Source organism: Malus sylvestris, chromosome 10 (genome assembly GCF_916048215.2).
Source record: "Malus sylvestris chromosome 10, drMalSylv7.2, whole genome shotgun sequence".
Classification (NCBI taxonomy): domain Eukaryota; kingdom Viridiplantae; phylum Streptophyta; class Magnoliopsida; order Rosales; family Rosaceae; genus Malus; species Malus sylvestris.
The window spans coordinates 40,767,494-40,907,367 of record NC_062269.1 but is presented as its reverse complement, the minus strand read 5'-3'; the positions used below and the strand labels follow the sequence as shown (position 1 = coordinate 40,907,367).

Here is a 139,874-nt window from a genome sequence, read left to right as displayed (position 1 = left end):
GGTTGCGTGTGGTGGTCGGCCGGAGCTGTTGAAGCTCCGGTGTTCTCCGGCGAAACCAGGCCCTCCAAGCCGTTTCTGAGTCAAGCGGGCCTTAGGCCCGTGTGGTGAGCCTAGCCCAATCCCCCTGTTTTTCTTTTGTTTTTAATTAATTAGTTTAGGACCTAAAAGGCCTTCAGGCCATTAGGATTAGGGCCCGTAGCCCTCTAGCCCAACCTAAAAACCTTTTTAAGGTTTTTATTTAGTTTCTGTTATAGAAATAAGGCCTTGGGCCATTTTCTATTTAGGGCATTAGGCCCGTGTGTGTGTGTATAGAACCAAGCAGATTAGGCCTTGGGCCAATCTGAGTTCCCAAACCCATTAACCCTTAGTTTAAAACCTAAAACCCCTAAGGCCCTTTCAGCCCAACCCAATCTAAGCCCAAATTTGACTTTGACCTTTGACCAGTTGACCTTGACTGTTGACTCGGTCAACTGTCAGAGTTGACTTTGACATTGACCGGTCAACGATCAACGTTGACTTTTCGGGGTTTCGTCCAGGACCTTTCATAGGCTAATTTCGACGTCCTGGACCCGTTTTTGAAGTCCGTTTTCTGAAATTCAATCGTTTGAATATAGTTTGACTAAAGGTACTCCTTTATGTAAATAGGTGCAATTATTAACGATGATTCCGCTATACCTTTTTGGTACAGCTTTGTACCATTGGTGTACGGTGAGTGAACCCCTTCTAAAAATGCATGTTTTAATAGTAGAAATGCATACATGAAAGGCATGATTTAATGATTACGTTTTATGAAACGCTTTGAGATAACCTGCTTACTAAGGCTAGTTTGAATTATTACTATTTTTCCTATAACCTATGTTCTTATAGAATATCCGATGGATGACGATATAATATTTAGAACATGTTTCGAACACCTCTTTATAGTATAGATGATGGATGACTTTATACTATGGAGTTGCTTTTCAATATATATATATGTTCAATAGTTTTGTATTTACCTAGTGGTCCTTTCTGCTAATGGACGTAGGGATAGATTTCGGTCCGTCCCGGGCAACAGTTTGGTGTTGGCATAGTGCCTGAAGTGTGTTTCCTCTAGCTATTTAGCACAGGGACGAGGAGCCGGCATGGGGCCTGAAATGTATTTTCCTCTGACTGCCTGCTTAGAGACGGGGAGTCAGCATGGGGTCTGGGGGTTATCGGACAACACGTGCCTATTCTGGTATTCGGGAAATATCGGGGTCGGGGTGTGTCAGATTGTTATCAGAGCGTGGTTTGTTCAGAGCATACTTAGGATCTTCTCTTACTCTAGTAATGTGTTGGTTTTGACATCATTTGGATGTCATGACTTCCGGATTTGGTGCCATTTGGTGTAGTTGTGCAAATCTTCTCTGTTTGAATTGTCACATTCTGGTTGAATTACAAGAATTCCTATCGGGATTATGCCTCATCGGTGACGTGTTTGAATTGTTGGACGACTTTCAACATCGGATCGATACTCTACGACGTGCATTCCCTGGGAATGACGGGTATAGTCGGTGTTACTTAGAAGCGACATGTTTTAGAAATCTCAATTTGAGGAAGTCTGGTCAAGATCAGCTGTAGATCCGAAATGGCGATGCCACTCTGCAACATGCGTTCCCTAGGAAATGGCGAGCAGAGTCATATCTCTTGGAAATTGTTCGAAACATTTGAAGTGCGTGTTAGAGAAAGCGAGTAAGTGCTAGTTGTAATGACGACTAGTAAGTGGTAGTTAGTGGGAGCAAATCAATATTCTCAGACTTATTACCACTGAAGAAATTCGTGTGAATCTTTATAACAATTCTCGACGATTGTTCTATCGATAACCTTTTTTATTACTCCAATGACGAAGTCAAGTTCCTTAACTTTTGACCGTCAGCTTTACATCAAATTCTTCGAGTGTTGACTTCGTTTACATTAATTGCTTTTCTTGGGAAACTCCCCGGTAGCAGACGATATTCTTATTCATTCCCCAAAATGGAGTTGCGATTCTTGTTGTTGTAGTTAGACTTGGATGATGAAGATCCAATCTTGTTTGGATAATTAGACTCCTTGAACTTCACCTGGGTTTGGTACTCGGTGGTAAAACCCTAGCGCCTTGTCCACGAACTTTTCGGTAGAGGTGAACTTAGCCTCTTGTTTGTAGCTCAACTGACTAATGTTCTTGTCCATTAACTGTTCAACCTTGTAATTTTTAGTGTAATGGCTTAAGACTCTACCATATTCCTCATTGTACGAAGATCGAACTTTACTCTGAACTTCTCTGGACTCATTGAGCCTTGGTTTGCTCAGAGGCATCATTTTAAGGTAGCCAATCGTGTCACTGCATGCGTACTCAGGCTGTTTTGTATCTTTCTTCTTCGTCATTCTGTTGATTTAGAGGTTATATGTTTAATTTTCGAACTTTGAAGCAGCTCTCACAAAGTATCGTGAATTGCGAAATGTTTTTGGCCTTGTTAAATCTTATTAACAGTTCTTAACTATTCTTGATCTTAGACCTGTTTCCCTTTTTGGCTAAGAAACCCATCAACCTTATTGTGATGATTAGCCAAATAATCATAAACAGTGACTTCTATTTCTGCATCTTCATTTCCTTCGCTTGTTTGTTTCTCAATGTGAACTGGATCATGCCGGGACATTACACGAAGGGTGTAAAAAAAAAAAAAAAACGTTTGTTCTCGGCGTGGTTTCTCGTTCAAATTGCAATATCTTGTACTCTAGACTTAATGGACTTGTTTTGATCCTTAAATTCTTGAAGGTTCTTTCGGCCTTCTCGACATGGTTTCTCGCTCAATCAGTGAGAAATTCACAATCGATCGATTCGGTGGAAGTGTGCGATTAATTCTTATCGAGTTGGACATGAATGTTAGGGGCATAATCTTTTCACAAACTTACCAAACTTACCAAACTTACCAGAAAGAGTTCCACGTGGGTGTGAAGTTTGAGCCGTCTTTTGGTAAGGGACTAGTGAAGATTGTAGTGCATATGATCAGCAGATTGCATCACTATCTTCACGCTGAATTGAATGGTCACCATTCATTATCTTGCTGCAATTTATCGCCATCATATCTTACTCTGGTAGACCTTTTCGATGATGTGATGTGTTCGCCTCAATGCAGCTTTCCACTACCTCTCACCAGGATCTATTAGTTCGAGAGCACGTAGGCGTGAGGTTCGAGCGATCTTTTAGTAAGAGTTGGTTGAAGGTTTTAGTACTAAAGGTCAGCATATTGTATCACCATCTTACTAGAATTCATAGGCATCACATCGGTTATTTTCCAATGATATGTGTTCGTCTCAACGCATCTTTCCACTGATTCACTTCCGAACCTTATTTTGTGAGTACGTGGTTGTCGAAACACTTCTAGTAGATCTGTTTGGTGCATTCTGAGATGGCACTACAGCACGGTCGAGGCGAGAATTGGATAATCTTTACACTTTTCTCAAAAGTTGTGTGCTCTCTTTGGTTGTTAGGATGATCAATTGCGAGTTCTTCTTTCCACCAAATTTGGCCTTGTTTGACTAGAAATCTGCAACTAAGCAAAAATGGAGAGCTGGATTAAGCACTACAACAGCTCCCTAGAGATACCACTTGTTGGGAAAGATGACTTTTTGTTTTCTGCTTACTTGGCTCGAGCTTTTGGGTCTACTACTAACATGGTAGCCACTTCTCTTAAATCCTAAGGTACGGTTTTCGAAGGGGTTATTTACTGGTGAAACATTGGAGTAGTTGGCCACATTTGGAAGAATTGAGGATGATATGATGCTTGGTGCTGGATAAAGTTTTACGACAACAGTTTTTGGTTTTGTTTGATTTGGGTATGGCACTGTTGCGACATGGTACTAGAGTTTCTACATGTAACATTGGTTAGCAGATGAGTATTGTGAACTGGTATTCGGATGATTGAATTTACGACATGTGAAATTGTGCACCCTCAAGAAATTACTGCTTGCTTACCGAGACAACAAATGTGTGATCGATATCGCGGGCGGCCGACTGTGGTATTGAAAACTTATTCGTTGGGTTCATTGAGCAAGTGAGCAGAAAGATCTATCTACGACACCTGATACAGTTTTGGATTTGTTATTCTTGGGACTCGATCCAAAAACACATCTATTCTTGGAATACGTGAGGTTACGAATTCTTGGGCGAGACCTTTTCTCATTTTTCAATCTTAGTTTTCAGTATAAGTATTTTAACTTCCTTTACTTTAGTTATTGTTTTTGTCATTTCAAATGTTCTGGGAAAGTGTTTTTCATTTTCAGTTTTAAGTTCAGCACGAGTTTTCAACCTATATGTTAGTATATATCTATTTTTGACGCTATAGTATTTTGCGTATTTATTTTTGACCTTACGTCAATATATGTTTTCGACTTTATATCTTATTAAAGTATGTTTTCTACTTTTACACTGATGGGAAAGAAAGTAAGAGCTTGGAGGAATGATAGAGGATTTTGCAACCCGCTCGCGACGGTGTGGCATATTCTCTTTGATGCATCCACTCTGACTTGATTTCTCTTATTACATATATTCTTCTTACTATTTTCGAGTATTTCAGTGTAGCAAGTGATTTTAAATTTCGGGGACGAAATTTTTATAAGGGGGTAGATTGTAACACCCGCCCTTTAGTTATAAAAATATATGTTTGTAATTACCCCTAAATGCTTTAAATCTAGCAATTTGGTCCTTTTTGTCTACAAATTAGAATCTGAAAACATTGGATTCTTTCTCCCTCAAGCTGCCACGTGGCAGCACCCCTTTCACTCACCTCAATTCTCTCTCTGTCCCCCCTCCCCCCGTGAACCCCCTTCCTTCTTCTTCTTCTTCTTCGTTTATGTCTGTCCTGTCTCTCTTCCTTTCGGCTCTCTCTCATATCTCTCTTCTTTCCACCGCAAGCACACACACACACACCATCTCCCCTGTGCGAGGAAGACCATCATCACCATCAATCTCATCCTTCTTTTTTCCTCTTTCCCGTGCTGCAAACCCAGAAAACCAGAAAAGGAATTTTGGCGAGATTTCCTATTTCCCGGTTAGGTAAGCCTCAAATATTCCCTATTTCATCCTAGAATCTTGTAGGTTGGGTTTTAATTGAGTTTTATGTGTGTTTTTGGAGGTTTTAAGAACGAAATCACCTCGGGTGTAGGCACACCCATCTCCGGCGATCTCGAGGGTGTCGGGGGAGATTTCGGCCATCTCCGACCGTTTCACGACAAAAGGAAGGTATATAGTTACTCCCATCGTCTTGCTCTTCGTTTTGATACCTAGATCGAGGTCTAGGGTTGCGTGTGGTGGTCGGCCGGAACTGTTGAAGCTTCGGTGTTCTCCTGCGAAACCAGGCCCTCCAGGCCGTTTCTGAGTCAAGTGGGCCTTAGGCCCGTGTGGTGAGCCTAGCCCAATCCCCCTAACCCATTTGTTTTTCTTTTGTTTTTAATTAATTAGTTTAGGACCTAAAAGGCCTTCGGGCCATTAGGATTAGGGCCTGTAGCCCTCTAGCCTAACCTAAAAACCTTTTGAAGGTTTTTATTTAGTTTCTGTTATAGAAATAAGGCCTTGGTCCATTTTCTATTTAGGGCATTAGGCCCGTGTGTGTGTGTGTATAGAACCAAGCAAATTAGGCCTTGGGTCAATCTGAGTTCCCAAACCCATTAACCCTTAGTTTAAAACCCAAAACCCTTAACCCTCTTTCAGCCCAACCCAATCCAAGCCCAAATTTGACTTTGACCTTTGACCAGTTGACCTTGACTGTTGACTCGGTCAACGGTCAACGTTGACTCGATCAACTATCAGAGTTGACTTTTTGAGTTAACTTTTCGGGGTTTCGTTCAGGACCTTTTATAGGCTAATTTCGACGTCCTGGACCCGTTTTGGAAGTCCGTTTTCTCAAATTCAATTGTTTGAATATAGTTTGACTAAATGTACTCTTTTATGTGAATATGTGCAATTATTAACGGTGATTCCACTATACCTTTTTGGTACAGCTTTGCACCATCGGTGTACGATGAGTGGACCCCTTCTAAAAATGCATGTTTTAATAATAGAAATGTATACATGAAAGGCATGATTTAATGATTATGTTTTATGAAACGCTTTGAGATAACATGCTTACTAAGGCTAGTTTGAATTATTACTATTTTTACTATAACCCATGTTCTTATAGAATATCCGATGGATAACGATATAATATTTAGAACATGTTTCGAACACCTCTTTATAGTATAGATGATGGATGACTTTATACTATGAAGTTGCTTTTCAATATATATATATGTTCAATGATTTTGTATTTACCTAGTGGTCATTTCCGCTACGGGACATAGGAATAGATTCCGGTCCGTCCTGGGCGATGGTTTGATGTTGGCATAGGGCCTGTAGTGTGTTTCCTTTGGCTATTTAGCACAGGGACTGGGAGCCGGCATGGGCCCTGAAGTGTATTTTCCTCTGACTATCTGCTCAGAGACAGGGAGCCGACATGGGGCCTGGGGGTTATCGGACAATTCACTAGTGATTATTATATATACAAGTTATGATTTGAGACATTGCACGGCATGCTAGGTTTTGGAAAACCTATGTTTATCATTATATATGTGTTTTCATAAAACCTGGGGGTTAGTATGTTGATAACTGTTTTACTATTTATATATCAAATTGGTCCACTCATGTTTGTTTTGCGCCCCCTTCATGACTTAGAATCGAGGCATACAATCCTGACATCCAGGCACTTCCGCATCGGTATCTTCGAGTCCTCTCGGTGTAGGACCCACTTCTGTGTTCATTCAATATTTATATTAATTCTTTTAGTGTTCTAGATTAGATGTGTGCTCTGAACACGTTCCTTAAATGCATAGTCCTTTTTATTTTACATTTATAAGTTTTATCTATCCCTTGTTTTCAGCATTTGCACTCAATAAATGGCTTTCGTCACCCTCGGGTGTCGGCCAACACGTGCCTATTCTGGTATTCGGGGAATATCGGGGTCGGGGCGTGTCATAAGAAGATACACGATGTGTATTTCTGAACACCTAATTTTGTAACAAAGGGGAGAGCAATATTTTAAGCTCTGATAACAAATAATTAAGAAAGTAAGTGATCATAATCTTTATCTTAAGTATGTAATAAGTTGTGGCTAGACCATTTTATAAAAAAAAACCTCGGCAGTACGGGGAAAAATTATGGCTAGACCATCATTTGTTGGTTATGAACCAAATAGTCGTATGAAATGATCAGTGATATCAATATTAATATTAAAATATTCAGACGTTGAATTTATTGATATTTCCATGGAAACCAATTCTTTTCATCCTTAAATTTGTGACCACAAACTGGGAGAAGAAGGTTCAAACCGGACCCACCAAAGACAAACCTTTTCCAAGAGGCGTGAAGACTAAATATTAATATGAAGATGTAATTATTGAAAGTCTGATGGAAAAAACCAAGAACGAACAAAGTTTGGCTGAAATATGCACCCAGAAAAGAAAAGGGCTTCATTTCCACACGACTCTACGCTCCTGTCCATTCATGATGACGTCTCAACCATGACTTACATGAAGAAGAAGACGACAAAGATTAAACAGTCAATTTTCAATCCCCAAGGCCACATTTTTTTTTAAAGAACTTTAACGAAAAGTTGTGACATCTGTTTTTTTTTTAAGGAACTTTAATGAAAAATTTTTAATACTGTTCATTTTAATGAAAAACCACATTTTTACATTAAAAAATCAATCATGGTACTATTCACTTTGCTCTTTATTTTGTCATTATCGTTAAAATTCAAAATTTTTCAACTTTTTTTATTAGTTTTCTTTTTTTTTATGGGATTTTTCTTCTTTCAAGTGCGAACGTCAACAAAATTATCATAAACTGCATATTTAGGTGATACTAGCAAAAACGTCCACGTTCCGCTGCCGGGAATGCCACAAGAATAATCTTATACGATCTAATTGTTTTTGTTACTCCTAGTTCTTTTTGGCATCGTGTGCAAAACAAAACGTAAACTCCAAGCAACAAATTGATAGCTGAGAAGAAACAAATGACCGCATAAATTAAATTTCAAATTTCCATCACACCAATATGAATCTGAATTAAAAGACGGTTCCCAAAACTCAATACCTCCAAGATTTGTGATTCCCCAAAACCCCCAAATGCATATATTCATATCCAGGCGAAACTAAATTTGTACCTAAAAACATTCAAAAGTAAATTACATTGACAATGTCAACCGAAATCAGTAAAGAAGAGCAATATTAGCAAACATGGAGTACTACCTCAGAAGGAATCCCGTTTTCGATAGTGTTCTGCTCGCTTATGAACCCTATAATGGCTACACAGATGCCATCCAGAGTCTCCAGGGTGAAAATATCGAATCTTTTACTTATTGGTGCAGACGAAAACTCTCTCCTAGCTTCGTGCCTGAAATTCAACATAACAATTAACAATAATTCCTGCAAAAACAGAATTATAAAAAATAAGAACTCAAAATTATTAAATTACAGAAATTAACAATCACGTCGGAAAACTTGAACCCTCCCGCAATCAGTCCTTGGTTGATACCCAGGTTCTGGTTCACAACTAAATTAAAAAACATTCACATAATCATGAGACATCATTCCAACTCATTTCATAAGCCCACAAGAAAATCTAAAATGAAACTATGATTTCCACCACAAATAAGTTGGAATTCTCTACTGTCACCACCCTGTTTTCCCTGCCCAGAAATTGGAAGAATCCAATCTTGGACCCATATTCTCACACTAAATAGCAAAAAAAATTCTAAAGTTTTAAGAAATTGGGAGCCAAAATTCCATAATTAACCAAAACAAAGAAAAATATCTAAAACCCAGATTTGAAAACATAGAAATAAACATATATGCCACTCGCCATTTCAATGGCTTTTGGTTCTGTAAGGTTATCTATTTGACTTCTGCAGGGTATACGAAACCAAGTGTAAAATAAATGGAGCATGTTCAGAAAATTGTTAACTACATTGTAATATTTGGGAATTGAAAGAAAATCAACAAGAAAGATGAAGAGAAGAAAGATCAATACAGAGAGTTTGAGAGACAGAGAGTTTAGAGAGAGAAATAGGATTTGTATTAACTAACTCAAATGAAGATTACACATACTGTTTATATAGAAATCCTAACTACTTTAACCAAATACTAACTACCTAACTATATTACTAATTGTATTACATTTTCACCCTTAATAAAAATAACCTAGATGAAAACCCAAAAAATCAAAAGAAAGAAGACCAAAAAAAAAAAATACATGTTCCTAAATTTCTTGTTGAGGTTTTATCAGAAATTTGTAAATCAAATTAAATTCCAAAACAATCAGAGCATACAAATTTAATAACCCAAAAAGTTAATGAAACCAAACCTATTTCAATTCCAATATAATCCAGAACACCAAATTCGCTTACCTTAGTCAAGCGGGTTTTGGAAAACGTTGCGCAGACCGGTGGTGCAAGAAGATACACATGTTTGTTGTGGCACCCTTCGTTGGATTTGGGTGAAGTGGTGGCAGTGGTTGCGGTGGTCTGGGTGAACTGGTGGAGAAGCAAGCGGTGGTTTTGTCGTTCAGAGTGTTTGAAAGTAAGGGTGGGTTCAAAAAATCGAAAACCGAAAAAAACCGAACCGAACACTGAACCGAAACCGAAAAAACCGAACCGAACACCGAACTGAAACCGAAAAAACCTAACCAAACAAAAAAACCGAACCGAATTGAAAAAATCGAACCGAACCGAATTCTTTTGGTTCGGTTTCGGTTTCAATGGTCTAGAAACCGAACCGAACCGAATTAATTAAATTAATATTTTTTTATATTTTATTTATTTAATTATCTGTTTTGGATATGATTTTCACTGTGCTCTTGGAAGATCAATCAATGAATCAAATGCTGATGGCTGTCATGCCTCTTTTATGTTTTCAGGGGGAACCTGGTTTCCTTGCTTCCCAAGTACTTATTTCTTGACGTGGTCATTTATATCATCTAATCAATCATCTTACATTATTATCATTATGTTTGGCAGGACCGACTTCATTTGCACCTGTAATTGGACAGGCCATGACCATTGTTGAGGAGAGTGGTGGCCAATACCATGTCTTGTTCATAATTGCAGATGGCCAGGTAACTTGCTTATTCTTGTTATACTTAGTGAAGTATGCAATTAAAGTGTCAGACATGCGCCTTTTGGTTTTAGAGTCTAGCACAGTTCAGGAGTGGGCTTCATATTTTTAGTTTCAAAACACACTAATGGTCACTGCTCTAAATGAATCATGAAAAACTTTATCAGTTAAGAAGTCGGTCAGACATGCGGGTTATGCTATAATAATAGCATCTTCTTTAGATCTGTTAATGGTGGCTGCACTAGCTGCTACTTAGATAATAAGTCGTGTAACGAGCTTTGCTTATCCTTGCTCTCATGTTTTACGATGGCTTGCAGGCTGAGCCCTCAGGAACAGAACACGGGGAATGAAATGGTTGAATTGTTGTGAAAAATTTACTGTAAAATTGGATGAGTAAAAAGGGAATGAAATGGTTGAATTTTACTGTGAAAAACCGAACCGGACCGAAACCAAACTGAAAAAAACTGAAACAAAAAAAAACCAAAGAAAAATCGAACTGAACCGAACCGAACATTAATTTCGGTTTGGTTTCCGGTTTCGGCCAAAAACCGAACCGAACGGAACCGAACCCACCCCTATTTGAAAGTGTTGAAAAGAGTTGAAAGATGAGGAAAGCACACGTAAGATGGCAACACCAGCGCACAATCATATAAAAGCAACACGTGACCCATGCCCTTTTTCGTCATTTCACCTGGACCGGTATTTGGCTTTGGATCCAAATTAAAATTAGAACTTAGGTTGGAATTGATTTTTCGGGTTGGGAAGAGGTCAAATAGGTTTTAGGCCATAGGGGGGTGGGGGGCAAAGTAGGTTTTAGGCCATAGGAGCGGGGTGGGGGGTGGGGGGTGGGGGCGGGGGTTAAAGTAGGTTTTAGGCGATAGGTTTGGAGTTAGCCCAAGTTTCTTACATTCAATGTACGACATTTCAAAGATTTTTTTGGCACCCGAAAATCACTTTTGCCTGCTATTACTTTTGTAAGGATTGACATATGTACAAAAGAAAACTAATGAAAAAGGTTTGAAAACTTTAAATTTTAACGATAAAGACAAAATAAAGGGTAAAGTGAATAGTACAATGTTTGACTTTTTAGTGTAAAAATATGATTTTTTGTTAAAGTGAACAGTACCACGGGTTTTTCGTTAAAACTCCCTGGCCCGCAACAGCATACTGCGCATACTTAGTGTTGAGAGTTGTCCCACATCGGTGATGAACAAAGTTTATTATGTGCTTATATGGTATTGGGTTACTCCTCATATAGCCAATTGGTTTTATGGTGGAACCTCAATTTCATCATGGTATCAAAGCGGGTTGTCCTCGTGTGAAGCCAAACGGTCACACGCACTTCACTTCACCAAGTTGTTGTCCACGTGTAGGCTTGAAAATCCGCCACAAGTACGGAGGTGGGTTGAGAGTTTTCCCACATCAATGAGGGACAAGATTTGCTATATGCTTATATGGTTTTAAGCTACTCCCTATATCATCAATTGGTTTTATGATGGAACCTCAATTTCATCATTTAGTAGCCTAATTAGTCAATTGGCATAATTTTTCAACTGATTTTTCTAAATATCGTGTATTCAAGCGGCGGCTATCAATGTCGTTACCTATTTATATTTATCTGTACTTTTGGTTTCTTCCAATTTATCTGTACTTTTGGTTTCTTCCAGTGTAGGTGGGTTGATTATATAGAAGGTGCAATCAACGCTAGCCACCATTTGAACGAGTAGATTATTTGATACGCTTCTACCAAACGTGGGATTTTTTCCATCCATCCACCCACATCCTAACATAATTATATTGAGCCACAAAACCCCAACCGTGTTACTTCGGACTTGAGCAGGAGAAATGGATTGCTCGAGATCATTGCTTTTCTTCGTTCTTCCTAGTATCTTCAACCTTCTAGCTCCCACCCTGGCTCAATTCGACAATCGCACCTGCACTAGCGCAGCTGAATACTGCTGGATATGTTCTGATACTGCAGGCAACTACACACCAGGTGATATGTACCATTCCAACCTCCAGAGGATCTTCTCCTCCTTCTCAGACACCCGAAGCAGCTCTGGGTTCTACAATTCTTCAGCGGGACAAGACTCCAACAAAGTCAATGCCATTGCATTATGCAGAGGAGACCTTGCACTTGGCGATTGTCGCACTTGCGTCAACGAGTCCAGTCACATTCTCTTGCATAATTGTTCAAATCATAAGGAAGCAATCCTATGGGGAGAGCGTTGTATGGTTCGATACTCGTACAACGTAATATTTGGTATTGAGCAAAAGGTCCCAACTAAGTTTTTGCCTGGCCCAAATTTAGCTGAAAACGCTCAACAGTTTGAGGTGGTACTCAATCCTTTGTTGGGTATTTTAAGTGAGAAAGCTGCATCAGGGGATTCTCTTAAAAAATTTGCGGCAGGACATGCAACTGTCCCGAATGCCGAAACAATATATGCATTTGCCCAGTGCACTCCAGATATAAACCAGCAAAACTGCAGCAATTGCCTCAAAGATTCCGTCTCAATTATTCCGGGATGTTGCGGTGGAAAAAAAGTAGGAAGAGTTCTTAAACCCAGCTGTGATTTAAGGTACGAGGATGGTCTTTTCTTCGATCCTTCCGCTGCTTCGTCAATAAATATTTCAGATCCATCAGCACCAGCAGGTCCAGCACCAGCACCCAAAGGAGGTATGCTAGTATTGAAATGAATTGCTATTTCAGGTCCCCTGCATATGCTTAAACGCAGTCGATGCCTTACAATTATGTGGTGTGATTCTTGATAAAACTACGCATGTGATTTACAATATTTCAGAATCAAATAAGAGTAATACAAGAGAAATTGTAATCATCATCACTGTGGTTTTGGTTGCCATCGCTATTATCACGAGCAGCACATGTATTTTATTAAGAATGAGGAAAAGAAGAGTAAAATTACTTGAAGTTGAAGGTAATAAGTTCAACATGTTTTATCGTCACACTCTGATCATTAAAATGCATTTATCTCATCCAAAGTTTGGGAACATTTGTTATTTTTCAGATCGCAAGAATTCAGATCAAGTTAATTTGGTGGAGTCGTTGCAATATGACTTCGAAACCATAAAATCTGCAACAGATGACTTCTCTGATGCAAATAAGCTTGGACGAGGTGGATTTGGAGCTGTTTACAAGGTAACAAATCAAATAAATTCCACAAGACAGATGACACTTAACAATTGTTTCCTTATCATTTTTTTTTTCCTGTCAAACATTCAGGGAAGGCTATTTAATGGGCAACTTATAGCCGTGAAAAGGCTGGCTAATAATTCTCAACAAGGCGATCGTGAATTTAAGAACGAGGTCGAGTTGCTTGCTCAGCTTCAACACCGGAATCTAGTAAGGCTCCTTGGATTTTGCTTGAAAGCAGATGAAAGACTCCTTGTTGGTCATATATTTTATAGTAATTTCTATAATAAAAAAAAAAAAAGCTACTTTTATCACATTTCTATCATCATTTGTACCAAATTTCTAATAGAAATGAGACCCACATGTGTTGGTGAGCTCTACCTCTATTAGAGATATGATACAAATATTGATGGTATAAATATGTGCTAAGTGTAGCATTACCCATTTCTTATAGATAAAAAAATCTCATATTTCATTCTACGTAAACAATTTTTATTAGACCCCAACAATCATGTGCATTTGGATTGGGAAACACGTTACAAGATCATACGAGGCATTGCTCGAGGGATCCTTTACCTTCATGAAGATTCTCGGGTCCGAATTATTCATCGTGATCTCAAAGCAAGCAACATTTTGTTAGACGAAGATATGAACCCCAAAATTGCTGATTTTGGTATGGCCAGATTGTTTGTTATTGATCAAACTCAAGGAGATACAAAGACAATTGTGGGAACCTAGTAAGTAACATTGCAAGATATCTTACACTTTAGTTTTGTGCTTTGATTACAGTGGAATTTAAAAAAAAATTCAAGTTTTCATTACAAAAGAAACGTACATTCTTATAACCTGAATATTATCTCGCAGTGGATATATGGCTCCAGAGTATGCAATTCATGGACGTTTCTCTGTCAAAACTGATGTCTTCAGTTTTGGTGTGTTAGTTCTTGAAATTATTAGTGGTAAAAGGATTAGAAGTTTTCGATATGGTGAAAATGAAGAGGACCTTTTAAGCTATGTGAGTATGAGCATGATCAAGTTGGTTATTCCCTCTTTTGCCTGCCAAAGAAAAATTAACTAGTTGTAAGAATTTTCCTTTTAACTATATTGTTGAACTTTTATAGGCCTGGAGAAATTGGATGGAGGAAACACCTCAAAATATCATAGATCCTACGTTGACGACAAGTTCAAGAACTGAAACAATGAGATGCATCCACATTGGTTTACTTTGTGTGCAACAAAATGTGGTTGACAGACCGACGGTGGCTTCAGTTGTATCCATGTTTAATAGTCATTCTCTCACACTTTCCGTGCCCTCACGACCTGCATTTTATTTGCAAGACAACGATCGATCAGACATATTGTTGACGAGATTGACTGATCAGTCTGATGAATCGAAAAGTAGCTCCGTCTACGTGACGCAAAATGAGCCTTCAAATATTACTGAACCATATCCTCGCTAGTGATGACTGATGAACCATATGGGAACACATATATTAAGGTTTTCTTTTTTTTTTTTTTTTTTTTTTTTTGGTAGCACAAGTCACTTTCTTGTATTCTTGCTTCAAAGTTGGTGAGTTTATTCTTGTAGCTTATATTTATAGAAAACTTTTACAGTAAAACTAGCGGATGTTTGTTCCCTCTCCTAATCAATTATTATGTTTTCTGAATTAGTCATAGAAAAGAGAAAATCACGTTGAATATGTCAACGAAAATTATGAGAGCCTTTCAAGGATTCCTCCTATTATTTAACGTCAATATTCATGCATGCCTTTTGCACCACTAATTCAACAATCTTCAACCATCCAGCAAGCAAAGATGTCACTTGATCTCCATCACTAAAAAACCACCTTAATTATTTCTAATTATGTTCCTTTTGCACCACCAGTTCAGGAACTGTTAGGGATTCGATCAAACAAATTAAGATGTCATTAGTTAATTTTCGTGGTCCCACCCTAATAATTGTATCCCTTTCATTCATTGGCCTATTCAAACTTGTTATCTGTTCCAATTCGATTCACTACATCCACCACTTCAGCTCCTTAGAAGTTAACAAAGCCCAAAACGGCCCCTTCCAAGACAACGTTAACAAACTCCTCTCCGAACTCTCCTCTAAATCCTCGGGCACCAGCTTCTTCAACTCCACCTCCGGACACAACGACAAAAAAGTGTACGGCCTGTACCTTTGTCGAGGTTCTGTCAAGTCCGGAGACTGCCGCGACTGCATTGACTCCGCTGCCAAGAACCTCAAACAAAATTGCACCAACAACAGGGAATCTATCGTTTGGTATGAGGAAATGCATGTTGGGATATTCGAACCGCTCCATCTCTGCCACAGAGGAGGAGCTTCCATAGCGATATCGGTGCAGTGTGAACAAAGTGTCAAACAAAGACTAGTTTAATCCGAGCTTGTTGAGTTTGATGAATGGTCTTGTGGACAGAGATGTTGGCAATACCACACCAATTTATTTTGCAACCGGGGATGACAAGAAAGGCAACGGATGGACGTCGATATATTGTTTGATGCAATGTACTCCGGACATAAATGGGACTGACTGTCAAAGGTGTTTGAGGGCAGGTATCGGTGGGTATCAGGAGACTTGTGAGGTGAGGGAAGAACATGGGGTATGATTTTTTCGCCAAGCTGTCAGGTGAGGTACGGGCCTGACCTCTTCTACGGGGAAGGAAAGCCAACCAAAAGTGGTGGTAAGTATTATGATTAAAATGATGATCAATTTAATTAACTAATTAGTATTATGTTGATTAGGTTTTGGCTTGATATTATTAATATCGAGTACGTACGTACAATTCCATATGTGCATGCAGGAACAGGGAAGAGAAAATCTTTCGTTGATGTTAGAGTCACCGTCAAGCTGTTGTGGCGGTACTCTGGCTTATTGGTTAATCTGGGGGCATGATAGGGATGCCAAAGAGAAAGCCATGCATGCATGTCAAGAAAGCGCTTCCCATTTCACCTAGAGTTGCTGTGGTCTGGGCGAGCGTTGGGCCATGCACGTCTGGGATGATCCTCTGCGGCACCCACGCAGCAATTTTTAAGGAGTATTTACCCTAAATGGAGTATGGTTAGAGCCAGACACAGTTGTATTTAAATGTGTTTAGGGCCTTGGGCCGGCCAATGTACTCTGCAAAAAGAAGTATATTTTTCGTACATTTAATTTTGTTTAGAAATTTAGGTTAAACTCCATAATCATGCTAAATTTTTATATTAGACGTGATTATCTGACTATAATATTTTTTTTATGAAGTATGACCACAATATAATGGAATCTTCACCGTAGCACATAGTTTTTTTATTTTTTATTTTTTAAAAGACCAGCTGGTGGTTTCTTTATGGTAATCTACCATTCCAGGGATCAGAAAGACTCACATAGGCATTTCAGCTTCCTTTTTACCACCATCGTGTGGTTTAGCCACACTAGGAATCAAATTCAACACGAGCCCCATAGAATATGGGCCTAGAGTTCGTCCCCACACTATTCTATAATTTTCATGATTTAAGTGAAGTTTTTTTAAGCCGCTTAAGTGAAAATGCAACATATAGATATCTATAGAAAATATGAGAGAATAGGGCCGGTGGTTTCGAATATACAGACAAATTAATACTATATTTTAGGATATCGTATTAACAAATTTTAGGGGTACTGATGATAACACAGGCTTATTTTCAATCGCTCATTCAGTCTTCTCTTTGAAACTTCGGTGCTAGACCAGGAAAAAAAAAAAAGAAATTAAAACTCTCTTGATGGAACAGGCTGTTTCTTTCTCTTTCTTTATTGACTAACTCATTCACTCTTATATACATCTATACGTTCATTTTTACTCTCACACATTTTCTTTACTCTCTCTTGCCATGTTGAACAATTTGGAAATTGAAAGAAATGGTAGAAAGAAAAATTGGAAGAATTGTATCAGAAAAGTGAGTTTTGTGTGGATGTTTGAACAAATACATAGGTATTTATAGAGTTTTTGGGTGAATTTTGAGTTAAATAATTTTTTTTATTATTTTAGCCGTTGGATTTAAATTTCGGCCGTTAGATCTTCTTTTTACCGTTAGATTTGATAATATTCGAACTCAGCCGTTAGATTCAATGTATTTTAAAAATACATTTTTAAAATAAAAAAAAAACAAAATTTGAATATGGACCGTTGGATCAACCAACAGTCCAAAAATCTCAGCCGTCAATTGATGAAAAGAGTCGTTGGGCTCATGACGGTGGTAGACAGCAGCCCTGACAGTGGACCTTGTCTGGCGTTGAAGGCCTCAACCTTCGTGGGGCGAGTTGGGCGTGTGATCAGGCTGAGAGTGGGCTGGGTTTGGGCGAGTCCACGCATTTTTGGGCTAATTCTTAAGGGGGGTATTTGGCTTTGGTTTAGCATTTGACCTTTGGGGTGGGGTGGAATAAATGGAGAAATTTGGCCATGATTGATTTTTGTCCAGGGGAGAAAAATAAACCAAGAATTAAACGCACTCGCATACAACTTTTTGGCTGTGGTCGTACTGTGTGGACCAATAAGTGTCCAAACTAAATAGTTCCTGAGAATATATTTTACATGGTAATACTCAATCACATACCTCTTTTGACCGCAGGCTCTTGGATTTGCCAAATTGGCTATTATAAAGAGATACCCTTTTAACGCAACAACAAGTATTTTGATTAATCAAACCTCATTTATTTTAGCAAGTGAAATGCTGACATATGTCATTTCGGTGAATTAATGACTCTAGTCTTGTTGCATTCTCAATATATACTCGGGTTATGGAAGACTAAACGTAATTTTGGTAATGTTTTAATCCTCTGAAAATTAATACTTTAAAAACTATTTTAGGACTAAATTTTCATCTCTAACCATGCAAAGTTCCATAAAAGTTATATTTTATTACTTTTTAAGGCCAAACTTAAATTGTCATGAAGCTATATATTGTCTGCCTTAGAATCGAACTTAAAATATTTCTTTTAATCCAATTCCCTTTAGCACTTTGGTTGAAAACTATTTTGTCAATTTGTTGCCGATAGCTCTTGGCCGAAGATGATGGCCTGATTCAAGCTTTTCACAAATGGCCGTGCTTTCCATGAGAATTAAGTGGACCTTTCAACTCACTTTCGGGAGCATTACATAGAAGTTGCATAAGCGTTACACATGCAACAATTTCCAGCTAATTTCATGTGGACTTTTAGTTAAAGTAGTAGAGCTCCACGTGTCACTCACTAATGCAGCTTAATTACTCTGCAAAACTCAACAATTGATTGCAGACAGTGAGACACTTGAAAGTAGACCATTCTACCATTCTGTAATTCTCTCTATCTCGATCTCAAATTCTCCAATCTTAACAAAATAATATCCTTCTGGCATCATGGATACAAATAGCTAGAGCAGAACATTTTTGAACTTTGTTAGACCATCTTCAAAGAGATGTCAAAAATATCACATAGACATATAACAGTAATAAATAATGTATCATTTACTCCAACGAAGATGTCAAAACTGACATGAAAAATAAGGATAATCGGACATGGACAATGATATATCAAATTTGAAGCTGCCTTATTTACAAAGGCGAATACTTGCCTTACCTTAAATGCTAGTATTTTTAAGTATTATTTTATTATTTTTAAACAAAAAATAACTCCAATTTTTATTATTTTTGTTTGAAAAACATAAATGGAGCAATAAATTTTGGCATACCAGATGGAAGGAAAATATTGACAATATATCAAATTGTCAAGTCAGCTATCAAATTAAAATTTAACGTTTTCAATTTGACATCTCATTTAAAAATACTCTTATTTGGTTGAATTTTACTCAGAATTTTATTTTCACTTTATAGTTTTTTTTATTGTTTCTTTTCGTCCTTCTAGTTCTCATCCTACTAGTTTATTTCGTCAAATGAAGTAAAATTTCATTTCAAGTAGGGGTTTCTTTTTCCAAAGGAGAAAACCTTTACGCAAATGTCTATTTTATTAAGGGTTATTATACAAAATAGTCATTGAGATTTGCATGATCAATAGAAATGGTCCCTAAGATTGTCCACCATCCATTATTTTGGTCATTCCGTTAAAAACTCTTTGGGCAATTTTCAAAGCTTTGTAACTCAATCGTTTCTTAACCAAATTCGACCCATAATATATCAAAATGAAGATAAAAGTGTAGAACAAGATTATACTTCCTGACGAGATGAAGAGAATGGTATCTTTTTCGAAGGCTAACTCACTGTGGTTTGGTCGGACAACGGCTCGAAAGTGGCTAACCATTCGAGTTAGCCAATTTCGAGCAGTTTTCCGGCCAAACCATGGCGAGTTAGCAGTCAAGAAAGATGTCATTCTATTCATCTCGTCGAGAAGTATGATTTTTGCTTTTGAATCACTCGATTTCGTTAAGTATTGAAGAAGTTATGAACGTTTAAAGTTTACCCAGTTTCTAGCGAATTTTCTAGCGAAGCAGTCACCTTTCAGGCTATGTTTTGTCCATCTCTGGCAATCATTGGGCTTCCAATTAGATATAATCTTGTTCTACACTTTTTTATCTTCATTTTGATATATTATGGGTTGAATTTGATTAAGAATCGAGTGAATTGCAATGCTTTTAAAATCGCCCAAAGAGTTTTTAACGGAATGATCAAAATTATGGATGGTGGACAATTTTAGATACTATTTCTATTGAATTTCAATCTCATGAACCATTTCTATTGATCAAACAAATCTCAAGGATAATAATCCTTTTATTAAAGCTATGTAATGATCCTAGTATTCAGTACCGATGAAACCTTCAATAACGCCAGCATCTACACACGAAACCTCAACACCCTCCTCTCGTCTCTCTTCTAACAAAACCCAATTTAGCTCCGGGTTTTACAACTCTTCTCTCGGACAAGATCCCGAAAAAGTCAATGCAATGGCACTATGCAGAGGAGACGTTCCCCTAAACGACTGCCGTACATGTTTCAACGAGTCCATCTCCATTCTCCTGCAGAACTACACCAATAAAAAACAAGCGATCATATGGGCACAACGGTGCATGGTTCGCTACTCGAACGTCTCAATTTTCGGTGTTGAGGAAGATGATCCGGTTAAGTTTGTGCCCGGTGTGAATAACACGCCAAACGCTGAGCAGTTCAAGCTGGTGCTCAAGCCCTTGTTGGAGACTTTAAGTGAGAAAGCTGCAGCAGGAGACACCACTACAAAATTTGCAGCTGGACATGCACTCTTCCCTGCAACGAATCAAATCATATATGCAATAGTCCAGTGTACCCCTGATTTGGACCGACAAAATTGCAGTGATTGCCTTGAAGAGGCCATCTCGGATATCCCAAAATGTTGTGAAGGAAAGGAAGGAGGGAGAATCCTGAGACCCAGCTGTAATTTGAGGTTTGAGGTCAATCTTTTCTACGACGCAGCAGCTTATTCCCCAGTAAATCTTCCAGGCAAACAAGGTATAGCATGTGTATATATATAAGTTGGGCTACCCACCAAATTGGTTTTACGGTGGAATCTGAACTTTTTTTAGAATTCATTCTCAACAAATATAGCGTTAATCACTTGTTTGATATTCACTCCACAATTTTATCTCATGATTTGAATTATGTTTTGAATATGAATCTCACATAAAAAATTAATGGATCTTACATGCGCTTCACTCCTTATATTATTAATTATTTTTATGATAAAATTTCAACTAACTTCTTTCGTGATATATATAATTGAAGGTCTCATTTAAAGATTATTATGCTTCAATAGATAAGACTTTCTCTTCCTTTTAATTTTTCAGATGATCAGAGTCCAACTAGGCCTGTATCGTGGGCTTCCCTCGTTGTTGAGAAAATTTTCAATGTGATCATCATATAAGGTAGTACATTACGTGTTTCTATATAAATTGTGGATTATGTGTATTAATAACTTAAAAATTAAAAAAATTTCACCACATTTATATAAAAACACGTGATATATCATCCATATTTTCGTCATAACTAAAAACTTCTTATCGTTGTTATGGCAATGGTTGTTTCTTTTAATAATGCTGACAGTCATGGGAAAAAGGTTGGGAAAACCAAGAAAAGATCTGGAAGTATTTCAGAATGGAGAAGGATTGTCTGCCCTCCTCTTTCCATACCCTCCCCTTGCTGTACTGTTTTGTGCGGTCACGGTTAAGCCACGTCAACATTTTGTATTAATTTTTTTTATAAATATAATAAGACAAAAAGCAAATGTTGACGTGGCTTAACCGTGACCGCACAAAACAGGAGGGTATGAGGAGGGTACGGAGAGAGGAGGGTAGACAATCCATCTCCTTTCAGAATGGCAATTCGACTATAGCACAGTTAGAGTTGCCGCAAATAACTTTTCCCAGGCAAAATATAAATGGATAAGGATTGTCTGCCCTCCTTGTTCTTGTGCCCTCTCATGCCCTTCTGTTTGTGTGGTCACAGTTAAGTCACGTCAATATTTTATATTACTATTTATTTTTGTCTTAGTATCTCTATAAAAAAATAATATAAAATGTTGACGTGGCTTAATCGTGACCACACAAAACAATAGGCCATGGGAGGGCACGGAAACAAGGAGGGCAGACAATCCTTGTCCACTATAAATTGGACAGGGCAGTTGTGGCGTTGTTTACAAGGTAATCAAACGTAATTATATTTTTCTTAATCAAAAGAGACAACAAGTATGTGCGATATCATTAATTATAGGGGTGGGCGCGGTGCGGTTTGGTGCGGTTTCGAGTGAAACCACAACCAAAATTGAAACTTTTTGCGGTGCGGTTTTGAAGCCAAAACCGAAACGAAACAAAACCATTTGGTTCGGTTCGGTGCGGTTTCAAACGGTTTCGGTTTGGTTTTTGAGAAAAAAAATGTACAATTTAAAATATACACATATTTATGTATAAGATGGTCTTATTTTTCTTGTATATTAATTAATGAATATGCACCAAAATTGCACCAAAAACTGCACCAAACCTGCAACAAAACAAGACCAAGAACTGTACCAAACCTGCAGCAAAAAACTGCACAAAAAACAGCAGCTAAACAACACCAAAACTGCACAAAACTGCACAAAAAACAGCAGCAAAAATTACACCACAACTGCACCAAAACTGCACCAAAAAACTGCATAAAACTGCACAAAACTGCACAAAAACGCATCACATAATTCACATCTACTAAAATTCAACTTGATCACCAATCAATCACAATAGTTTACTACAACCCAATTGAAAAGTTAAGTTTGCCATAATACAACTAAAGTTCAAACTTCAAAGTTTCAAACAAAGTTCAATGTCAAATGCCTTATGGCATTAGTACAACAAAAAAAATAAATGGTTCATGGAATTCAACAAAATCTTGGTTTTCAACTTACTTTGCATCGTTCAAGTTTCAAACCTTTACCTTTCCTTTTCCTTTTGGACACTTATTCTTTGAAGGTTTAGGAGGCCTTTGAGCTTGTGAAGACCTTGCACTTTGTAAACGCATAAGGGGAGGCTCTTGTGAATTAGAACCTTGAGATTGCTTTGGAGCTTGTTGTGGTTCTTGATCAAGAGTAAGAGAGGCAATGCTTGAAGTCGATTTGGCCAACTCTACACAATACAAAACATAAAAAATATAATTGATGTTTAGTTGAAAAAAGAAAACAAAGAAAGTTCTTTTATTTCAATTGATATACTTACCGGATTCAATACTTTCATAGAACTCAATGTGGTCAATTGAAGGTGCATCATCATCCAAAGTAATAATATTATCACCCCTCAACCAATTTTGCATGCATATCAAGGCCTCCACCGATTTAGGAGTTAAAGAACTCCTAAAATCCGAAATCACTCGACCACCGGTGCTAAAAGCACTCTCCGATACCACGGTCGAAACTTGAATTGCAAGAATATCTTTTGCAATTGTGGCCAAGATAGGATACTTATTACCATTCACCTTCCACCATAGGAGAATGTTAAAATACTTTGTGGACTCCTCTTTTGTAATTTGTACCAAGGGATCAAACAAATAAGAATCCATCTCATCTCCCACCACTTTCTCATCACTATCTTCAACAAAATGCATCCATTCATCAATTAGATCATCTTCCGTCATAGCCACATTAGATGAGGTAGAAGAAGGTTGTGATTGTAAACTTTCCGATTTCTTCATGTATTTTCCACCTTCAACATTAGGAACATATTCATCATAAAGGGCACGCAATATATTTTTTATTTCTTCAGTTTTCAATTGTGCCTCAATGTCGGAAAGTTTCTTTCTAAAGAGTTGTGTGACATGCCTCAACTTGAACCTCGGATCTAAAACAAGTCCAATCACAATAAGAGGGTTCAATTCATGGTATGAGTCAAAATATTTTTCATATTTTGATCTCATATCGGATGCCATTGCCTTCAATAATTGCTCCGACAGTAAACCCACTTGCATGTTGGCTCGGGATTCCAAGTTATTGATGGCGGTCTCCACTTTTATGACATCATGGAGGCCGGTATGAACCGTGGGATGTGTAGAAGCACTCACCCTCAAAGTCACATCATAAAACACCCGTAAAAACTTGACAAAAACCTCTGCCTTGGACCAATCTTCTTCCGTTGGTGGTCCAACCCTTTTCTTCCCCTTGGTTTGGCAAACAATAATTATACCATCTTCATCTTTTTCATCTTCAACTTCCTTAAAGTATACCATCTTCATCTTCATCTTTTTCGTCACATAATATGTTGTAAAATGATCCCAAACCCAACTACGTTTTCTTGAATCAGAGTTACTTACTTTTTCATCTTCGCCCTCAGATTCAAAGTCACCTTCAACGTCTATTTCATTTTCCGAGTCAATTTCTATTGCCTCGTCCTCCGGCTTCTCAGGGGAGTCCCCCGTAGAAGAGTAACCAATCCCACTATGCTTGCTGGATTCTTCATACCTTGACTGAAATAAAATACGAAAGAAGAACATAGATAGATATTAGGATTTTATACTAAGAAAATAGATAGATATTAGGTTTTTAAATTGACTTTGTACTTCACATTTCTATTATAATGTAGCAGGAATCAATACAATTGGATATGTAATAGCTGAATAAATAGGGAGGAAGGCAAAATGACGCGATACGCACCATAGTTTGAAGTTCATCGGTTGAGAACGGGTTACAGTAGTGGTCCATGCATAGATTAACAAACTGAAAACAACAAATGGTGCAGTGAAGACGGTGAATCAACGCAGTCACAGATTAAATAGGGAGGATAAGATAATACAGCAAACTCACATGAATTTGATTTTCCCCGCATTTAATCCTTCATGCAAGTGCGCCCCAGCGAATAGAAGACCTTGCATAAGTAGATCAACCGTCTTTTATCGAATCAGGAGGTCCTCTTGCAATCGGCATTCCACTGCCATAATTGGTTCTCGGCTTTGCATAGTCCACAAAAATAACGCGTCCATTCAGTGGCTGTGAGTGTTTTGAATATGTCATTTTGGAGTTATTTAATATGGCAAGATTCAAATGGATTAACGAAAACAGAAAACAAGGAATTACCTTGCCATTCATCTTCTCCAAGGCTTTGTGGGCTTCATCTTCTGAAGCAAAGGTCACGAATCCAAATCCTTTCGATCTTTCTGAGACTGTCCGATACAATTTGGGCTGCCAAAAATAAATAAGGTTTAAGAACAAGATGACAGAATATAATCAGTTTAGAGATAGTTGCCTCAGTATTCTTGCATTTGAATGCAATCACCTTCTATCACTTGTCCATACTGAGAGAACGCTTCAGATAACCCCTTCTCATTGGTGTAAAACGATAGTCCTACAACGCGGGGAGACAAAGAATTCTTCAAATCAAGAGGATAAACATCAACAAACAAAGAAATTTGCATGAGAAATAAACAAGAGAAAACAAATCAAACCGATGGCAGTTAAACAACTTCAGGCAATGCAAAAACTATGAACTTATATGTCATAACGTAAAAATTTGGGTGACCGATTGTTCATTTTGCTAGCTAGAGCAGAACTATAGAAACCCACACCTTGCTTTTACCACTTAAATAATTAAACCCCAAGACATATTACATAATCTCTTCTCAAAGAAGCTATTCCACATGTGAAATCATGCAAGAATACCATAAATTTTCTTATGCAGATGGCAGATATACAGAGTCAGAGAAGTGATGGAATTGTTCCCATAACTTCTCATCCCACCAAGAACCGGATTTTAGCAAGGGTAATGTGAGCAAGGATACACTAAACAGAGTTCATGATTGCTACTTAAATACATCATTCTGATGAGAAATTTCTGATAAATACAACAGCAACATACAACAACAAAGCAGAGATGAAATCAGTCAGGCAGTCGCTCGCAGAGGTAGATGCAGGCAGAAGCAGTCGCTCGCAGAGGTAGATGCAGGCAGGCAGAAGCAGATGCAGAAGCAGTCGCTCGCAGGCAGAAGCACATGCAGAAGCAGTCGCTCACAGGTGACCAGGTCGCAAAGCAGATGCGGAGATGTAAGGAGGCGCAGACGCAGTCGCAAACCCACTCGGTGTCGGTGCAAACCCAGAAGTTCTGGCGGCGCAAAACCAAATGTTTAAGTGTTCTGTATAACCTAGTTGAATAATGAACTAAATAAAAAAAAAAGTGCGGTTTCGGTTTGGTTTCGGTGCGGTTTTGAAAACCCAAAACCGAAACCAAACCGTTTTGTGTGCCGCGGTTCGGTTTTGAAACCAAAACCGTTTTAAAACCGCAAAACCAAACCGTTTGGTGCGGTTTGATTCGATTCGTGTTTCGGTTTCGGTTTTCGGTTCCAAGTGCCCACCCCTAATTAATTATGCATCAGCATTAATTAGAAACAGGATCTTGTTGATAAAGGAAAAAAATTTCAATGTGACCGGAAGAAGGAATAGTCACGCGTTATTATACAAATAGTGAAATATGTGTTTTAAAAAGTTAATAACTTAAAAAATACAAATTTTCACCACTTATATAAAAATAAGTGATGTACTACTCGTGTTCCGGTCACTATGAAAAATTTCTCCTGATATAGAACTCATATATTGTTTCATATTGTGCAGGGTGGCCTGTCCAATGGAAAAGACATAGCTGTGAAAAGGCTTTTAATAGATTCCAATGTTCTAAAAAACGCTAGGCGCTAGTCGGGTAGCGGACTAGGACTTAGCGCCTAGGTGGCCTAGGCGGATTTAAGTAAATTTTCTATATAATATGTAAATAAACATTGAATAATATGTTATTTCTTAAAAAGAAAATTATATATGTATGAAAAATATGTAAAAATTTAGACTCTTTTTGTTAGTTTTGTATCATTTTGTAAGGTTATAAATAAAAAAGAAAACTAATGAAAATGGCTTGAAAACTTTGAGTTTTAACGATAAAGACAAAATAAAAGGTAAAATGAATAGTATCATGATTGACTTTTTAGTGTAAAAATGTGGTTTTTCGTTAAGGTGAACAGTACCAGAGCTTTTCATTAAAGTTCTCTAAATAAAATGCAAGTTGGGCCATGTATTCCTTGTTTTACATTTGAATAGAATTGTCGTCCATTTATAGATGGGCTTAATGGACCCTAACAAAAAACCAAAAGTCATCCAATTCATTTATTATCCTTAGAATAAAAAAAAACCAAAGACACTAGTTTTTAGGCATCCCGGTTCCCAATCACCGAGTCACTTTCAGAAGGAAAAACCCTAAGTTGCTCGTCAAAAACCATTGCCGCCGTCTGCTTATCATCATATCTGCAATTGCAGATTCATACTCGCCATCTGCTTATCATTGTATTTGCAATTGCAGATTCATACTCTCTCTCTCTCTCTCTCTCTCTCTCTCTCTCTCTCTCTCTCTCTCTCTCTCTCTCTCTCTCTCTCTCTCTCTCTCTCTCTCTCTCTCTCTCAGAGACGGCGAGACGCACATCGCCTAGATTTCCCAGTGTCCGCCTACTTCTGGGTAGGCTATCGTATTTTCCCAGCCCGCCCAGATCTTCCAGCTTCCGTCTAGCCCGCCCAGCGACCGTTTAGCCCGCCTAGGCGTCCGACTTACGCCGCCTAATAGCTTTGCCGATTTAGTAAACGATTTCGGGATAATCGTGGCGGAGCACCACCGTCTAGCGCCTAGGCCGCGTTGAACTAGACAATTCAGAATTTAAAATTTTGATCTTAACAGTGACCAAGCTTTACCATCGGAATTTGATTGGTCTCCTAGGTTTCTGCTGGGAAGGAAGTGAAATGATTCTTGTCTATGAGTTAGCCCCTAACAGAAGTCTTGATTACGCATTTGGTATGTTTGGATTTATTATTTTTTGAAAGAAAAACTTAGGAAATTTAATGTGTGATATGCAAAGCAACAAACATTATCGGAATATAATCTTGCAAGTGGTGAATTGTCTAGGTGGATATCTCTTCGTCTTCAATCCAATGTGTTTTGAGTTTAAACCCTCATCTCACAGTAGCTTAGTATATAAAAAATTTCTCATTGAAGATGCCTTTTAGTGAGAAAAATAAATTTCCCACAAAAGATTTCCTCGCTAGAGAGGACTTCTGTTGTAGTAGTAGTAGTAATATCTCGTTTGTAATAAAAATAAAGAGTGTTGTTAGGGAGATCAAATTTTGTAACAAAACGATGTGGATATTAATGATTGGATTATTAGTTAAGTATTGATTAACGTGCTTATTTTACACATCATTTTGTTTGCAAATTTGGTTAAATTTTTTATCTCCCTAGCCTTATCCAAAATAAAATACCATTACATAATCTTTCTTTTACATAAATATGCAGATCCAGTAAATCATCTAAATTTGGATTGGGATATGCACTACAATGTTATAGTATGCGCACGAGGGCTCTTATACCTTCATGAAGATTCTCCGCTTCCGATTGTTCACGGGGATCGCAAGGCCAGTAACATTCTGATATATGCAGAAATGAATCCCAAAATTTCAGATGTTGGCATGTCAAAGTTGCATGGGATTCATAAAAGACAAGGCGGTACCGAAAGATTTCAAAGCATTGCAGCAGTAATTACGAAGACCAGATATAGGACTTTCATAAACTTGAATCTTATTAATGCTATGCTATGTCAATAAAATTTTAAAAAGTTTCATCAGGTTCGTAAAAATTTAACGTTTTCCTGTTGATATATAGCGACTATCTTGCAACAAATTGCGAAGAGGATGGAGACTTTTCTGTAAAGTCGGATATCTACAGTTCGGAGTGTTTGTTTTGGAGATAATGATTGGACGAGAAAGTACTTATTTCAATCATGGAGGGGATGGAGATGATCTTCTGCGCTATGTAAGTAATAATATATATAGTTTCGATGCGTTACCCTTAATTTGATGCATCGAGAAAATGAGAGTTAAAGAAATTGAAATATTATGTATTATATATCCTTGCAGGCTTGGCAACTCTGGACAGAAGGGAGACCTTTACATCTAATAGATGGCAAGAGTGGGAGAAGCAAACAAAGACAACGAAGAAGGAAAATTTGAGGAAAGAAAGAGATAAAAATGAAAGAAAAAGAGAGAAATCCTCTCAGCAGAAAGTTCTCCGATGATCAACACGTGGAAGACAGAAAGCAGAGCAAAACAAATAAATAAAATAACCAAAGGCAACTTAGGCAAGGCGGAAGACAACGGGGCTTCTTACAATTTTTAAGCTTTGTTTTTCATGCATTCAAAATTTTTATAATTTTTTATTGTGTTATGTGCCACAAATCTAGATTAACTCAATTTTTTTTTATATATTTGTTGTCAGTTTTGTTATCATTATTTTATCTTTCTTTGTGCCCACATTCTGCAAGAGACTTTGCATGCAAATTTTTTTATAATATTTTATTGTGTTGTGCGCCATAAACAGTATTCCATGCCACCTACTGAGATGTGCCGATTAACTCTTTTTTTTTTTAAATATTTGTTGTCAGTTTTGTCATCATCATTTTATCTTTCGTTGTGCCTACACTCCGCAAGAGACTTTGCATTCAATTTTTTTTATAATATTTTATTGTCTTGTGTGCCACAAACAATGTTCCATGCGAGCTACTGCAGGAGACTCGGCGTGGAATGGGGATAGGTGGGCTTCTCACAATTTTTAATAATTATTTTGTCCATGCATTCAATGTTTTTAGAATTTTTTATTATGTTGAGCGCCACAAACCATGTGGCTTGAGTCAAGTCATATTTTTAAAATAATTTCTTGTCAGTTTTTTAATTAATTATTTTATGTTTCATTGTGCCATAACTCGAGGATCATAGACACGTAACCTGGGAGGGCAAAGGATGATCAACACGTGGCAATCATGGGCAATACAGGTATTTTACTGTGTGAAGCAGGCAGCAAGAAGGTAATGGAATGATAAAATCAGGGGCAGTTCCACCCTTTCACTGTTGGTGAACAGTGCTCGCTCACATAATGAACAGTTGTTTTCTGCTGAGCTTTAGTATATAGATAATTTGTTTCATTTTTGCTTTTCAATGGTGCAATATTAATTCATTCTTGTTTAGGTAATTGCAATAAGTCTAGTGATTTTGAGTAAGAGAAAGACTAAGAGTTGTTTTGGGACCAGTACTCCCAGCGTGCCAATCACGGTAGAAATTTAACCAGCCAAACGACGACTTTGATTCATTTAGCATGTCGCCCACCACTCCCATCTCTATCAACCTTATATCCTCATCACATGCATAGCATAAAGTGAGATGTTCTTTGACTTCATTCTTCATATATAGAAATCTAGCAAGTTTTCTGTCATAATTCTAAATTTATAATCCCCTTTTACAAACCAATTTCAGCAAAAATATCAAACAAATGGTTTCCTCGAGATTTCTATCCTGTCTCTTTCCGATTCTGCTTCTCATGACTAATCAAGCCCTTGGTCAAGTTCCAGATTTTCTACACCACTTCTGTGTAAACGAGAATGGAAACTACACCACCAATAGTACCTATCAGACAAACCTCAACCGCCTTCTCTCCTCCCTGCCCTCCGAAGAAAACAGCAACGGGTACGGTTTTTACAATGCATCCTATAGTCAAAACTCGTCGAACGAACAAATTTATGCAATCGGACTTTGTAGGGCAGATGTCATGGCGGAAGATTGCCGCACCTGCCTAAATAACTCCCGATATACTCTGCCTCAGCGTTGCCCTAATCAGAAGGAAGCAATTGGTTGGCATGACGAATGCATGCTACGCTACTCAAACCGCTCCTTCTATGGCGTTTTGGAAACTAGTCCTTCTTTCTAAGTGCAGAATCCTAATAACATATCGTCGTCGGGCCTGGATGGATTCAACCAAGAGCTGAGGAAGGTAGTGGACAGGATAAGAAGTGAGGCTGCAGCTGGTGGTTCTCTTCGGAAGTTTGCATTCGGAAACGCAAGTGTCCCAACTTCCAAAACAGTATATGCACTAGCGCAGTGCACGCCGGACATATCCAAGCAAGCGTGCAGTGATTGCTTAGGTGGAGCTTTTGTAGATATCCACCAATGTTGTGAAGGGACAGAAGGTGGGAGAGTTTTTACTCCCAGCTGTAACCTTAGATTCGAGGTTTTCAGCTTCATTGACCCTACAACTTTTACACCGTTGACATCGCCGCCAGGCCCTCCACCAGTGCCACTATCAATGCCACCATCAGTATCTTCTCTTCCACCATCAAACAATACCACAAATACTTCACAAGGTATGTATGCACAACGTATATGTATGTACACTCCATTACATACACCTATGACTCTAGTAATTTGCTTTACACTGGTCTCCATTTAATTGATCAATGAAAAAAGATATATTTCTTCCCCTCGTACCGTCGAGGTTCTCTAAAATATATATATTTCTGATTTTACTTTGCAGGATCGAAGAGCAACAAATCTCGGACTGTCATCATTATTTTTGTGCCAATTATTGCTTCTTTGTTACTAGTTATGTTATTGTGCTTTTGTCTAAGAGTACGGAAGGCAAGGAAAAAGCTTCAAAGTAGTTTAGTTCCAGGTACGTACGTACTGTGACAAAATAAACACAACAACATTTAACTCAATTTCCTTCAAGTGGAGAAGCCTACTACTGTTACAGCATCTAGATCTAATTATTTTAGATATGAACTTATGTAAATTTTGTTAAATTTGTACCCCAGGAGAAGACGCGGACGAAATGGGAAGGGCAGAATCCTTGCAATTCAATTTTGACACCATTAGAGTTGCCACAGATGACTTTTCTGAAGCCAATAAACTAGGACAAGGGGGATTTGGTTCTGTTTATAAGGTAATATATATATATATATATAACACATCTATTGAAGAATATAAAATCTCACTTCATACCTGACGAAATAAAATACAACATAACAATTATTACACCAGTAGTAACACCGAGGCCGGCTTATTGTGATAAAACCTAACATGCCTTTGAAATCTTAACAACATCACACGGGCAACACCAATGCAAACCTTTTTGTTTTGATACTCTTCCAGGGTAGGTTATTGAATGGAGAAGAAATAGCGGTGAAAAGGCTTTCCGTAAATTCTGGACAAGGAGATTTGGAGTTTAAAAATGAGGTATTGTTAGTGGCAAAGCTTCAACACCGGAACTTAGTTAGGCTCTTGGGTTTCTGCTTGGAAGGAATTGAAAGGCTTCTTATTTATGAGTTTGTCCCTAATGCAAGTCTCGACCACATCATATTTGGTATTTGTGCATCAGTGATCTTCTTGTCCTTTTTGGCTTTAACTTCAAAATTTTATCATTATGTAACATACAACAAACATTATATTCTTCATTTTAATTGAACATGCAGACCCAATCAAGCGTGCACAATTGGATTGGAATAGGCGCTATAGAATCATTGTAGGCATTTCTCGAGGACTTATTTACCTTCATGAGGAATCTCGGCTTAGAATTATTCATCGTGATCTCAAAGCTAGTAATATATTGATAGATGAAGAAATGAACCCCAAAATATCAGATTTTGGCATGGCAAAGTTGTTCGAGCTTGATCAAACACAAGGCAACACCAGTCGAATTGTGGGGACCTAGTAAGTACTTGATGAGTCTACGTGGCTTGTATTAGAATTGTGTAAATCTATATCAATAATTCAATATGTCAGTGTTAGAAACAACATTATTCTTGTTATTGATATGCAGTGGATATATGGCTCCAGAATATGCACTACATGGGCACTTTTCTGTCAAGTCGGATGTTTATAGTTTTGGTGTCTTAGTTTTGGAGATAGTAAGCGGACAAAAAAATAATTGCTTTCGTCATGGACAAAATGTGGAGGATCTTCTAAGCTATGTAAGTACTTGAAACAATATGCATATTGCAACCAAGAAAACTAATTAAACCCCTAATTATTTCTACAAATTTTACAATCGTTGCAGGCATGGAAATGGTGGTGTGAAGGGACAGCTTCAAATCTTATAGATGCCACATTGTCTAATGGTTCAAGAAATGAAATAGTGAGATGCATCCACATTGGGTTACTGTGTGTGCAAGCAAATATAGCTGATAGGCCAACCATGAATGCTATTGTTCTAATGCTTAATAGTTACTCAGTCACACTTCCGGTACCCTCACAACCAGCATTTTTCAGGGATAGTAACATTGGATCTGACATGTCTTTGGGATGGAGGAATAGTTCAGAGGTGATGACAACCGGGTCGGATCGATCCAAGAGCAGCTCTGTCAAAGCACCAAAAAATGAGGTTTCATTGATCACCGAAGTATATCCTAGATAGTTCTTTAAGATGGAAACTCAATTTATTTATTTTTTGTTATGATGTGTAATTTAGCATTTACTAGAAAGTGATGCCCGCGCGTTGCTGCGGGTTAGAAATTGTATGGATAAATCTAGTATCATCAGCAGTCTCTAACTTTGTAGCAGTATATACAAGTGAACTAATAAACGTATCTCTAAGTTTCCAGATGTGTTTAAATTGAAACTAATAGATCCATAACTTAGGTTTCAAAATGCACTATAATATTAACAACAATCAAGAATACGAATGAAATGTTTACATTGTTTGAATTAATCCAAAAACTCCGCCTATGTCTTACATGGCCGGTCCCAAGCCCGGATAAAGGAGGAGGGGGAGGGCGTCAGGTAGTCGACAGCCGGCACTCCATGATCACGTCGAATCCTTATGAAAATGAATCCAGAACAAAATCGCGCTAAAGCTAGGGCGTCACCCGTAAGTGGCGCGCTGTGTGGCCCGAGCACAGTGATAAGTGAGCAAGGGTCGCTGTATCTCCATCGGCACCCGGATGCAGTGTTAAATGAGCAAGGGGGCCATAGAAACTTCTTTTCGAACGACTCCACTCAAAGTTGTTTGGGAGCATATGCTCCTATCAACTTTACCCGGGACACACAAAAGAAGTACTTTGATCCTATTAGACGGGGGAGGGTGAAGAAGCTAGGACAGAAGGGTAGAGTTCAAGAGAGCAAAATGCGTTTAGGAACGTGGAATATAGGAACCTTAACGGGAAAATCTATGGAAGTAGTGGAAGTTATGGTGAGGAGAAGGATAAATATTATGTGTCTACAAGAAACTAAGTGGGTTGGTAGTAAGGCAAAGGATCTAGAAAACTCAGGGTTTAAACTTTGGTATTCGGGCACAAATAGAACGAGAAACGGTGTTGGCATCATCGTGGACAAGACCTTGGTACAAGATGTTGTAGATGTCAAGAGGGTAGGAGATAGAATCATGGCAATCAAGATTGTAATAGGACAAGAACTTATCAATGTGATTAGTGCGTACGCACCTCAAGTAGGGTTGGATACGAGTTCGAAGGAGAAATTTTGGGAAGATCTTGGAGACTTGGTGCAAGGAATTGCTCAGACGGAGAAGTTATTTATAGGAGGAGATTTAAATGGACACGTGGGCAGGGAGACAGACAACTATGGAGGTTTTCATGGTGGCCATGGTTTTGGGGAGAGAAACGAGGATGGGGAAGCTATCTTGGATTTTGCAATGGCATATGATCTCTTCTTAGCCAACACCTTCTTTAAGAAGAGAGAAGAACATGTGATCACCTACAAGAGTGGGTCGTCAAAAACACAAATAGATTTTCTTCTAATGAGGAAAGGGGATTGTATAACTTGTAAGGATTGCAAAGTTATACCAGGAGAGAGCATGGCTAATCAACATCGCTTGTTGGTGATGGATGTACATATCAAAAGAGTAAGACAAAAGAACAAGACTTGGAAGTGCCCAAGGACTAGATGGTGGAATCTAAAAGAAGAAAAACAAGTCATTTTCAAAGAGAAGGTAATCACCCAATGTGTGTGGGATAGAGAGGGGGAAGCTAGCCAAATGTGGGATTCCATGGCTAGTTGTATCCGAAAAGTAGCAAAAGAGGTATTAGGAGAGTCCAAGGGCTTTGCCCCACACCAAAAGGAATCTTGGTGGTGGAATGAGGAGGTACAAACAAAGGTGAAGGCTAAGAAGGAATGTTGTAAAGCCTTATACAAGGAGAGGACCGATGAAAATGGTGAAAGGTATAGAAAAGCGAAGCAAGAGGCGAAGAAAGCTGTCAGAGAAGCTAAGTTAGCGGCTTACGACGATATGTATAAACGACTAGATACCAAAGAAGGAGAGTTGGATATCTATAAACTATCTAGAGCAAGGGAAAAGAAGACAAGGGACCTAAACCAAGTGAGGTGCATCAAGGATGAGGATGGAAAGGTTCTTGCTACAGAGAACGCGGTTAAAGACAGATGGAGAGGTTATTTTCATAATCTTTTCAATGAAGGACATGAAATGAGTGCTTCTTTAGGGGAGTTGAGTAACTCAGAAGAGTGTAGAAACTACTCTTTTTATCGTCGAATCCGGAAGGAAGAAGTGGTTGTAGCTTTGAAGAAGATGAAGCATAAAAAAGCAATAGGCCCAGACAATATACCAATCGAAGTGTGGAAACTTTTGGGAGAGACAGGTATAACATGGCTCACTGACCTTTTCAATAGGATTTTGAAAACGAAGAAGATGCCAAATGAGTGGCGAACGAGCACTTTGGTGCCTATCTACAAGAATAAGGGCGACGTACAAAATTGCATGAACTATAGGGGTATTAAGCTAATGAGTCATACAATGAAGCTCTGGGAGAGAGTCATTGAGCATAGATTGAGGCAAGAGACACGGGTTTCGGACAACCAATTCGGGTTCATGCCAGTGCGCTCAACCATGGAGGCAATCTATCTCTTACGAAGATTGATGGAAAGATATAGAGATGGGAAAAAGGATTTACACATGGTCTTTATAGATTTGGAAAAAGCGTATGATAGGGTCCCAAGAGACATTCTTTGGAGGATTTTAGAGAAGAAAGGAGTACGAGTAGCATATATCCAAGCTATAAAGGATATGTATGAAGGAGCAAAGACTGCCGTAAGAACTCATGAAGGACAAACCGAAAGCTTTCCCATAACTGTAGGATTACATCAAGGCTCATCCTTAAGTCCTTACCTTTTTGCGTTGGTAATGGATGAGTTAACAGGACATATTCAAGATGATATTCCTTGGTGTATGCTTTTCGCAGACGATATAGTGTTGATAGATGAAACTCAGGAAGGGGTAAATGCAAAGCTTAACCTTTGGAGAGAAGTGTTGGAATCTAAAGGTCTTCGCCTAAGCCGATCAAAGACAGAATATATGGAGTGCAAGTTCAGTGCAAATGGAGGCCAAAACGAGTTAGGGGTGAGGATCGGAGATCAAGAAATACCAAAGAGCGACCGTTTTCGTTACCTAGGATCTATCTTGCAAAAGAACGGAGAATTAGATAGAGATCTCAACCATAGAATACAAGCTGGATGGATGAAGTGGAAGAGTGCATCCGGCGTGTTGTGTAACCGCCGTATGCCACTGAAGCTCAAGGGAAAATTTTATAGGACGGCAATAAGGCCGGCGATGCTGTATGGCACAGAATGTTGGGCGGTGAAACATCAACACGTACACAAAATGGGTGTAGCGGAGATGAGGATGCTTCGTTGGATGTGTGGGCACACGAGAAAGGATAAGATTAGGAATGAGGATATCCGGGGTAAAGTAGGAGTAGCCGAAATTGAAGGAAAGATGAGAGAAAATCGGTTACGGTGGTTTGGACATGTGCAAAGAAGGCCTACTGACGCTCCGATTAGAAGATGCGACTATGGGACAGAGGTTCAGGGCCGAAGGGGTAGGGGAAGACCTAGGAGAACTTTGGAAGAGACTCTAAGAAAAGACTTAGAGTACTTGGATCTAACGAAGGACATGACACAGGATCGAGCACAATGGCGTTCTAAGATTCATATAGCCGATCCCACTCAGTGACTTGAATTTTCCAAGTCTCCAACCGAGAAGTTTTCCTCACTCGGGAAATTAAGGGAACACTACCCCAACCTACATGCTCCACTCAGAAAGCTTCAACATACAAGCTTCAACAAAAGAAAATTCAAAGAACTTAGCGAAGAAGGCTTTGGTGTATTTAACACAATACGTTGAAATGAAGGAAAGCTTATTTATTGATATCCCCGATAAGCTACAAATATGTACATATACATGAGTCAAAATAAACACACAAGAGGGAGCCTTCACAAAGGTTGCTTAGGAGAAGTCTCAGCAGTCGGTAGAGCCTCAGAAAGAGAAGGCACCAGAGGGGGATCATTTGGATCCTCAGTACTGGACAGAACCCTAGAAGGAGGAGGCATCAGAGGTTGATCATTCGGAGCTTCATTACGCGGTACAGCCCCAGAAGACGAAGGCAATAAATGCCTTTGGAACAAACCCACAAATCTCTGATGATCAAGTAAAACCTGACCATCAGTTTCCTTCATCTGGTCAAGCTTCCTCTTCATGTTTGTAGCATAGTCATGTGCGAGTCGGTGCAACTGTTTATTCTCATGCTTGAGCCCTCTAATCTCCTGTTTGAGACTCATCACTTCAGCCGCCAATGATTCAACTTGGCGGGTTCGAGCAAATAGGCGTTGGGCCATATTAGACACAGAACCTGCACACTGAACACTGAGAGCCAGCGAATCCTTAACAGCTAACTCATCAGACCGTTTGGAAAGTAGTCTGTTATCTTTGGGAGTGAGAAGGTTCCTGGCCACCACCGCAGCGGTCATATCATTCTTCATCACGGAATCCCCAACGGTAAGAGGACCAGTAGGGGAGACGAAGGATGGGCGCCATATGTTGTCTGGAGAAGGCGGGGCTGCCTCTTCAACAAGGTTCAAGTCAAAACGACGGTCGGAGGGGCCAGACATTTTCAAAGGTGTTGAAGAGAGAAGATGTCGGACAAATCAAGATCTTAGAAATGCAAGAATGAAGCTTCTACTGGTGGAGATTCAAGTGTGCTTTGGAACTTAATGCCAGCCCCTATAAAAATCTGCACTCGACGGAGCTTCAGAAATCGAAGAGGCGCCTGCTCAGAAATCGAAGAGGCGTTTGCTTTCTCAAAAGCTGGGCTGCTTAGAGATCACGAGGGTTGATCTCAGAAATCGAAGAGGCGTTTGCTTTCTCAAAAGTTGGGCTGCTCAAAGACCACGAAGGCCGATCTCAGAAATCGAAGAGGCTCGCTTTCTCAAAAGCTGGGCTCCCCAGAGACCACGAGGGCCGATCTCAGAAATCGAAGAGGCACCTACTTTTCCAGCCTTGTCAGCACCTGTCACACGCACACTCAGCTTTGCGGAAATTATGGGCATTCTGTCGAAGACTTCTGGGGAAGTAGAAAACACATGAATCTTACTGTTCAATCACCCACTTCCCACACGCAACAATAGCTCATGGGTACCACAGATAACTTTGCCAAAGTTCTCTGCCAAAGTTGAGCACGTGAAGCTTGCAGCTCCCATTACATCGCTCTGACCAAGAAGGGTAAAAGAATAGCAAAGAAACATCACTAATAAAGTTTAGACCCATAAATTTTGAAGGTCTAGCTACCATATTATTACCCACAAGGGTAAAGGAACAGTACCACTGCTGGATAATTGGAAAGTCCCTGTGTGTCAACCTCTGTGCTTCGTGGCAAGGTAGACTAGCAAACATGCCCAACCTTTACTCACATTCGAGAAAACACTCCCAATAAGATTGCTTGCTCCAAAATCGAAGAGGCATCGTCCTCCGAATCTCGAGAGCCAGACTCCCAACATGACTACTTTCTTAAAAATCGAAGAGAGGGTAAAGGAACAGTACCATTGCTGGATAATTGGAAAGTCCCTGTGTGTCAACCTCTGTGCTTCGTGGCAAGGTAGACTAGCAAACATGCCCAACCTTTACTCACATTCGAGAAAACACTCCCAACAGGATTGCTTGCTCCAAAATCGAAGAGGCACCGCCCTCCGAATCTCGAGAGCCAGACTCCCAACATGATTACTTTCTCAAAAATCGAAGAGACACTGCTCCCCGAATCTTCGAGAGCCAGACCCCCAGCATGATTGCTTTCTCAAAAATCGATGAGGCATCGTTCTCCGAATCAATCGAAGAGGCGCTCGCTTTCTCAAAAGCTGGGCTGCTCAGAGACCACGAGGGCCGATCTCAGAAATCGAAGAGGTACCTACTTTTCTAGCCTTGTCAGCACCTGTCACATGCACACTCAGCTTTGCAGAAATTATGGGCATTCTGTCGAAGACTTCTGGTGAAGTAGAAAGCACATGAATCTTACTGTTCAATCACCCACTTCCCACACGCAACAATAGCTCATGGGTACCACAGATAACTTTGCCAAAGTTCTCTGCCAAAGTTGAGCACGTGAAGCTTGCAGCTCCCACTACATCGCTCTGACCAAGAAAGGTAAAAGAATAGCAAAGAAACAGCACTAGCAAAGTTTAGACACATAAATTTTGAAGGTCTAGCTACCATATTATTACCCACAAGGGTAAAGGAACAGTACCACTGCTGGATAATTGGAAAGTCCCTGTGTGTCAATCTCTGTGCTTCGTGGCAAGGTAGACTAGCAAACATGCCCAACCTTTACTCACATTCGAGAAAACACTCCCAACAAGATTGCTTGCTCCAAAATCGAAGAGGCACCGTCCTCCGAATCTCGAGAGCCAGACTCCCAACATGACTACTTTCTCAAAAGCGAAGAGAGGGTAAAGGAACAGTACCATTGCTGGATAATTGGAAAGTCCCTGTGTGTCAACCTTTGTGCTTCGTGGCAAGGTAGACTAGCAAACATGCCCAACCTTTACTCACATTCGAGACAACACTCCCAACAGGATTGCTTGCTCCAAAATCGAAGAGGCACCGCCCTCCGAATCTCGAGAGCCAGACTCCCAACATGATTACTTTCTCAAAAATCGAAGAGACACTGCTCTCCGAATCTCGAGAGCCAGACCCCCAGCATGATTGCTTTCTCAAAAATCGATGAGGCATCGTTCTCCGAATCTCGAGAGCCAGATACCACAGACCACTTTTTCAAAGTGCTCTGACAGAGTTAAAACATGTGAAACTGGCAGCTCCCACTACCGTGCTATGACCAAGCAGGGTAAAGGAATAGCATTACTACTTGTTGTTAGGGAGACTCCTATATATGTCGACCTCCATCCCCAACGGACAGGCAGACCTGCAAAAATGCTCAACCCTTCATCATATCTGAGAGGGCACTCCCAACGAAGCCTTTCGAAATATTCAGCTTTCTTTCCCCCCGATAATACCTCTGCAAACAAGCTATACTAGAGCAAGAATATCTCATATCATCAGGGTTAAAAGCAAGAGTATCCCATATCATGCTTTTTCCCTGTCTTTTCCTTTGGCCTTGTTTTTACCTGCAAGACAAGGAGAAAGAGAGCAATCAGTCAGCACTTGGAATCAAGCTTCCAGCCAGGAACTGACTGCCTGGAACCCTGATTACTTACCTGGCATTGCTCTCGAGTACTCATCTTCAACATCTTATGTTTCCAGGGAAGATTCCGCATCTGCTTGAGGAACAGATAGGGCAAGTGCGAAGGATACAAGGAAGCATGTGGAGACAAGCGTAACAGCACACGTGCCGATACATCCATTACTCTGTCAAAAGCAAAAGTATCCCATATCAGCAGGGTGGAACGTACTCTAGATTTGATGGACTTGTTTTGACCCTCAAATTCTTCAGTCGGCCTTATACTCTGGAGGAAACCAGAAAACCCTCCAGCTCAGTTCAAGAATAAGCCTGTGGAAAGTTACTTCTTCAAAAGCAAAAGTATCTCATATCATCTCTTCTCATTTTTCTTCTCTTTATCCTTCATGCTGCTGCAAGATGGGGAGAAGGTGAACAATCAGTCGGAGCTCTGATTGCTTACCTTGTCTGTCACCTCTTTCAGCAGACCCCCTAGCTCGACGACTTGGGGGACTCCTACTACATGGTTTGTATCGCGCTTGACCAAGCCTGAAACTACAAGTAAGCTTCAAGTGAAATTGATACATTACCTTGTGCATCTCCACTAGTTAAAGATACCACCCCTGGATGGAGGAAGAGTACTTCCAGAGAAGATGCCACATCTACCTATGAGACAGATAAGGCAAGTCAAGACGACACCACACTCCGATATTTAGAAGTTTCGTGATTACGAGATCATTCTCCCACAATATTTCCTAATGTCATTTGTACTAAATCATTCACTTGTACTCACTAAAGGAGAGCTTGAACCTATGTACTTGTGTAAACCCTTCACAATTAATGAGAACTCTTCTATTCCGTGGACGTAGCCAATCTGGGTGAACCACGTACATCTTGTGTTTGCTTTCCTATCTCTATCCATTTATATACTTATCCACACTAATGACCGGAGCAATCTAGCGAAGATCACAAAAAGCGACCGTTTTCGCTAGCTAGGATCTATCTTGCAAGAGAACGGAGAATTAGATGGAGATCTCAACCATAGAATACGAGCTGGATGGATGAAGTGTAAGAGTGCATCCGGCGTGTTGTGTGACCGTCGTAGGCCACTGAAGCTCAAGGGAAAATTTTATAGGACGGCAATAAGGCCAGCGATGTTGTATGGCACAGAATGTTGGGCGGTGAAGCATCAACACGTACACAAAATGGGTGTAGCGGAGATGAGGATGCTTCGTGGGATGTGTGGGCACACGAGAAAGGATAAGATTGGGAATGAGGATATCCGAGGTAAAGTAGGAGTAGCCGAAATTGTAGGAAAGATGAGAGAAAATCAGCTCCGGTGATTTGGACATGTGCAAAGAAGGCCGACTGATGCTCCGGTTCGAAGATGTGACTACGGGACAGAGGTTCAGGGCCGAAGGGGTAGAGGAAGACCTAGGAAAACTTTGGAAGAGACTCTAAGAAAAGACTTAGAGTACTTGGATCTAACGGAGGACATGACACAAAACCGAGCGCAATGGCGTTCTAGGATTCATATAGCCGACCCCACTTAGTGGGAAAAGGCTTTGTTGTTGTTGTTGTTGTTGTTGTTGTTTGAATTAATCCAAAAGACACAATTTTATCATGTTAGACATGCTGATGAAAACCCGTTTAAAGCAGTCAAAATGAAATGCAATCAATAAATCCGTGATCAATGTGAATTGAAAAATGAATAAGCCTAGTTACATGCAGGACAGAGACCTAATACTGTTAAAAAGACTGGGAAAAGTTCGGAAAAAAATCTTGTTGCAACCACAAATCAGTTAAAGAGTTCAAGGATAAGCGAGCTTGCTTAGAAGAGAATTATCTTTACACCCAGAGAATAGCATATGCAGCAAGCTAGTACTGATGAAATACTCAAAAAGGCAAAACTCATTTTCATTTCTTCCCAAAATTAAACATAAAAATGCAAATATTGATCTGCTTCGAACTCAGAAATTTCGGAAGAATGGAACTATGGTAACAGAATTAAATTATCAATGATAAATTGATTTAAGCTAATTCTAGTTTGCAAGTCAAGACACTAATCACAAATACAGTATCAGCCATGACTGGAACCAAATTGGAAGTTAAGACTCTAATCACATCTGAACTAAGTTGTTTAATGTGAATTTTATTCAAGTTCATAGACCCAAAAAACTAATTCTCAATTGATCAATAATATTGACAATATATCTAGCATTTCAAAAGGGTCATTACTAAACATCTACTAATCCGTAGTTACATGTAGTTTGATAACTGGAAGCATGAGGCTTAACAAATTTGTAGATGTTTAGTAATGACCCTCCTGAAGCTCTTTATCAATATCTATGCATGTGAAGTTAAGAAAGACATGAAGCAATTGGACTCAAGACAAAATTAATTTTAATTTAAGAAATTAGAACAATGAACCTTGAATTAGTACGCTTGGTGACATGGATTACATGTTCCATGAAGACCACTCTGAACATATGTGAGATTTTGGCATGGATTCCGTGTTCGTTCCCATTCTCACTTTTGGCTTGGCATCTATTGTTCTGTTTAACATATAACATTATATTATCAATATAACATGTATATAAACAGATGGGTAACATATTGCATTGTGTGTATATAATGTAATCTTTTCTTATACCAAAAAATGGTTGACAAATGACACATTCAACCTGCAGATATAAGTTCTATTCAAGTTTATACCAAATTCATATAACAGTTCCAAGTAAATTCATACTTAATATATGGTCATCCAAGAGGGAATGTTCTAAAAGTGAATGGCCTTGGCCTCATACTCACAAATTACATGTCAAAGGAAGTGGTTTGGTGGAAAAAACACATCCCACCATCTCTTGTCTGCCAACAAAGATAAAGGTTGCAGCAGTGGCTTCAACAAGGGACTATGTTTTCCTATATAAAGGATCACAATGGCTCACAGAAAAGGCGCAAGCAGAAGGCAAAATGAGAGAGCTATAACCAAGTAAGATAACCTCCTATAAACACCGTGCTTCCTTAAAGCTTCTTAATGTTTTGTTATTTCCATTGCTATTGGAATTCCGTTTGATAAAGAGAGAAGCTATTGATGTCCTAAGGACGTAAGTATACTTGTCGAACTTTGTAAATATTGTGTCTTATTTACTCTATATTTCACTGCACACATGTCGTCTATTTTATAACAAAACAAAAGATATGTGTTATTCAAATTTTAGTACCAATAATGCGCTCAACAGAAGCAATAACAGACCTAGGAAAATGACTAAAGCTCCACGGCTCTTATCTTACCTTTAATTTCTTTTTAGTAAAGTGTATAAGTCGAGCTTTTTCCAAATTAACTTTATAAAAAGAAGGTTTTTTTATTGTTATTAGCACTCTAAAAATTTCATTCTACACTTCTCACAAATGTATTTTTCTTTTTAATTATAAAAAGTTTGGAGTACCAAATGAGATTTTTTGAATGCTAATAACAATTCCCTTTTTTAATTGTAAAATGCTTTTGCTTGTTGGACTATCGTCTAATTCATGATTATCTATTACAACCAAAAGTTTTGGTGCCCTAATCAAATTTGGGCCCTGAAAAGTGGCACTATTAGTACTAGGCCAGGGCCGAGCCTGTTCTGTGAGGCTCCAGATCTGCTATCCCGTATTTCATGTCTCATTTGTCTCTCATGTTTAATTTTAAGGAAAACTAATGAAAATGGCTTGAAAACTTTGAGTTTTAACGATAAAGACAAAATAAAGGGTAAAGTGAATAGTACCAGGTTTGACTTTTTAGTGTAAAAATGTGGTTTTTCATTAAAGTGAACAATACCGAGGACTTTTCGTTAAAACTCCCTTAATTTTATGACAAAAAAGAAACGAAAAAATCAGAGCTTCGATCATTTCTCTCCCAATCGCAGCGTGTGGGGTCTGGCCCTCTTGGCCGACCGATCTCGCCGATCTCTTTATTCAGCAACCCATCGTCGTCATCTTCTTCTTCTTTAGCTTGATTTTCTAGTTTTTCTGCAATGAGTTCAGTTTGCTCCTTGCTGGGTTTGTCTGTACTGGGTTGGCGATTGCCGGGCGGACGAGCACAGAAGCCGAATGCTCTCTGTGTGCTAGATTTCCCATTGTTAGAAGAGAATAGACGCTCTGGATTAACCCGTTTGGTTTAACTTTTGATTTTTATTTATTTTTTAATTATTTTTATTAAAACTTAACAGTGTTAGATGTGGGTTTAAAGTAAGAGACACGCGTCAAAAAATTAAACAAGAGACACAAACGACCTCAAGCCGTTCTGTGAGCATCTTTAGTTACAACAATGTGAAATCTTGCTGGTTAAAAAATACCTACAGAGATATAATATAAAATAAATTTTTCATATATCATCATAGTTATATTTCAGACCAATCACGTATTATTTAATTTAAGATTATTATGAATTTTAAATTTTAACTTCTGGCTTAGGACCGTCACAATAACATTTTAAATTCTCACCACTGCGTCTTGCAAAAAGTGAGATGTTGATTTACTTCATTTATCACTATGGAAGTCAAGCAAGTTTTCCATCATAATTATAAATGAGTTTTAACAAAACACTCCCGGTACTGTTCACTTTTAACGAAAAACCACATTTTTACCTTTAACTGACACTATTCACTATACCTTTAAAAATGATTTTTCGTTACTTTTCATTAGTTTTTCTTAATTATAATCCCCTTTCACAAACCAATTTTAGCAAAAATATCAAACGATGCCAGCAATGGTTTCCTCGGGATTTCTATTCTGCCTCTATCCTATTCTGTTTACCATGATCAATCAAGTCCTTGGTCAAGATTTAGGTTTTCTACAAAACCACTTCTGCATAAACGGAACTGGAACCTGTGCCGGTACCACCAATCGTACCTATCAGACAAACCTCAACCGCCTTCTCTCCTCCCTGCCCTCCAACTAAAAGGGTAACGGGTACGGCTTTTACAATGCATCTTATAGTCAAAACTCATCGAAGGAACAAATATATGCAATCGGACTTTGTTGAGGAGATGTCAAGGCAGAAGATTGCCGCAGCTACCTAAATAACTCCCGATATGATCTGCCTCAGCGTTGCCCTAATCAGAAGGAAGCAATTGGTTGGTACGACAAATGCATGTTAGGCCACTCAAACCGCTCCATCTATGGTGTCATGGAAACTAGTCCTTCTTTCTATTTGCACAACCGTGATAACGTATCGCGGTTGGGCCTGTATGGATTCAACCAAGAGCTGAGGAAGCTACTGGACAGCATAAGAAGTGAAGCTGCAGCTGGAGGTTCTCTTCGGAAATTTGCATTTAGAAACACAAGTTCCCCAACTTTCCAAACAATATTTGCACACGTGCAGTGCAATCCGGACATATCAGAGCAAGCGTGCAATGATTGCTTAGTTGAAGCTGTAGACATTGAAATTTCGGTAAATAAATGTTGACCGATAAATCAAAGTGTCAACGCTCATGTATTACATAAATTTTACACGTAGCGTGTGACTCAACGAAAATTGAAATGAGTTGGAAAAGTCATCAAATAGGACACGTGTCAACATCTGACAGAAACGACTTATTTCATCTGGGATATTATATTCAAAATTAGGCATTGGAAAATTCTATAAATACAAGCCCATTTCATTCATTTGAAGAGGGGGGAACCAAAATCATTAAGCAAGCTCTGAAGCTCTCAAGTATCCAAGTTCCCGAAGAATCAAGAAAGCTCTTTTCGTTCTTCGTTCTTCGTTCATCCTAAAGATCAAGCCCCAACGGCCATTTGGATCAACAATCATCCACCAATTCAAGATCAAGCCCCGACGGCCCTTGAAGAAAGTGTTCTTCGTTCATCCTAAAGATCAAGCCCCAACGGCCCTTTGGATCAACAATCATCCACCAATTCAAGATCAAGCCCCGACGGCCCTTGAAGGAAGTGTTCTTCGTTCTTCGTTCATCCTAAAGATCAAGCCCCAACGGCCCTTTGGATCAACAATCATCCACCAATTCAAGATCAAGCCCCGACAGCCCTTGAAGAAAGTGTTCTTCGTTCTTCGTTCATCCGTTCATCCTAAGATCAAGCCCCAATGGCCCTTTGGATCAACAAACATCGACAAATCCACACATCCAAACCGTTCTTCAAGATTAAGCCCAAAAGCCTTTAAAGATCCGTTCATCATTGTTCTTCAAGATCAAGCCCAAAAGCCCTTGAAGATCCGCTCATCACCGTTATTCAAGATCAAAGCCTTAACGGCCCTTGAAGAAACACTCATCCTCAAGATCAAGCCCCAACGGCTCCTTGAAGATCCGCTCAAATCCACTTTCAAAGATCAAGCCCACGGCCCTTAAAGAACGTTCATCCAAGATCAAGCCTCGACGGCCCTTGGATCAATCACATATTCACAAATCAATACCTTACAGAGATCGAATCAGAGGATCAAATTTGAGAGAGATTGTAACCCAAAACCATCAAATACATAATATTTGTTTGTGCACGTCGTTCTTGTCTCTTTCGTTTCAGGAATTTTCCGTGTTCACAAATTGGCACGCTCGGTGGGACTGTCTCTACCTCTCATCTCTTTCTCCGTTCAAGGAAACCAAACGCACTTCCAAAATTAATGGCATCAAGGAAGGCTCAAACTGTTCCCGCAACTGGCGCAAAGAACAAGAGCATCTTCGTGGCAACTGGTGTCACTTTGGGCATCACGACTCGAAGCATGGCAAGAGCTACTTCTGCCACCTCTTTCACCTCTGCATCCACTCTGCCAAGGGAACAAGAGCACCCAAAGTACAAGCCTGTAATCACCTTAGCCTCACTAAGGGCACCAGGGGAGAAGAGCCCAAGGAAGTACTCTGAATCCATGCTCTCTGATGCCGACTCAAGCGGCAGTTCAACCATGCAAGTTATGACAACTGGAGCAACTTCAATCGATGAGCAGCTGGCTCAGATGAATGAAGCAATCGCAAGGCTAACCCGAACTGTGGAAGAAAAAGACTTGCAAATTGCAGCACTCGTCAACCGACTAGAGGCGCAGGACGTTGAGAAACCCAACCCGAAGATTGATCCTCTAAAGAATGAAGACGATGAAGAAGATGAGCCTATAGTGGAGAAAGCTGAAGAAAAACTAAAGCTCGACCCAACAGCAACGCTCATGGGATCTCTCTCCATCAAGCAGTTACAAGAGATGATCGCCAGCACTGTCAAGACGCAGTACGAAGGGAGCTCACATGCCTCCACGTTGTACTCGAAGCCTTACTCCAGGAAGATCGACGCCTTAAGGATGCCGAGGGGCTATCAACCGCCGAAATTTATGCAATTTGACGGAAAGGGAAACCCGAAGCAACATATCGCACATTTCGTCGAAACCTGCAACAATACAGGGACGGAGGGAGATTACCTCGCCAAGCAGTTTGTGCGCTCGTTAAAAGGAAACGCCTTTGAGTGGTACACGGACCTAGAGCCTGAGTCCATCAACAGCTGGAAGCAATTAGAGCGGGAATTCCTCAACCGCTTTTACAGTACCTGCCGCACTGTGAGCATGCTAGAGCTGACGAGCACGAAGCAATGGAAGGAAGAACCAGTCATGGACTACATCAACCGATGGCGTAATCTAAGCCTCGACTGTAAGGACAGACTCTCCGAGATTTCTTCAATCGAAATGTGCATCAAAGGCATGTAATGGGGTTTACAATACATCCTTCAAGGTATCAAACCATGAACTTTTGAAGAATTAGCCACCCGTGCCCACGACATGGAGCTGAGCATCGCCCACCATGGAAAGAAGGAGCCAATCACCGATTTCAAAAGGGATAAGGTGTTTACTTCAAGAGCAGACAATCATGGGAAAAAGCCCGCCAAGGAAGCTTTTACCACCAATACCACCCTTATCAAGACCTCGTCCCCACCAGTCAAAATTTCCTTCAATAACAAAGCAAATGAGATAAAAAGAAGTGAGCCTTCCCGCACCCAAGATAGGTACAAAAACACCTTGAGGGAACTGGAGCAGAAGGTATACCCTTTTCCAGACTCCGACATGGACGCAATGCTGGACGACCTGCGGGAGAAGAAGGTGATTGAATTGCCTGAATGCAAACGCCCTGAAGAGATGAATCGCACCAATGATCCTAAGTACTGCAAGTATCATCGTATCGTGGGTCATCATGTGGGCAAGTGTTTCATCCTAAAAGAACTCATCATGAAGTTGGCACAGCAAGGGCGGATTGAGCTCAACCTAGAAGACACAACCGCAACGCACACCACTACGATCGTGTTCGGATCCTTTGATCCCGTGCCTCTTCAAGAAATGCCCGACCATTCCTATCAATGCACAAGCTACACGGCACCTTCTGCGCGACCATCATCGGGGGCAAACAACCAGGATGCACCTATCGATGATGAAGAAGGGTGGACATTGGTGACCTATAAGAAGACGAGAAAGCCAAGACCACAAAGGCTAAAGGGGGAGCAAGCGAGAAAGCACCGCCGCCGCAACAATAGGAAGCCTAAAAGAAGCATAAGAGCTGCTAAGCCAACATATGCTGGGGAACCTATGGAGCAAGAGCCACGTATTCCCGTCTCCTTGCACGAATACTTCCCAGATGACTTCTTCCAACAGTGCACTATCACTGCATGTCACATGGTCGAAGTAGAAATAGAAGAACCTTTAGAAGGCAAAGCTGTCACCACTGAGGGGGAAAAGACTCTTACAACTAAAGAAGGTCTGCCAACACACCTTAGCATCGAGGGAGCACTCCGGTTGCCAAAGAAGATGCGAAAAGCACTGGCAGCAATTTTGGTAAGTCCTGACGACCATGAAGAGCAAGAAAGCAAGAACAAGGGCTTAAAACTTCAGCCATATGAATGTGCCACATGCTGTGCCGCCGAGGACACAATCCACCTTCACCTTCCATAGCAAGACAGACATACAGAGCTTTTCTTCATCTCCAAAAATGTTTTCCCAATGAAGCCTCTCGAGTCATTCAATGTTCCTTATTCCTTGGGGTACCTCTGCAAGCCAATGACTCCAAAGTAAAAGTATCTCATATCACCGGGGTAGAAAGCAAGAGTATCTCATATCATGCGTTATCCCTGTCATTTCCTTTGTCCTTGTTCTTACCTACAAAGACAAGGATAAAGAAAACAATATGCCGGAACCTCCACTTAAACTCGGGTAAGGAACCGACTACTTGGAACCCTTCCCTGATTGCCTACCTAGCACTGCTCTCGAGTACTCATCTCCCACTGCTGCTGTACTTCCAAAGAAGTTGTCACATCTACCTGGAGAACAGATAAGGCAAGTGAAAATGATACCTTGCAGCATGTGGAGACAACGTGCAGAAGGAACAAGCAGAGAAGAATGCGGTATGCACAGTCAACTCAGCAGAAGGAGTCCGAGCTGAAGAACTCGGAAAGCTGCCACATCTGCCTGAAGAAACAAGCAGAGAAGAATGCAGCATGCACAGTCAACTCATCAGAAAGAGTCTGAGATGAAGAACCCGAGAAGATGCCACATCTGCCTGAGGAACAGATAAAGCAAGGGAAAATAATACATTGAAGCATGTGGAGACAAGCACAACAAAGCACGTGCCGATTCATCCGCTACTTCTTCAAAATCAAAAGTATCTCATATCATAAGGGTTGCAATCACTCTGGACGGTGAACTAGTTTTGACCCTCAAATTCTTGGGTCGACTTACTAGGCGTTGTGGGCTGCACGTGCCGATTCACCACCCTTGAATCGAATCTTTAAAGATCAAGTCACTAACTGGAAGAAAAGCCCATCAATCTTGAAGATCATACCGTTGACCAAACTGCTCAGGTGTGAATTAGAAAGATTGAACAAAGAAACAGATTGTCACATTTACCTCGTGCCTACTTGCCATGTGTTCGAGTCAACCTTCAAGAATCAAGCCTCAATGGCCCTTGAAGAAGTTTCCAGCCAAATTCAAGATCAAGCCTCGACGGCCCTTGAGGAAATCACAAGTCCGATTCAAGATTAAGTGTCTACCACCCTTGAATCAAAACCTAGTTCAAGAATAAGCTGTGGAAAATCAACAATTGGAGGAATCCAGAAAATCCTCCAACCCAGTTCAAGATCAAAGCTGTGGAAAGTCAACAAGTGCAACAAAATATGTGCCGATTCACCCACTACCAAAGCCAATGATCATCTACCACATGAAGCTCCTTGTGGTCCAATTTCAACCTTCAAGATCAAGCCTCGACGGCCCTTGAAGAAATTTCAAACAAAAGTTCAAGAACAAGCCTCAACGGCCCTTGAAGAAATTTCAAACAAAAAAATTCAAGAACAAGCATCAACGGCCCTTAAAGAAATCTCAAGCCCAATTCAAGATCAAGCCTCAAACGGCCCTTGAAGAAATCTCCAGCCCAATTCAAGATCAAGCCTCGAATGGCCCTTGGATCGACATCTACAATAAGGGACTTCAAAACGCATCTCCTACACGTGACAAGCACATGTATACGACATGCCTTGAAGTGGGGGCATTTGTAGACATCGAAATTTCGGTAAATAAATGTTGACCGATAAATCAAAGTGTCAACGCTCATGTATTACATAAATTTTACACGTAGCGTGTGACTCAACGAAAATTGAAATGAGTTGGAAAAGTCATCAAATAGGACACGTGTCAACATCTGGCAGAAACGACTTATTTCATCTGGGATATTATATTCAAAATTAGGCATTGGAAAATTCTATAAATACAAGCCCATTTCATTCATTTGAAGAGGGGGGAACCAAAATCATTAAGCAAGCTCTGAAGCTCTGAAACTCCGAAGCTCTCAAGTATCCAGGTTCCCGAAGAATCAAGAAAGCTCTCTTCGTTCTTCGTTCTTCATTCATCCTAAAGATCAAGCCCCAACGGCCATTTGGATTAACAATCATCCACCAATTCAAGATCAAGCCCCGACGGCCCTTGAAGAAAGTGTTCTTCGTTCTTTGTTCATCCTAAAAATCAAGCCCCAACGGCCCTTTGGATCAATAATCATCCACCAATTCAAGATCAAGCCCCGACGGCCCTTGAAGAAAGTGTTCTTCGTTCTTCGTTCATCCTAAAGATCAAGCCCCAACGGCCCTTTGGATCAACAATCATCCACCAATTCAAGATCAAGCCTCGACGGCCCTTGAAGAAAGTGTTCTTCGTTCTTCGTTCTTCGTTCATCCGTTCATCCTAAGATCAAGCCCCAACGGCCCTTTGGATCAACAAACGTCGACAAATCCACACATCCAAACCGTTCTTCAAGATTAAGCCCAAAAGCCCTTGAAGATCCGTTCATCATTGTTCTTCAAGATCAAGCCCAAAAGCCCTTGAAAATCCGCTCATCACCGTTATTCAAGATCAAAGCCTCAACGGCCCTTGAAGAAACACTCATCCTCAAGATCAAGCCTCAACGGCTTCTTGAAGATCCGCTCAAATCCACTTTCAAAGATCAAGCCCACGGCCCTTAAAGAACGTTCATCCAAGATCAAGCCTCGACGGCCCTTGGATCAATCACATATTCACAAATCAACACCTTACGGAGATCGAATCAGATGATCAAATTTGAGAGAGATTGTAACCCAAAACCATCAAATACATAATATTTGTTTGTGCACGTCATTCTTGTCTCTTTCGTTTCAGGAATTTTTCGTGTTCACAGAAGCTTTTGGAGATATCCCCAAATGTTGTGACGGGAAAGCAGGTGGGATAGTTATTAGACCTAGCTGTAACTTTAGATTCGAGGTTTACCGCTTCATTGACCCCACAACTGTCAAACAACTGCCATCTCCGCCACCAATACCATCACCAATATCTTCTCATCCACCATCAACCAATACCACAAATACTTCGCAAGGTACGTATCCACAACATATATAATTGCACCGACATTTGCTACTCCGTCTAGCTATCTGAAATCTTGACACTGGTCTCAAACTTTAATTGATTAATGATAAAACATCTTTTGGATAGATCAATCAATATCCAGAATGTCATGTAATTAGATTTAATCCTGATTTTACTTCGCAGGATCGAAGAGCAACAAATCTCGGACTGTCATCATTATTGTTTTGCCATTCGTTGCTTCATTGACACTAGTTATATTCATTTGCGTTTGTGTAAGAGTACGGAGGACAAAGCAAATGCTTCAAAGTAATTTACATCCAGGTACGTACTGAAACACAATAAACACACTAAACATTTAAGAACTGGTTTGAGGTTGTGGTTTTTTTTTTTTTTAACAGCTTATTAAAAAATTTGGAACATCAAATTTGTTTGGTAAAACAAAAGGAAAAAGTGCTTATTTAAAAAACAGTTTCAATGACAATAGAAAAGCAGAAGCATGCTTCTAAAAAAAATTCAAAGCATAGTGAACAATGCCTATTTAATGAAATCTTCAAATGGCAAGTATACCCACCCGCGCATATTTTACAAAATGACAATTTTTGCCCCTGCATCAATTTTTTTGGCAATTATTAATTACACATTGAATGCTATATATTTTTAAGTCATTTAACATATTCACTTCAATTTTATATAAAAGTTTACCAAACACGCAGACACTTTTTTTATTTTTTATTTTTTGTTAAAAGAACTTTTGCGAAAAAGTTTACTAAACACTCAACGACTTTATTTTACAGCTGTTTATTCTCACAGCATAGCATAAATTGTTTTTTTTTAAAGCACAACAATACCAAACTTGATTTGCTTTAAGTAGAAACATATTGTTTGGACCCAATATTACACCATCGATCCGTGTGATCGAGGCCATTGAATAAACAAAGTTCTAGGCCGTTGGATGAGAAAACTATTAGGATAATTTCCAATTATTGTTGACAAATAATATTGTGATTTTTAATCGTGATACTTATCTATTAACAATTTACTGAAATTATCTTGACATTTTCCTATGCAAGATATTTGGATAAAGAAATCTTGAAGTATCAAATGGTATAATTCTTTTGGAAGAACACAAGGAGCCGTGAGTTAGCATTTGGCATGTGCTTTTTATCCCATTTAGTTGCCTAAACAATAATATATTTTAATGTCTACATTTAGGCAACTAATTTTTTTATAATATATAGTCTGATAACAATTTTGTATGTTCTTAATTTAGGTACATTAATACATTTGAATATTTCGGTATATCCATCGATACAAGCATATAGGTATATTAATTCATCGATACAAACATATTCATGCATTTCGGTATGTACATTTTGGTACACACATTTGAGGTTTTTTTTTTTAGTACAACGATATATTTTACACTAAAGCAAGAGGGAGTTTGGCTAAGCCACACAATAGACAACTTAATTTGGTATCGAATTCACTATCCACGAGATTCGAACCTAATACCTCTCATTTGAGTATTGACTTTTAGGTATGTTGATGCACAAAACCGGAGGGGTCTTGGAACAACGTAAATCCGACCGTGAATTTGCAAGAAAGTAAAGAACACAAGATGTATTGTGGTTCACCCCAATGTTTGGGCTACGTCCACACTGATGTTGATATTGTTTCACTCTGAATGATGAATATACAAGAAGGCTAGAGGCAGTGTGCTCTCTAGCCTATTTTCTCTCTTCCCATGCCCATGGTCTGAATCTTGACCTCTCCTAATGAGGAGAGTGAGGAGTCCTTTTATAGAATAAGGGCTCCTCACTTATTACACATTTGCCCCTTCATTTATTACATAATTACATTTGAGTCCCCCGAGTATTTATACGAGATCTAAATACGGAGGCCCTAAGTATGGTACAAACAAGGTACATTAATTCAATATACTATATTTCGGTACATTACGTACATTTTGGTACATACATTTCGGTATTGACATTTATGTACATTAATTCAATATAATACTGATCGGATCATATTTATATATATTTTTACTTCGAATTCACTCGTCTTTTCTTGGTTAGTTCCTTATATTTTTGAGCTATTTACGTTATTTTTGTGTTTATAGGATCTGTTATGCAATATTACCTTTTATTGTCACATGATAATATTAATTTACATTTTATAAACAAGGTTTGTCCCTCTCTATGTCTATATGTTGAAAGACAAGCAAAAAAATAATAATAAAAAGAAGCTGCCCAAGACAGCTAAGGGGAGAATTGAAAGAGGAATCCAAGGAGGGCAGCGGGAGATTAGGCAGACAAAGAAAACCTTTGCAGCTGGCGAGAGAAAGAGGAAATGAGAAGACTGCGACAAAGGGAATCCAAAGAAGAAAAGAGGATAATTAGAGGGGAGGAAATAAAAGGAAATCGGAGGTATGTAGAAGGGGGCGTCAAGGAAAAGAGGGAGCTGCCCTTTTGGGCAGCGTGAAAGTGAAGCTGAGGGGAGGACAGAAAGGGTGACGCGGGAGAAAACGGAGAGAGACAAAAGGCTGCCTTGCGCAGCCTGAGGTCAGGAATAGAAAAGAGAATAAGGGAGAGCAGGGAGTGACGCGGGGAGCAAGGCTGCCTTTGGCAGCGAGAACCAACAGAAAGTCAGAAGGCAGGCGGAATAGAGAGATAGGCGGAAAGAATAGAAGTGAAAGGTGGGGATGACACGGGCTGCCACGGGGCAGCGTGCGAAGAAGAAATCAAGGCTGACGTGCAGGGAGCAGGGAAATAATCAGGAGGAAAGGTGTGACAGCAGTGGGCTATCTTGGTAGCCCAGAGGAAAGGACAGAGCAAAACTCCTTTATCTTCCGGTTAAATCTTTCCAAACTTATATTTTATTTTTGTTTTAATAATGTGTAATTAATTTTATTTTGGCTAGAGGTTAATTCGAAACCATGAATATATTTGTAATATGAATTGATTACCTTCGGTTGTGATTTCATAAGTTGTGATTTCAATTTACTTATCCGTTCGTATAAAAACTGATTTGTGTATGTTGGTTGAGAGTGCACGCTTAATTTACATACATGAATTTGATGCTAGAATATAAGTGAATTTCACCTAATCATTATGAACTTATTTTCACAAGTAGTAAAGGTTGCTAGTCACAATCACGTTAAGTAAATTCTTGGCAAGAGTATCATGCTTTTCATAGTTACGAATGCCTCGTCAATGCTTATAGTTTTCACAAAGTTTAATGATCTTTGATTGTATCTCTATTGTGCTTTTCACGTAGGGGACTTTTGAAGAATGTTTTGAATTGTTGTATGCGTTTTCCCGTCCAATTCAATAACTTAAGGAAAACTTGAAGATTAAAAAAGTGCTGTTCACGGTTAATCTGGAGTATTGAAATTCACAATTTATTAAAAGAACAACTGGAAATCATTTTGTATGCAAGTATAACATGTGTGGAGAAGAACCCTCTAGCTAGTCCGTCATTTATCATTTTACCTTAATTTTATGTTTTTATCAATTCTGTAATTTAATTAAGTTTATTTTACTTTTCATCAAAACCAAACACCCATCCATTATTAAATTATATTATTTAGTTAGTTTTCATTATTGTTAGTCTTTCAATTCGATTTCCGTCAATTTCAGTTCCTAGTGTTTAATTTGATTATTTTCATTATTTTGAGTCATCCTAAGTGTGTTTCGAGTTATTAGAGTTTTTAGCCTAGTTTTGTATCATTGAGTCTTGTTTAATATTTTTAAATTAATTTAGAATAGATTAGCAATCCCTCCTAATCCCCGGCCTAGAACGATACCCTACTTACATCTATACTACAATTGTCAAAAAGAGGGTTTAATTTGTGTGTCAAGTAATTTTACACATCAAATACATTTATGTTCATTATAATATATTTCGGTACAATCATGTAGGTACAAATATTTTGGTACAAAAAAGTCAATTTTATATATTTCGGCACAGTCATTTCTATACACTTATGTATTTATATATTTTTGTATCACAAATTTCTTTTAATATTTTCTCATTTATGTTCATTTATAATTAAAGAACTAAATATGTGCATATTAATAAAATTAAAATTTAATGTGGAGAGATTAAATAAAAATACACATTAAATAACAAAAATTGAATATAAATTTTGATAAAAACACTTCAAGGGATTAAATTGAATATGTAATTTAGCACCAAGTTTTTTTTTTTTTTTAATTTAATCTTTTGCAAGGACTAATGTTCAAAAACCCTTTTACAAATATAGTTGAAAATGCCGAACCCGGTTCAGAAGATTGATTTCACAATAAAGGCAGCCTAGGTTAGCACTTAGCAGAACCCTAGGCCACTGCATTTCACCACCACATTTGTATATTCGCCCGACTGAGCTCGGTAGCGAATTGGCACACTCACTTCAACATTCAACCAGAAGGACGTGGTTACATTAAAAGGAAAACTAATGAAAATGATTTGAAAACTTTGGGTTTTAACGAAAATGATAAAAATGTGTTGTAAGTGAATAATACCTTGATTGACTTTTTAGAGTAAAAATGTGGTTTTTCGTTAAAGTGAACAGTACCGGAAGCTTTTCGTTAAAGTTCCCTATATTAAATGATGCTAGGCCTATGTGCACGTAGATTTTGTAATTTTTAGGGTCAACACATATGTACTTTTTGTAAAAATTGTTCCCCAGGTGAGGACGCGGACGAAATTGGAAGTGCAGAATCCTTGCAATTCAACTTTGACACCATTAGAGTTGCCACAGATGACTTTTCTGAAGCCAATAAACTAGGACAGGGGGGATTTGGTTCCGTTTACAAGGTAATATATGACAATATATTGATTATTAAAGAATGTAGCCTCACATCAGACCTGACAAAATAAAATACAACATATAATAAGTGGTTCCATTATTAAAAGCGTTGAGGCTGGCCTTGTGATAAAATCCTTGAATGCAACATATAATAAGTGGTTCCATTATTAAAAGCGTTGAGGCTGGCCTTGTGATAAAATCCTTGAATGCAACATATAATAAGTGGTTGCGCCTCTGAATCTTAACATCATCATTATTTATATATATGAATATGGGCAACAAGACCAATTTCATATTCCACATATAATCCTTGAAGGCAACTTTTTGTTTTGATATTCTTTTAGGGTATGCTATTGAATGGACAAGAAATAGCAGTGAAAAGGCTCTCCGTCAATTCTGGAGAAGGAGACTTGGAGTTTAAAAATGAGGTCTTGTTAGTGGCAAAGCTTCAACACAGAAACTTGGTTAGGCTCTTGGGTTTCTGCATGGAAGGAGTTGAAAGGGTTCTTATTTATGAGTTTGTCCCTAATTCAAGTCTCGACCACATCATATTTGGTATTTATGCTTCAATGATCTTCTTGTACTTTTTAGCTTACTTCAAAATTTTATCATGTAACATACAACAAACATTAATTGAACATGCAGACCCAATCAAGCGCACACAATTGGATTGGAGTAGACGCTACAGAATCATAGTAGGCATTTCTCGAGGACTCATTTACCTTCATGAGGATACTTGGTTTAGAATTATTCATCGTCATCTCAAAGCTAGTAATATACTGATAAATGAAGAAATGAACCCCAAAATATCAGATTTTGGCATGGCAAAGTTGTTCATGCTTGATCAAACACAAGGCAACACCAGTCGAATTGTGGGGACCTAGTAAGTACTTGACGAGGCTACATGACTTATACTAAAATTGTGTTAATGTATATCAATAATTGAATATGCTAGTGATAAAACAATTTTATTCTTGTTATCGATATGTAGTGGATATATGGCTCCAGAATATGCTATGCATTAATATTTTTCTGTTAAATCAGATGTCTATAGTTTTGGCGTTTTAATTTTGGAGATAGTAAGTGGACAGAAAAATAATTGCTTTCGTCATGGAGACAACGTGGAGGATCTTCTAAGCTATGTAAGTACTTAAAACTTTATGCATAATGCAACCAAGAAAAATAATTTTCTCTAATTATATTTCTACAAATTTCATAACAGACATGGAAATGTTGGAGGGAAGGGACAGCTCCAAATCTTATAGATCCCACATTGACGAATGGTTCAAGAAATGAAATAATGAGATGCATCCACATTGGGTTACTATGTGTGCAAGAAATATAGCTGATAGGCCAACCATGAATTCTATAGTTCTAATGCTTAATAGTTCCTCAGTCACACTTCCGGTACCCTCACAACCAGCATTTTTCAGGCATGGTAGTAGCGTTGGATCTGACATGTTTAGTTCAGAGGTGATGACAACCGGGTCGGATCGATCTAAGAGCAGCTCTGTCAAAGCACCAGAAAAAGAGGTTTCAATGATAACCGAAGTATATCCTAGATAGCTCTTTAAGATGGAAACTGCATTTCTTTTTATTATGATGTGTAATTTGGCATTTACCTCACCTGGTTCATTGTTCTTTTCAGTGGTTCAACAATTTATTCTTGTTTGGGTGATTGCTATAAGCTTGGATCCTTGTGTGAGAGACTAAGGATTAGTTTGGTATTGCTGTAATTTTTTTGAAAAAAAAAAAAAAAACTGCTTCTACTAAGTTGTAAAAATAATCAATTGTGAAATAAAGCAATTAGGTGTTTGATAAATTAGATTGCAAAAGTGCTTTGAGTCCAAAAGAGAGTAATAAAGTGTTTAATAAATTTTTGGGTAAAAGACTGTTTACTACCCTCATGTTTCGTGGTTTTCAACATTCAGTACATCAAATTTTTTTCGTCTCAGATTCATACCTAAAGTGTAAATTTTGGGACAATCTCATACATCCGTTAGTCAAATTGTTAAGTCTCCCGTTAACTGTGACGTGGCGCCCATGTGAACACTGACTGGGCGCCACGTGTCATCCACGTTTTTTTTCTTCTTCTTCTTCTTTCTTCTTCCTTCTTCTCCTTCCTTCTTCTTCCTCCGACTGCAATTTTTTTTTTCTTCCTCCTTCTCCTTCTTCCTTCCTCCTTCTTCCTTCCCCTTCTTCCCCTTCTTCCTTCTTCTTCCTTCTCCTTCTCCTTCTCCTTCTCCTTCTGCTTCTTCTTCTTCTTCTTCTTCTTCTTCTTCTTCTTCCTCCTTCTTCCTCCGACTGCAACCTTTTTTTTTCTTCCTCCTTCTTCTCCTTCTTCCTTCTTCTTCTTCATCTTCCTCAAAAAAAAAAAAAAAAAAAAAAAAAAAACCTTCATCTTCCCCAGATTCGGAGGAAGAAGAAGAAGGAAGAAGGAGGAAGGAGGAAGGAAGGAGGAAGAAAAAAAAAAGAAGTTGCAGTCGGAGGAAGAAGAAGAAGAAAAAAGAAAAAAGACAAAAAAAAAAAAAAAAACTGAATATGGGCAGATTCGGAGGAAGAAGAAGGAGGAAGAAGAAGAAAAGAAAAAAAAAAACTTCTCCAGATTCGGAGGAAGAAGAAGGAGAAGGAAGAAGAAGGAAGAAGGGGAAGAATGAGGAAGGAAGAGGGAGAAGGAGGAAGAGAAAAAACAAAAAAAAAAGTTGCAGTCAGAGGAAGAAGAAGAAGGAAAAAGAAAGAAGAAGGAAAAAAAAACGTGGATGACACATAGCGCCCAGTCAATGTCCGCATGTCCACATTGCTCCTCCCTCGTCCGCATCTTGGTGGGTTTGGTTTCCTGTGCTCTGGTCAATGCATTCGTCTATGTGCTGCTTAAACCTAATGACGCATCTTCATTCGCCAAGCTTGAGTCGTTCGCATTGGAGGAGGTCGGCCGCCTTGGGGTGGATGGGCCTTGTTGTGTGATTCTTGAGTATTTTGTGGTAACAACGAGGCTGGTGGTGAAGATTTCACTATTTAATTAAGTATTTCGTACTTGTGCGATGACAGAGTATATATGGTGCAAGTATGGTGACGGAAGTCTAGATGAGATAGAAGTGAGGATTGAAGATTAGGAAGTACCAAAAAGTGAACGTTTTTGTTATCTTGGATCTATCTTGCAAAATAATGGAGAATTTGATGGAGATCTCAACAATAAAATACAAGGTGGATGCATGAAGATGAAGTGGAAGAGTGTAACGGATGTGTTGTGCGATCATTGTATTGTATGCCACTAAAACTCAAAGAAAATTTTTATATGACGACAAAAAGGTCATCGATGCTTTATGACATGGAATGTTGGGCAGTCAAAAAGCAACACGTGCAAAAAATGAGTGTAGTGGGGATTAGAATGCTTCGTTGGATGTGTGGGCACACGAGAAATGATAAGATTAAAAATGAGAATATCTGAGGTAAAGTAGGAGTGACTGCAATTGAGTATAAGATGAGAGAAAATCAGTGAAGATAGTTTGGACACGTGAACTGAAGACCTACAGATTCTCTAGTTAGAAGATGCGACTATGAGACCAAAAAGGGTAAAGGAAGATTTATGAAGATTTTGAAAGAGACGCTAAGGAAAGATATAGAGTACTTAGATCTAACAGAAGACCTTGTTTAATAATTATTAGCAATCAATAACAAATATATATAGAAATAAATTCTAATATTCTAATAAACAATGAATTGCAATTAAGTATATTGACAAAGTATGGATAACCGAAATTAATATTAAACAGATAAAATGAAGATAAGATCTAGGCTTACATACCACAATGTCATTGAAACAAAAATTTGTCACTACTCTATGTAGTTCTGTCAGCATTTGCTTCACTAAGATTCAACAATCTAAACTAGGATTCCAACACCGAAAAATTTAGTTTCTGGCAAATTTTTTGATGGTTCTCTTAGTATGCTGAGTATTGGAAGGAAGAATGATTTTCGGTGATTTGAATGAAATGTAGATGCATATATTTAAAGTAGTCATATACCTTTTCACAACATATATGATTTTGGGAGGCGACTGTTCAACATAAAAGGTGTGTGGCTCAAACTTTTTCAGACGTTCTCGAACTTCATTCGAAAGATGAGTCTGTTGAAAAATAAAAAGACTGATTAAATTTGAAATTAATTATTGAATTCAATTATTAAAACCCGATTTTGAAGAGAACAATTTCGTAACGACCAATCGTGCAAATTCACTAGCATCTCGATCTTCAAGAGAACAATTTCGAATACTTGCTATAGAAGGAAACATAAGTTGCTAAACTAAAACACACGTGTAATGAATGCCTCCAAGTTTGCATCTTAAAGCACAGAAATCATAGATCCCGATCAGTTTACAGGTCAAAATTTGGAAAATTATACAAATGACCAAGGTAAATGTTTGATGAAAACTACAATTTTTATCCAAAGCAGTCAATGAAAGTCGAAAACTAGAACACGATAATCATTAACGAGAAACAACTTTCAAGGATTCTACAAGCACCGGGAAGACATAATTCAAAGCTGCCAACTCAAGCAACAGGAGGGCGGAGAACATGGTCCTGTGAGGTATCAACTGCAGCCGGTGGCATGAACTGCCACATGGACATTCCAGGGTATCCGACGAAGGGCATCATTTTCCCGCCAACAACTTGGCCCGGGGCAGAAAACGGAGTTGGAATTGCAGCAGGGTGAGGCAAGAAGCTTGGTTGAGTGCCCAACGCTTTAATTTGCCGCTCAATGTTTTCTTTCTCTGCTTTGAGCCTCTGCTTCTCATCACGAAGTTCATTTTTCTCAGCCTACACAAAAGCATCCACTCAGCTATTCAATCAGTTAAGTGAACAAAGCTTCTCGCACGAATTGCATATTCATATACCTTAAAATAAATAAAAGAGAAACTGGATAACAAACCCACACATACCTTCAATTCATTTATCGTCTCCTGCAGATTCACACTTGACTCTTTTAGTTGTTGGGCTTCCCCGCGTAACTGAGTTACCATTTGAGCAGCATCACCCAGTATTGCAACCTTGTCAGTTTTGGGTGGCCTTCCAGGTTCAAGGATAGAACTCAATTCCACGAACCTTAAAGTTACGCGAAAAATGTCAAAATGAAAAAGACAGTGAGAGAGCAAGAGAGAGAGAGAGAGAGAGACAGACAGAGAAACAGAGAGATCATTGAGCATTAGAGAACTACAGAACTAGAGCATGCCTGTCATTCAGTCTATCCCGCCGCATTTTCTCTCTACATGCTTTAGAACCAGACACATTGCATGATCCAGTCCTCGCCCTGCAATGTAAACAACAAGTGTAATTCAATCATGATGAAACTGAAGGATAAATACACAGCAAAATTATTCTGAACAAGTTCAAAAACAAGTCCAAAAACCTATGAACTCCAAACAGGTTAGTACTTCATCATCTGTTGAACAAGTTAAGATGAGGAATCAGACTGAGTAAACATACCGTTTCCGCAACCCAGTTTCCTTCATGCCATCTGGATTTCCAAACGAGTCATCAAATTCCACGCTGAGAAAATAGCAACACGAAAATGAATTCGTCCTCGAAACAAAGGTAAGTTGATCTTGTCAACATGGTACAGCCAGATAATGATCAAAGGGAACACTTTCAACACAACGTCTAAGCACATTACTCATCAAATTCCGCCATCCTCTTCGGACTCTTCGGAGTAAATTCAACTAAATGGTCAAAGCACATTTACTATAACATCAATCAATTTCATAACCCAAAACGGCCAACATTTCTCATAATTTGGAACAAAAATAGAACAAAATTAAGCAGTTAATGACAAATATTATATTCGCAAAACTCACTCCAGTCCATTATTAAAAAAGGGCAATCTCAAGCCAATAAAGCTCGCGTTGTGCAAGGGTCGGGTGAACGTTACGCAGCCTTACTTGCTTTGTTTCCACAACTCGAACCATGACCTTTCTATCAGCAATTCATTATTATCTTATCATAAATCATAAAATTAAATCCTCAAATATTATTATATTACCGCTCGCTCATCAAACCAAAATTAAAAAATTTTAAAAATCCGGAATTGATAAACAAATTTGAAAATTGACACTTCGAATAAACCAGTAATAAAATAAATTGAATAATCTCCACAGAAACGTTGACACCCAAATCACATTCAACAGAAAGGAAAATCCAATTGCGGCAAAAAGATGAACTTTATTGCAAAAAAAGTGAATACGGTACCCGGGGGCGGTGGGACCGGCAAATGAATGATCCGGCCAAGAGAAACCGGGCGGGTCAAGAGAGGGAAGTTCACCACCAGGTACAAGAATGTCGTCAATCACACCATAATCGAGGACCCAGTTGGGATTTTGCGGCGGCGAACCCATGTATTAATGCTTGCCGGATTTCCGAATTTCCGGCGGTGAACCCTCGCAGAGACAGCGCCGCCGAGGTGGGCCGGGGAACGCAATGGGATGGAATATTCCGAAACTAATATTTTTTATTAAATAATTTTCTGAGTGAATTTTGGTCGATGGGATTACGGTGGTGGGAAATATATATGTGGGAGGAAGAGAAAGGGGAAGAGAAATTATTTTATTGCGAATTTATGGAAAAGCAAACAAAAATGGAGGTGGTGCGTCGCCATTGCACAGCCACCACGAAACGTGCTGCTACAAAATTATTCGTTTTTTCGTTTTGCACCTCTCCATTTTGATTTATTTTATCTTTAGTCCTTTGTTCTTTGAGTTGGGCCTTGAATTCCAAACAAATGGTCCTTTTATTTTGGATCCAATCCATGAAATCAAGGAGCTTCGATGCTAATGCAGAACGATTATCTTCCCTCTTTTTTTAACCTTCATTTCCCTCTCTTCTTATTTAAACGGTCACGGTTCACAGTTCAGCTACATCAACATCTTATATTAATTTTTAATAGAAAAAGAAAGACAAAATAAAAAGTGTGAGAGGAGGAGATGGAAGGGAATGGAAAGAAAAGGGAAGAGAATCCTAGTCCGATGTTAATAGGCCTTGTTTGGCCGCTCGTATAAGGAAATACATACCTGATTGTTTGGTGCAGTTATGCAATTAAGTTGTTCACATCCATGTTATACGATTGAAGCCTGCTAATTTATCCGCCCAAAATCGTTTGTCAAACCAGCCATGTGGACTTACTACGACACGTTTCGAATTGATTTTATAATTTGTCTCAAGAGCGTTTTTCGTAAGAAGTGTTATTACTTGACAAACATTTAAATTTTACTCAAACCTAAGTGTTTTTTGGGAAAAAAATAGGAAAAAAAAAGAACACTTGAAGTTCCCTAAATAAGCATCTAATGCTTCTCTTGAAAGCATTTGTAGCACTCAGAAGCACTTCTAAGTTATCATACCACGTATGCGTTTTTATTTTCATGAAGCACTTTTATGCCGCCCGCCGATTCACCACGTCTTATTGGTTTGTTTAATACAATTGATATATGGAGAGGTCGAGAATGCAAGACCTGAGTATAAAAATAAATACCGAGCTACAAACCCTTGCATCCACCATTTTATTTAAGAAACGTTTACAAGCACACTTTACAACTTCTTCACACATTCATATGAATTTCCCGCTGCACTTACGACCACAATTTACAACTTCTGGAGGTCAAAGATTACAACATCTTCAGAGCACAATCACTAGAGACAGAAAGAACAGAAGAAACAAAATTACAAATCGCAAAACATTATAGTGACAAGCTTATCAACCGGAGCATCGGTTGGTTTTTGGTTTACGTCATCCGTACAGCAGCCAAAGAAAAAGCTTATCATCCATATCTGTGTTAAAACCATTCACAACCACTTATTTCACTACTTCAAACTGTATCATATCACACTGCTGCTAGTGCTATGCAACATCCGCACGTCCGGACTGAAAGAAACCCTCAATCCTTTTCCTTATCTCTTCCGGATTGGCACCCACGAGCTTGTCAACCGTTGCACCGTCCCTTATCAGCGAAAAGGTTGGCATCGCCTTTATCTCCAATCGGGTCGCTACCTCCTATGAAAACAAAAGGGAGAGAGATAGTTACATCCATATCGGTATCGCCATCATAAACAACATCGAAATCTTTAGAGAAAAATTCCTGTAATAAGAGGTTTTAGGGCTGGTTTGGTATTGCTGAGCTTTCAAAAACTGCTTCTGCTTCTGCTTCTACTCTGCTATGAGAAATAAAGTTGTAGCGTGTTTGGTAAACTTTTTTGTAAAAATGCTTTTTTTAAAATGCTTTTGAAAAAAAAAAGCAATTTTATAGTGTTTAATAAACTTTTATGTAAAACAGATGTGAAAAAAAACCGGTTTTTCAAAGATGGGTTTTAGAGCTTCTTGTTTTTGGCTTTTTTCACCAAAAACTGTGAAATAAAACTGAAGCTGAATGTTTACAAAACACAAAAAAGCTCCCAGTTTTTTTTTTTAATCACCTCAATCCCAAACTGCACCTTAGTCCCTCTCTTTTGCTAGATTACTACAATTACTTGATAGGAAAGTCTTCAAACTTCCTTTTCTTCGCAGCGAAAAGGTTTGTAAACACACGAGTGAACGCTCCAAAAGAGGTTGATGTCAAGCCAAAAACTCAATTCAACAAGCAATATCCGAAAAATCATAAACAAAAACTCAAGCACCAATCGAACCCCTAAACGAAAATTCCCATGAATGCGAGTTTTTAGTCCTCTTCCATTACCATTTCTTTGAATCTTCTTTTGCACCAAAATGGTTTGTAAAACTCGTAAAGTTTGACATAACCTCAAACTAGAAATCACTCGAAAACACCGGACCAAAAGGTCGGAATCTAGTCGAGTTCAGAAGATCAATGAAGTGTTGTTGAGTAACAGATTCAAGATAGGCTTGAACAAACTCCTTCACAACATAAACCATCACCAAATGCAAACAGGGTTCTAACATATAACTTTACCAGTTCGATAAAAATGTATCTGTACATATACACAGATTAGACATATGCTTGTTTGAAGAATTTAGGTTAATTACCTTAACCTCGTCGACATCAACGGTGAGAAACAGAACATCCGGATAATCTGAGGCAATTTCCTCGAAGAATGAGTTCATAGCCACCGAAGGCATGCACCACGAAGCAGTGAAATGTGCAATAATCTACGAACACATCCAACCAAAAACCAATTCAACAACGAACTCATAATTCCACAACTGTGATCAAATTAATCATGTTCACGTGCAACAGCCAAGTCGGCTAGAGCGGTGTGCTGCTCTCGCGCAAATTCGAATCCCCATTTTTCAAATAGTTTAGATTAGATTAGAACAGCGCTCGAATTAAACGGAAATCGAGAGGGTTGAGGAGACTTACAGGACGGCCTTGGTTGGTGGCTTGGGAAACATGCGAGTCCCAAGTCTCCACGGAGTCAACCTTCATGACTTTGGGCCTAGTTACCTGCTGCTCTTCTCGTAGTTGACCTGCCATCTTCCCCTTCCTTCTCTGCTTTCTGTTGCTTCTGTTGCTTCCCTGCTTGGCACGGTTGGCTCAGTTGAGTGGCCTTTTGTAGTTTGATTGGGATATCCGTGACTGTGTGTATAACTCTGGAATTCTGATGCTGCTAATACCACTTTATTCTTATTTTTTGTCACGGTTTGAAAACAACAGGCTAGATAGTTTAGTTTTATCAAAAAGGAGGAGAAAAGAGATTAGGATAAATATGAATGTTTTTGGACCCCACCGTTTTATAATCCAAACTATGGTATGATGATTTTGCCCCCTTTATCCTCATTGGTAAGTTGACAAATTTTTTACAAGTAAAATATATTAATTTTATCAATTTATAGTGTTAGACGGGAAATTCAAACTTAGTGCATACTGCATAGGAAGAAAAAATTTATTTTTGCTAACAAGACTAAATTTATATGTTTGTCAGATGAACAAAAGACAATAAATAGTGAAAATTAAATAAAAAAAATTAGTGTACTTTTTCCGCTATTTATTATGAGGATGTGGAGATTGTTTCTCATCAGAAAGTTAAAGAATATCAACTGCTTATAAAGAGTTATGCTATTATCTCTATAGCAAATCAATTTTGGAGTGTAACATCAACTACCTTTATGGTACTCGAAACGCACGTGAAACCGAACTACACGTGAGTAAACATATAAAAATGTAAAAATGGTTCCACATCAAAGAGTTAATGAAGTCTCAACGAACTCAACTACCTTATGGAGGTAAAATAGGACACGTGGTGTTTCGGACTCATACAGCCGACCCAATTAGAGATAGTAAGATTTGTTGTTATTGTATTCAACTAACAAAGGAATATGCCAATCATTACTTGGGATAAGTGTTGATCCAATAAGGAACATTTTCTTTCTCGTACAGCAATAAATCAAGTTACTGAAACAATAAATCTATATATTGTCATAACTCATAAGCATAGAAAACAACGTGCTGATCTCTCAGTACACGATACAAATCTACAAGTACAAATTTTGTAGTACCTTAAAGCACAAGATCTACAAAACACACCCTTTCCCTCATACAGACGACAGCAACCAACCTCCAAACAGAAAAGATGACAAAGCTAGCCGTAACTTAAGCGATTATCTGCAGGTTTCATGGAGGTTTGCCTCCGAGGAATCCCAATTTCACAAGCATTGACCCTAGCAGCAAATCGAAGTGAGCAGAGGGATTCCCCAACCGAAGAGGAATCCGGGGAGATGTTAACAACCATCAATGTTTTCGAATCTCCTCCCAAACAAGGCTGTTTATACATTAAACGAGATGTCATCCAACAATGTAACCATTCAAGAATACAGCAAGCTGCCATAATGGTAAAAATAATCAAAGATTACTATACCTGTAGAAGATATGTCAGTTTGGAGTTCCTAAAAGGAACATGGTCCTCCTTTTTCGCCAAAGCAAATATGACGTCGCTCAATGATGAGAGACTTTTGTTAATGGCCTGGTTGTTAATGTCATATTGTTAGCTAACCAATATAAAACTTGAGAATATATTTACATCTATTCGGGAAAGAAGATTGGGGATTTTCAAGAAGAAAAGAACCTGAGTCTCCTTCAAACGCTCTCCAGTTGCACCGCTCCTTGATAGTCTTTCACTACCAGCAAGGTCAATAAGATTTAAGACCCCCTGGACTTGTTGTTCCGTGTTCTACCAAGGCAAGAAAGCATGTCAGTAATCAAAAAAATCGAATGAAAGATTGGTGAGGAAGAACAATAACATCACATCAGCGCAAAACAAACCTCATTAATCCCAGATATACGCAAGGTAAACACAAAATGGCTTCTCGAAGATTGCTCATTCATATGAGTCTTGCCTACAGACCTAAGAAATAGCATTCAAGAATGAAAAGCCACATCAGATTTGATGTTTTGAAAACTTGACAGTAACATTGCTAAGTGCAGCCTTTCATATGAAAGCGACTCAAAATGAACTAACATATATGAAATATCACGACCAATTCGAATACTTTTGATGCATACCTGCTATGTGCAGCCTGTTGCAGAAGAGATGAAATTTGGTTTATGTTGCAAACATCAACAATCGTTAGGTCAGAAACATATGTGTTTCCATTTGCATCATGCTTTATCGTGTACTGCTTTCCGCAAACACCATTTTCTGTCTTTGACAAGTCTGCACTGCTTGAACGACCAGTGCATAACAAGTCACGAATGTTCTCATTGTATATTTCAAGCATCGATGCCTGCACATATTTTGAAAGGACATTATAATTTGCAAACCTAAACAAACAAAAAACAAGTTGTAGTACCTGCATTTTGTATTTCCAACCCTGGGCCTGAAGAGCTTGACTCGTTTGGAATATTTGCTCAAGTGAACGAGGTATTAAACCTTTTTGCTCTGGAGCATCTGGTCTGCCCATCATAGTATAAGTTTTTCCGGAACCCGTTTGACCATACGCAAATATACAGACCTGAAAAAGATAATCAATATTTATTTTAATGCATGCGTTTGCCTGTATGAAAGGTAAAAGAATTCAACGAAGAAATTGGAAGCCGTTCTAATTCTAAAAACATATTCCATAAAATACTTAATGGGGAAAGAAAAACGATCAGTACATAACCAAAATACACAAAATATTAAACGCTGGCAGCTAATTCCTCAAGGCAAAAGTTATCTCAATTATGGACTCAAAAACCAAAATAATGGGAAGAAAAAGAGTTATGGTTTAAAGTGCCAAAAAAAAAAAATCAATCTAATGAACATTTAGTTCCTTTAAAAACACATGAACAAGATTCAACTTATACCTTGTAGCCATCAAGTGCACTTTGTACAAGTTGCGATATTTCCACAAAAACGTCTTGTTGGGAAGTCTCGTGGTGAAACACCTTGTCAAATGTGAAATTAAATTTTTGGCCTGCAAACATTTATAGTGGAATTAGATTAAAATAACTTGAGTAAAGTGGTGTATACTTATATTTTAAACTAATTAAAGTAAAAAATTATTAGACATGCCCATACCACTCTGTACCAAGTCAAGGCCTCTGCCAAGAGCTTCTGTTCCTGTAGGATAAGAAACTACAGGGGCGTCTGTTGCATTGGCATCGTCAGGTAGCAACGGACGCACTCGACAGAACACCCTAATATTACCTTTTAATTCCTATTAAAGAAAAAGATTAGTACCCTGAAATCTTATTAACTCTATAACATGTTAAACATACTAAAATTACCAGAATAGTGTTATGTAACTTTTTCCTCAACTTCTCTCCTTCCAGTATTTGCAGCTCTGATTCAGCGAGGCGATTTTGTAACTCCTGTACGATTCTCTTATGTTCTTCAAATTCTGTCAATGTTTCTGAAGCGGATTGACTGACCATCTAAGAGAAAGTAAACAGTAGATGTTAACTTATAAATTGACTGGTACAAGCAACATTTTAAAACCCCAACTGAATTCATATTACCTTCAATTTATCATTGGCAGCATTTAGCTCATGCTTTAAGGTATCTATCTCCTGTTTTTGAGATGAATCTCTTTCCTAAAAAAGCATGCCCACAATATTAAAAAGTTGATACAGCAGGAAATCATAAAATAAAATATAAAAAAAACTAAAACAAAATAAAGAATCTAATATGAACCTCCAAGGCTTTTGATTTTCTCATCAATCTATCTAACTCTTCACACGACATCTCAGTGTTTTCCTTGTACTTCACCACCTGATCCCTCATATCTTGAATCTCTCTTGCATGGCGATCGCGGTCATCTCTAACTTGCTGCAGTTCCCCACGAAGGCATTTGATTTCATTATCTAATAATTCCTTCTGCTTTAATGTTTCGTCCAGTGAGGCCTAGACGCAAATCATGTACATACAGTGAAAAGGCGTGTTATATTCTTAGATTTCAGGTAAATAAATGGGTCATTTCCCAAGAAAACCGTATCTCAGTTTACAAAAAAATTGAACTAGGATATATATAGGGTGGTGAAAGGTGACAAAAAGGTATATATCATCAACGCAAGGATTGCTCCATAGATACGTACCGTTACTTTAGTCAACTCATCTTGCAATGCCTTATTGTGAACTCTCAAATTGCTAAGCGTCTCCAGAACAGTCCTTTTCTCATCTTCAACTCGTTTGAGAGACTCGGTGGCAGTTTCAAGATCTTTTTGGAGTTTGCTATTGTACTGTTGTAGACTCTTGTTGTACTCTTGTGCTCGATTATATAAATCCTGATACGAAGAAACCTGCAGCAGCACAATTTTAGGAACATTACCGAACGCAAATTTTGATAAACCGGAGGGGAATTCGGAAAAGAATAGGTAATATGCAGAAGGAAGAGAAAAATCTGACTGTATTACCTTCTTGTCTGCAACTAATTTCTCCTCCCGCACTATTTCAAGCTTCTGTGAGAGAGAAGCTTGCAACTTCTCAGCAGCATCCCTTGCTTCCTTTTCACTTCTGTGACTAGCAATCGCATCCTGAATGTCAAACAAAAGGATGAAAATAAAAATGCGAAGAAAAGACCCAAGAACAAAAAAACCAAAAGCGGGAATGACAATCATATCACAAAAATTAGTGTGCAACTGCATGACTGGAAGCCTTACCAACTTCTCTGATTCTTCTTTCGCAAGTTTCTCTTCTAAAGTAGCTATATTTTCCCTCAGCTTTGAATTTACGGCATTGAGCTCGTCAACCTTGTTTCTCATCTCCACCTCTTAAAAATAAACAAATTGAACACATATTACAAACCTGTTCCTTTGAACAAAATCTCTTAAATATCATAACCACATAGGTTCACTTGTAACAAAAGCACGATACTACTTGACAAATGGCTTGAGATTTCCATCCGAAAACTCTATAATACTTAATATACCACCACCACATATAAGCAATTCATCGGTTAGTTACGAAGTTATGCAACTCCAACAGACAATGGCATGAATAAAGAATAAAGAAATTACCAGTATCCGCGCATTTTTTTTCTGCAGAAGCCAATGCATTCCGTAGTTTTTCCTCCTCGAGAATATGGCCTTCCTCAACTTCCTGCAACCATTTGATGCATAGCTTCAGCCTCTTACTATAATCAGCTAACTGCTCAGCTTTCCCCTGCCATATGACCAGATAAAAAACGTTACAAAAAAAAAGAAACAACAATTCAGATTTCAAAACAAGCACACAAAAAAGCCCTATTTATTAAAACAATTGGGGGTGAGAAATAAACCTTGTGATCAAATTTCTTCACTTTTAACTTCTCAACCAACAACGCCTCAACTTCTTCCTTCGTAAACTCAACATTGGCACACTCTGATCCCTCCACACTGCCTATATCGCTTGTACCTGCTGCGTCTTGCTTAACAACAGCAAGTGGCGGTCGTTGGCGGCCCATACTACTCGGTACCTCCGGTTTTCTTGTTTCGATTCTCCGCCGCTTGTCTAAGGGAACTTCATCAAGACTACTCTTTTTCTACACAAAACGAAAAACTCACCATTACAATCCCCCATCTGAAACCTTTATTTACACAATCCTACATAACCATTAATTTTCAACCAACACCAAAAGTCATTTCATACATTTTTCTTCCATTCTGAACCCAAAACAACAAATCATCGCCCACCGAATTAAGCAAACAAAATCAAAACTGAAAATTTTAATTCTTTTTTTCTCGCTTACAGAAAATGGGCTCCGAGGAGCCCTGTTTTGGTTGCGAGACGCCATTAATCAGGTCCCGCTTCTTAGCTGCCGATCTGGTGGAGCCGACGGTCGGATATAAGGGTGCGACGTTGAATTTGCAGAGTTGGGGTTTCGATTGGTGAAATCGAATTGGGGAATTGGCGGAAGATAGGGCTCGAGAGTTGGAAAAGAGTGTCTGAGAGAAGAAGGGGGGGGAGAAAGAGAGAGAGAGAGAGAGAGAGAGAGAGAGAGTGAAAATTTGAAATTGGATCTGGCGGTACAAACATTAACACGCTCTTCCAAAAAGACGTTGGTGAGTATATGGGCCGGGCCGGTTTATTATGTGGGTTTCAAAGAGGCAAGTTACTTAGGCATGTCCAACCGAGACCAGAGGGCTGGCCATCTTCAACCGACCAGGCAAGCCCACTTTGTTTTTTTTTTTTTTTCCTTTTCACTTGCCTAACCCGGTTCCCTTTTTGTGTTTTTTTTAATTTCAGCCCACTTTAGGGCCTTCAATTTTTTGTGTCAGCCCATTTTTGTTGTTTTTTTCTTAATAGCCCACATTTTTTTTGGACTTTTTTTTTTCTAATTTTTTCTCCTACACCATTTCTCACATATTTTTTCACCATTTCATACTGTCTTACCTCATTTTATTTCAATTCTTCACATTTCATACTATATCCCTTTGACCTTCGGTTGGAGATGGTTTTTTGTGACAGGCCTAAAACGAGCCCTATGACCCTTTGGGCTTCGGTTGGTGATGAAGACAAATATGGTCATATACTGTTCATTAAAATATTAATATCTTAGAGGGCTAAAACGAGTCATCTGGCCAGCCTTCAGTTGGTGATGGCCTTAATCAATTACAGTTTTAAAAGCCCAATCAATTGTATTATGACACTTGATCCTTCAGGCCATGTTCTCAGCACACTAAAAAACTATTCATCTCCTAATACGGTTCCTAAACCATCCCTAACTACATTTTGTTTGTGGTTAATGGTATAAAGTAAAAAATGCCACCAAATAATTGAAATTTATGAAATTTGTAAAGTAGATAAGCAACACCAAAAGACTAAACAAAAGAGAAATAACAGACTAAAAAGTACGAAATACTGCTTTTTCTCTTTTTCTTTTTTTAAAGGGGATAACCGATGACAAGTCATAGTTATATCGCATTTTCATCTGTCATGTATTGTAATTTTGGATCCTTGTGGATGCTGTTGCATACAGTAGAGAGAGTAGAATTTTGAAAGCTTCAATCGAGAGAGGAATTTAAATAAGTGGCATTAACTAAAATGAAATGAAGCATATTCATTAATTATTTAATATTTTTTCCTTTTTTTGTTCGAATTGGATTTAGTATTCAGACATAAAACCTAGATTTGCATCGCTAGTAATTCATTGAATGGAATTTCAAATTTCATTAATTTTGGAAGACATTTAAATTTGGATTTAACACATAAATGGTAAATTCATCTATAACTTATTTGGTATACGATTACACACTATATGAGATTTTGACAAAAAATTGAACTTAAAATAGATGGACATGATGATTCCTCTTAATTAATTTATTTTTGTTCAGAGTTTTTAAGAACTTTCATACGATGAGTATGTCGTTGTGACAGTATCTAAAATCCATTACGCATTGACATTTAAAAACTCTTAAGTCTCTAACGCATGAGTACAAGTGAGTTGGAAAACGTCACAATAACATCACAGTGTATGTGAATTTTTCTTAGAATTTTCATTCACCAAAATTCAATATGACACTATGCGTGACACTCTTGTTATTATGATTAAAACAGAATCAAGTTTAATGCCTCTATGAATTTTAACTTCTAGATGCTAACAAAATTTCCCTTGTACCGCCAAGCTAAAAATATGGACAATGTTTCATTTTAATCTTTCAACTTGAAATGAATGGTATTATGTAGCTAGAGAGACCATTAACATCATTGTAATAATCTCATGGAGTCCACGTGTCAGAATGACAGAGTCCTAGTTGGAACATTATCCAGCTTGTCAAATATAAAATGCAATAACGAACACTTGTCAAATCCCAATTGGCTAATAACCATATCCAATTTATCCAACCAGAAAATGGCAGATAAGGTCCTTGCCTAAGACCACTCTACATCACATAAGCATAGAACAAAACATATAATTTCCACATTTCTGCCACTGAAAACCGATCATTGTTAAAAAAACAAATAAAAGTTAAGGAGGTTAAGAAAATGGCACAAGCTATGGCTTCAATGGCTGGCCTGCACGGTTCCTCCCAGGCAGTTTTGGAGGGCAGCCTCCACCTAAGCAGCTCATCACGCTTGAACGCGGTCAGCAGCACCGGCAGGCTAGCCGTGGCGAGCTCCGGGCTCACCATTAGAGCCCAGCAAGTGCCTTCAGAGCCCGAAACTAGTCGTAGGGCCGTGCTTGGTCTCGTCGCAGTTGGTTTGGCCTCCGGGTCATTTGTTCAAGCTGTGCTTGCCGAGGCTAAGCCCATCAAAATCGGTCCTCCTCCACCTCCCTCCGGAGGATTGCGTAAGACCCTCACTCTTGACCTTGTCACTATTTTCAGTCTTAGCATGGCAATTGCATTAGAATACTAAAACATAATATAGAAACTTGTTACATGAAAAATGTACAATGTTTTAGGACTCGTTTGAGACTGTTTCTATAGAAGCACTTTTGCTCATAAGCATTGTTTTTATGAGAAACACAAAATTTCAAGTGCTTATTTCAAAAGCACTTAATTTGAATGCAGAATTAAACATTGGAATTGGATTTGCAACACAATATGTTTAGTTTGATCTGAATCGTTGAGAATATGAAATGCATGAATTGTTTATTGGGTGAGTTGATGAACTTATGAAGGTGAATTTGTTTTTGTTATGGCAGCTGGAACCCTAAACTCGGATGAGGCAAGAGACCTTGACCTGCCGTTGAAGGAGAGGTTCTTCCTCCAACCACTCACTCCGGCTCAGGCTGCCGCGCGGGCGAAGGAGTCAGCCAAGGAAATTGTAGCTGTCAAGGAGTTCATTGACAAAAAGGCATGGCCCTACGTCCAGAACGATCTTCGTCTCAGATCCTCGTATCTCCGTTATGACCTCAAGACCGTCATTTCTGCCAAACCTAAACCCGAGAAGGAGCCCCTCAAGGAACTCGCTGGAAAGCTCTTCAAAGACATTGACGGCGTAAGTTCACCATGTCACATACACGTCTTTTACTTGACATAGAGTTTGGTTTGTATTGATTCATGTACTTTTGTTTTGTGTCTGGGGACAGTTGGACCATGCAGCAAAGATCAAGAGCACCACGGAAGCAGAGAAGTACTACGCCGCGACCGTATCTTCCCTCAATGATGTTCTTGCAAAGCTTGGTTAAACCCTAAAAGGGATTAATGTATTTGATGTATAAGGCTTTTTAAGAGCTTTGTTTGACTGTTTGCGAGATCAAATTGTTCGGATGCTATTTGGAGGAAATCTAGTGATATTTAAATGTCGTTATTTCTGCATAAAAATCGTGAACATATTCTTTTGTTTTCCACATAAAAAGATGCAGTGAAAACAGTGGTGTAACAAAAAAGGTTCAAAATTCTTAATATGAACATAAGGTTTCTAACAGCAAAAGACGTTAAGGGCTCCCTCTGCTGTATCGGCAACCGCTAGACGGTTACCCCAAAGGTAAAACGAAACTTGTTTCAAATCTGATAGAATCCCTCCCAGAAAAGTACTCGTGATTAAACATTCACTCCACAAATCAAGAGAATGAACTTCTACGTACAAATCGTGTCCATCTGTTAGACTTTCGGGTAAATACAAAACCCCTCCTTTCGCTATATTTGCATGAACAAAATTCTGCTTGATCCACCACCAGTTTGCCCTGTTTTAACAAATTCTGGTTTGGATGTTTCAAGCATCTCCAATTGACATCCTTCCCAACTGTTATAAGCGCCCTGCCTCCCGAGTGAGTGAACTGAAAACAGCATCTATTTTTACTACACGTTCATGTTCAGAAGACAAATTTTTTTGCATCGATGTAGCGATTGGCATAACTAAAAGGTTCAAACTCAAATTAGGCAGCCACAACAAAATCGAGTGATAGTATCGAAGGGAAGCTCTGGTAATCATTGCTTCGGCAGCTCTTCTTCTTCGGTAGCAACACATTGTCCCATCGTATTGGACATGGGATTAATTCAAAGCTAGAATGACAAAACAAAATTAACAAATCCCAATCAGACATAGAAGAAAAGTACGAAGTAGACCCTCGGTCACTGTTACGCTAGTCATGAATCAAATACACAGTTTTGATGTGAACTAGAGAAAATTCAACCACTCCTACAAGTTTTGGTCACCAAAACATTAAGAGCTTCTAGCTATGTTTCCACATGACGCGACAAACCCGAGAAAATATGTTTCGCAGTTTTGCTATGTATATGCCAAGCCTGATGAGTTTGAAGGGAATGAGACCAGAAAGCGATATGATGTCATCTTAGAGAATCTTGTTTACTTCATGTTCATGTTAGACAATCTTGCTTTATTACTCTCTTTAGGAGCAGTTTGAAACCTTTTAGTTACATAAGCTGCAACGTTTTGTTTTCATACAAATCAAGAGAATGAACTTCTAGGTACAAATCATGTCCATCTGTTAGAATTTCAGGTAAATGAACAATCCCTCCATCCTTATCTGAAGTGAAAAATGTTGTTCCACCACTAGTCTGTCATGTTCCCAAAAGTTTTGGTTTGGTTGTTTCCAGGATATTTTGTCATCCTTCCCTACCGTTAGGACTTCAAATCCTAAGTGCATTGCCTCTCGATCGAGATAATGAACACATACCACTTTACATTCATGAGTGAGTGAATTGAAAATGATGTCCATTTGTACGACACCCTCATGTGCATCTGGCAAGTAAAGTACTTGTCGGGTTGCAGGGTTTCTGATCCGACAAACTTGAGAAGAACCACTCTTCTCCTGAAATAAGCCAGCATAACGGCTTTCAATGTTGAAATTATAATCGGTAGGAAGCCGCTCGTAACAGGCCAGGCTCTCATGTTTTGCGATAAACTCATAGTCCTGACCAATCAACAAACACCATAACTTGCACACACACTTGAACCTAACCAAAGACTCTACAGGCAACCAGCTCAAAATCTCAACGATAATCTCAAAGGGAAGCTCCGATGCTTCTGGTCGCACCACTCGTTTACTGTATCAGAAAGTTAACTGAAGTCATCTTCAGAGGGTATAAATCTTTATTTTATCAGTGGAAGAGATTGATGGGAAACAAAAATTATCGATAGAACAAGCGCTTTTGGGATTCAATAATACATGTTTGGAATAATTTGTATAAAAACCCTAGTGCTGAATTCCAGAAAATTTCTGGAAAAATGTTCTAAAACCAAAACATACAACTTTCGAATCACCAAAATTCCATGTTAAATTACTTAAAAGAAGAAAAGCAGAAATAAAAAGTCGAGAGAGATGAATTTTACAGTGATCTAAATTCCATGATAACACCTCAGCCTGCAAGTTTTTTTTTTTTTGGTCAAACGATAGGTTTTGTTAGATAAGATATTAGATTAGCCACCGACGGGATTCGAACCCACACAGTCATGCAAGGGCTCAATTCCTTTCCACCACGTACTGTGGTAAAGGCCTGCAAGTTTACTATTTAGAGGTTTTTAGACGAGAAATTCTGGTATGGGGACTCTCCTATATATGTTTCGCAACACATAGGCTTGTAGGGTTGTTTTTAATTTAGCTAGAAAACTAAAATTTAGCAACTGGTACAACTAAATTAAAAGTCTTGTTTTTACTTCAAAAGTGTGTCGACGTTCAAGAAGTTCAACGGAACATTTAAGGGTTACTAGCTATGTTTCCATATGACATGACAAAACTCAGCAAAACATGTAATGTAATATTGGCACAAGTGCTATGTTCCAACTGGTGTGGCTAAAAAGTTCAAACTTCCCTTTGGAGAGCAGCATAAACTGTAACACAAACAATCTAAAAAGATGAACAGAAAGACGAGATTTTGCAAACAAGGAATCCATGTGGAGTGAAAGTACACATCATTGCTCTAGTCTTGTGCTCCTTTAATTTCTGATGTCATTTCCTTGAGAGTAACGAGGGTTGACTTAAGTCGAGGTATTCGTTCCTTCAGGGATTCTAAATTGGCAAAAACCTTAACAGTCTTTTTTTCAATGTCATATGAAATAAGTTGTTCTCCGTTTAGAAACACGAGTTGATTTGAACGACCTTGTATGAGTGCAATTTTATCCGTCAAAATTGTGTCGTCGACCTCTAAATTTTTCAAGGGAAAGATGATCTTGTTTTGACTCCATTTGTGCTCCTTGAAGTCTACTAACACCAAGATGTGAAGGTCCCCCCCTACTATACCAGCAACGGCTGGACGATTATCCCAAAGAAAAGGCCAGAGATTCTCCAAATCTATGAAAGCTCCTTGAGGCAGAGTAGTAGTGGTGAGACGTTCACTCCACAGATCAAGAGAATGAATTTGTAAGCACAACTTACGTCCCTCGGTTATAATTTCGGGTAAGTGAAGAGCCCATTCAACCTTATCTGCCCCACAACGAGATTGTTTCAGCACCGGTTTGCCTCGTCCCAGCCAATTCTTGTTTTGTTTGTGCAAAGGTCTCCACATTTCATCCTTTCCAATTGTTATCACTTCAATACCTACCTGTTCCTGTGCCGTATCGAAATAGACACGGAACACTTTACACTCACCAGTGAGTGAATTCAAACCGAGGTCCATTAATTCTTTGGAACCCTCATCGTGTGCATCTGGCAAGTAGAGTACTTTGCGGGTCGCAGGATTTCTAATGCGGCAAACTTGAGATGTTGTGCTCTTCTCCAAAGACAAGCCAGAACAGTAACCTTTGAGCTCATACTTTTTATCACTAACAGTGACAATCGATTTGTTTTCCCATTCGCAATGATAGTAAGGTGAGAGGATGCAACAGGTCCGATTGCTATGCTTTGCAATGAACTTGTAGTCTTGAAGCAACAAAAACCATTGCTTGCACACGCACTTGAATTTCAACAAAGACAATACAGGAAGCCAACTCAAAATCTCACTGATAATTTCAAAAGGAAGCTCTGACGATACTTGTGTCGGCCTTTTTCTTCGTTGGTAGTAACACATCATTGTCGATCTCAATATATTTCAAGGACACTAGAAGAACACGAGCACGAGAGATTCAAAGCTAGAGTGCCAGAGAACAAATCCCAAATCAGAATTAGAACAAGAAGGTTAATATTAAGCCAGCTAGTCAATTGATATGCACACAGTTTTGATTTTTACGCAAGCCCTAGATTTGAAACCAAAACCCTAATTCCTAAGGTTTAAGAAATAACCTAGCTTTAATCAAAGCCCTAGCTTTGAAACCAAAACCCTAATTCCTAAGGTTTAAGAATAACCTAGCCTTGATTCAAAGCCCTAGCTTCGAAACCAAAACCCTAATTCCTAAGGTAACCTAGCTTTGAATTCAAAGCCCCAGCTTTGAATCAAAAGACCGTAAAGAAAAAGGGATTAGAAAAAATGAGAAAAGAAATTACCTGAATTCCACAAATTTGATTTGAGGTTTGCATCCGCTATAATCTATGGGAAATTTGGAATGTCTTTTAAGCTATATATCAAAGACATATATGGGTCAACGGGCCACTACCAATCACACCGGATATCAATACAATTAAGCATGAAACTATTTAATACAAATTGCAATTATTTTGTAATTAAGATGGCCAATGTGGGACAATTTTCACATTATTCAACACATACAAGGCTAATAGAATAAAAAAAGTGACGCCCAAATGGTAAATATATACGAGAAATATATGCACATATAAAACTAACGAAATAAGAAATTCACTGTGATCGCAATTTCACAAACTTCTGTAGGTTTTGGTGGACAAGACTATATGTGGCAAATCAACACATTGAGTTGTTAATGGGTACCCTTTAAGATCCATTTAATTTGATTTCATCTTACAACATCATCACCACTACCTATCTCACCTTTATATTATAGTGATATCAAATTAAATAAATCTTAATGAGTTCCGATTAACAATCGAATGTGTTAATTTTACCACCTCTAGACAAGACTAATAGAACAAAGAAGGCTAATTACTTGATTCACTGTTTATATTTGCCCCCTCCCAATCAATTCAAAACAAGCTGCAGCCATTAAAATAAGTTGCTATGTGGTAAAGCAACTCTGTATTTTGATTTCTAGAAGATGCAAATTAATGCAACAAATGATTTAACTAATTAATCGCATTTCGATATTGATCTTCGTGTAGAATAATTTTTTTTTAATATTTTGTTAAATTGGCATGTGGATGATCATTTTTATCAAATCAACTTCTTTACTTTATGAAATATATTGACAGATTTTTTTCGAAAATATCAAAATGATTTACGATGGAAAAAATCAAAGACCATTGATATCGACTTTCATTGTCGAAGACCAAAACGAGGAGTTATGTTATTCTTGGTAATCATTTTGACTAAAAGTTTTATTTCATAATATTGTTTGATGACTTCATCCAATCGAAGGTTCAGGAATAAAAGGTAACGGAGCACCTAAATCCAACGGTCCTATATCGTTCACACACAGTGCTACTTTTCAATGTGCTTGACCTCCTCAACTTCCACGCGGTGACTTTTATTTGCCGTTTTCGCGCACACAAATTCTCATAAAAGAAAAAGGTCAGTCTCTCAAGTGCCCAGTTCGAATCCCTAATTTCCCAAAAACCCTAAATCTCCATCTCTTCCCATGGCTCCCAAGCGCCCATCTCCGCTGGACGAACCCCCGGCAGCTTCTTCGGCGGAGGATGAGGAAGTCTCGTCGGAAGAAGAAGGGGAAGAGGAGGAATCCGGATCTGGGTCGGATTCCGAACCGGAAGAGCCTCTGCCTCCGAAGACCTCGTCTTCCGCACCGGTTTCCGAGCAAAAGCCGCCACCCAAGAAACCGGACTCCTCCGCCGCCAATTCGAAGCCGGAATCTTCATCCTCTGGTTCCGAGGCCGATTCCGATTCCGATGTGGATAAGGATTTGGTGGTGAAGCCGATTGCTTCGAAGCCAATGGAAGAGACGCCGAAGACAAAGAAGCCCAGATCAAAGCCCGCGGCTACTGCTACGCCGGTGGCGAAATCTGGGTCGAAACGGCCTAGCGAGACCGAGCCGAAGGATTCAAAGCGGCTCAAGAAGAAGGACCCGGACCAGCTCGAGGAGGAAGCAAAGAAGTCCAAGCTGTTCCAGAGGATTTGGAGCGATGAGGATGAGATAATTATCTTGAAAGGCATGGTTGATTACACCACCAAGAAAGGGGCGGACCCGTATTCCGATATGGGTGCCTTCCATGAATTTATCAAGAAATCGCTGAAGGTTGATGTGAACAAAACCCAATTGCAAGATAAGATTCGTCGGCTGAAGAAGAAGTATGAGACCAATGTGAAGAAGAAGAAGTTTAATCCTACTAAACCTCATGACCAGAAAGTGTTTGACTTGTCCAAGAAGGTATGGGGTAGCAGCAGTAGCGGGGAGGGGTCGAGTGGTGTCAGCGGGGTGTCTGAACAGCCAAAGTCTAATGGGAAAGCTAGAAATACCAAGACTCTCGCTTCGATAAGAGCTGATAGTTTGAGCTCACCGGAGCCGCCAAAGGAGGCTGCGAAGGTGGATTTTGGTCTGAACCCGTGCTCTTCGGAAAGTTTGAGTGAGGTGATTGGGTTTGACAAGGGTTTCGGCAAGCTGGGGTTGCCGGAGGGTGTGGTGAAACAGGGTTTGGAGTTGATTGGAGGGCCCAAGCGAGCTGAGTTGAAGGAGAAATGGAGGAAGCTGCATGTTGCTGAATTGGAGCTTTTTGTGAAGCGGTCCGAGTTAATGAGAGATCAGACGAAGGTGATTCTGGAGGCTTTAAAGTCATCCGATCATTAGAACGTTGGATCAGGTATAGCAAGTCGAGATGCTTGTGTTGATGTCTAGAAAGACCATGCTTAAGGTTTAGTAATTGCTAATTAAGAATTCTGTAGCATTTAGCTGCTTAGTTTGTCTATTAGATCTTTGAACGGATAATGGCTGGCCATCGGTGCGCTCCTATGTGTTTATTTGAGGTTATTATTGTGGCAGAGTGCTATCTTTTGTTTCCATCGAGTATCTATAATTCTGCTGTGTTATGTTGCTGTCTCTGATAATGTTAAGCAGGGTTACATAATGCTGCGGTGAATCAGTGATCTTGCTGAGTGTCGTTGAAATCTTAGTTACATTACCTCGTTTATACTTGTTTAGGTTGTACTGACATTTGAAAACTAATGTTGTGGTATTATTCGGTTTGTTAAATAGCTGCAATTGTTTTCGGTCACTATAATCTTAGCATAGAAGGGAATGATCGAATAAGATCATTCAAAACACATTTTAATTCGCTAGACACTTCATTATTCTCACAGTCATGGTTCAATCATTTGATTGGGTCTTTCATATGATCTTCCCAGTAATCTGGTACTTGACATGCTTGGAGGTCTTACATTATCTCCAAAATGTTTGCACCAGTGGCCAGGCAGTGGAGCTGTTGATTCCATTTCCTGAATGCAGACTTCGGTGGTGATGTGCATTGGTTGTGCGATGCTTATTTCATGTTTTTGTTCTTATAACGCTGTTTTTAGTACCAAAGAAAAACCAAGGGCTGGCTGAGTTGGTGTCGTAAGGATTTATCCTGTGCCTTATGAGTTGTGTTTGGGATTCTTGGTTTCTAGAGTTTCACGAACCTTTTCGAATGCAAGTGATTAGCGTAATGGGGTAGGGTTTGGACTACGAGTATGGTTCATCTGTCGTCACAAAGCAGTGGTGGTTTTCCAAATATTGACATTGGAGCCAAGTGAGGTCGTCTCCGATGTCCAGTACAAGGGTGTACGATTTGTATCGGGGAGACAATCTAATCCGTTATCTTGGTGGAGGAATGGGGAGTATGCATGCGCTGATTTTAGGGCGCGTCCAACTCCTGTCCAGCCACCAACTAAGGTGAAGGGGTGGGCTTAGCTTCACAACATGCTAATAATAATGTAGTTTAAATTCGTCATTTGTGAGAATTGAACTTAAAGGCCTTTCATTTATAAGTGAAGAAGAATATTATTAGACTATATTGTTAAGTGACGGAGGCTTGACAAACTTAATTAAAACCAACCCATCCTTCCACCAATAAACGATCTTTTGACTACAAATAAAGTGGGACGAGGCGTTCAATCTCACGTTTGGTGAGCCTAAAACGGGTGGAACGTGTTGATCCACATGACAAATTTTGGATGAATTTCGTTTCGCCTCATCCCCTGAAACAACTCGTTCCACATCCGTGGAGCACAAAATTGTAACATTTCCGTCTCTTTATTCTTCCTCCTTGTTTCCATCTAAGGACATCTAACCACCAAGCTCTGGCCCAGGCGCTCGAGCCCCTCATCGGACCCTCCCTTGACATCCATAACCTTGAGCTTCTTCCTGAACTCCCCAACTCTGTTGTTGCCGCCTTTGGACCTCCGCTCTTCAGCAATTTCCGGTTTCGTCCTCTCGGCAGCTTCGCCGGAGTGGAGAGCTGCGGAGATGAGGGTACAGAAGGACCTCTGACAAGGGGAGGTGGCGGCGCGGGAGAGGCGGGGAAGAAATGGCGGGAAAATTGGAGTTGGGGTGCGGCGGGGAAGTGGGGTTTTGGGGTAGAAAGAGAGGAGCCGGAAGGTGGAGTAGGGATTGAATCGGCCGTCCCGTCCCGCCTTATTTCGTTCCGTTCCGTCCCGTCTGCATACCAAACGATACCTTAATTGTGCTGTTGAATTAATATATCGAAGCAAAACAAATTTGAAAAGCACAAGGTCAAAATTGGTCAATCCATATTTAATCCAAGTGAAAATTTGTACTTCCCGCTCCACGCGAATACAGAAGCACAACCGAGCCGCTGGATCCAAACATCACCATCCAACCGTCCAATTATTTTAAAACAAATGGCCACAGATTGCAATCCGCGCCGCTCCCTCTCATTGGCTCTAATTCTCCATGCGAACCCCCTATATAAAGCTAGAAACTCCCCAAAACACTCAACCCGCTATTTCATAACTTTATTTACTACGCAGATAATTTGAGATTCTCCATCTCTCTCTCTCCTCGGAATCCACCGCTCTCAGAATCCATGGCCGGAAGAGGAAAATCAATCGGCTCCGGCACCGCCAAGAAGGCCACTTCTCGGAGCAGCAAGGCCGGTCTCCAGTTCCCCGTAGGCCGTATCGCCCGGTTTTTGAAAGCTGGCAAGTACGCCGAGCGTGTTGGCGCCGGCGCCCCTGTCTACCTCGCCGCCGTCCTTGAATACCTCGCCGCAGAGGTCAATTTCTCAACCTTAACCTTAATTGTTTCTCAATTTTGCATCTTTATCTTTTCCGCGATTTAAATTTTGAATTGTTGAATTAAAGTTGATTTCTTTGAAAATTCGATTTTTAGGTTTTGGAATTGGCCGGAAACGCCGCACGTGACAACAAGAAGACGAGGATTGTGCCGAGGCACATCCAGCTGGCCGTCAGGAACGACGAGGAGCTCAGCAAGCTGCTCGGCGCCGTCACCATCGCCAACGGCGGCGTTATGCCCAACATCCACAACATGCTCCTCCCCAAGAAAACCGGCACCGGAAAATCTGGCCCCGCCGAAGATTAGAAATCGAGCTTGGATTAATTCCCTTTTGTAAAAAAAGAGATGACGCAAATGCAAAAAATGGAAAGTAGTGTGGTTTAGAGAGTTTAACTGAGCAATTTTTGGATTGCTTTTTGGTTTGATCAATTTAAAGAAATGAAATTCTGGGTCGAATTTCTTGATCATTATATTCGATCTCCACTTGGGAATTTTAAACTTAATAATTGCAAATCAAAATACGAAATTGACATGAATTTCGAATTGGGGTTTTGGGAAATTTGAGAAGTTCTTGGCGATTGATAAGAAACTTCCAACTCCAATCTGTTCTTCATTATAACTTAAACTTGGTTTTGCAAACGGTAACCACAAAATTAATGAATTTCAAATTTGGAAAGTGATTGAGTAAATCAGAAGATAATTAAGTGATTAAGCTGGAGGAGGTCAAGCTGGGTTGCTGGGTGTGGTGGGTTTGGGTTTCCCTTCTTTGAACGTGGCTTTGGCAGAGACGTAATATGCAATGATGAACAATCCATGGAAGAAGCATAAGATCCCTCCGATGGACAGAACCCGATGGTGTGATAACCCGCACGATTTTCTCGACTTTCTGTTTGACATTGCCCCCGCAATCAGCAGCGAAAATGCCACCGCCAATGTGATCCTGCATAATGTTGATTTTAGACTAATGCTAGGAAGTTAAAACGATTTTTAACCAAACTCGTAACTTTTTACTTTAGTTTCTGGATTTAATATTAGAAGTTGTTTTGAAGTTTGTTCGCCGTTTAATTATATTTTGGTTATGATGTGAAAATTTTCCGTTAATTAAAAAAATCACTAGTTTAAAGGAAGATGTTGATTTTACAAAAATATCTTTAATTTAACAGAGATTTCGAACAACATGATTGACGGTGGACAATTAAAGGGCCGCTTATATTAATTTTAAATTTCATAGTTTAAAGGGAGATGTTGATTTTACAAAAATATCTTTAATTTAACAGAGATTTCGAACAACATGATTGACAATGGACAATTAAAGGGCCGCTTATATTAATTTTAAATTTCAGGAATCAAAGTGAAAAGATACTAATTTGAAAAACGATAAAAGGTCAGAAAGTTAATTAATTGTGGATAATTAGTTAATTACCATGATAAGATGAGGGAAGCAATTGCTAATTGCTTATTTGCTGTGGCTTTTTGGTAATCTTCCTTGGACGAGATGCAAATGCAGCCACCAAGCAAGTTGCCTATAACATGTGCAACTGCTAGTATCACAGCAGCTGCCAACCCTAATTTGAAGGCTTGGTAACTTGGGTCCTTGCACTCAAAGATCCACACCTTCAAATGGTGCACCTGTTTTTCACACGCCAATAAATTTCCATACATAGATTAGTTATTCAAATTTAAGCGCATTGCCTGGCTCGTTACACATGCCGGAAACAGAAGTGTATGCATACGTGTCAAACAGTAATTTGTCTTACCTTGTTTTGAGCAATCTCGGCTTGAATCCCAAGGATTCCGGCCACGACGTCCATAATCAAGACCGAGAGGCAGATGAGAGGAGTAGCGTTTTTAACCATCTTTGCAGGGTTGGTTGTAGGAGGCGGAGATGATGGGTGTGGATTTATAGGCAGCTTCTGCCTGCCGGTGGGTTTATGTAGTAGAGGAGGGGTGAGGGAGAGGCTGTCTGTCTGACAGATCAAGAGGGAAATTAGCTGTGGTTTTATGAGTAAAAGCTTCTTTTGTCTTAACAGTTTTCACTTTATTCTTCCTTCTTTTGCCTGTTGTTATTCTTTGCTTTCTGAATTTTGCATTCCTTTCATGGGGAGCAAGGAAAGCAGAGTATCATCCACAAGAGATTTTTCATTGTGCCGGGAACACGGTCCGGAACTCCAAGTATCATAATATAATTAGTTGAAAACTTGTAAAAAAGTTTCAACCAATTGTATTGTAACACTTTGTGCACTGGACCGTGTTGCCGGCACACTGAAAAAATTCCCATCATCCACATGCAGTTGGGATTGGGAATTAACTTTGATTCTTACGTGTATGACAGCCGAGAAGAATCACACTTCTCTTCAAATTATTCCTTCAATTCCATGAGCCTCTTGGCCCAAAGATCATATGGTCATTTTATAGTTTCTAACGAGCTCAAGTACTCAATGTGCAAGTAGAAAATGTAAACTGATCCAATAAACCAAAGTATTGGGGTGTAAGGGTTAGATCAGTTGGACAGTGCAACTACTTGCTCGCACTTGAGCTCGATCTCTCTCTTTGTAGACTAGAGTGTTTAGGATAGTGTGTCTGCCTTTTTGCACTCAAGTTTGGTTTGTTTATTCATAGAATAGAGCGATTAGGGCAGTGCAATAGTTTGCTTTGAATTGAGGTCAAGTCTCCAAAGAGAGCAGTGTCTATGTCCTTGATCCCCTCTTTTGTAGATTAGAGTGGCTCCGTGACTTTTTGTATCCGAGTTCAACCCTTTTTTTTTTCCGTCGATTAGAACAGCTAAAGCAATAGCTTCGCTTTTTTGCACGAAAGCTAAATTTATTCCTCGTCGGTAAAAGTAGTTTAAGATATCATTTTGCCGAAATCAAGTAAAAATTCATGTATATTGGATCCTAATTGGGCGAAATTCTTGGGCATAACAGTCTCAACTTCTTAAACAATGTAACACAATCATGTTATACCACTTGTATTTGGTCACACACTGATGCCTAAGATGGTCTAGTTGGGAGGATTTGTTTGCTCATTACCCTTAAACGATACGATGCTCATCACCTTATTATTTATAGCTAGATGAGTTATATTTTATCTATCTATTACACATATATCAAAATTTAAAGCAAGCTTTAATGAAAAGGGTTTGGGCCAACAAATATTTAACAAAAAACTATCCAAAATGTTATTTAACCAAAAGAGCTCAAAGTTTAATAAAAAATCATCCAAAACTATTGTCCATGGGTCAAACTTACAAGCCCAACCCGCTACAAATCTACACTTCCTTAAATACCCTTAAATGATTTGATATTGACACGCCCCGACCCTGATATTCTTTCGAATATCAGGATAGACACGTGCTGGCCGACACCCAAGGTGACGAAAGCCATTAATTGATTACAAGAGTAATGATTAGAAGAAAATATTCATGAATAACATCAGAGTTTAGAAGTAATTAACAACATTCAAGAAAATGTCTAGAGTGAACCAGACACAGACTAAAACCAGTTTTACAAAAAGGAAAGACTATTACAAGATGTCACACAAGTGGGTGATAGAGTGCTACTGGTAGGGGAATGCCTCCTACGTCCAGTCGTAATCCTCGTTACTATGACCTGAATGGGGGCGCAAAACAAAGGTGAGTGGACCAAGTTCATATGTACGATAATAATGAAACAGTTATCAAGATACTAACCCCCAAAGTTATATAATGAAAACTACTAGCATAATAAGTGATGGATATAATAAAAATCCTAGCATGCCAAATATTTCAAAAGTCACATCGCGGAAACGCATCGCGGAAATCAAAACAGTAAACGCATCATAAATCGTCTTGTAAACGCGGTGTGCTGCTAGAAAGATCACTGAATAAATATAACTCCCGGCCCAATGCCTGCACCTCAGTCTCTGTGCCCGTAGCCAGAGATAACTCCCTCCCGGCCCAATGCCTGTCTCCGTGTCCCTCAGCCTTTCGCTAGGGATTATTTCTCCCGGCCTACATGCCAACACCAGATCCTCGCCCCAGGCGGCATAGTGTCTACTAGGTACGCACAAATATTTACGTCTCTCATAAATACCACTTCATAGCATAGGTTACCGAAAATCGTCTACGCTATAAAGAGGGTTTCAAAATCATGTTCTAGCATCCTATCGTCACCTATCAGATAGTCTACCAGATCATGGTTTTTATAGAAAATGGATATATTAAAATATAGCTCAATATAGGCTAACAATTAATTCTTCACCAAAACACGAGACGATAAACAATATATTTAATCAACAGGTTTCACATAAATCAAATTATAAATCTGTAGGCATGCTAATCATTTATGAAATTAAATTATCAAATCATGTAATTTAGAAGGGGTCCACTCACAAATATTCCTTAGCAGGCAAGTCGTGCGAATAAGGATATAGAATTTCTCCACTAGCAATTTTACCTAAGAACAAGAATGTATAAATAATTAAAAGGATTTTCTAAAAGATTGGTTTTGAATCAAATTAAATAAGGGATTTGGGATTGGATGGGTTTAGGGTTTTTAATGGGTTTTAGGAACCTAGGGCTTTAGGATTTAAAAGGATTAGGATGGAAATTAATTAGGGTTTGGGCTTTAGCCCAAACATACCTAATAAAACACACACACACACACAACTTGCACGGGCCCAAGGCCCTTAGGCCTTACTAACAGAAACAGGGCTTTAAGCCCTTAGGACCTAACCGGCCCAAGGCCCTTCAACATTAAGGCCCGTGGCCTTTTGGGCTTTAAAAACTAGAACTAAAAATAAAAAGGGAATGGGTTAGGGTACTGGGTTTAAACAAAACGGGCCGGAGGCCCGCGAAGGAGATGGGAGAGGCCGGTTGGCCTGTGGCTTGCCGAGAGAGAAGGCCGGAGCTGCTACAGCTCCGGTTACCTGAAAACTGGAGCTTCAAGCTCCGATCTAGGTACGAACGTGAAGTACAAGAAGAGAGGAGAAGGTTCATACCTTCCAAACGTCGCAACTCGGTCGGAGGTGACCAGGAGAGCTCTCGGGGTGCACGGGATCACCGGAAAAGTGGGTGTGCTCACCCACGACCGTTCCGAAGCAAAAACCTACGTAAAAAGGTAAGGTTCAAGCTTCTAAATCACAACCCAACCAAGAACTAGATACGAGAGTGAGATTTGAGACCTACCCGACGGGAAAAATGGAGAAAACTCGCCGGAGCTTTGCTCCGTGCCGTCGGTCTCGCGGTGCAGGGATCCCTGGTTCGCTACAGGCCTCTCCTGGGAATGCTAGGGTCCTCGTGAGTCAGGGGGAAGAGATACGAGAGAGGTTGAGGGATAGAGAGATGCACGGGAGAGTGAGAGAGTTTCGGGAGGGCTGAGAGGGAGAGAAGAAGAAGAAGAAGAAGAAGAAGGAGTCACGGGGGTGGGGGACAGGGAAAAGAAAAGAAGGAGAGTTTGATGATTGACACGTGGCAAAAGGGGTGGAAATAACAAGTTTTCTAATTATTTTAGGGGGGGTGGTCGTAACAGATATTATCTTGACTTTTTACCAACCTCAACCCAGCACGAAATCTCCATAATAACTCTTTGTCTTCCTATTAAATGAATTCCCCCATTTCAAAAACAACCAAATCAAAGTTGAAAAAGTAAGCATTTATTTGAACAAAGCAGTTGAAACAAGTTCAAAGAAGTTTAATGGCAGAAACCAGCGAAAAAGTGTTTGGAAAAAAAAAATCAAATATAGTGTTTGTTTTGTCTGTGCACAAACAATCACGGGAAAAGAACCAAAATCCAGTAACAATGATTAAATTTCAGAAACAATAACTTAAATTTCAGAAATAGTGACTTATATTCCAGAAACGATGACTTAAATTCTAGAAACAGTCTATGTTTTAACCTTTGACTGTTTCTTTTCTTTCATATATTAGTTGATTATATTTAAGAAACATGGTGCTTATTTTGCTTTGAATCCAAATACAATGAATTTCACTATTTCTTTTCTAGCTTACATTTAAGAAACAGTGTGTCTATTTCATTTGGATCCATAAACAGTGACTTAGATTCCAGAAACAATAACTTAGATTCTAGAAACAGTGTTACTTAAAATCCAGAAACAGTTTATTTTTACAGTCCAGAAACAGTGACACCGTCGTTATTATTAAATAGCATGCAAATCTCAAATTTATTTTATTGAGAAACAAACGATAAACTTCACTGACGAAGAAAAATTGAAAAACAGTACCTCGAATACACTGTGAATAATAACGACGATCACATTTCAATGAAATAATACAAAATATAAATTAAATAGTATGAGGGTCTATATTTTTGTTTCAAAGAAAAAGAAGAAGGTCTGCAAAACAATGATAAATTCTATGAACGACGAAAATCTGGAACTCATCCTAAAAAAATTAGGGGTAAAATTAACAAATCATAATTTATTATAGTTGGACAACTTTAATATAGACCTTGTACTAATCTTTAAACAAAACTTATAACATGATTTTTTTTTATTAAAACTAAAACTTTTCAAATCATTTTCATTTATTTTTTTAAATTTAAACTCATATAACGACAAATAATAAAGTGACGATCAAAACTATTTTCTCAAGTTGGATTGTACATAGAGGTGACAATTTGCACCCAACCCGTAAACCCGAATCAACCCACCCATTCAATCGATACAGTTGGACACATGGAGGAGCGGACAAGTGGCAGCTCATTTAAGTTGCCTCCTGTATCTGATCTTCAGAACATTTCTAGAACCAACTAGATCAACTGTCATCTTCTCGAATTAACCAGAGAAAGTTGCTAACAAACACAATAAGAAATTGCCTTTCCCTTCCCTTTTCTCCAATTCTCTCGATCTCTGATTCGTCCTGTGAGCTCGATTCCTGAGGAGGGAGACGATGGCGGCGTACAGATGGAAGCACTTCGAGGAGAACGAAGACCGTCCCGAAAAACCTCGAAGCTATGGCGTCACAGAAATGAGAGGCCCCCATTACTCCCTCTTGAGCCAAAACGTCCTCCAGGTACTTCCCAAAATTTCGTCTTTCTTTTCCCTTGGATTCATTTCTTCATCATTTTTTTGCTTTTGGGGTATTCACAAAATGTTGTTCTGCTATGTAACTTTCAAAATTTTGGCTTGCCCCCATTCAAAATTTCAAATTTTTGCTTTTCTTTCAATATTTTAGGACTTGGGTGTTTGAATTTGTGGAAAAGTTGATGTGGGTTTATCATAATTTGTTGTAATTGGTAATTAATGTTTGCAAATGTTACATTTTAACAGGGTATTTTTGAGTCAATGGGGCAGTTTGTTGATGGGTTGAAGTTTTCTGGAGGTTCCGACAGCTTAATGCCGAAATCGTTCATCAAAGAAGTGACTGATGTTGCTCACCAGCATGATGTATATGTCAGCACCGGCGATTGGGCTGAAAATTTGCTTCGAAAAGGTCCGTCGGCTTTCAAAGAGTATGTGGAGGTGAGAGGCTTGAAAGAAATTTCATTATTTCAGTGATATGTGTGTGTGTATATATATATATATGTGTATTTGTATATGTATGCTGTCAGTGGCATTGATTCAGTGTTTTGCTATGATTTCTTTAGGAATGTAAGAGCTTGGGGTTTGACACAATCGAGCTGAATGTGGGATCTCTTGAACTTCCTGAAGAAACTCTTCTGAGATATGTGCGCTTGATTAAGAGCGGTGGTCTGAAAGCGAAGCCACAGTTTGCGGTCAAGTTTAACAAGTCCGACATTCCTGTAGGTGATCGAGCATTTGGAGCCTACGTTGTTCCGAGCCCACGATCATCTGGTATGCCGTGCAATCTTTCCTCAAAAAATAAGTGAATGATATGTTTGCCTTGATAGCTAGATATTGTCCGAGAGCTCTGCATACAACTTGTAGATTTTCTTGTTGGGACATTTAATAGCTCCGAGCTTAAAAAACATATAGAAACTGAATTCCAGAAATTGCCAGTCCTCGTTCTTTTGTTCCGCTGTTATGTGAAGGTTAGTTCACATTCGCAAACAAATAGCCTACCACAAAGGCCGAAAAGGAGGAAAAAATTGCGCTTCAACCTTAAGTAAAGAAACGTAGAATTTCGGTTTAATGGCATGAATCCAAGTAATTGAATTTGTCTGGTGTATGTGATATCAATATCTGTTTTACTTTGATTACTAGGCTGCATGATACCATGAATAAGAGTTAGCAACTAATGATATTATTACTAGGCTGCACGGCACCTCGAGAAAAGTTGTGCAGTAATTTTTTCACGCTGATGGTTCTTCCTTCTTGCATTCGTCTTTCTGATTATTGCTTTTTGTTTGTGATGGTAACATTTCCTTGACGTGTGTTGTGATCATATTACACGAAGGATGGTGCAGTGGTAGGAGCACCCCTATGGTTATTTGGTTATAACTTATAAACATGACCGTTGTCTTTGTTTTCTTAGAATTTGTTGAAGATGTTGATCTTCTGATTAGAAGGGCTGAGAGATGCTTAGAGGCTGGGGCCGACATGATAATGATCGACGCTGATGATGTCTGTAAACAAGCTGACTCATTGCGGGCAGACATAATTGCGAAGGTTATCGGGCGCCTGGGGGTTGAGAAGACCATGTTCGAAGCTTCAAATCCAAGAACATCAGAGTGGTTCATCAAACAATATGGTCCAAGGGTATACAACGTGCTCTCATATTTTGCTTTCTTCATTTCTTCTTTGTGTATAGTGCATTGCACATGCTGCTAAATCGTTCTTGTTTGCCTGAATTACTAGGTGAATCTCTTCGTGGACCACTCCCATGTGATGGATCTCGAGTGCCTCCGGGGACGCAACTTAGGTAAAAATCATGCATCTGTGCTGGGTTCTTCTTATTTTCTGTTTTAAAACCTTTTATAGTTAAACAAAGGGCGAGAACCAAAAGTTGTGCTAATGTGTGGAAGCGTCTCCGTTGTCCTGTAACTTTGTGCTGTTGATGTCACGTTGTATGTGTTCCTCCGTTGCGTGTGACATTAACGAAGTAGCTTATATTTGGTCATTTTTGCAGTAAATGTATGTTCAGGTTTTTGTGTAATCGTTTTAATTCAGACAATTCAATTCTGAGTACTGTAACCTAAGTTGAAGTTGAATAATTGACGTCGACCTAGTTTGGGAGTGAGGTGCTTAAAAAAAAAACATCCATGAAAAAAAGCTGAGGGTTTTAGGTGTTTGGTAAACTGAAAAAAAAAAGGCTTATTTTGGAAGCTGTTGTGAGAATAAGTTGAAATCAAAGGAAAAAGCTGAAGCTGCTATTTGCAGCTTTGGAAAACTGGTTTTTTTTCAAAGCACACGGAGCTACAGTGTTTCTTTAATGAAAAGACCTACTATTAGACTGCTTTTTTTTTTTTTTTCCAAAAGCACTTTTACAAAAAAGTTTACCAAACACTCTGCTGATTTATTTCACAGCCGCTTATTCTCACAGCAGTTTTTTTTCAAAGCACAGCAATACCAAATCAGCCCGTCGTCTTTTGAGCGAAAAATTGATGTTGTAGCCTTGTAGGGATCTATATTCTTTACTACATCCACAGGCATGTTAGGTAACTCTTGTAGTGAAGATCATCATGCGGCAGAGAGAAACTTAGGTGCAGGTGGATCGTCACCCGAGGGTTCACGTGAGACTTTTACCCCTGTGCCTATAGACGATTCTCACGTGCTGTAGGCACAAGGGTACATACGGCGGTTGCATTCAAGAAGATTTGTATCAATGTTACTTCGCAGTTCACATTATTCTTTGTTGTTTAATTAATTCTACTCTTATGTTTCTATTAGCAATTGATCAATTAGTCACAATGCTCATTTCTTTGAAGCCTAACATTTTACACCTTCAGGTTTGAAGTGGTTTTTAAAACGAGTAATGTAATTCTAATTTTTTCACATTGACTCCTTAAACATCTCTCTCAATTAAAGTGACTCTTTTTGTCAACATGACGCGAATACGGCTTATTTAATGTGATAAAATAAAATTTTCGTGATTTATTTAAAAAATCTCTCTAAACTTAAAGCGTGTAAAATGTAATTATAAGTTTATTTTTCTAATAAAAAAAATGTGTAAATGTTGTAAACATTCCTAGTTTAAGTATGATTGTGTAAATCCTAGATAAGATTTGATTCTAGTTATCCTTTCCTATTACAACTTGTATTACTTGGAGGAGAAGGAATATCTTCTCTCCCTTTACTACTATAAATAAAGGCACAATGTAGGAGGTATAACAACACACACATTCCCCTACAATTCTACAAACACACATCTCTCTCCTCTCTCTCTCTGACGCCGGCCCTAGTCCCTCTGTCAGATAAAATAGACCACAACACGTTATCAGCATGCTCCTACCGCTGCGCTTAGGAATCTGACGTTGGAGATTTTTTCTGCATCAAACCAGTTCATCCATATCATCACGCAATCAGGTTCTTTCCAAACAACGGCTTTTAACTCGATATTTTGCAAGCCCTGATAGCATGAACATTCACCATGATGCATGACCCAACTTTACGTTTTACGTATTTTAGATTCTACATAAATTGTGTATGCTTCATAATCAAAATTGCTACAATTATGTGAATTTGATATTTGTCATGAATTGAATCCTACATATGTACATGCATTGAAACTATTATTTGCATATGCATCAAAGTAAATATGTGATTCATTAAAATTATACATGCATATAATATAATTGAATACAAAAAAAAAAAAAAAAAAAAAAAAAAAAAAAAAAAACGAAAAAAAACGAAAAAAATATATATATATTTTAGGGCTGCACACAGCAGCCCATTCCCCTCTTCTCACCCCGTGGGCCTGTAATCCCACCCGAGGGTTCTTGGCCTATATTTTTAGGCCTCGAGATTTTATTATTTAATTTTTTTTTTAAATAATATGGGTTTTTTTATATTTTCACCCACACTTTAATTTGGCCCCGAAGACCAAAAATAAATTAATTCACTTATCATTATACAATATTTCTGCATATATTCTTTGCATATTTGTTTGCATATATATTTGTGTTTGCCTGCAGGAATATATGAACCTGAAGTTCATAATTACTTTGAAACCCGAAGTTTCTTATAAACATGCCTTGTTTGAAAACCCGAAGTTTTCACTTAAATATATCACCCATGAAAACCCGAAGTTTTTCATGCAAAATTAAACCAATACATGTCTATTAGAACCTGTATGTTCTACTCCTATGTGAATGGATTGATTTTTCTCCATTACACTAACCACATCTTGTTCATCCATTTTGTGATAGGAACATGTCGAATTTGAACAAACTCGACTTCACCGCTTTGGAGGTTTCTTGAAGGAACTACCTTAAGTGGGTTCAAGATGTGAAGCTCCACCTCACTGCAAAGAACTTGCGTCCTGCTATTGAAGAAGCAACGGATGCACCTATTGGCGAAGCTGAAAAAGCCACTGCTATGATCTTCATCCGAAGACATATTCATGACGCTCTGCAAACTGAGTACCTTGCTGAGGAGGATCCACGTGCATTATGGGTCGCTTTGGCTGATCGTTTCGATCACCAAAAGGACATATTCTTGCCTGAAGCAAGACACGACTGGCAGAACTTGCGCTTCCAAGACTTTAAGTCTGTGAATGAATATAATTCTGAAGTTTGTCGAATCCGATCACTTCTCAAGTTTTGCAATGAAACTTTGACTGAAGAGGATCTCCTGGAGAATACCTACTCGACCTTCTCTGCTTCTAATATTGTCCTGCAGTAACAATATAGAGCTCAGAAGTTCACTAAGTTCTCGGATTTGATCTCTGTTTTACTTCTTGCTGAAAAGCAGAACCAGCTGTTGATGAAGAATCATCAAGCTCGACCTACTGGGGCTACTGCTGTGCCTGAAGCACATTATAGCACTAATCAGCACCCAAAACGCCAAAAGAGGCGTGGTAAGGGCGGCCAGAAGCCATCCCACCAAGGTCAACAGAGCCAAGGCCCATCCAAGGGAGGAAACAAAGCCCAGAAGCGCCCAAACCTCGCTCCCAAGGCCCCGAACTTCAAGAATAAGGGCAAAGCACCTGCCACAATGAATGACGATATGTGTTATCGTTGTGGTTCCAAGGACCATTGGTCCCGTATTTGCCGTGCTCCCAAGAAGGTTGTGGATGCATATCATTCTCGTCGTACGAAGTTTGAATCAAACTTCCTGCAAGTGGACGAACCGGAGACTACAAAGATGGAGGTTTCTGACTTTCAGGAGGATACCACTCCTATGGAAGATTAGAATCTTAGACATAGACTTATTTTTCAGTTAAAATAAGACAATTGGGGCCGAATTCCACCTAGTGGCCGAACCCCACCTTGTTTTTTGTTGATTTTGAACAATTTTCCTTTATGTTTTGGATTATTAGTTGGCGATTTATTTTGGATATTAAGTTTTTTCCTTGAATAAATGAAATTATTTTGAATTGATACTTGTTTTTATAAACTTTTATGCATGTGACCAATTCAAATTAATTTTTCATTCTAGGTATGACTAGTGGGAAAGTTAGTTGTCTGGCAGATAGTGCAACCACGCATACTGTTTTGCGTGAACGCATCTATTTCACTAACTTCGTACCTAAGAATGCACCTCTGACAACCCTCTCAGGCCCATCCAACCTGATCGAAGGATACGGTAAGGCACGTATAATGTTGTTCAATGGTACAATCTTGACCATTGCTGAGGCACTCTATTCTCCACGTTCCGGAAGAACGTTACTAAGTTTCAAGGACATTAGAGATAACAATTACCACGCTGAAACCCACGTAGAAAACGGAGTTGAATTTCTGTGCGTAACTTCCTACGAATATGGCCAGAAGCGTATTCTAGAGAAGATGGAGCGTAACCCGAGTGGTCTGTATATTACGACCATACGCCCCATAGAATGCCACTATGTGGCCGGCCCTACCACAGGGACCGCGCACGAAATTACACTTTGGTATGATCGTTTGGGACATCCTGGACGAATAGCGATGCGCCGTATCCTCAAAACTTCACACGGGCATCCACTAACCCGAAGCTTAGGTTCGATCCATGAAATTGCATGTCAAACATGTTCTATGGGAAAGCTTATTACTAAGCCTTCTTATGACAAGATTCGTTCGAATCCTCCCATTTTTCTACAACGGATTCAGGGGGACATTTGTGGACCGATTCAACCTCCCTGCGGACCATTTAGATATTTTATGGTTTTGGTTGACGCTTCTACACGTTGGTCACACGTGTGCTTGTTGTCCACAAGGAACGCTGCATTCTCCAAACTGTTGGCTCAGGTTATCAAGCTCAGGGCTCACCACCCTGATTATCCGATCAAATCTATTCGATTGGATAATGCTGGAGAATTCACATCTAAAACTTTTGATGACTATTGCATGTCGGTTGGGGTTGAAGTTGAACATCATGTACCCCATGTTCACACCCAGAACGGCCTGGCAGAGGCTTTCATTACGTTTACAAATGATTGCTCGATCGTTGGTCATACGTACCAAGCTCCCGATCGCTGCTTGGGGCCATGCAATATTGCACGCAGCAAAGTTGGTCCGCCTGAGGCCTGTTGCGACACAACCATTTAGTGCCCTTCAGTTGGTCACCGGATGCGAACCCGACATATCGCATCTGCGCGTTTTTGGTTGTGCGGTCTATGTGCCGATCTCGCCGCCCTTACGTACAAAAATGGGGCCTCAGCGAAGGATGGGAATCTATGTCGGATATGATTCTCCTTCGATTATTCGTTACTTAGAACCTTTGACAGGCGATCTGTTTACCGCTCGTTTCGCGGATTGTCACTTCTATGAGACAGTATTCCCGTCGTTAGGGGGAGATAAGAACGTCAACGTTCCTAATGAACGACGCGAATTATCGTGGACGACTCCCACTTTGTCTCATTTAGATCCCCGCACCGCTCAGTCTGAAGCTGAAGTGCAGCGCATATTAGATCTCCAGAGCATAGCTCAGAGCATGCCAGATGCTTTCACCGATCTAGCGCGCGTGACAAGATCACATATTCCAGCTGCGAATACGCCTGCAAAGATGGATGTACCAAATGTACGACGGACTACCCTCCTGGAAGCCCGGGACGCCAATTCTGGTGATCCACGTACATTAGCGGCTAGCCAATCATCTGCCCCTACACAAAAGCGTGGCAGACCCCTTGGTTCAAAGGATTCACACCCCCGGAAGAGGAAAACCACGGCACAAGGTCCTGAAGAGCCTACCGTGAATCCGACTATCACTTACTCATTTTACCCAACTCATGAGGAAATTCTAGATTATGGAAACGTCCTTGAAGAGACGAATCCTCCTCCCGAGAATCGTGAGATTTCGGTCTATTATGCTAGCTTAGATGATGTGTGGCGTAGAAATGAGATGATTGTCAACGATGCATTAGCATTTGCAGTAGCTACTGAGATCATGTTGAGCGATGACATTGAACCGCGTTCCGTTGATGAATGTCGACGTAGAGCTGATTGGTCAAACTGGAAACAAGCAATCCAAGTCGAACTTGATTCACTTGCGAAACGTAAGGTGTTTGGACCTGTAGTTCCTACTCCTCCACATGTGAAGCCCGTTGGCTACAAGTGGGTTTTCGTTCGGAAGCGTAATGAGAAGAACGAAATTGTGCGTTACAAAGCTCGTCTTGTAGCACAAGGTTTCTCACAACGCCCCGGGATTGACTATGACGAAACTTACTCACCCGTTATGGATGTGATTACTTTTCGATACCTTATCAGTTTGGTAGTTTCCGAAAAACTGGATATGCAGCTGATGGACGTAGTAACCGCGTATCTCTATGGGGATCTTGATACGGAAATTTATATGAAAGTTCCCGAAGGACTTACATTGACTGGTTCAAATATTTCCAAACCCTGGAACACGCTCTTAATTCGGCTGAGGCGTTCACTATACGGTTTGAAACAATCCGGAAGAATGTGGTATAACCGTTTAAGTGAGTATTTGACTAGTCAGGGATATGTGAATAACGAACTATGCCCTTGTGTGTTCATTAAGAAGTCACATTCCGGATTTGCGATTGTTGCAGTATATGTCGATGACATGAATCTCATCGGAACTCCTGAAGAGCTCGCGAGAACTGCTTCGCACCTGAAGTCGGAATTTGAGATGAAAGATCTAGGTAAGACTCGATACTGTCTCGGCCTCGAGATAGAGCATTGTTCGGATGGAATCCTAGTACATCAATCGAACTACACCCAGAAGGTGTTGCGCCGTTTTAATGAGGATAAAGCGAAGTCTTCGAGTACTCCTATGGTCGTTCGTACGCTAGATGCAAAGCGAGATCCCTTCCGTCCGAAGGAGGATGATGAAGAGATTTTGGAGCCTGAAGTTCCTTATCTAAGTGCGATAGGCGCTTTATTGTACTTAGCTCAATGCACTAGACCCGACATCTCCTTCGCTGTTAATCTTTTGGCAAGATACAGCAATGCACCAACACGCAGACATTGGACTGGCGTGAAAGACATCTTCCGTTACCTTAAGGGTACTACGGATTTGGGCTTATTCTATCCCTACGAATCCTCGAGTGATGCCGCACCCTATGCTCATCGGGTTGATTCTCGCCTTGTTGGTTATGCCGACGCTGGATACTTATCTGATCCGCATAAGGCGCGTTCTCAAACGGGTTATGTCTTTACCGTTGGAGGCACCGCAATATCTTGGAGGTCAACTAAACAGACCTTAGTTGCCACTTCGTCTAACCATGCTGAAATTCTCGCCTTACATGAAGCAACTCGGGAATGCTTTTGGTTGAGAGCAGTAGTGAAGCTCCTGTGATCTTCATCCCGCCGTTAATGCCCCGACGACGATTTTTGAAGACAACGCAGCTTGCATCGAACAGCTCAAGAAGGGTTACATCAAAGGAGACAACACCAAGCATATTGCGCCGAAGTTCTTCTTTACACATCAACAACAAGAGCATCAGAAGATTGAAGTCACGCAAATCCGATCACAAGACAATCTGGCCGACCTCTTCACCAAATCACTACCGAAGGCGACGTTTCAGAAGCTTGTTCATGGAATTGGTATGCGTAAACTTTCTGAGTTGTAACTTTGCTATTTCTCTGTGGAATTATGTCAAACTCAGGGGGAGTATCTTCTAGATACTTGCTTGATCTTAATGTACTCTTTTTCCCTACGATTAGGAGCATTTTTCCCACTGGGTTTTTGCTACCTAACTAGGTTTTAACGAGGCACCCACCTTGGGCTGGTCATATCCCTGATGACGTCCTGTAGACGTTTCTTTTGACTTTGCATTTCTCACGCATTTTTCCTTAGACTATGGATTTTGTCCCTACTTGGGTTTTTGCCATAGCCTTAGGGTTTTTAGTGAGACTTACTACTTATGCAAGTTCCTACCTTATTGAGAATAAGCGTTGTTCCTTGGAATCAGTGCCAACGAGTCGACTTCCTCAACTTCTGCATGATGCTGAATCTACCTTGAGTATTTACACACTCAAGGGGGAGTGTTGTAAACATTCATAGTTTAAGTATGATTGTGTAAATCCTAGATAAGATTTGATTCTAGTTATCCTTTCCTATTACAACTTGTATTACTTGGAGGAGAAGGAATATCTTCTCTCCCTTTACTACTATAAATAAAGGCACAATGTAGGAGGGATAACAACACACACATTCCCCTACAATTCTACAAACACACATCTCTCTCCTCTCTCTCTCTGCCGCCGGCCCTAGTCCCTCTGTCAGATAAAATAGACCACAACAGTAAAGATATTATTATTTGGCAATAATGCAAGACAGCTCCCCTTGTGGTTAGGTGTGCAATAGTGTGTGGAAAAAGGACCTACTTCCTTCCTAATTTGTGTTGCACGTTTCAGAATGTTAGCTCATTTCAAACAAGTCTCCGTTGTTTACGGACCAAAAAAGTCATATCGTTTCGCATATTTCAGCGTTAGTTGATAAAGCAAGTCGTAATAAATATAATTCAAGAAAAGAAGATGGAGACGGTTTTAGCATAAGAATCAAGAGTAAGAATACTTTATAATTGGGAGATATGTGCTCGTTTTAAAATGCTTTTAAAATAACTGATAACATTTTTAATGAAAATTGTCTTTTAAATCAACCATTAGTAAAAACTCGAGTAAATTATGAAAAAATAATTGAAATGTTATATTTGGTGCTTCTTTCAAAATGTAATAGCAGTTCTTTCGATTATTTTAAAAACACTTTTAAACGAATTCTATATGTACTGTAACCTATTATCGGTGCTTCAAAAAAGTCACGGATAAGATTTTTGTCAGTTGAATGACAAATTTTGTTTCCATTTTGTTTTGGCTCGACAGATATATTATAGCAGGAAAGTTGTTTTTGGTGTTTTGTCGAAAAACTCCTTATACCTGGGGGGATAATTACGACGGAAGAACTAAAATTGCACAGTGAGTTGGTGGCGTCTTAGATCCTCACGTGCTCACCTTCTTCCTCTTCCGATTCGATTGGATGAAACTTCTGCAACAACAGCGACCGCGCCTACTCATTCTATTTAACCAGTAAATCCTCCGTCACATAAAACACCACTCCCATAATTCCCACCCACCTTTTCAGCTGAAAATCTGACAGAGGAAGAGGAAGCCATGGCCACCCAACAACCCATCTCAAAGAAGACGGCTTGCGTCGTCGGCGGAACCGGGTTCGTGGCGTCTCTGCTGGTCAAGCTGCTGCTCCAGAAGGGCTACGCCGTCAGAACCACCGTCAGAGACCCTGGTCAGACTCCCTCTTCCCCTTTTTTCCTAATTTATTTAATTTATCTAATTTTTTTTTTAACTAGACGATTTTCTAGACTACTCTGATACATAACGACATTAAAAACGCTGGTGAATATCTTGACCAACTCGTATGCAATTTCTTTTGAAGTTTCAATTTTTATTTTTTTTTGTCAACTGCAATTTATGCCCAGTGAAAAACCATGTTCATAACCAAAGAACGAAGACAAAGTATCTGTATTGTCAGTATTGATGCTTTGTCCCCACTTTCAGTCCTCCTGACTAGGTTGTTTTGTCGTAGTAAGATTCTCTATTTTCCAAATTACCTTTTCTTCAATGGCAGATCCACTAAAGATGTGATTGTTTGTCCTCACTAACTGTTACTGGACCAGACTACGTACTCCTGTGTCTGTTAAGTGGAGGGATTAAATTAAATGAGACTAAAGGGGACACGCAGGGACTAACTCCCTCGCTGTACTACATATTATTCTTATACTACATAGTCGGTGTTAAGCCAATTCAGCTTAGTTTTTAATACTAGTCCAGTGCAACAAACGCAAAGAGACCAAAATAGTACCTGGCCTATCAGGCCTTTTTTTTCTTTCTTGCTACTGTAACAGATGCGGCTGGTGCATATTAATACAAGGGTGTGCTATCCACACACCTCTTTTTACTTCTCCCACACCCCTTATTAATTTATATCCTTTGATCTTCTTCAATTCATCCGATCCGACGGTCGAAAATTAAAAGGATGTGAGAGAAGTAAAAAAGAGTGTGTGGATATCACATCCCTTAATATAACATCGTTAAAATTCAAGCGTGTTCTCAATCCAAACTCTTTTATGTTATAGGCCAACATCATCTTTCTCTCAATTCCTCAATTCCTCTTATTGCAATGCAGTCTTCACTTCCCTTCCTTGTTCTATCAACTTTGCTTTGGCTTTAACTTATATTTTTTTTTTTTAAATTCTTGCTTACTCTTTACTTCATATTCGGGGTTCTAGGTTTGTGCAATGTTTTTTAGTTCCCTCTATTGAATTTAAGGTCTTTCAATTTTTATGCAAATTACTCCAATCTCTCATGCTCTGAGTTAAAATTACCTATGTTTGTGAGAGGCCCTCCCACACATGAAATCCTGGCTCCACCACTGCTCCCCTTCCTTCCTCTCCTCTCTCACTTTTGTGACCGCTCAAATAGAAAGGGACAATAGAGGAGGGGAATTCGAAGGGAAGAGAATCCTACTCCGTTTCCATCTCCTTATATAGAACCATTGCACTGAAAAGTTTCTCATTTTTCGCGTTTCTGGTAGAAAAAATTGAAACTTCAAAACGTTGTACTTAGGCATGTGATGAGTAAATCCAATATGACCATTATGCTAGAGGTGTTAGTGACAAGACAAGGTAAAAGTTCATAATAAGATTTAATTACTCATCTGAATTTACTGTTGGAATTCAAAGAGGCCTTCGTAATTTTGTAGGTTATCAGTAAATTTTGAGAAAACTTGTCAGTTAAATTCTTGTTTTACTGTGCTGGCATGAATTGGTTTTCAATTTTTGATACATTTGGGTGCAGACAACCACAAGAAGGTCTCCCACCTCACAGCACTACAAGAGTTGGGTGAGCTAGAGATTTTGGCAGGAGATCTAACTGATGAAGGGAGCTTCGATGCCCCAATAGCAGGCTGTGATCTTGTTTTCCATGTTGCAACCCCTGTCAACTTTGCCTCACAGGACCCGGAGGTCTGGATTTTGTGAGAATTTCTTGATGAAATGTTGCATTCTGTATGGTTGAGGACAGTGGTAATACTAACATTGTCAATTAACAGAATGATATGATCAAACCAGCAATCCAAGGGGTACTAAATGTTCTGAAGTCGTGCGTGAAAGCCAAAACAGTTAAGCGCGTTGTTTTGACATCATCAGCTGCTACAGTTTCGATCAATACACTTGAAGGAACAGGTTTGGTCGTGGATGAAAAGGATTGGAGTGATTTGGAGTTCTTGACTAATGTAAAGCCACCCACTTGGGTATGTCACCAAAGCCTTTGTCTTTAAATAGGCCCAGTGTCTAGAAATTCGCCGAATGAAATGATCAAACAAGAACGTTTTCTCAAATTTGCAGGGGTACCCTGCCTCCAAGACACTAGCTGAGAAGACAGCTTGGAAATTTGCCGAAGAAAACAACATTGATCTAATCACTGTGATCCCTTCTCTTATGGCCGGTCCTTCTCTCACTCCAGACGTTCCCAGCAGTATCGGCCTTGCCATGGCTTTAATCACAGGTTTGAAACCAGAAGCTAGAACAATGAACTACTTTGCACTATATCTCCGAAAGGCATGGTGATCTGATGGTTTCTTTTAATGTTTTACAGGAGATGATTTCCTCATAAATATGGCCCTGAAAGGTATGCAAATGCTATCAGGTTCGATATCCATTGCACATGTGGAGGACGTCTGCCGGGCTCATATATTTTTGGCTGAGAAAGAATCTGCATCTGGTCGGTACATTTGCTGTGCTGCCAACACCGGCGTTCCTGAGCTTGCTAAGTTCCTCAACAAAAGATACCCCCAGTACAAAGTCCCCACTGAGTAAGCCCGTAATCCTAGTATTCGAAAACCTAGATTTATAAATTCCTGTTTTTGATGATGAGTAGTATGTTTAGATTTATGTACACCGAGTGTTTTTTCGTTCTAGTACTTCGACGTTGCATTCGCTTTTTATAGTCACCCTCAAATGTTTCTACCAAGAAAATTCTGATTAAGGTTTGGAACTTAAAGTTGGTAAGTTGCATTGATTGTCGAAGTAAAATTGAAAGGATTTAGACTTGAACTCCAGCTCAACTAGCTATTGTACAATTTCGGATGGTTTTTTCATTCTCCGTTGTAATTGCAGGTTTGGAGATTTTCCGTCTGAGGCCAAACTGATCATCTCTTCAGAGAAGCTTATCAAGGAGGGGTTCGATTTTAAGTATGGCATCGAAGAAATATATGACCAAACTGTGGAGTACTTCAAGGCAAAGGGGCTGCTGCAGAACTAGAAAAACCAAGTCTCACTATCTTGTGATCCTCCTGTTATGTGGATCACAAAAAGTGTGTAATCGATCAGCATGTATCGAGCTAGCTATCTCTCTATTGTCTGGCTTACCGTAAATTTTCTTGTTAAAAAGCATCGTAATTTGCTGAGTTTGGCAAATGGTAATAAAATCGAGCAGCGACGAAAAAGCAACAGCGGCGTGTTGCTTTCTGATGAGAATTAGATGCTTGCTTTTTGGTTGAACGGCAGGAATGGCTGTGTTCTGTGTGAAGGCATGTTCATAGTCCAACATGTAGGATGCCGTTTCTACACGATAAGTCCTTTCAGGAAAACGGCTGATCGTTTAAGCACAATTAACGAATCAAAACCGAAAAGGTTACAATTAAAAGATGAATAAGCATGAACAAGTTTAATGTACAAGTACAAGACTCTGAGTTTTTAAGTTCGGTGACCACTTTGTCCGCCTTCAGCGTTCAATCAAAGCATCTTTGTTCTTCAGCAGACCGATTTCAATGAAAGTTTCTTCAGCTGCAGGAGTTTGAGCAGTACGTGTAGTTCCTCGAGTGATGCGTCTGTAAGAGCAACCATATAAGCTCTATAATAAACTAGCCAAGAACATAAGATTTAACCAACTAAATCACAATCATCACTCCAAATATATTCTGTATATGTAAATACTGAAGTAATATCTACAACACATACCTACAAACTGTTGAATTCTGCGAGGACCTCTGGGTTGCTGCCATTCTTCTTTCTTACGGCAGATCGCTTCTCTTTCAATTGCTACTCTCTTTCTTATCTTGAATAACTTCTTCATGTTTCACGGCATTGATCACAAGAAAGAGTAGTACTAGACACCATATATCTAATGTTCAACATATTAGGATTAAGAACCATTGGAGAAATCTACACATAACCTTCTCCTCTCTGCAAAACTCAATGCTCTCCAAGTTATAGGTAATTGGAACAATAAGAGCGCGTTTTGTGAGAGCAGGGGCTTGTGGTTTTATACTACAAGACCTGGATCGCCCTATAACAATCCCACAAGAAATACAAGACTGCATTCCTTATATCAATATGAGTCCTATAAACGAGCAAACACAAGAGTCCTCAATATACCAATATGATTGGATTAACTCCTGTCAACATGATTTAGACTTCTTTATAATATCAATTATCCCAAGACTTGTAAGAATCATACTCATACTCTTACAGCGTCATCTTCAAGATCCACAACGGGAGGAACGGCCTGTGAAAAGGAGAATGGAGATGAATAAGTAGGAAGTTGTGTTAACCTGGAAACTGATATGAAAAGTATACCCCAAAATGCAGTTATTCCAATCCCCTTGCATTGTCAAGAGCTATGTCAACTCTCAAATCCCAGCACAATGGCTTCTGACTCTCCTCTACATTTCCAAACAGATAAATCTTAAATTTAAGTGCCTTGGTGATGAACAATTATCGAGAATTATCAACAAATAGAACTGGTTACAAACTTTTAACTAAAATTAGAAATTGAAGGTGAAGGATACTAAACTAATGATAAAATGAGCACTAAACTGTGCATATTGTTTATTTGAAGTTTGGAACCAGTTTTTGTCTGTGTATTATTTCCCGAAACTATTCAAGGGGCTCAAAACGATAAAAGATGTGTCTATTCGTGCTAGGAAATCAAATAAACCGGTGCGTTACGGACGGAAAGTCTAGGGTTGTGAGATTTGTTACCATGCAAATGAGAAAAGAGACTGCCGTTGCTCAAGTACTTATAAAGAAGCATATATTGTCCAACTTCTTCTACAATATATCCCACCAAGTTGACGAGGTTCTTGTGGAATAATCTTCCGAGCAACAGAACCTGAACACACAGATATGTACGTGCGTATATATCAAGATTTTACAAAGTGACCGGTGTATGAGATGCATCGATATATTAGACAACTGAATTTATATAATTAATTTTAACACTTATAATATAATCATTTAAACACCGATGCATCTCACTCCAGTGTACCATAGAAATATCCCATTGTATTATGAATGTAGGGATTTACCTCAAGCCAAAAACTCGTTCTGGCCTTGGGTGGAATTTGAAGCAAGAACTTTGACGGCAAAGGTGTCACCAGTGCTCATTTGGGCCTTGTAAACGGGCCCAAAAGCTCCTTGCTCAATTGTTGTCGTGAAATTATAAGTTGCTTTCTGTATGTCTGTCAAAATCTAGAAAGAAAAAAAAAGCCGGCAAGCTAATTATTCACTATTTTTTCCTTTTTTTAGGGGTCAAAAAGCAAAGATTTCATTAAAAAAAACTGTGGATCAATACCAATGACAATAGATAAGCCTAATACAATTGGGGGTAGCCAAAGCCCAAACAAAAAAGGGGAGAATAATAATAAATAAATAAACCCCTAAATCCTATCTTGCACAAGCAGAAATTCGGCGTTGACATCAACACAACCACCACGCCAACTGCCACAAGGGTAGAAGCCCCAAGAAAATAAACTTTGCATTGATGCGGGGCATGCCAACTCTTCGGCCGAGCTCGGCGGAGGAGTAAAATGTGTTGATATTGCGTTGGGTGCGCTGCTGACTTCTCGATCTTGTGATTGCTACCAAGGAAGGAACACTATCGGCCTTCGGGTTCTAGAGTCTAAAGACAAGGTTGCTAGTTCTAAGGAGTTCACAAATCGTCGGCGTCAGATTCAGTCACGGTGATTATATTTGTAAGGGTATAAGCACGCCAAATCGACACCAGAGTATAGGGGTACAGATACTTAAAACAAATATATGTCTTGATGGTAAATATGGTTTGGCCTCAGAATGCCGAACTCTAAAGCTTACTCGTGAATATCCAATCATAAAAACAACTCAGCGTTCAATGTGATGAGCCCTAGTAAACTGTAACACCTTACCTCGCCAAAAAGGCTAATGAGATGACCTCTGCCAATAAAAACTCGAAAGTCTTTGCCGACCGAGACTTGGATAGATAACCAGTCGGCCTCAACGCAATGCTGTTTATCCAAACTAAAGGTGTTCTGCGATCGGTTGGTTCTACGGCAATAGTGATGTTTATCCAAACTAAAGGTATCACCGGTTGCCTTCACAGTGCTGTTTATCCAGACTAAATATGTGTTGCGGAAAAAAAAATCTCAAAGTTGTTGAGAGAGTTTGCGCATGACAATTTGTGTGTTGAATTGGAGAGACTGAAATGTTGCACGGTATCTTGTATTTATAGGGACGAGTATGCGCTGGTTGATAAGTTGATAAAGACTCCCAAGACTCTGAACTTAGTAAAAACTGCAACCAAATTCAATCCTTGCGTTTTGTCTTATCACATCAAATCCCAAGATAACCTGCATGCTTGGATTTGAATAAATAACGTTCATCTAAATAGCCACCAATTATATATATATATATAGTTTGCACCTTTCACATGGCATGCAGACTATACGACAACTATATATATAATTATATAACTAGTAGCCTTTCACACGACATGCAGTCCAAGTCCATCATCAATTCAATTCATCTGACAACATCCATATATAACCCAGCCTACTTAGGTCACCTATCTCACCATTATCCAAGCCTTGCAAATCTTATGCTATGCCACGTGATAAGAAGCCAAGCTAAGTTGCTCTGATCCACACGGTACACTGCTAACAAATCCAAATTAAATCGGAATGTTCCGCATGTCTCTTCGTTGGGGCTATGATTTTTATCCCATTTATTTTGTACAAGAAAATCCAGATAATTTATTGAAAGATAATTATTATGATTAAAAACCATAATATTATCTCTTAACAATAGCAAAGTATCTTAACTTTCTCATCCGACGGTTAAGAACAATGCTCACTCAACGGCCTTGATTACTCGGGCTGATGGCATAAAATCGGGTTCAAACATTGCCCCCCCCCCCAGTTTCCTTGAACTTTGGCTTGTAAGCCGAATGGTTAAGGAAATTAAGTCTTTGTGCCCAATAAAATCTCATGGTATCGCCGAAGAAGACAAAAATTTATTGGCAAAAGAAAAGCACACCATGCTATTAAGAACCCATAATTGAACTCGTACAAGATGCCAATTTGCATCTCGGCCAACTCGTTGACCTCGGTCCGATCTCAATTTTTATCTTAGCTTGGCATGATAATCAAACTTCGGCCGAGCTTGGCCTGCCTATATATATAAACACTCTGATAGTCTTCCAATCCCCCATTTTCCTTCTCTTAAAAATTTGGCCGACTTGGCAGCATGGCATTTGCTTGTTTTTATATATATATATATATATACTCCACCTCATGGCCGACTCTTATATATATATATATATATAACCAATCTTTGGAAAACCAACCTCTGAACAGTTAACTCCATCCAAAACATGAGGCATCCAAATCAATATTTCAAAGGTATAGACTCCAAAGCTACTATCAAATCCGCGGTCTTTATTCGGCCAATCTTTCTTGTGGAAAAACTAAACTCCCATGGCCGAAATGTTGGTAAGGAAGAATGGCCGAGGATGGGTAGGTGTAGAGCATGCTGCAAATATTCTTTTTAATTGTCCAGGATACCCAATTTTATCGGTGGTTCGTGTTGTGGGTTTCGACCAAAATAGTCTACCGAAGACTTTAATTTTTAAGCCGAGCACACCATCTTTTGGATTGCCGCACCACCTTGTTACCCCCTTATTTTCTTATGCATGGGCCTAAAAGGCCGAATGGTTAAGAAAATAATTTATTCATCCTTTTTTTTTAGAAGAAAACGACAGTGGACGAACTATAAAGAGGAGGAGGCCAACGATGTTTTATTCCGAGCTGAGAACTTTTTATATCAAAATTCTCAATTTGATTTTGCTTTATGCCGAATAAAGAATCACTTCCAAATACTTTTGACTTGGTGAAATATTTTTCATTGGCCGCCGAATGTGTTAAACAATTATTATGCCCTCCAGGCATAATAATTTCGTCAATTTCGGCTTTTAACTCGATTAACTTAGCCGAATGAGATATTTCTATATTGGCTTTATCGCCAATAATCGTATCGATTGGCGTGGTTTTTTCGGCTAGGCCCATGTCTCGGCCTTGTTCATCATTAGAGCACTCCTCTAATAAATCATTTTCTAAATCGACTTTTGGCTCATAAACTTGAACTCTTTCTTCTATGCCTACTACACTTTCAGTCTCAACCGAGACAACATGTGGCCTAGGTGTTTCTTTGGCCGTCTTGGCAATATCCTGAGGCCGAATTTTTATTGTGTCCGGAGCGAAAAATTGCCCCCCAATCTTTTGATCCAACCATTCTTCAAATGGAATTTATTTGAACCTAGGACAAAACGGCGTTTTCTTATCGAACCACTCATCAAATCGAGCTCTGCCTTTTTTTAACCATTGATCTTGTAAGCTGTGATGAACCTTCACCTTTATCATTTGAGAGAAAGATTTTTCCTTTTCTTTATATGCTTCAATGATCTGGTTAAGGAGTTTGTTACACCTCTCGGCATTTTCCTTTAATAGGCGCCAAATCTCACCCTCACTGAGATCTTGATATATCATGTGAACTTTGTAGTTTTAGCACTGGTCCCACCGGGCGTGCCAAAATGTTGACTCTAAAAACTACCAAGCCTACGTGGTGCGCAGAGTAAAATGTGTTGATGTTGCGTTGGATGCGCTGCTGACTTCTCGATCTTGCGATTGCAGCCGAGGAAGGAACATTCTTGGCTTTCGGGTTCTAGAGCCGGAAGACAAGGCTGCTAGTTCTAAGGAGTTCATAATTCGTCAGCGTCGGATTCGGTCACAGTGATTATATTTGTAAGGGTATATGTCACGCCCCGATCCCGACGTACGTCCAGGATTGACACGTGATGTCATCAAATAACCATATATCTAACATACCCGTCTCCGAGATATGTACCAAGCACATGCCATGCCTCGAATTGCGAAGTAAATTTTTGTTCATTTTATGGCTGCAACCTTCTCGTTAGACTGCCTACGTACCCTACACATGGATCAAGCCATTCATAGTTCGTCTTCGCTACAACTCGACATATAACACAGTTTGTTTAAGCCAAAAGGCATAACATTCCTCAATCAAACATTTGGACTTGACAAGTATGAAATTATTTAATTCAAGCTACATAACAACCCACATGACAATCAAGGTTTCTATTTCATCCATCATATATATCATTATGTTTCAACATAAAATCGCAATTCATATCATGTAATATATCAAAGAATCAACAAAGCACAATAGTATCCTCTAGTTGCATTGATCACTGATCTAATCATATTAATAACAATCATATTCAACATCATTCCACAATCACCTCAAGTAACCCATTCCCTGAGTCAAGGAGACACGATATTAACATTTAATTACGTTAATCAGTCAACCAGATCACATATCAATGCACGAAATTAATTAAAGGAATTCTACATAATTCCCTGCCTGGATTCTAAGTAATAACCTGATAATTCTAATTTATATTCACAAGGTTTATCGTGGTAATTCTCATTCATTCAAATCTAAGGTTCTAGACTAACCTTATGGAAATGAGCAAGAGCAAGGAATCCAGACCACTCAACAAAATCCAACAGTCTTGGGTTCCAGACCACTCAACAGAACTAAAACACCAAGCTACTTCTTGTACTTTACCCAGACCTGTCATATTCAGTGCCTACATCAAGGGAATAGTGCACTAGCAAATCAGAACTTGGTTAAGATGCAAAGCCCGGGTGAGTGACAATAATACAAGTATGTGATATTCAATAAAATCAGACCATCAATCACAATCTATAAATGTCGAGTATAGAATCATGCTTTATGAAATCATAATCAAGCCGCTAAAAACTCCAGAGGAGTCACCCATACATCCAACGACTTTTCTAATTCAAACCACAAAATTCTAAAAAACCATCTTTCATATGTGCATTAAAAACTAGGGTTAGAAAGACGCAATTCAGCCGAAGCCTACATATGTAACCAAACAGGAAGTGGCCCCCTACCAAGCAGAACCACCTCTTCAGTAACCAAGTAGGCAGTGACCCTCTATTGCGGATTAACCAAGCAGAGTCACTCCTATGTATCGGTTAGACAGTGATCACCTATCGTGGATTAACCAAGCATGATCACCCCTAAATGTGCGTGTACGGCTATACCAAAGATATAAGGATCACCTATCGCGGATTAACCAAGCACGATCCATAAATATTATGGTCCCCTATCACGGATTAACCAAGCAGGACTAGGATAACTAAGTAGGTAATGACTCCCCAACGCGGATTAACCAAGCAGAGTCATACCTACATAATTGTTAGGCAGTGATCACCCAATGTGGATTAACCAAGCATGATCACCCATAAGTATAAATGGCCATAAGGATCGCCCAATGTGGATTAACCAAGCACGATCCATAAATAGTATGGTCCCCTAATGCGGATTAACCAACCAGGACCATCCATGCACTACGGCTACATGGTGCAGTCTCATCATCACACATTATACATAATTATACGCATACATGCTATCGACTCCACATATCAACCAGCATCTAGTCATACGGAGCACAACACAAGAAATCCTTCAATTACTATTCCTATTAAAAATCTAATAAAGTACCTAACTCATCTCCTGACTTTCATCTCCATCTCATGCTAGGTAATAGTGCCAAGTTCAAATAGGTATTCAGTTGGCAATCATATCCAAATAATTATCAAACAATATTTAGATTCCATAATTGCCATATCATTCATCATAATTATCATTCACATTATTAAAAGTTAATTTAAACACATATATATCACAAACATCATCAATACACAAGCCAAATCATATTTAATTAGCATAGGTCTATGGCTAAATATATAAAAATAACATTTCAATAGAAATCATATTTATAAGACCAATTCATATTCACAAATGATACTAATATAAGAAATTAAGATAATAATCATATTCCATATATTCAAGTCGATATCTTACCACTATAGGCCCACTAGATTTCAATTAGTCTCGTAGTACTAATTTTAATATTTAGAACGGTCTAAGACTGGTTACCACAAGTCAACTCTCGGTCAACGATAAGGTCCACAACTCTACGTAATTTGATCATGAAGATTCGTACATCGGATTTCGGATCCATAACTTCCCACAGCCCACATTATGTTTCAAGAACAACATACTAAATTTCATTACGATCCAACGATCGGATCTTCGTCAATCACAATTTCCGGTGCGCGGTCAACGTTTTATTTTACAAACTTACAAATCCACTTCAGGAAGATCCGTACATCAAATTCCCGATCCGTAACTTCCTAAGGTCCTCAACTATTACATACTATAACGTATTAAAGTTTGGTGACGATCCAACGGTCAGATCGTCCATTCACTTAAGGTCCAAAGGGCAATCTCTATCCAAATTATAGTCATACGATGAGATTTCGTCAATCAAACTTCACATATGGAATCATGATATCCAAATTAATCTAGGAAGGGTAGGTGGGGGTCTCGGCCCATGCGCCGCTGCATGTGGTGACCGGCCGCCTCGACTCACCGGAAAATTCCAACTATTTCTAAAAATTACAAAATTTTACAGGCAAGTAGTTCTTAGTGAGATGAGAAATTTTCATACCTGGGACGAAGTCCAATTCGGCCGGGAAACACCTAAAATCAGCCTTGATCCGATGCAACCCTAGGATTGGGTGTGCTCCGATTCAACCTCAAAATGTACTTCGACGCCTCAACCACTGATCGAGATTTGTTCCTAGGTCCAAGGGAAGTCTAATGGTGGTGGTAATTGGAGGATATCGTTTCACATTTGGTGGATTTCGTCATGGTTCCTCGCGGCACCCACGGTGTAAACCTTAATGAAATCGAACCAATTCTTGTCGATTTTTGGGTGATCAACGAAGGAGAAGGGGCGTAATGATGTTTGCAGGTGTTAAAGGGGTGAAAATCGCCTTAAACTATGGTGGAGGTGGCCGGAAATTCAACCGGGTTGGGTGCGGGTGTATGGGTCACAGAAAGGGTTCAGGTTGGGTGCTCTGCACCCCTCCCCTTTCTCTCTTTTCTTTTTTTTTGATTGGCCTCCCATGTTCCCTCATTTCTCTCCCGCAACCACCCTCTTTTCCTTCCCTTTTCATTTTTTCCTTCTTCCCCCTATTGGTCCCTCATTTTCCTCCTCTCCTGATTCGTTGCACCCTCTCCCCTTTTTCTTTTCTTTTTTTTATTGGTCCCTTTACAAACTAATTAGGACCCCCATAAATATTAAATTCCCAAAAATAAAATATAAATTATAAAAACTCCTTAATATTAAAGTGTAGTTTGCAATAGTGAAGTCCAGGAACAGGATTTCACAGTATAACCACGCCGAATCGACACCAGAGTATAAGATACTCAGAAAAGATATATGTCTTGATGGTAAATATGGTTCGGCCATCAGAATGCCGAACTCTAAAGCTTACTCGTGAGTATCCAATCATAAAAATAATTCGGCGTTTAATGTGCCGAGCCCTAGTAAACTGTAACACCTCACTTCGCTGAAAAAGCTAATGAGATGAACTCTGCCAATAAAAACCCGAATTCTTTCTCGATCGAGACTTGGATAGATAACCAGTCGACCTCGACGCAGTGCTGTTTATCCAAACTGAAAGTGTTCAGCGGTCATTTGGTTCTACGGCTATAGTGTTGTTCATCCGAACTGAAGATATCACTGGTTGCCTTCACAGTGCTGTTTATCCAAACTGAAGATGTGTTGGCAGAAAAAGAAAATAAAAATCTCAAAGTTGTTGAGAGTAGGGGTGGGTTCGGTTTAATTCGGTTCGGTTTTTTGCCAAAACCGAAACCAAACCGAAATTTCGGTTCGGTTCATTTTTTTTTTTTTTTTTTTCGGTTCGGTTTTTTTTCGGTTCGGTTTTTTTTCGGTTCGGTTTTTTTTGGTTCGGTTTCGGTTTTTTGTTTTTTTTTTCTTTCAAAAAATGAAAAACATTGAAATTTTAAATTTTAACGTATCCAACACAATCATAACACAAGCATTCTAACTATAATCAAAGACAATGAAAATAAACATTTAAAGTTGAACTAAAATCATCAATCAAGTCTTCCAAAGTCCAAACTAACAACATCACAACACAAAAATCGTACAAATGACTTAGAAAAGTTAAATTGTATGATGTTGTTCAAAGATCAGGGTTGTTTGCTTGTAACTGCATGTTGACAACTTGATTAGTAAAAGAAATGCGTGGGTGGATTTATTTAGTGTGTGTTGGATTCTTTTCCATCACAAATTCCCTAAGTAATCTACCCGAAATAAATGTTTATAGATTCTGTTACATGTTATATGAGAGTAGATTTGGAAAAGAAAGCTGAGACAAAAGTAGACAGTGCTATGGAGATGGATGTAGGTACTTCAGGATGAGGTTTGGCTCCGGAACCTTATATGGGGGATAAATAATAGGTTAGGGTTTAAAGTTTTTATAGGACTTTTTTTTAATATTTTGAGCTTAAAGTTTGGCAACACATTGGGTTTAGCATATTTTAACTTACAAATTGGGTTTAGAAAATAATATCCAAAACAAATAATTAAATAAAAAAATTAATTTAATTAATTCGGTTCGGTTCGGTTTGGTTCGGTTTCTAGATCACTAAAACCGAACCGAACCAAAAGAATTCGGTTCGGTTCGGTTTTTTCAATTCGGTTCGGTTTTTTTGTTCGGTTCGGTTTTTTCGGTTTCGGTTCGGTTTGGTTTTCGGTTTTTTTCGGTTTTCGGTTTTTTGAACCCACCCCTAGTTGAGAGAGTTTGCGCAGGGCAATTTGTGTGTTGAATTGGAGAAACTGAAATGTTGCACAGTGTCTTGTATTTATAGGGACGAGTATGCGCTGGTTGATAAGTTGATAAAGACTCCCAAGCTATTAAAACTCTTCCACTGACTTGAGCCTCGGATAAGCCTTACTAGTTACTACTCCCAAGACTTTGAACTTAGTAAAAAATGCAACCAAATTCAATCATTGTGTTTAGTCTTATCACATCGAATCCCAAGATAACATGCATGCTTGGATTTGAACAAATAACGTTCATCTAAACAGCAACCATATATATATATATATATATATATATATATATATATAATTATATAGCTAGTAGCCTTTCACATGACATTCAAGCAAAGTCCATCATTAATTCAATTCATCTGACAACATTCATAAATAATCCAGCCTACTTAGGTCTCATATCTCACCATTATCCAAGCCTTGCAAATCCCATGCTATGCCACATGATAAGAAGCCAAGCCGAGTTGCTTTGATCCACACGATACACTGCTAACAAATCCAAATTAAATCGGATTGTTCCGCCTGTCTCTTCGTTGGGACTATGATTTTTTTCCCATTTATTTTGTACAAGAAAATCGAGATAATTTATTGAAAGATAATTATTATGATTAAAAACCATAATATTATCTCTTAACAATACCACATTTTCTTAACTTTCTCATATGACGGTTAAGAACCATGCTCACTCAACGGCCTCAATTTTATGATTCGGTCACGGTGATTATATTTGTAAGGGTATAAGCACACCGAATCAACACTACAGTATAGGGGCACATATACTTAAAACAGATATATGTCTTAATGGTAAATATGGTTCGACCGTCAGAATGTCGAACTCTAAAACTTACTCATGAGTATCCAATCATAAAAACAACTCAGCGTTCAATGTGTCGAGCCTTAGTAAACTGTAACACCTCACATCGCCGAAAAAGCTAATGAGATGACCTCTGCCAATAAAGACCCAAAAGTCTTTCCCGACTGAGACTTGGATAGATAACCAGTCGGTCTTGACACAGTGCTGTTTATCCAAACTGAAGGTGTTCCACGGTTAGCTAGTTCTATGGCTATAATGTTGTTTATCCGAACTAAATGTATCACCGGTTGCCTTCACAGTGCTGTTTATCCAAACTGAAGATGTGTTGGCGGAAAAAGAAAATAAAAATCTCAAAGTTGTTGAGAGAGTTTGCGTAGGGCAAATTTGTGTGTTGAATTGGAAAGACTGAAATGTTGCACAGTGTCTTGTATTTATAAGGACGAGTATGCGCTGGTTGATAAGCTGATAAAGACTCCTAAGCTATTAAAACTCTTCCACTGACTTGAGCCTTGGATAAGACTTACTAGTTACTACTCCCAAGACTCTGAACTTAGTCAAAATGCAACCAAATTCGATCCTTGTGTTTAGTCTTATCACATCGAATCCCAAGATAACATGCATGCTTGGATTTGAACAAATAACGTTCATCTAAACAGCAACCAATTATATATATATATATATATATATAGATATATATATATATATATATATAGATATCTATATATATATATATATATAGATATCTATATATATATAGATATCTATATATATCTATATATATCTATATCTATATATAGTTTGCGCCTTTCACATGGCATGCAGACTATACGGCAGCTATATATATATATTATATAGCTAGTAGCCTTTCACACGGCACTCATGCCAAGTCCATCATCAATTCAATTCATCTGACAACATCCATAAATAACCCAGCCTGTTTAGGTCTCCTATCTCACCATTATTCAAGCCTTGCAAATCCCATGCTATGCCACGTGATAAGAAGCCAAGTCGAGTTGCTCTGATCCACACAATACACTGCTAACAAATCCAAATTAACTCGGACTGTTCCGCCTGTCTCTTCGTTGGGGCTATGATTTTTATCCCATTTATTTTGTACAAGAAAATCGAGATAATTTATTGAAAGATAATTATTATGATTAAAAACCATAATATTATCTTTTAACAATGGCAAGTTATCTTAACTTTCTCATCCGACGGTTAAGAACCATGCTCACTCAACGACCTCAATTACTCGGGCCGATGATGTAAAATCGGGTCCAAACAACACCCCAAATAACTTTTAACGTATTATTTATCTTCTTCAACTATCAAAACCCCTCCGACTCTCCATTGTTGAACAAAACCATAACCAATGAAACTGCAAACATGTTGATTGAGAAAAAAAATATTTTTTGACGAATGAAACACGAAATTGATGTTTCCAAAGTTTCACATGAGGTAAGACTTCATATTTTTGTATTGTTTTAGTGATTTTGATGACATCGATAATTATTTAATCTTTCTTTTGATGCGTTATTCAAGCTTCTATGTTCGTATTCATCTTTGAGGAATCATAGGGATTACATGAAGAATTAAACACCTAAAATTACCACCAAATATTAAAAACATACGACATGAGCTTTAATGGTGGAATTGAAAACAATCCACATATGCTTTAAATCCTAGGCGGCATCTTTTGTCAAAATTTCAGTTGGCATTTTTTGTCCAAATTAAAAGCTTTATAAAATTTGAGAAATGTGAGGTGTATAGAAAATATGGAGTGCATGTAGAAAATGTAAGGTATATATTAAGAATGTGGGGTGTGAGGGTATTATGGGGAACTATGTGGGGTGTATTAAGATAATTTTTAATTAAAAAAGCAAATATGAAGTGTATTAAGTACGTGAGATTTATTTAATATTTTATAGGATGTTAATATAATAAGCCAAAAAGTACTAGGCATGGGAAAGTCATAAATTGTGATCATTCCCCTTCTCTCATACTTGTACACGAGGAATAATGTGTCATCGAATACTATGGTTTCTAATTGCATTACATCAGATATTTTATGCAATCAATGGTTCTAAGGATATGTCACAAATCAATATTAATGACAATGTCCCACTTTAGGAGAGACGGAACACGGGGTAATATATTACGTGTCATTATATAAATGGTTGATGTGTTTGTTAAAAAGTTAATAACTTAAAAAATAAAATTTCTCATTACGTATATAAAAACATATGATGTATCATCCATATTTCCGTCACAATAAAAAATTTCTTCTACTTTAGTCCTATAGAGTGTACACTTTTGTTTATCAATGGTGTCTATTTCAAGGGTCAAATAATAATTCTATAGTAATAAGATGGTCAAACCAAATACATTAATTGTCTAAAAATTAAAATAAAACACGTAACACAATTAGAGTTTACATTTAAAAAGAAACTTAATTGAAGGATCAACGTGAAACTTGCCTGCGCCATCGTTACTCACTTCTTTGTCTGCCACCGTCTCTTTCAGGAACTATGATTCTCTCCTCTCCTCTTTCTATCATTTTCTATCATCTCCTCTCACATTCTCTTATTTTATCTTTCTCTTACTATAAAAAATTAATATAAAATGTTGACGTGGCTTAACCGTTACTATTCAAATAGAAAGGAAGGAAATGAGAGGAAAAAAAAGAAGGAAGAAAATCCAACTCCCTCTTTAAGGGCCGAAATGGACCTCTGCGACAATATCCGCCTACACCTTCTCCGTTGGTTTCTGTCGCAATGCCGATCAACAAGTCCCACGTGATTGACTTCGACTCTATTTTTTGACCAAACCACCGCGTGTCGGTGGGTGAGTAAGTGGTTGTAGTACAAAAGACGAAAATTTAACAACTTTTGGCTTTTTTTGACGTCATTTTAAAGAGGAAGAATATGGGTGGGTGACGCAAACAAGGTTAAACCCAATAGAGGCAAGCTTGGTGTGTAATGGTGAGGAGTAATGATTAGTAGACCAACCTAATTATCAACGTCTACGTTATAAATTTACATTTGGTTTAAATATGTAGTATCTCTCGTATTATCTGATTGTGAACGGCTCTCTAGCTAATAGATTGAAAATCAATTTAAATTAGTATCTAATAATACTATTTGTATCACATTTACTAATCACATTACTGAAACTTTTTTAAGTCTAATAATCACACTATTACGTAGTGTATTAACTATACTATTTAATAAAAATGCAAGTATTTATTGAAAACAGACTTAAAATGCTTTATGGTTAAGTACTTTTAACTTTTCGGCCAACCATGAACAGAAGCAACTCAAGTTCTATGTTGTTGGTGCACAGTTTGTTTCTTTGCTAAAAGGATGCTTTGTCTTTGCTAAAAAGACAAAGGTGGGTTTTTTTTTCTTCCAGATTTTCCGAAAAAAAGCAACAAAACAAAGGAAGGGGAGGATAAGACATTAACGGCTGGCAATCAGATAAGAAAAAGGAGATGCGTGGCTGAGGGAAAAAATGGGACAATAGATAAATTTAATGGTGTATATTATTTAGCCATTTAAAAGAAAATTCTATTATGAAAACTTTAAATATAAAATTATGACAAATATTGTACTTAATGCATACCAAGTAGCATGTCTTTAGTAAACGGTAGTGCCACTTAACATTATCCAGTAGCAAGTGAAGCCTCATTTACATTTAAAAATACATCATTGTATTGGGTTACGTAAATTACAAAATAAAATGACATTTAAGTTATAAAGGGTTAAAATATATTGAAAACATGGAGAACAATCATATAATGAGTGTTCATTCGAGTATTCAATAAGTATCTTTCATTTTTATTAGAAAATAAAATGTAAAATGAAATTTATCTATTTCATGTATAAGTGAGAGTTGTGACATAGGCAGGGCTAGGCGTGCGGCTATACCTCCTCAATCGGATTATGTGGCAAGAGAGATTTTATAATGCGACAAGGATAAAGGGGAGGTATGCCGGATGTCATTATTCAATTGGAAAGACACTTGAAAAAAAAAGAGAGACTTCTCTCCAATGTACAATGCCATGTGGTGCACCGCTCGCTAGGCGGGGAAATTTACAATAAGGGGAGGGGTGGGTTTTCCTGAATCTCATGTCTCTTATGTGTCACATTTATCATATTTTGACACATGTTTTTCAACTTAACTCTAAATTAACACTATTAAATTTTTCATAAAATTAATTATATTACCAAAAATTAAATGTTTAAAAAACCAATAGTGAAATAATTTAGACTCTCGAGCACACACGACACACAACCCCATCGCCGATGTCGCTCCGCCTTACCGCCGGGCAAAGCTTCCTTTCTCTCTCTCTCTTCAAATCTTGCACTAGATCGTGATTCCAGCACGTCAAAGAACAAATATTCTATCAAAGTTTGATATTTGGGATTCAAGCAGGGCCGGCCCTGAGAATTTGGGGGCCCTAGGCGATCATTCGAAGTGGGGCCCTAAAATTCTCTTATCTCCGGTTCTTTGTATATTGATTTGTATAAAAAAGAATTCGCTAAATACATAAAAAGTTCTATTTTCACATCAAATATCATTAAAAATTAATATCAAAAGAAGATAAATATACAAACATTATTTGAACATTACACAATTCATGTTTTTAGACACAAATGTACTAAATATTTGCAGTCAAGAGTTTAAGATTGAGAATGAACAACAATAAAATTTGATGATCAAGAGAGTAAATAACAATAAAACTTGATTGACAAGTATAATAAATTCAACGCCAATTGTTTCTCTTGTGTTTTTTTTCTTCTAAAATCAACATCACACTAACAAATTGAATATTAAAATAATCCATTGAATAAAAAGTTATTGAAAAGAAAAATATATAATTCAAAGTTTTGATTACCTTAAAGTACAATCTTTAAAACCATATGATAGTTGGTTTAAACATTCAATAGAAATGGAGAGAATGAGAAGTTCGTTTAAATATTCGATAGAAATGGAGAGAATGAGAAGTTGAAAGAAAAAAGATTGCAAAGAGACTTGAGTTTTATAACTTTATATGCATTTGGAGATGGATTGGGAATTGGATAGATGGATGGCAATAAATTTGAAAAACAAGAAAAATTAAGAAAAATCTAGTGACTGAAAGGCAGCTTCGTGTTTCGAACTCAACGCCCCAAAGAAAAATAAAGCCAACATTTCCACTGCACGAACAAATGAATTATGATATTTCTTACTTTTTTTATATTTATATGTTAATTACAGAATATAAATTTTTTTAGAGCCCTTCTGAAATGAGGCCCTAGACGAACGTCTACTTAGGCTACCTTCAGGGCCGGCCCTGGATTCAAGGAGGATATTAAATCGATGCTTCGTCGGTGGTGAGCAATGGCAACCACCAGACCCACACCCAGATCAACCCAACTTAAAATTTCATGCTTTCTCTTCTCTTTCCTCGATTGAAAGTTGGAAGCCCCAACTTCGTTTACTAGCTTGAATTTCTCCATTATCTGAAACAAGTCAAGGGTGATGTCTCCTCTAATTAAATCTTCATTTCATTCAAATGGATCAGGGCAGAGGAGAAAAGCGAGTGGGGGATGCCTGAAGGGGTGGTTGGCTCGAAGGTGAGCTCTGGGAGATCAAGTGAGGAAAAATGAAGATCGTTTCAGATTTTTTTGTTTTTTCCGATTTTTTTTTTTTACTTTTTAAAGAAAATGTAATTTATCTGTAATTATATGAAAAGTTAACGGTGTTAGTTTGGAGTAAAGTTAGAGAAGACGTGTCAAAAATTTAAGAAGAAGACACAAAAGAGACATGAAATTTGGGACCAGCAAACCGTTGGCCATCTCCACCACCAGTCCCAATGCGGACCCCCTCGCAATGCCGATCACCAAATCCACGCGGTCGACTTCGACTGTCTGTTTGATCAAACTGACCGCAAGATTGACAGATAAAAATGACCCTACACGAGAGGACTACTCAACTCCTGTGTTGTTCGTACATGGTTTGTGTCTTTGCTAAAAAGAGGAGGAAGAAAGGACTGAAAATCAATATATCCACCACAAAAATTCGATGCTTGCAAGATATTGGGCGGTGATTTTGTTTGATGCTATGTTCGGGAAACTTCCCCAATACGAACAGAAATATTCTCATAAAAATTTCATTGATGGAGTCATTTTATTATGAGTAATGCTAACGTCACTACATTTATGTATCAAATGATGAAGTGCATGCCACCTCATAAACATTTTATGTTAACTTGTATTCTAATTATTGTTAATTAAGTTAAGGAAAAAAAATTTGATACGTAATTACTAATTAAAGTCTACACCTCAAACGAATTTTGTGGCAGGAGACTGGTTCTACTAAAAAATATACAAAATTGGTTATGCATGTATTTGAAATTGATTTTGTAAAAATAATCGAGAACGGATTGAACTGATTCTAGAAATAAAAGATACAAATTGCTTCTACATATAGTTTCGAAAGTGATCCTGCAAAAATAATCAAAGATAAGTTAAGTTGATGAGACACATTAATTTCTTTGAAGTTGTGTTTGGGCTATTTTAAAAAATTGTTTTCATGTTTTTTGACTAGGTTTTAGGTGTTTTTGTTTTTTCTTAAAATGTTTAAAAACTAGGCAATTAGGGCTAGTTTGGTACTGCTGTACTTTAAAAAAAAAAATTGATTCTGTTGTGCTGTAAGAATAAACAACTGTAAAATAAAGTTGTTGAGTGTGTGGTAAACTTTTTTTTTTTGTAAAAGTGCTTTTAATTAAAAAAAAAGTGTTTGAGTGTTTGGTAAACTTTTATACAAATTGCTTTGAAATATATTAAATGATTAAAAATGATATAGTATTTAATGTGATATAATAATTGTTAAAGACAATAATGTATGACAAAAATTGTAATGTTGTAAAACATGTTGGGGTATACTTGTTATTTGAAAATTTTATTAAATGAGCATTGATTACTATGTTTTGAAAAAAAAAAAACACTTTTTTTAGAAGCATGATAGATCCTGCTTCTGCTTTTCTATGTTTTTCTACTTTCATTGACATCAGTTTAAAAAAAAAACACATTTTTTTTTGTTTTACTAGACATTTAATGCTCCAGATTTTTTAATAAGTTGTGTTTTTTTTTAAAGCACCACAATATCAAACCAACCCTTAGTACTTCGGTCTAGTGATATTTCTCTTCAAAGGCGAATTTAAACTACATTATTGATAGCCTATTGTGATGTTATGCCCACCTCTTTCCTTAATGTAAATAATACAATTTGTTAATAAAAATGTTTAAAAACTAATGAAGTTTCTTAAAATATTATATATATTTTTTATTTTATATATAAGGCTCTCTTTAATTAATTTAAGGAAAAAAATTTGATACATAATTAAAGCCTACACCTCTTCGGTCAGAGAGTTTTTAATGCGACGAGGATATCATAGAGTATATTAGATGTCATTATATAATTAAATAAACATTTAGAAAGAAGATTTGTTTTTTTAATTAAACAATGATATATGATGTACTGTCCAGATTTTAATCATTCTAAAAAATCTGTGAGGCATCGGCATAAGTGTTACCATCCCATCACGGCACCACCAGTCCCAATGCGGACCCCCTCGCAATGCCGATCACAAATCCCACGTGATCGACTTCGACTTCGACATACTGTCTGCTCAAACCGACACGCAAGTTTGAAAGGAAAGAATGACCCGCAAAACGGACGTACAGGTGGGCGAGTGAATGATCATTGGACCACGAAGACGAAAGTTCACACCCTTTGGTTTTCTTGACGTCATTTTAAAAAGTTATGTAACGTGTCGTTTAAAAGCGACATACAATGTAAAAACCCAAATGGGACAAGCTTGGGGGTGTAATTGTGTAAGAGAGCTACTAGATCCATCTCATTGTTTTATTTTTCTACTCACGTTATAATCTCACCCATCTTAAAAAGTTAAAAAATTAAAATGCTATTTCTCCATCCACTATTATTCTCAAAATAACCTTTAATATATACATACATATGGAATTAAAAAATTGTGTCTTAAAAAATATAAATAAATAATATGTAAATGAAAACCACTAAGGTCTGCAAATTCAAATAGAAACGACAGAGGTATCCAAATTAAAATAAAAATCGACAACGCCAAATTCAAAAATACAATGGACAAATTCAAATGACCCATACACAAATTTTTCTTCTACCTTTTCAATGGAAACATAATCTTCTACCTCTTTTGTAGAAACGTCATCTTCCACCTCTTTAATGAAAAAGTCATCTTCTAAATCCATTGATATTTTTTTTTACATTCTTTGAATGAAAGGAGATGAAAATATGAGTTAGAGTTTAAGGTAGACAAATCGTCTCCCACGCCCAACTTTTTTTTTTTTTTAAATTAAGCAAAACAAGATAATTAATGTCCTTATCAGTCTTTTTGCAAATGGACAAATTTGTAATTAAAAAATTCATTAAAAATGGTTGGGAAGATAAGATATTGGGATGAGAATAACATTACTCTTGTGTAATTGGAAATCAATTTAAATTGGTATCTATCTTATTTTAGGAACTTAAATATAAGAGCTCATTGTTAAGCAGTGTATTAGATCTATACATTATGAACTTAAATATAAGAGCTCATATGTAACTACTTTTTTTATAAAACACTTACCCTCAGAAACAATTGTAGTAAAACAGCTTCTATTAGGACACTTTGAAATTATTAATAAAAATGTAAGTGGTTCTTGAAGAAGCATTTAAAATACTTCCTAAGAAATGCAAGGGCTTGGATCGACGAGTCATAAACAAGATTTTTTTTAGTAGAACGATATGTTAGTGGGTTAAATAGTTAATAGTTATTGGGAGGAGAACCGGTGATAATCGAACTTGCACTATAATGTATATGTCTGATTATTTTTCGTCACTGCGGTGAAATGTTATTTCCGGAAATATTAATTCTATTTTTTGAGATATACGCTCCCCCATTCAGAACCTGAATTTCTATAGCATGTCCCGACATTCAGAACCCGAGTTTCTATATTTAAGTTTCGTGCATGTACCGAGATTCTGTCACAGCTTAATCATTATAGTAATCCAACGATTTAAGACAATGACACATCGGCTACAATTACATATGTTTTGGAGAGGAATGGGACCATTCAGCGTTTTTCGAAGAGACGATTGACCGGGAAAAATGTAAACCCAGCTTCCCCCAGTGACCAACAAAAAGCCATTCTTCTTTTCTTAACGCACAATTCAACAATTATCCAATGAATAAAAAAGAAAAAGAAAAATCGTTACTTGGTTGAATATGAAGATTCTTTCAACCAGCTGTGCAGGACGAACAAACGAAGATGCACGACGATAAAAACTAAAGACACGACACAACATGTAGTGAAATGCGGGTAAATGCGATAAGTCCTTTTCAATTCTTCCTTACTTATTCATCACATACTTCTATTTATTTTCTTTAGTTCTCCCTTACTCACTCATCACATACTTTTATTTATTTTCTGTTTTTCTGATTATAAAGGAGGGTTAGTTTATTTATATTCATCATTATTTGAAACGATCTGAATTTATAGCCTACTCTTACTCATCACTTTACCAACTCTTAATACTAGCTAATTAACCCCGTAACTTCACTCATCACGTATCTCTTGGACATGCATGCACATATTTTTTTAATTAATTTGAATTTTGTTTTCTAGTAGGGCTAGATTCTTAGTACTTGGACTGACATATCATTGTCCCGACTTTAATTGGAATAGTAGGGTTTTGCTTCCTCGGATTCAAACTTGTTGTTTGATTTTTCTATTCTCGAATCTCCTAGAGATAATTTAGAATTCAACTTGGCTTTGGCTACGATGATATATGTGCGAGTTCAAAGACGGCGTTGCGTTGTCTAAAAGGTGTTGTGACACATGCTTTCGAATTTTAGAAGGTTCCTTAAAAAATTTCATCCTACTATGTATTACATATGATTAAAAAAATTTATAAACAAGTGTTTGACTAAAAAAATAATATCATCATCATCATATGATTTTATTTATATTACAATTGTAGAGTTCCCCAACAAGATAGAGCTACGGAAGCTCGGACCCGATCAAGATCCGAACAACAAGGATACTTAATATATCAATTTTCACTTTTTTTTAGCAATAAAAAAAACTTATGTATTCCTTTCGTTCACTTTTCTTTAGCAATAAAAAACTAACTTCCGTGCTACTTTATTCCAAAAACACAAACGTCTTTCCGTAGCTTTCTCAATCCTGCTCTTTTTTTTTCGTAGATGGACCTGAAGAATTTCATGGCAATTGGAGATTATTCAATTAGTAAGACTGTAAGAGTGAGATACATATTTTAATTAAGTTTGAATTTGATATATTGAATTATGTAGGAAAATATTGTCCAAAAAATTAGTTTTTTTTATTTTTTTTAAGGAGAGCCTTTTTATTAAATTCTCACAGGGTCCTCAAAAATGTCGGAGACGACCTTGTGTGAGTTAGGCCCGTTTGGTATTGCTTTTTTTCACTAAAAAATGCTTAACTTTAAAGTTAAGCAGTAAAAAAATGTTTAGTAAAAGTAAAATATCCTACTTATTTTAAAAGTAATGAGTTCTAGACAGCAGTTTTTAAAAGCAGCATGTAGGTTGCTTTTAAAAGCTGCTTTAATAAATAGCAGAGTTGGGTCTTTAATAATTATTTTCAAGGGAACTTTAACGAAAAACTCTCGGTACTGTTCACTTGACCCTTTTTTTTTTGTCCTTATCGTTAAAACTCAAAGTTTTCAAGCCATTTTCATTAGTTTTCCTTATTTTCAATTGATCTAAGGGAGTTGTTATTAGCATTCCAAAAATCTCATTTGCCACTCCAAACTTTCTATAATTAGAAAGAAAAATACACTTATGAGGAGTGTAGAATGAGATTTTTGGAGTGCTAATAACAGTTCCCTTGTTGTAATACCTTTATTATTTTTTTTAAATGACATTGTTTAGCCTTCCACACACATTCTATCCCTTAAAGAATAAAGTAAACGTTACTACCTACCACTACAAATACTAACCTTACACCATCACCACCACTACAATCACCATTTTTGTCACCACCACCGCCATAACCACAACCTCCACCATTGTCATCACTACCATCATTGTCACGACCATCAATACTGCCACCGCCACCACCACAATTACCGCAACCATTGCCACCATAACCTCCACCACTGTCATCACTACCATAATTGTCACAACCATCATTGTTGCTACCGCCACCACCACCATTCATACCACCACCACTGCTACCACCATTGATGCCACCATCGCCACCACCACCACAATTACTGCAACCATTACCACCATTGTTACCACCATTGATGCAGCCATCGCCACCACCATTACCACAACCGCCACCATTGCCACCACAATTATCGCCACCATTACCGCAACCGCAATTGCCACCGTTGTAGCCACCGCCAACACCACCATAACCACAACCGCTACCACTGTCACCGCCCTAGCACCATTAGCACCACCACCACTACATCTCACTATTAGCACCACCACCACCTCCACCACAACCACCACCACCACCACCACCACCACCACCACCACCACCACCACCACCACCACCACCACCACCATTACCATCATTGCTGTCGTCACCCCTACTCCTACTTCTATGTCCATTTGTCATTGTATACAATTATATCACATTTACATTAAATTTTACCAAACGCTTTTGCGCTGCTTTTCATGCTCACAACACTTTTAAAATTCAATTAACCAAACGCTCATCAGCTTTATTTTATAGCTGATTATTCTTAAAGCACAGCAGAAACAATTTTATTTTTTTTAAAGCACAACAATCCCAAACTGGCCTTTAGATTCAGTTGTTCATGTAAGGTAAGTGTGCTTACTCTTTCATATTTGAACATAATCTTAGTCTTGTAAATTAAAACGATACTATATGTGAATTAAAATAGTTAGTTAGAGTAGTGGATAGCGCTTACTCTATTTTGCACCCGAATTTAATCTTTTTACCGTAAATTATAATACCTTCTTGCCAAAATGGCAAATATATAAGCGGATGTCTGAAGCTTTCTCGTGTCAGGTGTAGGATTTGCAACATATCACACCATGAAAGCAATTGTAAACGAGTTGATGTGACTTTAGCAAACATTTCATACATAAAATATAAAAAAACGCATTCACTATAATTTAGAGGCGGCTTTGAGCCAGCGAAACTTCCAATCAAAGCAAAACCTCAAATTTGAAAGTTCCCCAAAAATTTGTCATTTATTTAAAAGTTTGCCCAAAAAAAAAACTACTATATTAAAAAAAGATTTGTTTTATTAACATCACACGTATTGTTGAATACACACCACATATTTAATACACCTCACATTTGCTTTTTTCAATTAAAATTTATCTTAATACACCCCACATACTTTTTCATAATACCCTCATACCCTACACTTTCAAAATACACCCCACATTTTTTACATACATCCCACATTTCTACATGTACACCCTACATTTTCTACATACACCCCACGCCTTTCTACATAAACCCCACACTTTTCACGTCTTAAGTGCAAATACATATTTTATTTTTTACTTCTGTATAATCACAAAACAATGAAACCGGTTTTAAAAGATAGAATTTATGTAGAAGAATTTCAGCTCTCGAAAGTTTAAAGCCAATCGAAACTCCTTAACCTGCATAAGCATCTGAGTAGATGCTTTAAGGGTGAGAGTCGATTTCATGCCGATCATCCAGCCATATCACCCCGCCTAGCTTTCACTGTGAGTGGGGGCACAATCACAAACATAATGGCATGTAGGCTGAAGCACATAACAATAAGATAATTACAAAATAACATAAGTAGGCATCTCAATCTTGAGCCACAAACCCCAGCAAGCAGTAACAGATAGAGGGTGAGAGTGATCCATGAATCGACCATACTTTTTTCAAGAGATATCAGACATATTGTAGTTATAGGCATCCCAATGTTGTTGGAGTCACTAAAATAATTAAAAAAAAATATGAAACCTTCACATCATGTGAAGCTTCCGAAACGTCGATTTCATGTTTCGTCTAAAATAAATTTTTTTAATCAAGTGCCTTCGCCCATGAGCGGTAGGTCTCGGGTTCGAGACTTGGGAGCAGCCTCTCCATAAATGGGGGTAAGGCTAGCCGACATTCACCTCTCCCAGACCCTGCGTAAAGCGGGAGCCTTGTGCACTGGGTACGACCTTAATGTGTTTGTAGTTTTATTGATTAGGGTTTGTGCTGCAATAGAGAGGGAGAGTGATTTTAAGAGTTGAAGAAAATAAATAATCTTGGGATATATGTAAAAAATGATTTGGGGTGTATTTAATTTTTTTTAAAAACCTTATGAGGTCAAAATTGTCATTACATAATAAGGTATATAAGTCATTTGATATCAAATTTTAATGTGAGGTGTATCAACCTTATGTGGAGTGTCAATAACAAAAAAAAATTGTAGTGCACAGTGAAATATTTGGAGTGTCAATAACAACACTCTAAAAAATTATAGTTTTTCAATATTATTATATAATAATGCTATATATTCAAGTGAAATTTTAAAGTTAGAACTTCTGAAGTTTTTTTTTCTGTTTGGTTGTTTAAGATTGAACTATTTTTTATTATCTAGTGAATGTTATGTTTGTAGTTCTTTTACATATTATTTAATGACATTTGTAAACTTATAATCAATGAGTCCTAAAGTTTGTTTAATTTAAATTATTGCTTTCTCAAATCAATATATTGTCCTATATTTTTGAAAACCTATATTAAAGAAGAATCTTCATAAATTTTGCACAGAGCCTCCAAAAGTCTTAGAGACGACCCTGTAGTTGTAAGAAGAACCATATAACTTATCCACTCATTGATTTTTTCTCGTTTTTCACGAGGAATGTGAAAGCGCTATAAACATGCATAGTCCAATATTATTGACCAGTAGACGTGTGGAGTATACACTACCTTTGCCTATATAACCCACCCCTCCGGAGATTCATTTGATATCCCAAAAACCTCTATAGCTTCTTGTATCCCAAACATCTCGAGCTTCTTGTACACCAAATTAGGTATTCACTATGGAATTCAGAGTTCACTTGCAAGCTGATAATGAGCAGAAAATTTTTCAAAACCAGATGAAACCCGAACCTGAAGCCTCTTACTTGATTAATCAAAGACGGTCTGCAAATTACAAGCCAAATATTTGGAAGAACGATTTCCTAGATCAATCTCTTATCAGCAAATACGATGTGAGTTATATATGTTTCTAATTAAGCTTCTTCCATTAATGTTGTAGTTAAAGTCTAAGCTTAATTAACGTGAATTGTCTTAATTATTTTATTATAAACTGAGTGCAGGGAGATGAGTATCGGAAGCTGTCTGAGAAGTTAATAGAAGAAGTTAAGATTTATATATCTGCTGAAACAATGGATTTAGTAGCTAAGTTGGAGCTCATTGACAGCGTCCGAAAACTAGGCCTCGCGAACCTCTTCGAAAAGGAAATCAAGGAAGCCCTAGACAGCATTGCAGCTATCGAAAGCGACAATCTCGGCACAAGAGACGATCTCTATGGTACTGCATTACACTTCAAGATCCTCAGGCAGCATGGCTATAAAGTTTCACAAGGTAAATAATGATTAGCCATGCGTTTAGACCTAAGCACTTCTAAACATTTCCATAATTTTATCTTATAATTAAAGAACTCTTATTGTTTAACTGATGTGTGGTGTGAAACACAGATATATTTGGTAGATTCATGGATGAAAAGGGCACATTAGAGAACCACCATTTCGCGCATTTAAAAGGAATGCTGGAACTTTTCGAGGCCTCAAACCTGGGTTTCGAAGGTGAAGATATTTTAGATGAGGCGAAAGCTTCCTTGACGCTAGCTCTCAGAGATAGTGGTCATATTTGTTATCCAGACAGTAACCTTTCCAGGGACGTAGTTCATTCCCTGGAGCTTCCATCACACCGCAGAGTGCAGTGGTTTGATGTCAAATGGCAAATCAACGCCTATGAAAAAGACATTTGTCGCGTCAACGCCACGTTACTCGAATTAGCAAAGCTTAATTTCAACGTAGTTCAGGCCCAACTCCAAAAAAACTTAAGGGAAGCATCCAGGTAAGGCAAAAAAAAAAAACATCATTCGTCTTCTTCTTAATTTATTTACGGGTGTCGTATCCACATATCCATTTTTACTTCTCATACACCCCTTATTAATTTATATCATTTGTCTTCTTCAATTTTTTTCGATCTGACGGCCTAAAATTAAGATGGTGTGTGAGAAGTAAAAAGAGATGTGTGGATAGCACACCCCATGTTATTTCTATATATTTATTATGATGACGACATTTTGAACTAAGAGTAAATTGTAGCAATGATCCCTTAACTTTAACTCAATTGGAGCAATGACCCCTCAACTATAAATCTATTACCATTGATCCCTCAACTTATCAAAATGTGCAGCTATGGTCCCTCAACTTTAATCCAACTGGAGAAATGGTCATCAACTTTAACCCAATTGGAACAATGGTCCCTCAACTTTAGCCCAATTGTAGCAATGGTCCTTTCAACATAACTCATTTTCACAAAATTCTGACAAAGTTGACAAAAGGGACCATAGCTGCACGTTTTGATGAGTTAAGGGATCCCAATTATAGCAATGATTATTCCAATATAACTTATTTTGACAAAATTATGACGAAGTTGACGAAAAGGACCATAGCTATACATTTTGATGAGTTGAGGGACCAATGATAATGAATTTTTAGTTAAGGAACCATTGCTCCAATTTAATTAAAGTTGAGGGACCACTGCTACAATTTACTTTTGAACTAATGATACGATGCATGCGAAAACAATAAAACACATGATGTTACGTCATTAATACATAATGTCATCAAAGTAACCTATGGGGGGATGTGAGGAAACTCTCTGAAACAATAAAACACATGATGTTACGTCATTAATACAGAATGTCATCAAAGTAATCCATTTGGGGGGTGGGGGAGAGAGAGGGGGGAGGATGTGAGGAAAGTCTATGTTATGAAAAGGATAGTCTTATTTAGAAGGACTTAATGCATGTTGTGGCATGTGACCGTCGTGCTGGCCTAATGCATGTGAGTGTGAGCGAGATTCTCTCTCCGTATTTTGACAGTATTCTCAACCGCTCCAACGACCCTCATAATGATTTTAATGTGTCATTTAAGGTGGTGGGCAAATCTGGGCTTCGCAGACAACTTGAAATTTGCAAGAGATAGACTGGTTGAATGTTTCTCATGTGCTGTGGGAGTAGCATTCGAGCCTGAGCACTCATCTTTTAGAATATGTCTTACCAAAGTCATCAACTTAGTACTGATCATAGACGACGTCTATGATATTTATGGCTCAGAGGAAGAGCTAAAGCACTTCACCAATGCTGTTGATAGGTCAGTTATTTAATTCAGTTATTTAATTTTCAAATGCCAAATGTCGAGTTTTGACATTTTTTGAGGAAGTTGTGAGTTCAAATTCCATAAACGATAATTGTTGATACAAAATTTTAAAAGATTTCTTGAATTGATCAGGTGGGATTCTAGGGAAACTGAGCAGCTTCCAGAGTGTATGAAGATGTGTTTCCAAGTACTCTACAACACTACTTGTGAAATTGCTCGTGAAATTGAGGAGGAGAATGGTTGGAACCAAGTATTACCTCAATTGACCAAAGTGGTACTCAACCTAAGCCAGTTTTGTTTTGTTTTTTAGCTGTTATTGGCACTTTGGAAAGATCATCCTAAACTTGCCGAAGTGTAAATTCTCCGTTACATTTTTATAACGGATGAGTGCATATAACATTTTTAGATTGCCAATAACAATTCTCTTTTTTTGTTTGCTTTGATTTTTATGTGTGTATATATATTTATAGCTGAACTTATTTGTCTGATTCTTAGTGGGCAGATTTTTGTAAAGCATTATTGGTGGAGGCAGAGTGGTATAATAAGAGCCATATACCAACCCTTGAAGAGTACCTAAGAAACGGATGCATTTCATCATCAGTTTCAGTGCTTTTGGTTCACTCGTTTTTCTCTATAACTCATGAGGGAACCAAAGAGATGGCTGATTTTCTTCACAAGAATGAAGATCTTTTGTATAATATCTCTCTCATCGTTCGCCTCAACAATGATTTGGGAACTTCCGCGGTAATCTTTTTTATTTCTTTCATTCTTTACAGTCGAAAAAACTAAACAAAAATTCTAATCACGACATAATTAATGAAATGATTAACAGGCTGAACAAGAGAGAGGGGATTCTCCTTCATCAATCGTATGTTACATGAGAGAAGTGAATGCCTCTGAAGAAACAGCTAGGAAGAACATTAAGGGCATGATAGACAATGCATGGAAGAAAGTAAATGGAAAATGCTTCACAACAAACCAAGTGCCTTTTCTGTCATCATTCATGAACAATGCCACAAACATGGCACGTGTGGCGCACAGCCTTTACAAAGATGGAGATGGGTTTGGTGACCAAGAGAAAGGGCCTCGGACCCACATCCTGTCTTTACTATTCCAACCTCTTGTAAACTAGTACTCATATAGTTTGAAATAAATAGCAGCAAGAAGTTTGCGGTTCAGTTCGTCATGGATAAATTAATCTTTACAGTTTGTAACGTTGTTGCACAAAGATTATGAATAAAAAGTTGTAGTTTGTCGTCTATTTTTTTAATGTTATTTATTTATTTTTTTTGAACTTTTATATTGAGATCACCCATCATTAAAATCTTGAATTTGCTATTGAATGAAATATCATTGCCCGACATTAATTGGAAAAGCAAAGTTTTGCTTATTATGGGATTCGAATTTGTTGTATGATTTTTCTGTACTAGAATCTCCGGGAGCCAAATTAGAATTCAACTTGATTTTGGTTATGATGAAATATGTGTGAGTTAGACTAGGTTGTTCAGGTTAATGTGTCTAATATTTTTGTATTCGAGCTCAATCATCTTTATGTGAATTAAAACAATGACATGTGTAAATCAAAATAGTTATTTAAAGCGCTCACTCTAATGTGCCCCCGAGTTCAATCTTTTAACCTAATTAGAGTAGTCTCTTGCGAAAATGTCAAATATATATCTAAGCGGATGGCTGAAACTTTCTCGTTTCAGATGTAGGTTTTGCAACATATCAAAGCATCTCATAACTGAGTTGATCTGATTTAAAGCCAACATTTCATATATATTAAACATAAAAAAAGGAGTAGGATTCTCTCCACCATTTTTTCCCTCCCCTTGATATCATAAACTCATTGATATTTTTCTCGTTTTCCAAGTGAAATATTGTGAACGCTATAAACAGTACCCATGACTAATATATTGACCAGTAAACACAGTGTGGAGTTTCCAATACCTTTGCCTATATGACCCACCCCTCCGGAGATTCATTTGATATCCCAAATATCTCGAGCTTCTTGTACATCAGACTAAGTCTTCACCATGGAGTTTACAGTACTTGCAAGCTGATCATGAGCAGCAAATTCTTCAAAACCAGATGAAACTCGAACCCGAAACCTCTTACTTGACTAATCAAAGACGATCTGCCAATTACAAACCAAGTATTTGGAAGTATGATTTCCTAGATCAATCTCTTAACAGCAAATATGGTGTGAGTTATACATATATTTCTAAGCTTCTTCCATTTAGTAGCTAAGTTGGAGCTGATGTAAGTTAATTCTTTAGGTTATATACATATATAACGACTGACTCATATACCAATCTAACCACTAACCTGATGAAGACATCGTCTCAGAAATAGGGTAAAGAACTGAGGCTCTTCTGTGTCTCTGCACTGTCCGGAAGCAAGGCTCACTCAATGGGGCTTGAGGATTTCTGTATACTTGCAGGTATTTAGTGAGAGCACAGGGACCTCAGTTATATACTATAGGTGATGGTCTTTGATTAGGAGTCCTCCCATTAAGTAAACCCTATCAAAGATGAACTTTATCACCGAAGATTACTTGTGCATAAATCAGCTAGAAGAGTTCTAGTTTATCTAAGAATGTTTCTGACTTGTATACCTAAGTAATACAACTCCTTATAAGTCTGCCACATGTGATAAAGTTAATCTCCTTATCGTCCCAAAAGACTTTGTACAAATCACAAAGTGTTTGCTCTCAAATAGAACTTACATTCTCCCACTAGAGCAAATACTTTGTAAAGTTGTATAATCATACTGGAGTTGGGAAGGATCTGAATTGGCCATGAGATTAACTTTCGACACTTCTTAGTTTTCCAGTCTTCGTCATTGTTAAGCATTCATGAGAATTATAGGGCAACACACTCATTACACTGAAGAGTACCGTCCCCATAATTACTTGCAGTAAAGCTTATCAACACATAAGATTCCAACAAGATATATAGCATGCAAGACACAACCGAACATGTATTAATTATGTCTAACATTTGGTCCCTTTCAAAATCAAAACGATCCATGTGCTTCTATATAAAGCCCTCAGGTTGTCCGACACTGTGTAATGAATAAAAATCATAAACAGCATGCAAAATATTCATGCATTATCATAGCTAAAAACTGAACCCTTTAAGGAAACTTGAACAACCTTTCAGCTTTATTCTTTATTAGCTAAGAAAACTTCATTGTTAATACTCAAACTTATCCTCTATAACATAAATTGCTATTGAATGAAAACTAGCATAAAAGTTGAAACCTGTTGCATAGCTCCCACTAATTCGCTGCATCAAAACCAGCCAAGACTCCCATGCTAGTGACATGCTTCTTGAAAACGATGGTGGGAACTGCTTTATTTAACGGATCAGCGATCATGGATCCAGTCTCCAAATAATCAACCTTAACTAAACCGGCCATCACCTTCTCTCGAGCAATGAGATATTTTATATCCAAATTCCTTGTTGCATTAGATCTCTTATTATTTTTAGTAAAGAATATGGCTGCATTATTATCACAGAAAATCTGTATAGGTCTCGATATAGAGTCCACTACTTGAAGCCCAACTATGAAATTCTTCAACCAAACAGCTTGATTCACTGTTTCACAGACTGATAAATACTCTGCAACCATTGTTGACGCTGCCACAGTTCCTTGTTTGACAGACTTCCAAGAAACCGCACCACATGCCATTAAGAAAACATAACCTGTAGTTGACTTCATATCATCTGGACAACCGGCAAAATCAGAATCACTATACCCTTCCAAAACCAAACTCTCGGTTCTTTTATACACCAACATATGGTCCTTGGTTCTCTGAAGGTATCTCAAAACTCTTTTGGCAGCATTCCAGTGAGCTTCACCTGCATTGGATTGAAACCTCCCAAGCACGGAAATGGTGAAAGCCAAGTCAGGCCTTGTGCACACCTGTGCATACATTAAACTTCCCACCAGGGAGGCGTATGGTTTGTCATCCATAGCCTTCCTCTCTAAGTCTGTTTGTGGACACTGCTGCTTACTCAATTTATCACCCTTCGATATAGGCATCTCAGTAGTTCCACACGAAGACATATTAAACCTTCTTAACATTTTCTCTATGTATGCTTTCTGTGACAAGCCTAGCAAACCTCTCATTCTATCCCTTTTGATCTCAATGCCCAAAACATATGTCGCTTCTCCCATGTCTTTCATTTCAAAATGCTTCTGCAAAAAAGTTTTTGTATCATCCAACAAACTGTGAGAATTCGTGGCAAGTAATATATCATCCACATAGAGAACTAGGATGATAAAGTTGCTACCACTGAACTTCAGATAAATGCAATTGTCTGAAGGATTCTCGGTGAAGCCATGTTCTTTCACAATTCTATGAAATTTCAAGTACCACTGCCGTGATGCTTGCTTCAATCCATATATGGATTTGTTGAGTTTGCACACTAGGTTTCTTCCTTCTCCCTCCTTGAAACCTTCTGGTTGACGCATGTAAATGCATTCTTCCAGGTCCCCATTCAAGAACGCCGTTTTTACATCCATTTGATGTAAAATCAAATCAAAATGAGCCACCATAGACATAATAACCCTAAACGCATCTTTTGTCGACACGGGGCCGAATGTTTCTTTGTAGTCTACACCCTCCTTTTGCGTGAAGCCTTTCGCAACAAGCCTGGCTTTGTGCCTTTCTATGTTTCCGTTTGAATCCTTTTTTGTTTTGAAAACCCATTTGCATCTTATGGGTTTTGATCCTTCTGCCTGTTCCACTAGATCCCACACTTGATTGTTTGCCATCGAACTCAGTTCACTCTTCATGGCTTCTATCCATTTATCAGCATCTGGTCCTGCAATTGCTTCTTTGTAACTCATCGGATCATTAAACTCTGAAAGATCAGTGTCAACCTGTGTCAAATATACGAAATCATTTAGGGTTGTAGGTTTTCTAACCCTAGATGACCTTCTTATATTTGCAGCACCCGCAGCCGTGATGTTGTCTTCATGTGCATGGTGTTGTTGTTGTTGATTTTCTGTCACAACCTCTTCAAACACGTCTTGTACAACAGTGTTATCGTGCAGTTCGATGTCATGTGCAACCTCTATCTCGTGACTTGGTTCATCAGAATCATTGCTTCCCATTATCTCGGTTACTACAACTATCGGTGCCATAATCGCTGTGTTACGATCAACGTCTTCAACTGCTGCTTCTTGATTGTTTATTTCTTCTTCAAATACAAACCCTTCAACCCTTGTCCCAGAATCGACGCTTGCATCAGACTCCATGAAAACTGCTTTTCCAGTTTCGACAATTCTTGTATTTTGGTTAGGGCAATAAAATCTAAAACCCTTCGACCTTTCAGCATATCCAATAAAACGACAACTGACAGTCTTTGAATCAAGTTTCTTGTAGCCTGGATTATATATCTTTGCCTCTGCTCTACAGCCCCATACATGCAAGTGGTTTAAACTCGGTTTTCTGCCTGTCCATAGTTCGAAAGGTGTCCCTTCCACAGATTTAGAAGGTACCCTATTTAATATATAATTTGCAGTTTTCACTGCTTCTCCCCACAAACAACTTGGCAGATTAGTTCTACAAATCATGCTCCTTACCATGTCCATGAGAGTTCTATTCCTCCTCTCGGCTACTCCGTTTTGCTCCGGAGTACCTGGTGTGGTATATTGGGCTACAATTCCATGTTCTTGCAGAAATAACGCAAAAGGTCCAGGATTTCTACCAATTTCAGTATATCTACCATAGTACTCCCCTCCCCTATCAGATCTTACAACCTTAATGTTCCTTTCCAATTGATTTTCGACTTCACTTTTATAAATTTTAAAAGTTTCAAGTGCTTTAGACTTTTCTGAAATCAAATAAATGAAGCAAAATCTTGAGAAATCATCAATATAAGTAATGAAATATTTGTTTCATTCTAAGGTTTGTGTGGGAAAAGGACCACAAATGTCCGTGTGAATGATCTCTAAGGGTTGCTTACTCCTAGTTGAGCCTTCCTTTCTAGTGTTTGTCATTTTCCCTTTAATGCAATCCACACAAAATTCAAAGTCATTGAAGTTTAATGGAGGTAGAATTTCGTTTTTGACAAGCAGCTCCATTCTTTGTTTAGAAATATGGCCGAGTCTCTTATGCCATAATATTGAAGACTGTTGAGTTTTGATTTTATCATCTTGTACGTTGAAAACATATTCAGTTTGATTTAATTTAAGTTGAAACATACCATCACTCATGAAACCATGTCCTACTTGAGAAGATTCATAAAAAAACGTTAAAGCCCCTTTTATTAATAGTAAAATAAAAACCCAATAACACTAGCTTTGAAATAGAAATCAACTTCCTTTTCATGGAAGGCACATAAACAACGTTATCTAACTCTAAATAAAAACCAAATTCTAGCTTTAGTCTAACACTTCCTAGGGCTTTGACTTCAACTCTTCTTCCATTGCCAACCGAAACTTTGACTTCATCCTTATTTGGTGTTCTCCATGTTGTGAAGTCCTGTAATGAAGTTGTAACATGTATAGAAGAGCCCGAGTCAAGCCACCATTCAGTGCTGGGTATGTTAATTAAATTTGATTCAAAACAAGCAAAAACATTTTTACCTTTCTTTGCTTCTTGTTTGGCAAGCCAAGCCTTATATTTGGGACAACTTTTCTTCATGTGGCCTGCCTTTTTGCAAAAATAGCACTTGAAAACTGAAAGTTTATTAAGCTTGAAGTTTCTTTTAGGAGAGGGAACTGACTTGGTAGAATC

General features: G+C 38.4%; 15 protein-coding genes, 3 long non-coding RNA genes and 4 pseudogenes across 21 annotated transcripts in view; 12 read left to right on the top strand and 10 right to left on the bottom strand.

Annotated features, from left to right (window-relative positions):
* The window catches only part of LOC126585208 (uncharacterized), a 6,470-nt gene extending 476 nt beyond the window's left edge, over positions 1-5,994 (top strand). Inside the window, exons 2-3 of one of the 3 annotated variants that reach the window (XR_007610362.1) lie at positions 1-525; positions 5,825-5,994. The exon at positions 1-525 is cut by the window's left edge and continues 164 nt beyond it. This is a non-coding gene — a long non-coding RNA (uncharacterized LOC126585208). The other 2 variants (XR_007610363.1, XR_007610361.1) reach the window with 2 other exon arrangements.
* A 5,852-nt stretch (positions 5,995-11,846) lies between these two features.
* On the top strand, positions 11,847-14,916 carry LOC126585201 (cysteine-rich receptor-like protein kinase 26). The gene is made up of 7 exons (XM_050249622.1): positions 11,847-12,823; positions 12,948-13,082; positions 13,173-13,303; positions 13,388-13,552; positions 13,733-14,034; positions 14,162-14,312; positions 14,419-14,916. Exons 1-7 carry the CDS (start codon positions 11,992-11,994, stop codon positions 14,755-14,757), a joined length of 2,055 nt encoding a protein of 684 aa, XP_050105579.1. The 5' UTR covers positions 11,847-11,991; the 3' UTR covers positions 14,758-14,916.
* Positions 14,917-15,109: 193 nt separating this feature from the next.
* On the top strand, positions 15,110-16,199 carry LOC126585190 (cysteine-rich repeat secretory protein 38-like; annotated as a pseudogene).
* Positions 16,200-20,087: 3,888 nt separating this feature from the next.
* LOC126585196 (cysteine-rich repeat secretory protein 38-like) lies at positions 20,088-26,587 on the top strand. Its single transcript, XM_050249620.1, has 3 exons — positions 20,088-20,744; positions 21,080-21,157; positions 26,350-26,587. Exons 1-2 carry the CDS (start codon positions 20,207-20,209, stop codon positions 21,154-21,156), a joined length of 615 nt encoding a protein of 204 aa, XP_050105577.1. The 5' UTR covers positions 20,088-20,206; the 3' UTR covers position 21,157; positions 26,350-26,587.
* Positions 22,454-24,450, bottom strand: LOC126584577 (zinc finger BED domain-containing protein RICESLEEPER 1-like). Its single transcript, XM_050248908.1, has 3 exons — positions 24,403-24,450; positions 22,976-24,215; positions 22,454-22,885 (listed from the first exon to the last, which is right to left on the bottom strand). Exons 1-3 carry the CDS (start codon positions 24,448-24,450, stop codon positions 22,686-22,688), a joined length of 1,488 nt encoding a protein of 495 aa, XP_050104865.1. The 3' UTR covers positions 22,454-22,685.
* On the bottom strand, positions 24,593-25,583 carry LOC126585199 (small RNA-binding protein 11, chloroplastic-like; annotated as a pseudogene).
* Positions 26,588-29,751: 3,164 nt separating the features above from the next.
* Positions 29,752-33,188, top strand: LOC126585175 (cysteine-rich receptor-like protein kinase 10; annotated as a pseudogene).
* A 17,939-nt stretch (positions 33,189-51,127) lies between these two features.
* On the top strand, positions 51,128-58,447 carry LOC126585187 (cysteine-rich receptor-like protein kinase 10; annotated as a pseudogene).
* A 2,558-nt stretch (positions 58,448-61,005) lies between these two features.
* On the bottom strand, positions 61,006-63,399 carry LOC126585192 (transcription factor ILR3-like). Its single transcript, XM_050249614.1, has 5 exons — positions 62,950-63,399; positions 62,191-62,253; positions 61,937-62,014; positions 61,647-61,809; positions 61,006-61,524 (listed from the first exon to the last, which is right to left on the bottom strand). Exons 1-5 carry the CDS (start codon positions 63,093-63,095, stop codon positions 61,258-61,260), a joined length of 717 nt encoding a protein of 238 aa, XP_050105571.1. The 5' UTR covers positions 63,096-63,399; the 3' UTR covers positions 61,006-61,257.
* Positions 63,400-64,280: 881 nt separating this feature from the next.
* On the bottom strand, positions 64,281-66,351 carry LOC126585198 (thioredoxin-like protein CXXS1). The gene is made up of 3 exons (XM_050249621.1): positions 66,063-66,351; positions 65,729-65,851; positions 64,281-64,744 (listed from the first exon to the last, which is right to left on the bottom strand). Exons 1-3 carry the CDS (start codon positions 66,174-66,176, stop codon positions 64,592-64,594), a joined length of 390 nt encoding a protein of 129 aa, XP_050105578.1. The 5' UTR covers positions 66,177-66,351; the 3' UTR covers positions 64,281-64,591.
* Positions 66,352-66,970: 619 nt separating this feature from the next.
* Positions 66,971-72,126, bottom strand: LOC126585174 (kinesin-like protein KIN-14C). The gene is made up of 17 exons (XM_050249560.1): positions 71,846-72,126; positions 71,396-71,638; positions 71,136-71,280; positions 70,779-70,888; positions 70,533-70,652; positions 70,215-70,418; positions 69,814-70,023; positions 69,639-69,713; positions 69,408-69,554; positions 69,199-69,337; positions 68,985-69,094; positions 68,489-68,650; positions 68,202-68,422; positions 67,962-68,043; positions 67,765-67,869; positions 67,558-67,662; positions 66,971-67,461 (listed from the first exon to the last, which is right to left on the bottom strand). The coding sequence occupies exons 1-17, from the start codon at positions 71,888-71,890 to the stop codon at positions 67,282-67,284; spliced, it is 2,403 nt and encodes an 800-aa protein (XP_050105517.1). The 5' UTR covers positions 71,891-72,126; the 3' UTR covers positions 66,971-67,281.
* A 1,885-nt stretch (positions 72,127-74,011) lies between these two features.
* Positions 74,012-75,365, top strand: LOC126585193 (oxygen-evolving enhancer protein 3, chloroplastic-like). The gene is made up of 3 exons (XM_050249616.1): positions 74,012-74,386; positions 74,744-75,039; positions 75,131-75,365. Exons 1-3 carry the CDS (start codon positions 74,083-74,085, stop codon positions 75,227-75,229), a joined length of 699 nt encoding a protein of 232 aa, XP_050105573.1. The 5' UTR covers positions 74,012-74,082; the 3' UTR covers positions 75,230-75,365.
* Positions 75,366-77,742: 2,377 nt separating this feature from the next.
* Positions 77,743-79,532, bottom strand: LOC126585188 (uncharacterized). The gene is made up of 2 exons (XM_050249611.1): positions 79,424-79,532; positions 77,743-79,071 (listed from the first exon to the last, which is right to left on the bottom strand). The coding sequence occupies exon 2, from the start codon at positions 79,011-79,013 to the stop codon at positions 77,925-77,927; it is 1,089 nt and encodes a 362-aa protein (XP_050105568.1). The 5' UTR covers positions 79,014-79,071; positions 79,424-79,532; the 3' UTR covers positions 77,743-77,924.
* Positions 79,533-80,533: 1,001 nt separating this feature from the next.
* LOC126586074 (probable transcription factor At1g61730) lies at positions 80,534-82,017 on the top strand. Its single transcript, XM_050250777.1, has one exon. It carries the CDS (start codon positions 80,647-80,649, stop codon positions 81,805-81,807), a length of 1,161 nt encoding a protein of 386 aa, XP_050106734.1. The 5' UTR covers positions 80,534-80,646; the 3' UTR covers positions 81,808-82,017.
* Positions 82,018-83,941: 1,924 nt separating this feature from the next.
* LOC126586079 (histone H2A.6-like) lies at positions 83,942-84,719 on the top strand. Its single transcript, XM_050250783.1, has 2 exons — positions 83,942-84,229; positions 84,346-84,719. Exons 1-2 carry the CDS (start codon positions 84,041-84,043, stop codon positions 84,553-84,555), a joined length of 399 nt encoding a protein of 132 aa, XP_050106740.1. The 5' UTR covers positions 83,942-84,040; the 3' UTR covers positions 84,556-84,719.
* A 108-nt stretch (positions 84,720-84,827) lies between these two features.
* LOC126586078 (protein DESIGUAL 2-like) lies at positions 84,828-86,208 on the bottom strand. The gene is made up of 3 exons (XM_050250782.1): positions 86,007-86,208; positions 85,673-85,878; positions 84,828-85,189 (listed from the first exon to the last, which is right to left on the bottom strand). Exons 1-3 carry the CDS (start codon positions 86,103-86,105, stop codon positions 84,973-84,975), a joined length of 522 nt encoding a protein of 173 aa, XP_050106739.1. The 5' UTR covers positions 86,106-86,208; the 3' UTR covers positions 84,828-84,972.
* A 1,351-nt stretch (positions 86,209-87,559) lies between these two features.
* Positions 87,560-89,600, bottom strand: LOC126586082 (uncharacterized). Its single transcript, XR_007610735.1, has 4 exons — positions 89,414-89,600; positions 89,227-89,333; positions 88,619-88,682; positions 87,560-87,857 (listed from the first exon to the last, which is right to left on the bottom strand). It is a non-coding gene; the product is annotated as an uncharacterized LOC126586082 (long non-coding RNA).
* A 1,404-nt stretch (positions 89,601-91,004) lies between these two features.
* Positions 91,005-93,381, top strand: LOC126586077 (protein HEAT-STRESS-ASSOCIATED 32). The gene is made up of 5 exons (XM_050250781.1): positions 91,005-91,258; positions 91,516-91,707; positions 91,833-92,040; positions 92,681-92,904; positions 93,004-93,381. The coding sequence occupies exons 1-5, from the start codon at positions 91,136-91,138 to the stop codon at positions 93,112-93,114; spliced, it is 858 nt and encodes a 285-aa protein (XP_050106738.1). The 5' UTR covers positions 91,005-91,135; the 3' UTR covers positions 93,115-93,381.
* Positions 93,382-101,720: 8,339 nt separating this feature from the next.
* LOC126586076 (anthocyanidin reductase ((2S)-flavan-3-ol-forming)-like) lies at positions 101,721-105,238 on the top strand. Its single transcript, XM_050250780.1, has 6 exons — positions 101,721-101,988; positions 103,560-103,726; positions 103,813-104,013; positions 104,108-104,267; positions 104,358-104,574; positions 104,879-105,238. The coding sequence occupies exons 1-6, from the start codon at positions 101,859-101,861 to the stop codon at positions 105,021-105,023; spliced, it is 1,020 nt and encodes a 339-aa protein (XP_050106737.1). The 5' UTR covers positions 101,721-101,858; the 3' UTR covers positions 105,024-105,238.
* Positions 105,239-106,342: 1,104 nt separating this feature from the next.
* On the bottom strand, positions 106,343-114,112 carry LOC126586083 (uncharacterized). 2 transcript variants are annotated; one of them, XR_007610736.1, is made up of 5 exons: positions 113,637-114,112; positions 111,550-111,683; positions 107,071-107,233; positions 106,745-106,874; positions 106,343-106,425 (listed from the first exon to the last, which is right to left on the bottom strand). It is a non-coding gene; the product is annotated as an uncharacterized LOC126586083 (long non-coding RNA). The 2 variants fall into 2 exon arrangements; XR_007610737.1 differs by lacking the exon at positions 111,550-111,683.
* Positions 114,113-126,870: 12,758 nt separating this feature from the next.
* On the bottom strand, positions 126,871-128,332 carry LOC126584576 (glycine-rich cell wall structural protein 1.0-like). Its single transcript, XM_050248907.1, has 3 exons — positions 128,291-128,332; positions 127,711-128,159; positions 126,871-126,943 (listed from the first exon to the last, which is right to left on the bottom strand). Exons 1-3 carry the CDS (start codon positions 128,330-128,332, stop codon positions 126,871-126,873), a joined length of 564 nt encoding a protein of 187 aa, XP_050104864.1.
* Positions 128,333-130,674: 2,342 nt separating this feature from the next.
* Positions 130,675-134,381, top strand: LOC126586068 ((E,E)-alpha-farnesene synthase). Its single transcript, XM_050250771.1, has 7 exons — positions 130,675-130,936; positions 131,045-131,312; positions 131,426-131,807; positions 132,896-133,114; positions 133,253-133,394; positions 133,616-133,864; positions 133,953-134,381. Exons 1-7 carry the CDS (start codon positions 130,766-130,768, stop codon positions 134,250-134,252), a joined length of 1,731 nt encoding a protein of 576 aa, XP_050106728.1. The 5' UTR covers positions 130,675-130,765; the 3' UTR covers positions 134,253-134,381.
* The last annotated feature ends 5,493 nt before the right edge of the window (positions 134,382-139,874 follow it).

What these genes read in the sequence shown, in the direction of transcription:
- LOC126585201 (XM_050249622.1), top strand. Translation starts at nt 11,992, where the DNA reads ATGGATTGCTCGAGATCATTGCTTTTCTTCGTTCTTCCTAGTATCTTC. An exon ending in AAAATTACTTGAAGTTGAAG is followed by an intron (nt 13,083 to 13,172) that starts GTAATAAGTTCA and finishes GTTATTTTTCAG; the next exon opens with ATCGCAAGAATTCAGATCAA. An exon ending in AAGCAGATGAAAGACTCCTT is followed by an intron (nt 13,553 to 13,732) that starts GTTGGTCATATA and finishes TGCTAAGTGTAG; the next exon opens with CATTACCCATTTCTTATAGA.
- LOC126585196 (XM_050249620.1), top strand. Translation starts at nt 20,207, where the DNA reads ATGGCACTATGCAGAGGAGACGTTCCCCTAAACGACTGCCGTACATGT. An exon ending in AAATCTTCCAGGCAAACAAG is followed by an intron (nt 20,745 to 21,079) that starts GTATAGCATGTG and finishes TTAATTTTTCAG; the next exon opens with ATGATCAGAGTCCAACTAGG.
- LOC126584577 (XM_050248908.1), bottom strand. Translation starts at nt 24,450, where the DNA reads ATGGACCACTACTGTAACCCGTTCTCAACCGATGAACTTCAAACTATG. An exon ending in CCGATGAACTTCAAACTATG is followed by an intron (nt 24,216 to 24,402) that starts GTGCGTATCGCG and finishes ATTTTATTTCAG; the next exon opens with TCAAGGTATGAAGAATCCAG. An exon ending in CTATGAAAGTATTGAATCCG is followed by an intron (nt 22,886 to 22,975) that starts GTAAGTATATCA and finishes TGTATTGTGTAG; the next exon opens with AGTTGGCCAAATCGACTTCA.
- LOC126585192 (XM_050249614.1), bottom strand. Translation starts at nt 63,095, where the DNA reads ATGGGTTCGCCGCCGCAAAATCCCAACTGGGTCCTCGATTATGGTGTG. An exon ending in GCCGGTCCCACCGCCCCCGG is followed by an intron (nt 62,254 to 62,949) that starts GTACCGTATTCA and finishes CTATTTTCTCAG; the next exon opens with CGTGGAATTTGATGACTCGT. An exon ending in GAAACTGGGTTGCGGAAACG is followed by an intron (nt 62,015 to 62,190) that starts GTATGTTTACTC and finishes TTTACATTGCAG; the next exon opens with GGCGAGGACTGGATCATGCA.
- LOC126585198 (XM_050249621.1), bottom strand. Translation starts at nt 66,176, where the DNA reads ATGGCAGGTCAACTACGAGAAGAGCAGCAGGTAACTAGGCCCAAAGTC. An exon ending in CCACCAACCAAGGCCGTCCT is followed by an intron (nt 65,852 to 66,062) that starts GTAAGTCTCCTC and finishes ATGTGTTCGTAG; the next exon opens with ATTATTGCACATTTCACTGC. An exon ending in TTGATGTCGACGAGGTTAAG is followed by an intron (nt 64,745 to 65,728) that starts GTAATTAACCTA and finishes TTGTTTTCATAG; the next exon opens with GAGGTAGCGACCCGATTGGA.
- LOC126585174 (XM_050249560.1), bottom strand. Translation starts at nt 71,890, where the DNA reads ATGGCGTCTCGCAACCAAAACAGGGCTCCTCGGAGCCCATTTTCT. An exon ending in AATTAGTTGCAGACAAGAAG is followed by an intron (nt 70,419 to 70,532) that starts GTAATACAGTCA and finishes GTGCTGCTGCAG; the next exon opens with GTTTCTTCGTATCAGGATTT. An exon ending in CTGCCAATGATAAATTGAAG is followed by an intron (nt 69,555 to 69,638) that starts GTAATATGAATT and finishes ACTTTCTCTTAG; the next exon opens with ATGGTCAGTCAATCCGCTTC.
- LOC126585193 (XM_050249616.1), top strand. Translation starts at nt 74,083, where the DNA reads ATGGCACAAGCTATGGCTTCAATGGCTGGCCTGCACGGTTCCTCCCAG. An exon ending in ACCTCCCTCCGGAGGATTGC is followed by an intron (nt 74,387 to 74,743) that starts GTAAGACCCTCA and finishes TTGTTATGGCAG; the next exon opens with CTGGAACCCTAAACTCGGAT. An exon ending in TCTTCAAAGACATTGACGGC is followed by an intron (nt 75,040 to 75,130) that starts GTAAGTTCACCA and finishes GTCTGGGGACAG; the next exon opens with TTGGACCATGCAGCAAAGAT.
- LOC126585188 (XM_050249611.1), bottom strand. Translation starts at nt 79,013, where the DNA reads ATGATGTGTTACTACCAACGAAGAAAAAGGCCGACACAAGTATCGTCA.
- LOC126586074 (XM_050250777.1), top strand. Translation starts at nt 80,647, where the DNA reads ATGGCTCCCAAGCGCCCATCTCCGCTGGACGAACCCCCGGCAGCTTCT.
- LOC126586079 (XM_050250783.1), top strand. Translation starts at nt 84,041, where the DNA reads ATGGCCGGAAGAGGAAAATCAATCGGCTCCGGCACCGCCAAGAAGGCC. An exon ending in TTGAATACCTCGCCGCAGAG is followed by an intron (nt 84,230 to 84,345) that starts GTCAATTTCTCA and finishes TTCGATTTTTAG; the next exon opens with GTTTTGGAATTGGCCGGAAA.
- LOC126586078 (XM_050250782.1), bottom strand. Translation starts at nt 86,105, where the DNA reads ATGGTTAAAAACGCTACTCCTCTCATCTGCCTCTCGGTCTTGATTATG. An exon ending in CCGAGATTGCTCAAAACAAG is followed by an intron (nt 85,879 to 86,006) that starts GTAAGACAAATT and finishes TGTGAAAAACAG; the next exon opens with GTGCACCATTTGAAGGTGTG. An exon ending in GCTTCCCTCATCTTATCATG is followed by an intron (nt 85,190 to 85,672) that starts GTAATTAACTAA and finishes AACATTATGCAG; the next exon opens with GATCACATTGGCGGTGGCAT.
- LOC126586077 (XM_050250781.1), top strand. Translation starts at nt 91,136, where the DNA reads ATGGCGGCGTACAGATGGAAGCACTTCGAGGAGAACGAAGACCGTCCC. An exon ending in TGAGCCAAAACGTCCTCCAG is followed by an intron (nt 91,259 to 91,515) that starts GTACTTCCCAAA and finishes ACATTTTAACAG; the next exon opens with GGTATTTTTGAGTCAATGGG. An exon ending in TCAAACAATATGGTCCAAGG is followed by an intron (nt 92,905 to 93,003) that starts GTATACAACGTG and finishes CTGAATTACTAG; the next exon opens with GTGAATCTCTTCGTGGACCA.
- LOC126586076 (XM_050250780.1), top strand. Translation starts at nt 101,859, where the DNA reads ATGGCCACCCAACAACCCATCTCAAAGAAGACGGCTTGCGTCGTCGGC. An exon ending in AACCACCGTCAGAGACCCTG is followed by an intron (nt 101,989 to 103,559) that starts GTCAGACTCCCT and finishes ATTTGGGTGCAG; the next exon opens with ACAACCACAAGAAGGTCTCC. An exon ending in ATGTAAAGCCACCCACTTGG is followed by an intron (nt 104,014 to 104,107) that starts GTATGTCACCAA and finishes TCAAATTTGCAG; the next exon opens with GGGTACCCTGCCTCCAAGAC.
- LOC126584576 (XM_050248907.1), bottom strand. Translation starts at nt 128,332, where the DNA reads ATGGACATAGAAGTAGGAGTAGGGGTGACGACAGCAATGATG. An exon ending in GGGTGACGACAGCAATGATG is followed by an intron (nt 128,160 to 128,290) that starts GTAATGGTGGTG and finishes TAATGGTGCTAG; the next exon opens with GGCGGTGACAGTGGTAGCGG. An exon ending in AGTGGTGGTGATGGTGTAAG is followed by an intron (nt 126,944 to 127,710) that starts GTTAGTATTTGT and finishes GAAATTCTTCAG; the next exon opens with GTCCATCTACGAAAAAAAAA.
- LOC126586068 (XM_050250771.1), top strand. Translation starts at nt 130,766, where the DNA reads ATGGAATTCAGAGTTCACTTGCAAGCTGATAATGAGCAGAAAATTTTT. An exon ending in AACTTAAGGGAAGCATCCAG is followed by an intron (nt 131,808 to 132,895) that starts GTAAGGCAAAAA and finishes GTGTCATTTAAG; the next exon opens with GTGGTGGGCAAATCTGGGCT. An exon ending in ATGATTTGGGAACTTCCGCG is followed by an intron (nt 133,865 to 133,952) that starts GTAATCTTTTTT and finishes AATGATTAACAG; the next exon opens with GCTGAACAAGAGAGAGGGGA.